A 144,179-nucleotide genomic window follows, 5' to 3' on the forward strand; every position below is an offset into this window, starting at 1 on the left:
ATAGTGGATTCGGTGCATCCCTACAATTTACTAACATTCAGATTTCTATTTTTTCCACAAATCTCTAAAAGTTTGTCCCGTTGACTTCTATAGGACCTTGACAACTTTTACCTGCTGAATTTTTGTATTAGAGATTTTGATGGTTTTTACACTTAATAAATCTCTAAATTTTAGAGCTTTTAAGAAAAATAGGAAAACGACAAACTTTTAGAGATTCGTAGAAAAAATAGGGCTCCTTAGAGTTTACCATGTCTGAGATGGGAGGATGCAAGCACACAGGACATTTGTAATGGAAGCAGCAATGGAAGTTTAAATCGATTTGCAATTTTTGTAAGTTTTGTAAATAGGGTTTTGCTTAAAGAATACTTGAAAAACAATACCCCTCAGGACACATCTCTAGCTATTAGATGGGATGCACATAAAGCAATAATCAGAGGGATTTTAATCAAACACGCTTCCCATCATAAAAAAAACAGGAAAAAACAAAACAACTTTCACAAAAATTACAGCCATTACACATAAAACGAAACTGTCCCCAGGGAACACTAGAGAAATACAAGACACAACAGCACAACTGATACAAGTACTCTCAGATAAGGCGGCCTATACTATGAGAAAAACCAATTACTGGTACTATGAACATGCCAACAAACCACACACAAAGTTAACTCGCAAACTAAAAGCCCTACACTCGACACAAACGATCCATGCCATACGGACACCATCAGGAACTATAAACAGGCCCAGATTTGTGGCAAGGCCACATATGCCCGGGCCTACGGCAGCGAAAGTTTAGGGGTGGCATGCCGCCCAGCTGCATTGGTAACACAGCGTTCCCCAGCGCAATAGCGCATGTATGTATGCGCACTCGCGGGAGGGGGGTGCGTGCGGAGCGTGTGCTAGGACCCCGAGGCCTCCGACGGCGGGCGCTAGGACCGCTAGGCCTTGGGGTGCCGGGGACGCAAATCCAGCCTTGACAATAACAAGAGATACAAATCAAATACTTAATACATTCAGCAATTTTTATACTAAACTATACACAGCAGATAAAGCTCCAGAGATCAACCTTGCAGGAGAATTTTTGACAAATTGGACCCCCCACAACTAAATATGAAAAACAAAACAAGATGCTAGCTGCACCAATAGCAGTAGAGGAAATTGAATCAGTGATCAAAAATTCCAAACCCAGCAAAGCCCCTGGACCAGACGGCTTTACAGCAAAATATTACAAAACATGTGGTCCTTTAATATCACATCTAAAAGACCTTTACCAGTCGCTCCTGGAGGGGTCACCGTTAACACAACACATGCAAACAGCATCCATAACAATGATATTAAAACCAGGGAAAGATCCTCACGACTGTGAAAGCTATAGGCCGATCTCACTTATCAACACAGACATTAAGATGTTGTGCAAAAATATAAGCCAATAGACTCTCCACGCTACTTCCTAAGATCATTCACAAGGATCAGGTAGGATTTGTGCCAGGGCGCCAAACAGCTGATAGCGATTAATGCGATTAATGTCTTGCACCAAAATTACTGGTCTCTTCCCTACCTCTATCCCTAGATGTGCAAAAAGCATTTGATAGAGTGGACTGGAACTATATGTTTGCAGTCTAAGAAAAACTACAAATACCACATTCATTCATTGCGGGACTTAGACAACTATACGCAGCTCCGTCAGCACGGGTGCTCAGTATGGGTCTCAAGTCCAAATAGATAGAGATAAATGGAGGGACACGTCAGGGATGCCCTTTGTCACTATTATCCTGCTTTATCCTTTGAACCCCTGGCCCATGCCATTAAAAATAATCCAGACATTAAATTGTTTCCAACGGATATCTGGATACAAAATGAATCCCACAAAATCACACGCATTACCAGTGAAAATGTCTGAGCCAGATCTGAAACTACTTCAACTTAATTTTGACTACAAATGGGAAAACAAATCCCTAGCATATCTTGGAATTCACCTTCCACCAACCTATGCCACCCTATATAAACTAACTACCCAAAACTGATTGACAAGCTCAAAAAAAGATTTGTCCATATGGCATACATATCACCTCTCTTGGTTTGGTAGAATAGCAGCTGTGAAGATGACATTACTACCAAGGCTTCTATATCTATTTAGGACACTACCGATACACTTTGCAGAAAAAACAGTCTCCTCACTGCAAAAGGCCATATTAGTCTTCATATGGGGGGGAAAGAGACCCAGAATTAAGGCGACTATTATGACTAAGCCTAAGTCCATAGGAGGGCTGGGAGTTCCACATATTTATAGATACTACTTAGCCAGCAGACTAAAGGTTATGATCCAAATACATGCCCCAACAGAAGAGCCATGGAAAGACATCAAAAACCATTACACAGCCCCTTTATAACTTTCCCATTTATTTTGGATACGAAGCAAATACAGAGCCATTCCCAGAAACCTCCTGCCCACATCACAACAAGCACTAGAACTGTGGGACTCAATAGATATCAAGATGAAATTAAGTATAACAAGAAATTGCCACCAGGATGTAACATTGTAACCCCACAGATTTTAAACCCTGGATAGACACAAATATGGTCAACATTGCATCCTTTCACCCAGACCAGTCTACAATACCCTTTCAAAAATGTAAAGAAGAACACAACATTCCATGCTCACAATTTTTTTCCGATACCTACAACTCAGACACTATGCAGAAACTGAGGTTAAAAACCAAACAATATAACATCCAACCTATTTTGAAACCATGTGCTTCAAACACTCTTACCAATTACACCTAATCTTTCTGCTTTATAGCTGTCTTTCATCAGACAACACTGACTTCCATCAGCCATACATGACAAAATGGGATGTAGATCTAGATCTTACGATATCTGAAAAGTCTTGGTCATACATGTGGGAAACAGCCAAAAGAACATCTGTCTCCAGCGATAGAGCATATAAAATTATATTTCGTTGGTACTACACCCCTACACATATCTGCAAACTTATCGGTTATCCAGACCACTCCCTCTGCTTTAGAGAATTTGGAGAACAGGGGTCATTCCTACATTCCTACATACTTGGTGGACTTTGATATAATTCTTATTTTCCATGATGAATTTTGTTAAGGTCAATATTTGATGTTTTGTTAACAATTAATTGGTATGTAATATTCCTTTTATTATGAAAATCTACAAATGTTTTGGTGAGCTACTGCTTTCCTGCTTTTATTCCTTTTGTTTATTCAAAATGCCAATAAACATAATTGGAAAAGAAAGGAAACGACCGCAAATTCCAGGTAGGCAAACATTGGAGACCAAGGTGAACTGGATCAGAGCAATGGAATCCATTAGGGACAAACTCCTGGATAGGACCTACGAGGGGGAGCTGGAGTGGTACCCGTGGGCCCAGTACTTGGAGAGTCGCCAACCCAAGATCATTGCTTCTACATAAGGAATTCGTAGAAAGATGAAAGATTCTTTGCCCCTGGACAAAGACAATCAGAAGCCATTACACTTGGCAACTCTCCCTCTCTACACAGAAGCCTGAAGGATTAATGCAAAAGATGCATAAAGCTATATATTAATGATACATAAGCATAATGTTTTTATATGTTATACTTTATTACAAACTTTCCTTTTTCTTTTTTTCTGTAAACATTATTGAAAAAAATTAAATAATAAATAATAACAAAATAAAATAGGGCTTTGCTTGAGCTGTTGCAGAATTACTGACTGATGTGTGAACAATTACAACAATTACACAGGGAGGGAGAGGGAACAGGCAACATTCTTTCAGCTGAAGATTATGGGACTCGTAGCTGTCCGACAGTATGAGGAATTGTATGAACTTATTGGAAAAGTAAAGTATTTTTGGGCACCAGATTCCAAAACAACGTAGTATTTGAGAATTTTTTTTGCCAGATTTGGATTTGGCTAAGGGACTTGATTTGAATAAATACTTGTCTCTATTTTCCCGGGACTGTTGAAAAGAAAACATTTGTGAAAATGTGAATATTTGTATCGAGATTGTGATTTTGTTCAGCTCTTTTGATGATCTTTTGCATTTGGTACATCCCTAACAGCATTACATTTACTAAAATCCATAAGAACAGTCAGATCTTTAGCTGTTGTTTCTTAGCCTGGACTTTGGCTTAAGAAAAGACAACTGCTGTGTAGCTGTGATACCCCAAGGGCAAATAGAACCCGTTACACAAAGTCTAAACATTGTGCACTCTATTTATTCTATTATTATTTATTATTATTATTCTATTTATTCTGTCATTTGCCATCTCTGCAAAAATTCACATCAAAATTGATAAGTTTAGCAATGCCACTTATCTATTATTAACTGTGGATCAGTGCAGCCTAAAATCACTATTTAGCGTATGTAACTGAAAAAAAAAAATGAAAATAGTTTTTTCATAATTTAAAATATTAAATAATTTAAAGTAAAGTTTTTACCATTTTTTTGTGCCGAATACCCCCCCCATAATTATGATCAAATATATTGCCTTCCTTAAAAGGCAGTGTAGCACCCATTAAACTGGATGAAACCCAGAGCAGCATAAACATGACCTAAAAAGTGAATAATTATATACATATTTGTTGGAAGATTGTTAATTTTTTTCTATTCATCTTTTTTTCTTTGAAACAGGCCCTTATGTTGCAAAGATGGATGTGAATAAAAAAGGATCTCAACACAAAATCCTCTTTGATCCTAGTAAATATAAGGCTCAGGTTTGTGATACAGGTATGGGATCTGTTATCTGGAAACCTGTTATTCAGACAGCTACAAATTATGGAATGGCAATCTCCCATAGACTTCATATTATCCAAATAATCCAATTTTTTATAAAATGATTTCCTTTTTCTCTGTAATAATAAAATAGTACCTTGTACTTGATCCAAACTAAGATATAATTAGTCCTTATTGGAGGCAATACCAGCCTATTTGGTTTATTAAATGTTTACATGATTTTCTAGTAGACTTAAGGTATGAAGATCCAAATTACCGAAATATCCGTTATCCAGAAACCCCCAGGTCCCGAGCATTCTGGATAACAGGTCCCATACCCGTATATGTAAGTAAGCTACAGAAACAATTATATCATATATATATATATATATATATATATATATATATATATATATATATATATATATATATATTAGGGATGCACCGAATACAGGATTCGGTTCGGGATTCAGCCAGGATTCCGCCTTTTTCAGCAGGATTCGGATTCTGCTGAATCCTTCTGACCAGCCGAACCGAATACTAATTTGCATATGCAAATTAGGGGTGGGGAGGGAAATCGCATGACTTTTTGTCAGAAAACAAGGAAGTAAAAATTTTTTCCCCTTCCCACCCCTAATTGCCATATATAAATTAGGGTTCGGATTCGGTTCAGTATTCAGCCAAATCTTTCACAAAGAATTCGGGGGTTCTGCCGGATCCAAAATAGTGGATTCAGTGCATCCCTAATCTAATATATATATACAGGTATGGGATAACAGAAACCCATTATTCAGAAAGGTCCAGATTATGGGAAGGCCATCTTCCATAGACTCCATTTTAAATGAATATTTGAGAATTTTTAAAAAATTTCCTTTTTCTCTGTAATAATAAAACAGTACCTTGTACTTGATCCAAACTAAGATATTGTTAATCCTTATTAGAGGCAATACTCATATTGGGTTTAAGTCATGTTCAAATTATTTTTTAGTAGACTTAAGGTATATCCAAATTATGGAAAGACCTGTTATGTGTAAAACGCCAGGTCCTGAACATTCTGCATGACAGGTCCCATACCTGTATATATATATACTAAAAACACAGCCTTTGCACATTAATGCATTCAACCTCCATCTTAAAATATTCCCAGTATGCAATTTGCATAAAATAAAATGCTTCGATTAATTCCATTATTTTCCTTGCGTGCAGCTAAAATGTCCTGCCTTTTTTTTCTGATTAACTCTCTCACAGGTTGAAGGCAACTGCAGCAAACAGACAGATATCTCGGCATTGGGGATTTACCTTTAAAAGACCAGACTGCCAATATACACAGAGAAATGATTCAATGTATTCATTGATTTGCAGATTTGGGTGCAACAGCACATCTTACTGAGAATTACAGGACAATCAGTCTGCTTCTCTTCAAATCCTGCTCTAGGGGGGGGATCGCCTAATTCATATTCCGTTCCCACTGAATCATGATTTCTCCTTGATGCTGAACCTTCCCATGCTGCCTTCATGCCATGGTAAATATTGTCCTTGCTATATGTTATTCTATAGGTTAATGGCTTTATCCTTAAAGCTTGAACCAATTACATATTTCTTTGCCAGATTTCGAGTAGGTAAAAGCTTTCTCCCTATTTCTCCCTTTATTCCCCAACATATTCAGGGACGTTTTATGGAACAAAGGATTGAGTTCTAGCTGTAGCTGACGGATAATGGAGCATCCCAAACTGAATGCATTACATAATAAATGAATATCCTAGCCTGGCTTTTCTTGAAAATCTGCTCCTTCTATTAATTAAATGCAGCTTTCATATGATCATGCCTTTTATACGAGTATTTTCCCCGCTCCCTTTCTAAAAGAGCAGATCTTTATTATAGTATAAAGAACTCTTAATGCAGATCTATATATATATACATATATATATATACATATATATATATATATATATATATATATATATATATATATATATATATATATATATATATATATATATATATAATTGTGTTGGCTGGTAGCACATATGGATACACAATGGCTTTTTTTTTATCAAAAGTAAATCCACAATTCATTTAGTCCTCCTTAGAAACTGAGCCTGATTTACTCTTATCTACCCGGAGGACCCTCTAAAATGTGATTTAAGCCTCACAACAATGAAATTATTAAATATATGTACAGAAAATAGAGAAACCCAAAAACAGGGAAACCTAATTGGCAGTTAGAATATTGCACACGTACAAAGGAGATCACATTACATTTTCATTAAAAAAAAAAAAAAATCTATCCTTTGTATTTAATTAATTCTACTCAATTGATCATAAGGACGTCACGACCTAATCACGTGTTGACATTGAAAATGCGCTGGAAACTTTCGCTGCACAACATAGATTTTCACAATTAGAGAACTAAGAACCTAACGAGGATCAGTATTATAATTATCATTAAATCAGGTTTGGGGATAAGGAAACGATTTGCGCACCCCCAATGTCCACATTAGTGTTTGTATTAGGAACAGTTTGCCTGCGAGTCTTATTGTAGTGAGAGAGCTCTGAAAGATTCAAGTGGAAGTAAAAAAATAAATCAGCCTTGCAGGTTACTGGCATTACTCTGATTTATTCTCGCTCATTAATTGCCAAAAGCCTATTGTTGTAATTTTGTGTTTTCCAAACTTGAATATAATTATTAGGCTTTATTTATAAACAACAACAATATTTTGCAGAGCATTTTACAGGGATTATACATCATTTCCATCAGTCCCTACACCAGTGGAGCTTACAATCTAAGGCGCCATCTACCCCTTAAGGGCTCTTACACATGAGCGTTCTGACCTGCGCTCCCCTGCGTTCCGTTTTTTGGCGTTCAGCCGCAGGGGAGCGCAGGAATAGACGCAAGTCATTATTTGAAATGGGGCTGTACTCACTCAGGCGCGTGTAGGCGCCGAACGCAGGTTCAGACGCAACATGCTGCATTTTTCCTGCGTTCGGCGCCTACACGCGCCTGAGTGAGTACAGCCCCATTTCAAATAATGACTTGCGTCTATTCCTGCGCTCCCCTGCGGCTGAACGCCAAAAAACGGAACGCAGGGGAGCGCAGGTCAGAACGCTCATGTGTAAGAGCCCTAACAGTGTAACATTCCTAATATGGATATAACAATTAGCCGATATTCTGGCCCAATCTGATTTTAGAACACTAATCACTCAACCTGGCTGGCGTTTTGCCTCTTTACTGTTTCAGTTCCATGAATCTTACAGTAAAGCAATTCAATATATAGGCTGTGTACTGTGGGAGGCTTTCCTTAAAAGAGGGCATACTACAAATTACATTAAAAGAATTGTTCAGTATAAAAATAAAACCAGGAAAAATAGATAGGCTGTGCAAAATAAAAAATGTTTCTAATATAGTTAGTTAGGCAAAAATGTAATGTATAAAGGCTGGAGTGACTGGATGTCTAACATAATAGCCAGAACACTACTTCCTGCTTTTTAGCTCTCTTGGTTTCCACTGATTGGTTACCAGGCAGTAACCAATCAGTTACTTGAGGGGGGAGCACATGAGTGATAACTGTTGCTTTTGAATCTGAGCTGAATGCTGAGGACCAATTGCAAACTCACTGAACAGTTATGTCCCATGTGGCCCCTCTTAAAGTTACTGACTAACTCAGAGTTAGAGAGCTGAAAAGCAGGAAGTAGTGTTCTGGCTATTATGTTACACATCCAGTCTTTATACATTACATTTTTGGCTAACTAACTATATTAGAAACATTTTTTATTTTGCACAATCTATCTATTTAGCCAGCTATTATTTTTACACCGAACTGTTCCTTTAAAGGGATACTGTCACTGGAAAACACATCAGTTAATAGTGTTGCTCTCGCAGACTTCTGAAATCTGTTTTTCAAAAGTGCAAACAGATCTTTTTATATTTAATTTTGAAATCTGACATAGTGCTAGACATGTCAGTTTCCCAGGCACCCTCAGTCATGTGATATCACCCCCTCCCTTTCTTCCCAGCAGCCCATCAGCAGTCTATCAACAGAACAATGGGAAGGTAACAAGATAACAGCTGCCTGGTAGATCTAAGAACAGCACTCAAAAGTTAAAATCCATGTCCCACGGTGACTCCTTCAGTTACATTGATTAGGAGAAACAACAGCCTGCCAGAAAGCAGTTCCATCCTAAAGTGCTGGCTCTTTCTGAAAGCACATGACCAGGCAAAATGACCTGAGATGCACCTACACACCAACCTTACAACTAAAAAAATACACTTGTTGGTTTATGAATTAAATTTTATATGGTAGAGTTAATTATTTGCAGTTTAAACAGTGTAATTTAGAAATAAAAATGACACCATAAAAATCATGACAGTATCCCTTTAAGGGGTGTATTTATAAAGCAATAACAGTCACATTAAACACTTTGATTGTAATGCCATGGCATATACAAAACAGTCTGTGCACCTTCTCCCAGACTTCATCAACCAGTTAAAATATGGCCTATAAGCAGCTAGACCTATAGGATACCTAGATTACTTCAAAAGACGGGTAAGCTGTTGTCCTCTATTCTGTAGAATGTGCCTTCCCCAAAAGTCACCCAAACAACGAGCCCCATGTGAGCTGTTCAGCCCTATCTCTTTCCCTGCCAATCAGATTTGTGTACTGCAGTAGTGTACAAACAAATCCTGTATTCTTTCTGTACTTTGGGAAAGTATTGGTGCTTTATTTTGGGCCCTTAGCAGAAAGGATTTCCCTCCCATGTTCCATATTCTCATTGTCTTGCCAGACTGAGCAGTTTGCTAGGGACTAAGGGTTATATAATTTATACAAATAGGCTGCTGTGTAACCATGGAGGCAGCCATTCAAGCTGAAAAAGGAGAAAAGGCTCAGGATACACAGCAGATAACAGATAAGCTCTGTAATAGAATACAATGGGATCTTGCAGAGTGCATCTGTTTTCCGCTGTGTATCCTGTGCTTCCAATGACTGCCCCCATGACTACACAGCAGCCCATTTATATAAACTATAGTTGACTTTCGAAAGCAAACACACAGCTTTTACCAAGGCAGGGCAACAATACGTTATTTTTAATTAGCTTAAAATGTATTTGGGTCTTACTGTTTCTTTAAAGAGTCATTCTACCCCACCCTTAACGTATTCCATGTTGAAGTGATCTGCCCACCATTTCTCTTCCAGTTTGATTTTCTCTCTAATAGTAGAGACTATGGGGCAGATTCACTAAAGGGCAATTTTTTTATATGAACTATAGTAGTGTTTCTAAAGCAAACACACCAGTTGTACCAGTGCAGGGCAACAGTACATTATATTTTAATTACTTTAAAACACTTTTATTTTTGGTGTTACTGTTCCTTTAAAGGGATGCTGTCATCAGAAAACATGTTTTTTTCAAAACGCATCAGTTAATAGTGCTACTCCAGCAGAATTCTGCACTGGAATCCATTTCTCAAAAGAGAATATTCAATTTTGAAATCTGACATGGGGCTAGAAATTTTGTCAATTTCCCAGCTGCCCCCAGTCATGTGACTTGTGCCTGCACTTTAGGAGAGAAATGCTTTCTGGCAGGCTGCTGTTTTTCCTTCTCAATGTAACTGAATGTGTCTCAGTGGGACATGGATTTTTACTATTGCGTACTGTTCTTAGATCTACCAGGCAGCTGTTATCTTGTGTTAGGGAGCTGCTATCTGGTTACCTTCCCATTGTTCTTTTGTTTGGCTGCTGGGGGGGAAAAGGAGGGGGGGTGATATCACTCTGACTTGCAGTACAGCAGTAAAGAGTGATTGAGGTTTATGAGAGCACAAGTCACATGACTTGGGGCAGCTGGGAAATTGAGAATATGTCTAGCCCCATGTCAGATTTCAAAATTGAATATAAAAAATCTGTTTGCTCCTTTGAGAAATTGATTTCAGTGCAGAATTCTGCTGGAGCAGCACTATTAACTGATTCATTTGGAAAAAAATGTTTTTTCCCATGATAGTATCCCTTTTATTCTAAGACTTTAGACTGAGACTTTAAGCATGGCTGCACAGAAACCAGCGCAGTATGCAAATGTGGATTTACTATGCGTCTATTTAGAGCAGGTAAGGGGGCAACTCAGCTGACATTCTGCAAACCTGATATTGTTTCATATGGTCAAACCACTAAATACCCGGGACAAATGTATTGGATTATTCCCTGCCTGTGATGTTCTCCTTTGACTTAAAAAAGATACTACATATAAATAACAGACAAGAACATTATCCTATAAAAATACATGTCCATGAGATGTGCCGCTGCCCAAATAGTGTGAACTACAGCTCCCAGAATCCCCTGCCAACCTTGTGGGATGATGAGTATGACATCATGGCACAGGACTGCTAATAAATGAATGTGCAGGGGAAGTAAAGCATAAGACTGAACACGTCTTTAGGTTTTCACTGCCCTGGGCATCCCTGTACATTATACAGACACACAAATCCCCTTATTATCTGGAAAAAATTAAAGCTCCACTGTTCCACGTCCATATAGATCTCTGTCTTTCCTCTCTGCTTCCCATAAACTGCATGTCAGCCGTTGGGCACAGAGCAGGGGAGCCTGGCGCATCATCTTCACTGGGATGGGAAATATAATTATAGATGAGAGGAGCATTTGAAACCAGATGCAAAGACAAAGGTTCAATCCCCCGCTGAGAACAAAAAACCAATAGAAATAAAGGGAAGAGGGAGAAGTCGGCGCTTTTGAGTAGGAAGGCTGAGCTTTATTAGAAATGGCCAGTTGATAAGCACCTTCCTATCTGTGCTGAAACCTCACTCTCTATTTTATCCTTGGCTGCCTTTTATATTCAGCCGAGTGCTGTGCCTATTGCAGGCCTCTCTCTATTCCCTTATTAATGTGCCAGTCTCTATCTAGTCTGCTGGGAGACTTAATCAATTAAATCAAGCAGCCCTTCCATTCCCCATGAGACTGCCCCACCTGCTCCAGAGCTTTCTCCTTTATCTCACACGTGCCTCCCTTATTTACTATTCCCCCTTCTTTCCCCCCCAATTTACAACTAGAAAGCTGTTTTTTTTGCTTTGCTAAAACGCTGCTCCTATAACCCCCCCCCCCTACTTTCTTTCTGTCTTTGAACCCCCAGCCTGTAACTGAAACGCAGTTTATTCTCATGGTGAAAATCTGCATCTTGACAATATCCATGGCTGCTGCTGAATTAGATTAAAGGGAATTGATTAAAGGCGCTTGATTTGATCAAATGAAAGGGGGTCGATAGCAGGTACCCCGGCTCTCCCAAATGAGAGATTTGAGTGCAAGTGTGTGACTCTCCATGCAACTGGGCTATCTGAGATCTGAATGGGCCACCCGGCTTGTCAACTGAGCTGGGGCATTAGTTTAAAGAGGAGAAACCTGTAATGTATGACAGATGGGGATGAAGGGCTGACAGGCACATGCAGGAAATAGAGGGGAGGGATAATAAAGACAGTCTGTAAAATATTAGACTTCTCTAAATAAAATCAAGAGAAAACCACCAACTAGGGGGTCCTTTAGTGCTCCAGCTGGAATAGGGTGCTGGGAGTTGTATTCCTGCAATGGCTGAACATCTAAACAGAAACTAAAGACAATCATATAACACACCGCATGTTGCTGAAGCTTTGGTAGAGAGTTCATATTTAGGGGGCACTTAATTATCAGGAGTGACTGGCAGGGACAATTAGGCACCACTCACTTTGGGTGCAGCCGTCAGTACCTGCCATAGCTGGTCCTTTCCTATCGGAAGAGGGGGGTAAAGGGATTTTCACCACAAGCATTTAGGGCTCTTACACATGGCCATTTTTACCTGCGCTCCCCTGCGTTGCGCTTTCTTCTGTTCAGCCGTAGGGGAGCACAGGAGTAGACGCACTCAATTATTTTTACTCACTCAGACGCATGTAAGCGCCAAATGCAGGTGAAATGCAACATGCTGCGTCCCAACCTGCGTTTGCCGCATACATGCGTCTGTGTGAGTACAGCCCCCTTCAAAATAATTGACTGCGCTCCCCTGCGGCTGAATGGAAGAAAGTGCAATGCAGGTAAAAACGTCCGTGTGTAAGAGCCCTTAGAGGGCACTAGGGCCCCAGTTTGGGTGGGTGGGTGGCTGGAATTATATTTCAGTGATGTCCAACCTGGAAACCCTTCAGCTTTGTTGTACTACAGCTCTCAGCATCCTCCAGCAGCGTATATGGAATTCTGGGAGTTGCATTTCAACAGTAGCTGCAGGACAGACATGCCTGAAATAATCTTAACAATTGTTCCTCAATTTAATATCTTCTCTATTCCTTCTTTCAAGTATTCCCCCAACGTCCCCTCTAATACTAGGAGCTCAGTGAAATTGCAGTCCTGGTCCTACACTAAAACCCTCGGCACGTACATGATTTATTGTTTACTGAAGGCATAACTGATTAGCGTGATGTCCTCTAAAGTCTTTCCATGGGCTGAGGATCCCAACACGTGTGTCTGAAGCATGTAAAGGATGTGTGCAATGTGGCTGCTGATCACAAGGCATGGGAACAGGCGACTGAGCACCACTCTCCTCTGGGTGGGAAACATAACTGTATTTTTGATTTGTATCATCATTAGCCAATTACCATCAATAATAAGAAGAAGAAATCAATGAACATAATACAGACACTTCCGATACTCTTTTGAATGGATGTTGGGTTTTGCATAAAAACGGTAGAAAGAAATGGCATTTCTACTAAATAAGTAAAGATTTAGGAGCTCATTTATGAACAAAACTGGGTAAATTTGCACCTGGGCAGTAACCCATAGCAACCAGTCAGTGAGAGGCATTTACAGGCAGCTGTGGGTTGAAAAATGAAAGCAAACATATGATTGGTTGACATGTATTACATATGATTGGTTGACATGAATATTTGCCCAGTGTTTATAAATGAGCCCCGTTATAAGGGAATAGTAGTATTTGCCATTTGAAAGGCTATAATGAGAAGGCTGCCCCCTGTAGGCTGTTTAGTCATTACAAGGTCACAGATATAAGACACTGTCATCCCCACTACAGACTGATCTTTTTGGATGATCCTTTTTATTATAATTTGGCCCCAATAATAAAAGGCTTACTATAGGTATGGGACCTGTTATCCAGAATGTTTGGGATCTGCATAACATATAATTTGGATATTCATACCTTAACTCTACTAAAAAATCATGTAAACATTAAAAAAACCCCAATAGGATTGTATTGCATCCAATAAGGATTAATTATATCTTAGTTGGGATCAAGTACAAGCTACTGTTTTATTATTACAGAGAAAAAGGAATGACTTTTTTGGATTATTTGAAGATCTCTCGATGATGGGTTTCCGGATAACAGATCCCATACCGGTAAAGGACCTGGGTTTTACGATTATGGATCTTTCCGTAATTTGGATCTTCACAGAAAATCATGTAAACATTAAATAAACCCAATAGGCTGGTTTTGCTTTGTTTGGATCAAGTACAAGGTACTGTTTTATTATTACAGAGAAAAAATAAATCATTTTGAAAAGTGTGGATTATTTGGATATAATGGAGTCTATGGGAGACAGCCTTCCCATAATTTGGTGCTTTCTGGATAACGGATCCTATACCTGTATATAAAAAGAGCTGGAAATCACTGGTGCACACAATACTGTTTGAGTTATTGATATAGAGCAGTGATCCCCAACCAGTGGCTCGTGGCCACTGGGATGTTGCTCCCAATTAATTGTATAAAAACCCCATGTACTGCCAAGCAGAAGCTCCTGTAGGCTGCCAGTCCACATAGGGGCTACCAAATAGCCAATCACAGCCCTTATTTGGCACCACAAGGGACATTATCATGCTTGTGTTGCTCCCCAACTCTTTTTACATTTGAATGTGACTCATGGTTAAAAAAAGTTGAGGACCCCTGATATAGACAGACCAGGGTGGGTGCTAGTACCAATAAAAACGTTATCAATGGCTCCATGGCAGAGGCACCCAAGTGTGGTCAGATAACTGGGTCATTATGGGGATAAAGGACTTGTCTAAAAAGCAAAGCAGAGGGTTGTTTGTTGCAAACATGAGACCTATCGATCCATTGGAGTCTGGCGCTAGTTGGTAAAGTGATACCTTATTTACAGGTACAGGTGAGTCTTAAAGGCATGCCTCCCAACTGTCCCGTTTTTAGAGGGACAGTCCCTCTTTTGACAGCTCAACCCGCATCATTTGTACTGGAAAGTCCTGTTTTTCTCTGCACTGAACAGCCAGAAAAACGAAATTTTTCTAACTTAACTGGCTTTTGGCAGAGAGCCCAGAACAGCCACAGCAGAAAATAAGATACTTTTGTAACAATTTCTAGATAAGCAAATAAGTAATTGTAACAATATAACAGGTCTCTTGGTAAAAGTTAGACTCACAGCTTAAAGGGCAATTCACCTTCATTAGTAAAACCACGGAAATATGTTTTGTAAAATTAACATGGTTGATGAAAAAAAATGAACATGATAATTGGGGGGTGTGGCCACAAAATGGGCATGGCCAAAAATTCTTCGTCCCTCTTTCTATTTCCAAAATGTTGGGAGGTATGTTAAAGGGAAAATAAACAAGTTATTTCGAAGTATATTTTCAATAATGCCAATAAAAACAAAACCATTAACAAGACCAATGTAAGTGCATGCACCTGGGGGAGCTATTGTATATGTGATATGTGCAATACAGTGTCAGAGAATTCAGTGTGTAATAAGCCACTTGCTACTTCTATCAGCTCTGCTCCTGCAACTTAATGAGTAAATGATTCCTGATCTCATAATGAAACAAGCCAATCCCTGTGTATGACAGTAGAACCTTATAATGGACAAGGGCTTCTGAAGTTGACAGAGAAACACTAAATCTTCTTCCCATCAGAAGAGAAGGAAGGTGCTGCTTCATTAGCTGCAATTTAAATGAACATTTTATCAGAATCATTACATTCCACATTGAGCCTTTCTGGGACATTTTTGTACAAAAACATAAAAAAGTGGATTTGATGTGAAACAAAAGATGAAGAAGACGCAATAACCAGCGGGAACAGACATTTAGGGAAATATTTCTTTATTAATAGCAAAGCAAGAGAGCACCAGTAATAATGATATAAACAGGGAACTGAGTTAAATAACGGGCTGGTAGTGATCCACCCTCTCCAGCAGTGACTGGGAATATCCAGGAGAATAGTATCTAAGGAGGGAAAAAAGAGAGAAAGCTTTTAATTACAGAACAAGAATGAAACAACACACGGAGTTGGGAATCCACTGTTTGGTTACTAGGGTCACTGTTCTGAGCAACCAGACAAATCTTGCCTCATATTCAGCCCACTGTTACATCTGACCTTCTTCAGAATATCCTCATGGCGATTGAAGAGGAGCCGACGCTCTGCTGCACTGCTGGTTCCCCCTGATGCTGATGACCCTGCCTCCTGCATTCATTATTCCCTTCTGCTCATTAGAACATCATATGAAGTGACAGCAAATTGAAATGCAAGGAAAGTATCTCATTGCTGCCTCTTTAGAGAATTATGTGCAGTTCCCTTATTCACTGGTGGTGAGGGGAGGCCAGAGATATTAACCCCTTACACCCTGGGGAATTGTAGAGAGACAGATTGAAATGAAGCGTCTATACAAGTCCATATTCAGTACTACACAATTGTGCCCAGCCCTGCAGCTCACACATCTTTCCCCAGAAGGATTGATATATTTGCTCCCCTCTTCTCAGGCAGTTCCCCACATCCTGACTATGAGCTGTGTCTATTTATACAAACACGAGGTGCATCTAGGGCTGTGCATTAATGATAATGGGGCCAGTCTCGCCCTCGCTGCACTGAGCTCCGATTTAAAAACATTTCGATTTCTTTCTTTCTTTCTTTTTTTTTTTTTTACAAATTGTATTTCTGCTCTGAATTTCTTTTTTTTCTCTTTAAAAATGTCGAGGTCATAAAGAAGTCAATGCAAAGAATTTGCTGATTATCTAAAAACATCACATTTTTAGAGGTTTTAGAGATATTCGTATTTTTTTCTGGACTTTTTTTCAGTTCATACCTTTTATATTCGGATCTTGTAATAACTTTTGTGAAAGTCCATTGCTGGTGACATGTACGTGTATATACACAGGCAGTGTCGGACTGGCCCACAGGGATACCAGGAAAACTCCCGGTGGGCCCAGGTGTCAGTGGCCCCTCATGCTGCTAAACATTTGGCTTATTTCATGGCCATTCCCTATTTCTATGAGAACAAAGAGGCTAAACAGGTGGAATAATAGATTATAGTATGTAAAGAAAAGAGACTAGGAGAATAGAGGTTGAGTGAGGAGAGGAAGAAAATAATAGTACTGAGAGTGGGCCCCTGGTCGAAGGTTTTTGGGTGGGCCCCTGGTCTAATGTTTTTGGTGGGTCCCTGGTCTAAGGGATTTTCGGTGGCCCCTGCGCCAAGGATTTTTTGGTAGGCCCCTGGTCTAAGGTTTTTTGGTGGGCCCCTGGTACAAGGGTTTTTGGTGGGCCCCTGGTGTCCCAGTCCGACACTGCACGCAGGTGTGATTACCTGACAATCTCTTCAGGAAAGCAGTTGTTGATGGTGTTGATGTATTCCTGGAGGGGAGAGCCGGTATCGGCCACAATCTCTTGAATCTTTTTCAGCCCCCCACTTGTGACAAATAGTCGCCTTGCTTTGCTGTCATGCGGAAGAACCTACAGAGAAATCAAATGATGAAACCCTTATTCTCAGTGGATCAGTCAGTAGAACTCAAGTGCACAAGTGTTTCACTGCAGTCAATACAACAAGCAAACTGATTTGGCATGAGGTGCCAGTACATACAGAAACATGGAACTTTCCTGGAGAGAGAGACAGGGACGGGAATATACAATATACAAAACATGAATAAATCAGCCACAATGTATTCAGCCATATCAAATCCCAACCTTTAACGCTGTGTCATTTTGAAGTATCGGCAACAGGTTTTATTTCAGTTTTGTTGATTTTTCTCAAACATTGTGGCTCAGATTAGGATTCAGTTTGGTACTCAGCCAAGTTTTGTGAAAAATTCATTATGTGGCCTAATCCAAAACGTAAGGATTCCCTGCATCTTTGGATTTATTGCAGCCCAACAACTTTATCACATCCCTCCAACAAATTTGTGCCATAAAGGACAGGCAGCTTGGGCCCATGGGTGCCCTTTAGGTTTCCCTGCTAAAATCCTGACCTCTGACATCTACCTTTATAGTAGGGTCTTAGATGGATTTACTAGAAGCATATATAAGATGATAAATATTGTTTTCAACAAAGAGAAAATCCTAGCTTGCCAAATGAATTCCTGTCCCCATTCCATCAGTGTATCATGCTGTGCTAATGGTTAATCACTGGCATTTAAACATTAAATAACTAACAGCTTTGGAAAGCACTGCAAGGGCTCTTATACACGGCCATTTTTGCCTGCGCTCCCCTGTGTTGCGCTTTCTTCCATTCAGCCGCAGGGGAGCGCAGGAGTAGACGCAGTCAATTATTTTGAAGGGGGCTGTACTCACACAGACGCATGTATGCGCTGAACGCAGGTGAAATGCAAAATGCCTCGTCTCAACCTGCGTTTGGCGCTTACATGCGTGTGTATGAGTACAGCCCCATCAAAATAATTGACTGCGTTTACTCCTGCGCTCCCCTCCGGCTAAACGGAAGAAAACGCAGGGGAGCGCAGGCAAAAATGGCCGTGTGTAAGAGCCCTAAGGCTACAAATGTATTGTTATTGCTACTTTTTATTACTCATCTTTCTATTCAGGCCTCTCCTATTCATATCACAGTCTCTTATTCAATTCAATGCAAGGTTGCTAGTGTGATTTGGACCCTAGCAACCAGATTGCTGAAACTGTAGAGCTGCTGAATAAAAAGCGAAATAACTGATTTAGCTATGGAGTGAAGTTAGACTGATAAATTGAGGCGGGGCAAAAAAAGCAATTGGTGTTTTTGAAATGCATGAAAATGTGAAGCTCTAAGCTGAGAGAATACAGCAGCCCCATTACAGATCATGTACAGAAGGGATTATTAGAAGTGGCTGATTATGTGGGAGCTGCCGAAGTGAAAACTAAGCCAGACTGGCACTAAATGATTTGTGTTTGTATCATTATGTTTGAGAGGTGGCAAAGCTTTATGTACAAAGAGGCTGGAAATGTAGCCAACAGCCAATAGAAGAGCAGCCAATGAGACTGAAGCACAGCCGGGGGAACAGAGAATATAACCTGAGTATTAGTTAACTCTTTGCTTACATAGTAACACTTGGGACTTGGGTAACTTATTATATGAGGAAACTATTATAGGGGACATGTATGAATAGCAAGACAAGATGGAAAATGCAAAAAGCACAAGCAGCCATGTTCTTTGCACCCTGCCCATCAGACCTGGACTGGCAATATGTGCGTTCTGGCAAATGCCAGAGGGGCTGCTGTAAGTTGCCATAGACAGTCACTATTATTGGGCTGCTGGGAGCTGTTAAGGCTTCTGTGTACTTGAAATACCAGGACCTATTTTGACTCCCAGTCCAGACGTACTGAGCACCCTCAGACAGATGCTTTTCCAGCTCTATTCAGTTGCACTGTATTCACAAGGCTGAGCATATTGGCAACCCAATCCCTCCCCTAATTTGTGTGTCATTCAGACGTGTAATAAAGCAACAGCAGACACACACAGTGCAAAGTAGCCCTTTCCTGACTGTAAGCAGTGTCATTCTGTGGCTACTAAAGCAAATAAAGTTCTGTCTTGCATAAAAAAGGGCATTAACTCAAGGGATGAAAACATAATTCTGCCTCTTTATAGGTCCCTGGTGAGGCCTCATCTGGAGTATGCAGTTCAGTTTTGGACTCCAGTCCTTAAGAGGGATATAAATGAGCTGGAGAGAGTGCAGAGACTAAGTGCAACTAAATTGGTTAGAGGGATGGAAGACTTAAATTATGAGGGTATATTTTCAAGGTTGGGGTTGTTTCATATGGAAAAAGGCGCTTGCGAGGGGACATGATTAGACTTTACAAGTACATTAGAGGACATTATAGACAAATAGCAGGGGACCTTTTTACCCATAAAGTGGATCACCGTACCAGAGGCCACTCCTTTAGACTAGAAGAAAAGAACTTTCATTTGAAGCAACGTAGAGGGTTCTTCACAGTCAGGACAGTGAGGTTGTGGAATGCACTGCCGGGTGATGTTGTGATGCTGATTCAGTTAATGACTATAAGAATGGCTTGGATGATTTCTTGGACAGACATAATATCAAAGGCTATTGTGATACTAAGCTCTATAGTTAGTATAGATATGGGTATATAGAATTTAATTAAAAGTAGGGAGGGGTGTGTGTATGGATGCTGGGTTTTCATTTGGAGGGGTTGACCTTGATGGACTTTGTCTTTTTTCAACCCAATTTAACTATGTAACTATGTAACTAGCCCCCCAGCTACGACTCCCCTTCACTTCCAAGTGACCAAACTAAATTGTTCCTCAACACTGATAATCCTCAGTCCACCATGATCACAGCAATATCCATCTAAATGGCCTCCCCACTGAGCTACATTCACTGAGGAGACACAGGAGGAATGACTTCCCCAGTCTGTAAGCCAAGCAAATCCTGTTTATTTCATGAAAAATAAAGTTGAATAAAATAGTACATGTATAGGATCCGTTATCCGGACACCCATTATCCAGAAAGCTCCAAATTACGGAAAGGCTGTCTCCCATAGACTCCATTTTATCCAAATAATCCAATTTTTTTTTTAAAATATTTCCTTTTTCTCTGTAATAATAAAACAGTAGCTTGTACTTGATGCCAACTAAGATATAATTAATCCTTATTGGAGGCAAAACCAGCCTATTTGGTTTATTTAATGTTTACATGATTTTTTAGTAGAATTAAAAGGGCATGTAAAGTCAAAAAAATAAAATCCCATTTTACTTTCTTTAATGAAAAAGAAACATATCTCCAATATACTTTAATTAAAAAATTTGTACCGTTTTTTTAAGAAACCTGACTGTATGCAGTGAAATTCTCCCTTCATTTACTGCTGTGGATAGGAATTGTCAGACAGTCCCTAACTGCTGAGCAGGGAAACAATCATACTTATGAACAGCAGGGGGAGCCCCCGCCTTACTTCCCAGCCATGCAAAACTCAAGCAGCTTTGTTTATGACGATCCCTAAGCAGCCCAGACCACACTGAGCATGTGCACAGTCTTAGTCTTGCAAAGATGTTTAACAAAGTTACAAGATGGTGACTCCCTGTAGCCAACTTTGAAAGCATAAATCATTTGTTTGATTAGGTTTGTGGTACAGTAAGTTCATGTTTATATTTAGTATACAAAATACAGCATTTCTAGCCTTATTCTATTTTAGACTTTACATGCCCTTTAAGGTATGAAGATCCAGATTACAGAAAGATCAGTTATCCGGAAAACCCCAAGTCCCGAACATTGCGGATAACAGGTCCTATACCTGTATTGTGTGGGGGCCGTGTCTGGTGGAATAGGATGAGATCTCAAGAGAACGATTATTTGCTTTCCTACATTCTCCTGGGAGCCCATCAGGAAGGTGAGGAGTTAGTTGTGGTGCTAGATATTGTTGGAACTATGGGTGACACACCAAGTTTTTCTTATATCCACTGCTGTGGAAAAGTCAAAGTTAAATAGGATGGATCTGAGCAAAAGCCTGACCTCACTAGCACACTGGCATTCATTTATTGTTTGCCATTTATTCTCTGCCTACATTCACACCATCAAATTATTCATCTCTTTTTTTTTTGTGGGGGAATGATGCCCCTCAGTACAGGAGTCGTTCCTCGTCTCAGAACAGTTCAGCTGAGGTGAATTCCTTCAGATCTGGCGAATAATACATTGGCGCACTTACACACTTCACTAAATCAGCTCCATTCATTTTACTGAGCCAGACAGCGGCGTGAGTTGTAAATGACCCACAAAAAACAATGCTAATTACATGCATCACTATACACAGAATTCTTCAGCCCCTGTATATTTACCAGCCAATATGCAAAATGACCCCATTCCACCAACCCATATAAAAAATCTGAGATATATTTTTATATATACTCTATCCCGGGACGCGGCCCAGTACAGTCTTGAACTGGGCCGTCGAGCCTAGGGGACAATTAACGTGGCGCTCCTGAGTTGGACGACGACCCCTCACGACCCCCTCCCCCGGCCCAAAAAAGGTTGGGGACCGCTGCTCTATAATACACAGGAGCCATGAATGTCCTGTAAATGATATCCATATAAATAGTGCCTAGTGTTGTCTTTAGTTATAGTGTACCCCCTGTTTGAATTAGAAGTTACCTTGGAGTTCCATGACCTGTATAAAAGCACTTGCTCTTTACATTATTCACTATAAAATAGAAAAAACAAAAACGTGTATATACTGTATACACACACATATTATGCAAAATACATTTCCCTGATTTTACATTTTCCTGGAATTTTACACCATTTTTTCTGGTCTACTGAAAAACATAAAATGAGGGTTCTACTGTATGTGTATTGTAAGGACTTTGTGTTATTGCTCATATTCCTGTAGTAACTACTTGTTATTACTATTCTTTCCTTGGTTTAAATGTTTGTCTTCCCTCATCTGAGCTAACAGGCTCTTATTTTATTCACCCTTATCCCATTTTTTCTTTGTTTTAGACTCCCATATGCCTTACATTATCCTTCTTCCACCACCCCCATCCCATGTGTTTAACTCGCTTTCCCCTCTTGTCTTCCCAGGTGTTACATAGTTAAATAGTTAATTTGGGTTGAAAAAAGCCCATCAAGTTCAACCCCTCCAAATGAAAACCCAGCATCCATACACACACCCCTCCCTACTTTTAATTAAATTCTATATACCCATATCTATACTAACTATAGAGCTTAGTATCACAATAGCCTTTGATATTATGTCTGTCCAAGAAATCATCCAAGCCATTCTTAAAGGCATTAACTGAATCAGCAATCACAACATCACCCGGCAGTGCATTCCACAACCTCACTGTCCTGACTGTGAAGAACCCCCTACGTTGCTTCAAATGAAAGTTCTTTTCTTCTAGTCTAAAGGGGTGGCCTCTGGTACGGTGATCCACTTTATGGGTAAAAAGGTCCCCTGCTATTTGTCTATAATGTCCTCTAATGTATTTGTAAAGTCTAATCATGTCCCCTCGCAAGCGCCTTTTTTCCAGAGAAAACAACCCCAACCTTGACAGTCTCCCCTCATAATTTAAGTCTTCCGTCCCTCTAACCAATTTAGTTGCACTTAGTCTCTGCACTCTCTCCAGCTCATTTATATCCCTCTTAAGGACTGGAGTCCAAAACTGCACTGCATACTCCAGATGAGGCCTTACCAGGGACCTATAATGAGGCATAATTATGTTTTCATCCCTTGAGTTAATGCCCTTTTTTATGCAAGACAGAACTTTATTTGCTTTAGTAGCCACAGAATGACACTGCCCAGAATTAGACAACGTATTATCTACAAAGACCCCTAGATCCTTCTCATTTAAGGAAACTCCCAACACACTGCTAAGGTGTTTCTGAGGTTCTACTGTCAAATTATGCCTCCATTTAATTTACATCAAAACAATTTATGTTTATTGCTGATTTGCAGAACTTACAATCTAAGGTCGGTACAAGAAGCACAGGAAGGGACATGGTGACGGCAGAAATCAAACACAGGTCTCACACAGTGTTTTGGTTACTAAATTGCATTATCTGTCACTTACACAGTGATGCAGGTATCAGTACTCTATGTAGTAATGACATAGGTGGGGGATTAGGATGGCTGCTGTCCTTTACCAAAGAACAGTGATGGACAAAGACTCCTGTACCTGCTCCAAATACTTCTGAATGCAAAGTGCACAGTCTGATGTACGTAGATCAGGACAGGTAGATGTCGGCACCAAAGTGCTTGCTATGCCTTAGGCTTCAGCTCTTGCAGAATTACAAATTTCAGCATCTGGGAATAATGCTTGGAGTAATACTGTAGCAATATGCTAGAGAGCCATAGCTTGCTGATCTCTAAAGCAATGTTATTTACAAATACATTTAAAGGGGACCTGTCACCCAAAAAAATTATTGCAAAATCCTATTTTATCACATTAGTCAAGCAAAATGAACTTAAATTACACTATATAAATTATTTGAATCTTTTTTCCTTCAGTCTGGAATTTCATAACTATAGCAAGCAGGCAGGAGCCATTTTGTGGACACTGTTATTAAGGCAAGCCTTGTATCATCTCAGAATCTTGTTTGTGCACCAGAATGGGGGACCTGATGTCCATCCCCATGCCCTGGTTACACAATTAAATGGTGAAAAGAACTGGGGGAATGTGGGGAGAGCAGAGACATCTAGGAAGTGCTGAATGGAAAGTGAAAGTAATTGCCTGCCCCGCCTCTATGCCGCATAGAGGAGGGACAGACAATATTTGATTGACAGCTGAGATTTTTAAATGAGTTTACAACAGCTATGAATGCTTTAATAAAACATAGAAATTGGATTTCATGTTTCATTTAAAAAGGACTTTTATTATACAGATTTCTGTATCTGGGTGACGGGTCCACTTTAATAAAATACAGAGAATCGACAAAAGGACAGTTTTCTTATTTTATGTACAAGAGTCTAAAAAAACAGCATTTTTACTAAAAAGCAGAACACATTGTACAGTGCTACACTTAGAAGAGTGATAAAAAGCAAGCACTAAGCAAGCCTTGCGGTCAGGTTGTATAATAAGCTTTTATTATATGTAACGGACCTAGAATGTTCCTGGAAAGAATGGCATGTGTCCATGCAGAATATCAAATGATGCTTAAAAATGACTTTCCCAGGGCAGTGCTGTGACCATCTCTAAGCCTCAATAATAAATACGAGCGGAGAAATAGGAAATAACAGTGATAAATCTCCCAACTGGTGAGACACACGGTCAGGAGTGAAATATTAGAAGCCCTGACTCCTGGACTATTTCATAAGGCAAATGGCTGGAGCTTAACTAACCTCATAAACAGAGAGAATACTGTATATCCTGAATATACTGCAATATCCCCGGTGCAAATGAAAAATATTCTGTCACAAAGGAAGAAAGTACCGGCTGATTCATATACTGTGTGTGTCTCATAAACAACTCTTAGTTCTTTTCTCCTTATGTATTTTATTCATATCTTCTGTGACCCGAACACATTATTCCATTCCATGGTGCAAAGACTCATAGTATATGTCACTGACAAACAGCTGGGCTGAGCTGGCTGCATTCCCTTAACTGACTCATTTGCTTGCACCACAAGAAAACATTAAATTACATTTAAATGCACCACTGTTATTATAAAAAACTCTCAGCATGTATTAGTTTAATTGTATATATATATATATATATATATATATATATATATATATATATATATATATATATATATATGTCCAAATAGCAAAGAAACCGCACTCCAGGTCTTTTAAGGTGAAAAAATCAAATCATATTTATTTCAACGTTTCGGCTCCTAACTCAAGCAGTCCTTTCTTTGCTATTTGGATGTATATTATATAACCTGCAACCAGGTGTTTGACATATTTTTGGAGTGCTCCAGGTGGATAGTGTTGTGTATATATATATATAATCCCACAGTACCAGCACTTGAACAGATGTGGCCAGCAGTGCACGATCAATAAAGCATGTATGTAGCACGATGGATCAGCACACACTGTTTTGAATGTGAAGTAATAGTGTTTATTTCAAGCAAAACACATTTTTATCCGACGTTTCGGTTTATTTGTTTTGCTTGAAATAAACACTATTACTTCACATTCAAAACAGTGTGTGCTGATCCATCGTGCTACATATATATATATATATATATATATATATATATATATATATATATATATATATATATATATATATATATATATATATAAAATTGTATATAATTTTCAGGACCAAAATGTGAACCCTGGAGGACAACAGACCTATATATTCTGTGAATTTAGTCACTCAAGGGTTAAAAGGAGAAATGACAAATTCACTACAATGGTAGAAACCTTTTTTTTATTAATCTGGTTAATCTTTAAATGAACTTTTAGTATGTTATAGAATTGTTAATTTTCTATTGACCCTAATTTTTTATAGTTATTTGCCTTCTTCTTCTGACTCTTTCCAGCTTTCAAATGGGGGTCACTGACCCCATCTAAAAAAACAAAATGCTCTGTAAGGCCCTGCATTTATTGTTATTGCTACTTTTTATTACACATCTTTCGATTCAGACCTCTCGTATTCATATTCCAGTGTCTTATTCAAATTAATGCACGTTTGCTAGGGTAAATAGGACTCTAGCAACCAGATTGCTGAAATTACAAACTACTGACTAAAAAGTGAAATAACTGAAAAACCACAAATAATAATAAAAGAAAACTAACTGCAAATTTTAAGTTGAACAATCCTTATACAGTGCAAAGTTGTATATCCAACAGCCCAAGGGGCAGCTACAACCCTCCAACTTTTATGCCCCATTGATTTTTTGTTTATAACGTGGTCATTTGTACGTCTCTTAAGTATAGGGTTGCCACCCGGCCGGTATTTTACCGGCCTGCCTGGTAAAACACCTGCCAAGGCTGGGACCGGTATTACAAATTTACCGGCAATGTAGCTGCGGTAAATTTGTAATACCCTTAAAAAGACCCCCCGGCCCGCACCCAATCCCCTGTAAACTTAGCTTGTCCTTCGGTTTTTGTCCTGGCCGTGGCCCCGCCCCTTTGCATCACAAACCGGCCCCTTTGACGTCACACCACGCCCCTTTTTGTACCCGCCCCCACCAGACAGAAAACATTTTTGCAAAAGGTGGCAACCCTACTTAAGTACCAAGTCGGCAGCTTTTTGGCTCGTGAATGGGGCCAGCCGATGGGCCTGCCTGACGATATTGAGTCAAAAATCATGTCCCCCCCTTCTCCTTTTATATTGTATCCAGTATTTGTAAGAAATCTGTCTGTGTGTATCCTTCTACTGTATTGTCATATGGTTGGTTCTTTATAAAAATGCCTAAAATGAACAATAATCTTCCTTCACCCTTTCAAACATATACCCAATACAATGGCCACTGGTAGAAAAATAAACAACACTGGCAATTGATGGCTCAGCACCTCATGAGTAAATACAGCACAAAAGATATATAGGTATGGGATCCGTTATCCGGAACCCCGTTATCCTGAAAGTTCCGAAAGACTATAAAGGCTGTCTCCCGTAGACCCTATTTTATCCAAATAATCCAAATTTTTAAAAATGATTACCTTTTTCTCTGTAATAATAAAACAGTACCTTGTGCTTGATCCCAACTAAGATTTAATTAATCTTTATTAGAAGCAAAACCAGCCTATTGGGTTTATTTAATATTTACATGATTTTCTAGTAGACTTAAGGTATGAAGATCCAAATTACAGAAAGATCCATTATCTGGAAATCCCCAGGTCCCGAGCATTCTGGATAACAGGTCCCATACCTGTACAAGGAATCATCTCCTCCCTACTGTATGTGGCTAATTAGAGTGAGTGGAGAGTTAAATGAAAATACAGGCACAAAGTCATGGCCGAGTGCCTTTAATAAAGACCATGGAACTCCAAGATGATTTTATTTTTATATAAAAGAAGTTACATTTGTTCCTTTTAATACTTTAACTTTTAATGAATCATGTGATGCAAGTGATGTCACTATCACCGGTTATGACTGAGGCTGTCGGTAACTATGAGTTACAAGGCTATTTTCTTATATGTTGGTCATTTAAACTGTATATAGTGGGAAACATGACATAGGTGTTTAGACAAATGTAAACTTTGATGTGCAAGACAGGAGGGCCAGGGGGTGGGTATTGATTAACTTACTGGAGTTCACATTGAGTTGAATTGCTGTTTCACAAATTCCCGAGAGGTCAATAGGACATGGGGAAGTGTGAAAGCTGACAGTTAGTGGTGTCCCTGTATGGTGCAACACACTCACCTCATCACTGTCCTCCAGCTGATCCCATATAATCCTCTCTACTGGCTGAGGCTCATGGGAGTTGTTCTTTCCAACAGCTGCAGAACCTCACTTCTAGTATCCCTGGAACAGGAGTGTGTCCTGTGCAAATATTTGTACTTCTTATATACTAACGGCAGGGAACCCTGGCCCAGTGCAGACAGAAGTACAGCAAGAGGGCAGCAGATTTCTTCATTTTCAATGGATTATTTAGGCTTTGTGTTTAGGAAAACTTGCAGTCTGGTTATAAGTGGGAACCTGTTTGCACAACTCTATCCCATTCCTATGTACATATTTCATTGAGACTGGCCGATTCCTAAGCAAGGAAAGAATGTTGCACTCTCCAGTACTTTCCTCTCAAAGTGGGACTCTAGTTAACCCTTTTGTGCTCACGGCTGGGGAAAAAATAAAAATAAAAAAACACCCTCTGGACTTTGTGTGATGGACTGGAAGGTTGGGAGTTCACACAGCCCTGCTGATTGCTTAATGCCTCAATTAGAGCTTTATGACCTTAGAGTAACTTATCTCCCTATCTATTGCTGGCCTTTTACAGCTGCTCCTATCACTAAATCTGTTTGACTTTTATTGCTCTCCAAAATCACATTTAGACTATCGCAGACCAATCTGTTTGTACTTAACTCTGAGCACAAGAAAACAGGGTCTCTATCCATTGGGCTATGTACTCAGGATCAGCCTCGCCCTTGCCTCACTCTTTGTTGGTCTAAGGGTAAGGCCACACTGGGCGTTTTGGGGAGATTTGGTTGCCTGGCAACTAATCGCCTCGTCTTTGCGGCGACCAATCTCCCCAAACGTCGTCTAAAATGAAAAACCGCAGGCGCTAATCACACACGCGTGTGATTAGCGCCAGCGTTTTTTTCATTTTAGCTAGCGCAGAGTGAGGGAAGGCGTTTGGGGAGATTGGTCGATGCAAAGACGAGGCAACCAAATCTCCCCAAAACGCCCAGTGTGGCCTTACCCTAATGGAGAAAAATAGATCTGGTGCTGATATCAACAAAAATCACAAAAGATGCTTCAGGTTAAGGCTCATCTGAACTGCTTTATTGCACCAAGACTAGGGCAGAGGGATATATACAGGTATGGGAACTAGTATACAGAATGCTTGGGACCTGGGGTTTTCCAGATAATGGATCTTTCTGTAATTGGATCTTCATAACTTGAAGGGGTGGTTAACATCACTAAAATTCGACTTTTAATAAAGGGGCCTCTAAGTATATGTGAATAGATGATGAAATAGTAGTTCTCCCGTAGATCCAGTGATATCCAAGACCATAATTAAGCACTTGCCCTAACTGGTCTTCCTACCAGTCCGTCCCCCATCCACTGGTTTGGGGGGTCCCAGAGTTTGAACTATGGGAATTAATTATAAATGATCAAATAGAACTGAATCAGTTTCATGGCTTTGCGGAGAAAATTATGTGGTTGGATCTAAAAAAGGATCAAAGGTGTTTTATTAAAATTTTAAAGGTGAAATAATAATCAATATTGAAATGAAAACTGCATAATAATTATATGATGTCCACAATATGCCATAACTTTGGGTCAATTTGATCAATTTGAGCTATTCAAGTTTTTTTTTGTAGATAACTTGATCAATTCAAGTATTTGAGTCCCCACCCAAATTGCATTAATTTGACTTTTTTACATTCAAGTTTTTTCCTAAATAAGCAAACATTTGAGTTATGATTTTATTTGAAGTTAAAAAAAAAACTCACCAACTTGATCTTTGACAAATAACCCTCTTATTATCATTTTTATTACTTGGTAAGTTTTAAAGACTTACGTATTTCACTAATGTTGCCAAAGATTTGCAGTGTAGAAAACTATGTTTTGATAAATTAACATGAAAAATCCAATAAAATTATTTTGGAAAAACTGGAATTGTCCAAAAAATTTAAACCGAAAGGATTTTTGATCAAGCGGAATTTGTATTGTATGAATTTGAGTGGATGAGAAAAAAGGGATGTTTTATATTGTAACTACACAGCTCCCCCCAGTCTACCAGCAATTTTCTCAGAGGAGTCAGTGGGGCTCATTTATAAACAAAGGGCAAATTTGCACCAGGGCAGTAACCCATAGCAACCAATCAGTGAGTGGCTTTTTTCAGCCAGATGCAGGTTGAGCAATGAAAGCAGACCTCTGATTGGTTGCTACGGGTTACTGCCCAAGTACCCACTGTTTATAAATGAGCCCCAATGTGTACTGTAAGAAAAACAGAACCATGGTTTTTGACAGCACTGCGTCTATCCCATTTAAATGTGTGACAATGTTGCGTTTTTATTAAGTACAGCAACACAAGAGACATGTCACATATCCCACATTGTTGCCTCCATTATTCCTCCCAAGCCCTGGGATTAATTAATGTTTCTGGGTGTGGATTGTCATCGACATGTCCTTTTTAGAAGCTACCGTCCAAAAAAAACAAAAATTACTGCAGAGAATCTATCTATATATATATATATATACATATATATATATATACATATACATATATATATATGTTTGTTATAGTATATACATATATATATATATATATATATATATATATATATATATATATATATATATATATATATATATATATATATATATATATATATATATATATAGTTTTGTGTTTGCGAGTACATCCTGGTACTGAGATAGGGCACAAACAGAATCCCAGGTTGAGGCAAATTAATTAGGGATACCACTTGCCCCCCCCACACACATATTACTAGTCTGGAGGTTTGGCACGCGGAGATAACATACCAGAAAAGAGAACTATTTAGATTCCACCCAAAACGCTGATGCATGTCTGTATCTCATAAAGCAATGCGCTCTCACATCCAAATTGGATTGGAGCCATTTTTTTCAATTGGAGTTCTATTTAAAGCACTCGGCAGCTGTGGTCTATACTGTAAGCTAACGAGACAAAAAGACCCCCTTAATATCCCATCCTTCTTTATTAAAGCAGTGATTTCACGGCCTGCAATGCCCCAGGGCAGCATTCCACTTGTGTGGAGTGTGCATGAAAGCGGCCCTACAATTATTCCCAGTTTATAACTCTCAGTACCTCATTAAAGAATGGGAGCGTTCCGTCCCAGCGTTTCCACTTACCTGCAAATCCTGCGGCTAAAGCTTTGCCCTCGGAGATGTAAGGGATGAACATGCACAAAACCCAGCTCCGATCAGAGTAAACAGTGTAATAATGCACAGGAGAGAAGTGTATAATACACAGAATATAAAGTGAGAAGGAAATGCGTATGATTATAAAGCATGGAGCGTGGGTCCCATTAAGAGCCAAACTGATTTTGTTTAGCAAGTGTAAGAACAATGAGCCTTTTTATTTAGAAGTCAAGTGAGAGGCTCTTAAACTCCAGCACATCTTAAGCATAAACAGATGAGCATCCAACTCCAGGGATTCATATAATAATTCGGGACATATAATAACAGTTATGCACAGGCCTCTCATGCACTCTGTCTATTTAGGATTAGCATTATTTGCAGGGAAAGCAACACCATAACAGCTGTAAATATAGTTTATATCTTCATAAATACAATCATATAAGCAGTTTGTTTGTCTATAGGTTTTATAGCAATATATTATAGAAATAAATGCAAATAACTTCTCAGATGCAGCAAAGACTACTTTAATGGGGTGGTTCACCTTTAAGTTAACTTTTAATATGTTATACAAAGTCCATTTCTAGGCAACTTTTCAATTGGTCTTCATTATTTATTTTTTATAGTTTTTAAATTATTTGCCTTTTTCTTCTGACTCTTTCCAGCTTTCAAATGGGGGTCACTGACCCCATCTAAAAAAGAATTACTACTTTTTATTACTCATCTGTCTATTTAGGCCCTCTCCTACTCCTATCCCTGTACTTTATTTAAATGAATACATGGTTGCTAGGGTAATTTGGATCCTAGCAACCCACTTGCTGCAATTGCAAACGGGAGAGCTGCTGAATAGTAAGAGGAAAAAAATCACAAATAATAAAAAATAAAAAACAATTGCAAATTGTACCAGAATATCACTCTCTACATCATACTAACAGTTAACTTAAAGGTGAACAGCTCCTTTAATGTAATCTCTGCTAGTGTTACAGAATAATGTTGACTAAGGCCAGGCCTATGCAGGACATCACAACTGCCTACTGTAGTGCCCCCTCGTACTGAGAGTGTATTTGTATGGTGCTGATTGCTGAAGGTTTGGGGTGGGAGGCGTGGCTTGAGACAGGAAGGGGTGGGGCAAATATTTTCTATAGGTACCCCACGAGCGGCAACAGCTATACTTTATGTGGCTACTCCTGGCAGTTAATCCCCAAGGGAATGGAAATCATTGTGGCCCTTTGTAATTTGTCACAAATTTTTTTTGGGGGGTAACCGGCTTCCCCCCTACATTTCCTAACATATGACACATAAACTATACACTGGGCTCATGTGTAGGGCAATATAACAACTTTATTTCATTAAGGTTCCCTGGGCTTGTGTAGTGTAATGTATTTGCTGCAACATATACGTCCATTCAACTTTAACTTCCCGCCGCATACAAATTCGCCAAGGCTAGCGCAACTTTGCTTCGCTTGCCACAGTAACGCTACCGAAACTTCGCCAACGTTCTGCGCCCTGGACGCAACTTCGAATTTTAGTGAATTAGCGTTGTCCTGGCAAATCTACGCCTGGCGAAGTGTTGCGCTGGCGAATTTCCGGAGGTTACTGAATTTGCCCCTATATGTGGTGCTGAGGAATCAGAATGGGCAGGAATTTGCAGGACTATTTCAATAACAAGCTGTTGGGGGAGTAATATGACGTGTTTCTCACACATATACTAAAATGCTGCATCTAACTGGCCCCAGTGGCCCCTATTTATTCCTTTTAACACGTCTGGCAATGTGCAGAGTATTTTTGTCATTCTCTGTGTGTTAAACGCGCACGTGTAAAGCGCCTTTGTATTTAAATCTCTGAGAGGACGGCCAGGTTTCACTGCCATTAACTGAATACTTCCTAACACTGCAGTCTTTGTGGAAACAAGCACAGAATCAAGTTATTACATCTAAATCTGCTGGTAACTGGAGACGGAAAGGCCCTATGAAAAGCCTGTAAATAACCCTACCTGTGGTTTTATGGGCCTGTTTTGTATTTTGTTATATAAAGGCCAGGCCCAGTACAAAGTATTCGAAAAGGTTTAGTGTGGGGCTGAGCAGCAATGCAGGACACAGCCGATTACATTTGATACTTCTATAAATGCATTCATTAGCTCAATATTTATCCAAAATAAAATGCAGCTGTCATCATCCAGGACTATAGGATTTGCATTTTTCTCTCATATAAAGGGAACGTGAAAAATGCCAATAAGTAGAATACTGGAGCAAACAATGTTGGGATAAACAACAGAGTTAAGGGAATGAGATGTTCAGTTTAACAATTTAAGTGCTGTAGATCATTGGCTTGTGTTGCAGAGTATTATTGCCAGATATTCTACATTTCTGGGTTCAATTTCAATCAGTCAATGGGGGATACATTTGCAGCAGAAATACGCTGGCATGTAAAGAGTTACTCCTGGGGGTGGGGTCTTGGAGAAGTAGTAGGAGGGCTCAGGTAGGGTAAGATTTGGGGAAATGCCTGATTGCTCTCCTAGATACACCCAAAAGCTCAGTTTGAAAACATATTTACTGCCTTAGATATTTTGCTGAATGACTGATATACCAATATTTTTCTGTAACCTTTATATGACTTAAGCGGGCCCTGACCCATGATTGTTAGTGATGGGTGAATAAATTCACCAGGTGTGAATTCATGGCGAATTTCTGAATTCACCGCCGGCGAATAAATTCAGGAAAGTGCCGTGTAAATTCGTTGACGTACAAAAAATTTTCGGCGCACATCAGAAAAGTCGCTCAAGACAAAACCTTTGTGCGTCAACATTATTCGGACGACCATTGACTTTAACTCCAGCGTCAAAATTGATACGATCATCAGAATTGACGCCAAAACGAATGCGGGCATCAAAATTTGCGTTTAGGTGAACTAATAGTTGGACCTCCCATGTTTGGCCCATTCAAGGGTTATTTCATCATTAAGTTAACTTTAGTTAGTATGTTATAGAAAAGTCAGTTCTTAGCAACTTTTCTGTTGATTTTAATTTTTTGTTTTTGAACGATTGGATGTTTCTGAATTACTTGCCTTCTTCTTCTGACTTTTTTTTTGTGCAGTTCTGAAATGTGGGTCACTGACCCCAGCAGCCAAAAATACTTTAAATAATTTGGACCCTAGCGACAAGATAGCTTCTGAAATTACAAACTGGAAAGCTGTTGAGCAAAAAGCTAAATCATTCAAAAACTGGAAATAATAAAAAAAAAGGAGGAGCAATTTAAATTTGTATCCCTATATAACTAAATTATGCTTACACTTAATTTAAAGGTGAACAATCCCTTTTATTATTAACTTGGCTCTAACACCTAGGGGGTTATTTATTAAAATATGATTTTATAAATTTTATTTTAATAAAGAAAGTTCGACCAAACTCCCATCCATGATTTTACATTGTTATAAAACTTGAATCATATGAATTTTTTCGGACTTTACTTCTGAATCTGAATTTTTTCGGGTTATTGCCCGTAAACCCCAACGTTTTTGGATTATCAGACTAAACCCAGAGCAGACCACGATATCTTCAATTTGGGATAGGGATATCTGCCACTGAATAGCAGATGGATGTGAGTTTTTTCACAAAATGATTTTGTATGTATATTAGGGATGCACGGCATTCGGCCAGGATTCGGCCTTTTTAAGCAGGATTCGGCCGAATCCTTCTGCCTGGCCGATCCGAATCCTAATTTGCATATGTAAATTATGGGTAGGGAGGGAAATCACGTGACTTTTTGTCACAAAACAAGGAAGTTAAAAATGTTTTCCTCTTTCCACCCCTAATTTGCATATGAAATTAGGGTTCGATTCGGTTCGGTATTCGGCCGAATCTTTTGCAAAGGATTCGGGGGTTCGGCCAAATCCAAAAAAGTGGGTTCAGTGCATCCCTAATGTATATATGCACCCATACACTGGGGTGAACTGTGAGTATTTTTCATTTCTTTATTATACTTCTAATCTATGCTTTACTACTGATCTTATAAATATTATACTGCCGCAGTGCTAGAGACTGGCTTTTTGCACCTTTTTTGTTATTTGTAACATCTGCCATTGACTTATACTGGACCACGACAGGTGCAAGATGCCGGGTTTTCGAATTCAGGCTTTTTTGCAGCAAGCATGGGGGGTATAATAAATCTCAAAATATTTGAGACCTTTTGCCGCCAAAGGCCTAAAGCTTGCGTACATTAGAAGAGCTTTCACTAATATGGCCTCCTTAAGGTGGGAAATATGACACTGATCAGATCATTTGGCCCTTGGAACAATATAACAATATGTAATTTATTTCAACATATGAACAATATGTGTCAGTACAATAAAATCATATCCACCTCATTGGTGAAATAATCAGAAATAATCAGACCAAGAATGAATGCAGACAATTGCATGTGAGTGTACGACTTACCTTGCTAAACTGTCCCACCACATGCTTCAGAATATTCGCTGGTGCATCATGCAGCAAGGGCTCAAGCGCTGGCAGGTGGGTGCATTTCTGCAGTATGTTCTTCAGGGCCTTCTTTGCCTGTGCACATACAAACACAATATAAATCAGGCGCATCTGACCTGATCTGGATTCTTACTCATTGGACATTCCAGAGAGGCAGAGTGTCAGATCAGGTTTATTAAAGTAGATGTAAACTCTTAAAATGAATATGGCTAAAAATGGCATATTTTATATACTGAATTTATTGCACCAGCCTAAAGTTTCAGCTTGTCAATAGCAGCAATGATCCAGGACATCAAACTTGTCACAGGGGGTCACCATCTTGGAAAGTGTCTGTGACACTCACATGCTCAGTGGGCTCTGAGCAGCTGTTGAGAAGCTAAGCTTAGGGCTCGTCACTAATTATCCAGCAGAAAATGAGGTTGGTCTGTAATATAAGCTGATGCTACAGGGCTGGTTATTAAAGTCTGATGCTAATTGCACTGGTTTCTGTGCTGCCATGTAGTAATTATCTGTATTAATTACTAATCAGCCTTATATTGTGACATTTCTATTCTATGTGTACTGTATATTGTGAATCAGCAGAAATGAAGATGGGGAGCTACTGGGGCATCTTTGGAGACACAGATCTTTACTGCTAAAGGGCTGTGGTTGCCTTGGGCTGGTACAGAAGCACAAAACATAATGTACAACATTTCTAGCTACTTCTTTAGTTAAGCTTTAGTTCTTTAAGCACAACACACACACCACTGCAGTTCATTTGCAGCTACTGATATCAGTCTATGGGCAGGACTACACGGGCGATTTCACAGCGATCCGACGTGCTGTGCAAAATCGCAGGCATAACGTCGGATGCGACGGAAACAAGGTAAGTAATTCAATTGTCGCATCGTGTCGCATTGTTGATGCGACGCGACTTGACTGTCGGATGCAGACACTGCGCGCTGCATCAACAATGCGACACGATCCGACACTGCCATTACTTACCTTGTTTCCGTCGCATCCGACGTAACGCCTGCGATTTTGCGCAGCGCGTCGGATCGCTGCAAAATCGGCCGTGTAGTCCTGCCCTTATGCTTTTTTAATTACATTTGGTTCACAGTAGGTACACATGTATATAATGCACAAAACTCATGGGCAATGATATCCTCTTGTGTGGTCATGTGCAATGATATGGTGGCACTGGCAGTCATATTATATGTGTGTCTATGATAATTATTTTAAATCTTTATGTTCATTTTTAGTATTTACAGATTATCCTATTCTTAGCAACTTTTCAATTGGTATGAATTTTTTTTTTAAATGTACTTTTAATTACCTCTTCTGCTTCTTCCCAATTTTCACATTGAGGTTACTGTCCCCAGCAACTCAAAAGAATTGCTAAGAGGCTACAATTTTATTGTTACATTTATCTTTCAATCTGGGCTCCCTCCTATTTATCTTCCAATCTCTCATTCAAATCACTACCAGGTTACTAGGGTAAAGTGGATCCGTTATCCAGAAAACCGTTATGCACGAAGCTCTGGATTATGGAAACGCCGTCTCCCATAGATTTCATTTTATCCAAATAATCCAAATTTAAAAAAATGATTTTCTTTTTCTCTGTAATAATAAAACAGTAGCTTGTACTTGATCCAAACTAAGATATAATTAATCCTTATTGGAAGCAAAACCAGCCTATTGGGTTTATTATATTAATTTCTAGTAGACGTAAGGTATGAAGATTCAATTTACAAAAGGATCTGTTATCTGGAAAACCCCAGGTCCCGAGCATTCTGGATAACAGGTCCCATACCTGCACATCATGCTAAAGTCACAGGAGGCTGTGTTTCAGCTTCTCTCCGCTGGCAGTGAGTTGATGGAAGTACATTCAGCTGCAGAGAATATTCGGGTGGAAAGAAGCCAAAACACAGTCCCGTGCCCCAAGCCTAGAACTTCATTTAAAGGTCAACTAGCCCTCTATCACTTCTACAATATGCGCGTTTATTGTTTTTATGATCTGCGTATCCTGTTCGTTATAATGATATTTCTCCTGCACTCACGCTCACTAAAGAGAAGGAGATCTTGTATTTCCAATATGTTTCTAATTTGGAATAAGTGGGCCTGCTGCTAAATACATTCAGATGATATATTTATACTCAGCCTTTCTGGCAATATCTACAGGCTCATTTCTTTGGTGCATAACAGGGTTACCGAAATTATGAGAAAAGAGAGGGAGGGGGAAATGCAACAAATTAGCAATAATATTCCACAGAAACACAAGTCACTGACTCAGCCTATTGAATTATAGCCCATTTCGTTTATGGCGCTGTGAAAAGAAAATGTTCCTTGATGTATCAAACTTTCTTTGATTTAATAATATGTTTTTATATATGTGCTGTACACTGAATTCCGGTGCGATAGAGCCAACAAGCCTGCTGCCCGAGGACATTAAGGGTAAGGTCACACCTGGAGATTCGGGGAGATTTCTAATCGCCTCTTTTTTGGGGCGACTAATCTCCCCGATCTGCTTCCCAGTGTCTTCCGCCTGCTTCAATGAAAAAACAACTCAAGAGGAAACTTCGGGCGACTTCTGAAATCGAATATTTATATACAGGTATGAGACCTGTTAACCAGAATGCTCAGGACTTGGGGTTTTCCGGATAATGGATCTTTCTGTAATTTGGATCTTCATACCTTAAGTCTGTTAGAAAATCATGTAAACATTAAGGGGCAGATTTATCAAGGGATCAAATTGAAAAGTCAAATTAAAAAATTCAAATTTAGAGCTATTTTTGTGTAATTCGACTAGGGAATAGTCTACATTTTAAAAAAAAATAGACAATTCGAATATGGAAATGTATCATGTACTGTTTCTTTAAAAATTCGACCATTCGCCATCTAAAACCTGCCGAATTTATGTTTTAGCCTATGGGGGACCTCCTAGAACCTATTTGGAGTCAATTGGTGACTCTGAAAAATCTAAGTTTTTGTTTTTTTTTAAATACCTTGAATCGAAGCCTATTCACACGCAGAGAAAAAATTCGATTTTTTAAATACATTTCGATTGGTCTTTTTTTATTTGAATTTCGAAGTTATGGGAGTTCAAAAAACCTCCCATTGCTTCGAAAAATCGACCCTTGATAAATCTGCCCATAATAAACCCAATAGGCTGATTTTGCTTCCAAAAATAAGGATTAATTATATCTTAGCTGGGATTAAGTACAAGGTACTGTTTTATTATTACTGAAAAAAGGAAATCATTTTTATAAACTTTGGAATATTTGGATAAAATGAAGTCTATGGGAGATGGTCTTTCTGTAATTCGGAGCTTTCTGTATAATGGGTTTCCGGATTACGGTTCCCATACCTGTAACATATAAAATGTCATATTTTACTCCCAGGTTGAAGCTTGGAGCCACAAAGAAGTGTGAATTTGCTGGGCTGTTTACACAGGTGTGGAGATATACTGACTTTGTAATGGAAACTGCACATAAGAGTCTGTGGATGTGAAGCCAAAAACAGAAAGGCTGAGAAGTTGAATGGAGTGATTGATGATTTCGGCATAAACAGTCTAAAGTGACCCTTTCTGCATCTTACCCCACCCACGTATAGATGCTGACTGATACCCCTCTGCACTGCACTTTTGGGGGTCAGCTCTGTGCTGGACACAATGTGTTTAATAGATTCCCATGGTAGTAATTCTCAACCAATCATCAGCTGTTCCTGAACTTAAAGGGATACTATCATGGAAAACCATGTTTTTTTTTTCAAAACGCATCAGTTAATAGTGCTGTCCAGCAGAATTCTGCACTGAAATCCATTTTTCAAAACAGCAAACCTGATTTTGTTATATTCAATTTTGAAATCTGACATGGGGCTAGACATATTGTCAGTTTCCCAGCTGCCCCCAGTCATGTGACTGTCATGTGCTGTTCTCTAGAGTGACACACACTACTGACTATAAATCTGCATTTCACAAACAAGGCCATATATTCAAGACAATCAGCGCTTAAACTTGCAACAAAAAAAGGAGCGAATGTCATGGTTTGAAAAAAAAATGGAATAATGTACATGTTTGTATTAAAACTTCAGATATCCACTTTCAAATGCTTTCTTAATCATACTAAATAAATCCCAGCTGCTTACTTCGTGGAAGCCTTGGCCTGCCAAAATTTGGAGAGTGGAGCACACAGACGGGTTTATTTAATAAGAACTCACAGCACAGTGCCTTGGAAGAAAAATGGCCTGGAACTTATGCAACGGGCACAGAATGTAACAGTCACTGTATGGTTCAGCTGGATTCTACATTACTACAGTTATAAGATACTCTGCTCCACCAACAGGTATGGGATCAGTTATCCGGAAACCCATTATCCAGAAAGCTCAGAATTACGGAAGGATCGTCTCCCATAGACTTGATTTTATCTAATTAATCCAAATTTTTAAAAATGATTTCCTTTTTCTCTGTAATGATAAAACAGTATCTTGTACTTGATGCCAACTAAGAAATAATTAATCCGTATTGGAGGCAAAACCAGCCTATTGGGTTTATTTAATGTTTACATGATTCTCTAGTAGACTTAAGGTATGAAGATCCAAATTACAGAAAGATCCATTATCAGAAAACCCCAGGTTCTAAGCATTCTGGATAACAGGTCCATATTTGTACCAGCATAGCATTCAGTGTCGGACTGGCCCACAGGGATACCAGGAAAACTCCCGGTGGGCCCAGGTGTCAGTGGGCCCTCCTACTTCTTAACACTTGGTCTATTTTATGGCCATTCCTTATTTCTATGAGAACAAAGAGGCTAAATAGATGGAATAATAGATTAAAGTGCGTAAAGAAAAGAGACTAGGAAAATAGAGGTTGATTGAGAGATGAAGAATAATAGTACTGACAGTACTAAGGTTTTTGGGTGGGCCACTGGTGTCCCAGTCCGACACTGATAGCACTGCTGCAAGTTCATGAATAGAAATATTTTACGGCTGGGACCGGGGCTTGGGCAGCCCCAGTGGGCCCCAGTCTGATGCTGAAGTTATGAGTTATTAACTTAATACATCATTTTGCTTCTTTATAGATACCTGGTTAAGGTGTTACTGGGGCAATTGAACTGAAAATTCAAATTCAAATTTTTTTATGGTCAAAACTGTCAAATTCAACTAGGGAATTATCCAAACTCGATTTGAGTTTTTTTTTTTAAAAATTCAAATTCGATCTTTGAGATTTATCATACTCTGGCCCTTTGAGAATTCGAATTCAACTATTCGCCACCTAAAACCTGCCGAATTCGTGTATAAGTCAATGGGAGAGGTCCAGTGACCAATTTGGGATGTTTAAAGCCTTCCTGACACACTTTTTTTGGAGAAAAATTTGAATTGAGTTTTGTCGAATTAGAATTGAATTAAATTCGAGTTTTAGATATTCAATTTTTTTTTAATACAAATAACCCACCAGTCGAATTTCGAGTATATTCAAATTTAATAGAGTTTTAAAGGACTCACGTGAATTCAAAATTTGACCTTTAATAAATGTGCCTCTAAATTTAGTGGTTTTGGGCCCCAGAAAGCTGGAGAGAGTGTAGACACTTATACCCAGAGTAGTAAATAAAATGGAAGAATTCAACTATGAGAAAAGTATGTCAAGGTTGGGGTTTAGTGATGAGTAAATTTGTCGCGTTTCGCCACAAATGTTGTGAAATTCGAGAAATGGGCAAAAAAATTGCGAAACTCTAATTTCGACGACGTCGACTTTTGACGCACATTAAAGTCAATGGCCATCCATTTATTTGTCTTCGGTGTCCGAACTGTCGCCGGCGTCAAAACAAATTGACGCAAGCGAATTTATGCTGCAAATTTGCGAATTTATTCTATAATTGCACTGAATTTTATATGAAGAAAACTACTATTATTTAAAGGGATCCAAAGACTGTTTTTTTTTTTTTTTACAAAATGAAAGAAAATGAAATTCTAAGCAACTTTCCAATATATGTTTGTTACATATTTTCAAAGATTGTGAAGTTATGTTTAAATGTATTTGCAGATGAAATCAGTGTTTGCTTATCCCAGATCCCTTTCTGTCACGGTTCATGCAAATCTTCTATCTAGCTGGCTTGCAACATTGTTTCAGGAGTCAGAGCCAGCAGTGCAGGGAATGAAACAGCCAGATGGATAGTGCTTTTAAAACCAATTACATTTACAAATAACTTTAAAATGTGCAATCATGTATATTGGAAAATTGCTTAAAAATCATATTTTCTTTCATAACAGAAAAGGAATTTGACTTTATCAGAAGGAAAAGTTACAAGAGGAAACATCACCCACAAACAAGTTCATCAGCACAGAAAATCCTCTATAGACCTGATTTACTAACACCGGTTCTAAATAGCACCACTGCCAGTACTCACAGCCATCGGAAATTTGTCCTCATTTTGTAACTTGTAGTTGTCTGATCAAAAACAGCTTCTGGCTGGTGTCTATGGCTAATGGCAATTGTGCAATTTAACACCTATTTTAGTAAATCAACCTCCATATGGTTTGATGTTACTTTTCTGGCTCAGGCTACTGAGAACACTTGGGAATTCCGTCAGCAATTGGGGGATTATGGATGTCCAGTACAGCCTGTGTGTCTTTTATTTCATTACCTAAGATTTATGGGATGTTCATTCCATGCATTCTGTCCAGGCCTATGTGACTTGCTCTTGCCTTAATAGTATAAACAAAGCTGTGAAACAGTGCAGCAAACAGCCTCAGGCTTTGTATGAAAGACATTTTTAATTGCCCTGTGAAACTATTCTATAGGTTCCCCAGAAAACAGAATTAACTTGAATGGTGAAAGTTCCCTTACAAAATAGAAAGATGTATTTATATATATATAATACACAAAAGCCATGAATATCCTGTAAATTATATCCTTATAAACGGTGAGTAGTGATGTCATCAGTTATAAACGGTGAGTAGTGATGTCATTTCTGTCACATGACTCACTAAAATTTGTGTATTATAATAAATAAAGTACCCCCAGTTGTAAAATATGAGGATATTAGAAGTTACCTCGGAGTTCCATGACCTGTATAAAAACACTTGGCCTTCGGCCTCGTGTTTTTATATGGTCATGAAACTCCTCGGTAACTAATAATATCCTTATATTTTACAAGAGGGGGTACTTTATTCACTATATATACTGTATATATCCACAGCAATGACCCAGGACTTGCTTAAAAAAATTAAAAAATCTTTTTATTAAGCAAAATAAACGTTTCAGTCATATGTGACCAAAACTCTTGTGATTTTGCACAATAAAAAGGATTTTTTTCATTTTTTTAAGCAAGTCCTGTGAGTGCTGAGTCATTGCTGTAGATGTGCTTGCTGAACTACCACTTGGCACCCCGACAGTTGCTGGATTTTTTTGTGTGTCCTCCATTACTCAATTTTACATTCCCTGATTTTAAGTTTTCCCTCATTTTACATTGCTGTTTTGTGGTCCCACCGATATATTATACATAATACATTTCCCTGATTTTAGACTTTCCTGGTCCCCCGAAATTTGTAAAATAGGGGTTCTACTATATATATATATATATATATATATATATATATATATATATATATATATATATATATATATATATATAATATATTAGTGATGCACGGAATCCACTTTTTGGGATGCGGCCGAATCCATGAATACTTCATGAAAGATTCGGGCGAATGCATATGCAAATTAGGGTAGCAAAGGTGGGAAAAATGTTTCTTACTTCCTTGTTTTGTGACAAAAAGTCACGTGATTTCCCTTCCCACGCCTAATTTACATATGCAACAGCGCAAGGACTGGGCCGAATCCTGCTGAAAAAGACTGAATCCCGAACCAAATCCTGGATATATATATATATATATATATATATATATATATATATATATATATATTTTTTTTTTTTTATTTGGAGACAAAAAAGTATACACATGTAGGTGGGTAAAATCCAGTGTCGGACTGGGAGACCAGGGACCCACACTCAGTACTATTATTCTTCCTGTCCTCACTCCACCGCTATTCTCCTAGTCTCTTTTCTTTACATACTATAAAACTATAATCTATTACCGTATATACTCGCGTATAAGCCGAGTTTTTCAGCACCCAAAATGTGCTGAAAAACTCAAACTCGGCTTATACGCGGGTCATACCTCTGCTCTTCCCTCTGTCCTTCCCTCTGTCACCTCTGCCCCAGCCGGACTGCCTGTGACTGCCTGTGTCGCCGCCCGGAGCAGGTCCAGGAGCTCCGGGCGGCGCGTCCTTCCCTGCCGGCGTTCGCTTTCAAAATGGCGGCGCCCATGGCCGCCACGTGGGTAGCGGCGCCGGCCGCTACCCACGTGGCGGCCATGGGCGCCGCCATTTTGAAAGCGAACGCCGGCAGGGAAGGACGCGCCGCCCGGAGCTCCTGGACCTGCTCCGGGCGGCGACACAGGCAGTCACAGGCAGTCCGGCTGGGGCAGAGGTGACAGAGGGAAGGACAGAGGGAAGAGCAGAGGTGACAGAGGGAAGAGCAGAGGTGACAGAGGGAAGGACAGAGGGAAGAGCAGCCAGGGTGGGGAGAGCGACAGATGGGGGGGGAAGTGGCAGAGGGAAGCAAACATGAAATAGGGGTGGCAGAGGGAAGCAAACATGAAATCCGGTCGGCGACACAGTCAGTCACAGACAGTAACAGGTACCTGCCCAGTGTCCCCCAATTGTTGCGGCTGGGTCACATTCACATTTTGAAATCTGACATGGGGCCCCTAGGCTTATACACGAGTCAATACATTTTTCCAGTTTTCTTAGGTAAATTAGGTACCTCGGCTTATACACGGGTCGGCTTATACACGAGTATATACGGTACTCCATCTATTTAGCCTTTTTGTTCTCATAGAAATAAAGAATGACCATGAAATATGCCAGCATGAGGGCCACTGACACCTGGGCCCACCGGGAGTTTTCCTGGTTCCCCGGTGGGCCAGTCCGACACTGGTAAAATCACTGTATACTGTTACTTTAAGTAGTCCCTAGAAGGGTTAATTCAGTCTAGGGTTGTGTCTGTATTGAGTTGGTACAGGTTAAAACTTGCACTGGTAGTTCTTTATTGGCCAGGGGTGTCAGGTGTCCATAGTCTATGGAAGTGTCTGTGAAGTGATTGTATTTTGTACCATTTTGAAGTACAGGTATGGCATCCGTTATCCGGAAACCTGTTAACCAGAAAGCTCCAAATTACGGAAAGGCCGTCTCCCATAGACTCTATTTTATTCAAATAATTAAATTATTTTCTCTGTAATAATAAAACAGTACCTTGTAGTTGATCCAAACTGACATATACTTAATCCTTATTGGAAGCAAACCCAGCCTATTGGGTTTATTTATAAATTTTCTAGTAGACTTAAGGTACAAAGATCCAAATTACAGAAAGATCTGTTATCTGGAAAATCCCAGGTCTCAAGCATTCAGGATAACAGGTCCCATACCTGTAACATCAAAGATACTGTTTGTGATCCAGCAAATTAACTGTTGTTTTAAAGAACCACTGGCACCCAACTCATTAATGGAGAACTAAACCCTAAAAATGGATATGGATAAAAATGCCATATTTTATATACTGAACTTATTGCAAAAGCCTAAAGTTTCAGCTTGTCAATAGCAGCAATGATCCATGACTTCAAACTTGTCACAGGGGGTCACCATCTTGGAAAGTGTCTGTGACACTCACATGCTCAGTGGGCTCCGAGCAGCTGCTGAGAAGCTAATCTTAGGGGTCGTCACTAATTATCAAGCCGAAAATGAGGTTGGCCTGTAATATAAGATGATGCTACAAGGTTGATTAAATTCTGATGCTAGTTGCACTGGTTTCTGTGCTGCCATGTAGTAATTATCTGCATTAATTACTAATCAGCCTTATATTGTGACATTTCTATTCTATGTGTAGTGAGATTGATCCTGCTGCTGATCTGCCTGTAATCTCCAGTGTGACTGCTTTTGAGAGCACCCCGGTGAGTGAGCCACCCAAAGGAGGATACTGGCAAGGATACAAGCATGGGGCTCCAATTTGAGGACAGGTCTTGTGCATTTACCTGCTACATGGGAGCAGCTGCTAAGTTCCAAAGGGAGAGGTACTTTTGGAAAAGGTAGCGCTACCTGGGGTATAAGAGCTCTGGGGAAGGGACATTTCAATTGAACTGAACTGTGTGGTTATTAACCCCTTCCAGGTAGTGTCCCACGTGTCCCCAGTACAGGAGTGCATTGTGTATTAGATTGCCCAAGTTCTTTCACTACTGTTTTATATAAAGTTTATATCTGTTTTAGATAGTGGAAGTTCCCTGTGGTGGAGGCACTGCGCTGTAAATCCCAGTTCCCTGTACTTTTCATACACAAAAGGGACTCAGGGCTCCTGGATTGCCAAGGGTTAATTGCGATTTAAAGAGACAGTAACCAAATTAGGGTTACATTTAGTTAAGTTTTAGTCCTCCCTTAAGAGAACTTATGTTAATTGATATCAGTGTGGTTAACCCCAAATCCCACCTGAGAGAGCACCGTGTAATGCTCACTCTACCGGGAGTTGCAAATCTCTAGATGGGAGGTGGGTAATAAAAGGCATAGTTCCATGTACCAAGGACTGGCACAGCACTGGTACATCCCCAAAATACTGTTACCTACACATGAACCAAACTACTGAAGTGTCTGGGTGATTAGGGCTGGATATTAGGATTAGGCAATAATTTAATACACATGACTAATCTTGTCATTAAACCTTTTGTGAAAACCCAGTTTTAACTTTCTCCGTGGAAAATCCCAACACTTAAATCTCAAATCCTTTGGGCGAACCCAGATACTGAACTGAAACCCTTAATCTGTAATGCAGTAAAAGCTTTAAGGCTCTTTGCTCCTTGTGCAATCTGGCCAGGCATTCTGGAGAGCAGAAAAATACCCTTCTGTCATTTCCCATAAACTTTTATACAGCGTCAGTTAAAGGTACCACAATCCCTCCTTTCCATATGTCCTGATACATGCAACCTTTCAGACGTGATCCATTTAACTGTGATCTATTGCACATCAAAGGCACATTCTTCTGGTGTGTAGTGTAAAAAAGAACTGTATGTTGCAATGGAGGAAAGAGCTGTAAATTATAATTTAATGGATGATAATTAAAACCTAATATAGCATTAGGTTAGACTGAGAGGCTGTATCCTATGTTTGGAGCATCTGTACCTCTGTATGTGTCTGTCCTGTAGCTCCCCATCTTTCTTATTTACTCACAAATTGTAAGGGATGCACCGAATCCACTATTTTGGATTCGGCTGAACCTACGAATTCTTTGTGAAAGATTTGGCTGCATACAGAACCAAATCTGAATTTGCATATGCAAATTAGGGGTGGGAAGGGGAAAACATTTTTTACTTCCTTGTTTAGTGACAAAAAGTCACGCAGTTTCCCTCCCCGCCCCTAATTTACATATGTAAATCCTGGATTCGGTGCATCCCTACAAACTGTAGGCTGCTGTCATTCTCCTGAGTTTAGGCACAGACTCACAATATACCCGTTAAATAGAAGCAAAAAAAAAAAACTTGAATGTCAGAAAGGCTGGAAACATCTCAAAACTGATCCCTGGACGTCTCCCATTGATTTAAACAGCAATTCGGCAGGTTTTAGGTTGCAAATAGTCGAATTTCAGTTCTTAAAGGGCCAGTGTATGATAAATCTCGAAAATCTAATTTGAATTATTTAAAAAATTAGAATCGAATTCGAATAACTCCCTAGTTGAATTTGACAGTTTTGACCATAACAAATTCGAAAATTCAAATTTTCAATTTGATCCTTGATAAATCTGCCCCTTAAAGTCATATTACCAGAGTCACACTGGGTGTTCAGGGCTGCAACTGCAAGGCCCCCTTGCGACATCAAGGGCCCCCTCTCCCAATGTTCACCCTCCAACTCCCCATGTCCCCCCTCCATCCACAGTGCCATGGGGAGCTGAACTGGGTCTGATGGGCCCATCAGGTTTTTTCTCGGTGTCCCGCAGCCCAGTCTGACCCTGCACATTACAGCAAATATAAGTTACACTAAGTTCATTGTGCTGTGACAACCCTACTCTGCATGAAGCATCGAATTCCAAATGTAATTTGAATGCAATCAGTGCAGCCCTGCAACATATATTTATTAGAGAAGTCCCTGAATCATGAAGGGATGATCAGGGTAGCCTATAGTATAGGTTCTTCATGTTGTAGGAATGTGGTGGAATCACTTGCAGGAAGTCATGGAAATGTGGAGTGACCCTGACACCAGAAACATGGTCATATAAGATCAGAAAGAGAAGGGAATGCTGGGGACAGTTTTAAAGGTCAGTGATGTACCCAGTGTGCACCCTCAGGCCAGAATGCCAGTGTTATAAGGTTGCTGTGCCTCTGGGTCCATGCAAAAAGTCCAGTTAATAAAATATAAATCTAGTATTTCTTTTCAGGCTCCAGTTATTTAAGAGATCCATACCTCCAAAATGTAAAATATACCATATTCATGCTTATGGCATATCCAAAGCAAGCATTGCTGTGAGAAAACTAAAGCAGCATTTTGGAAATAAAAAGAGGGACAGAAAGTTGTCGCGAATATTTTTTGACCACTCCCATTTTATGGCCACACCCCCAATTACCATGTTCATTCTACAAAATTTCGCAGGTTATAAAAGTTTGAACATTTTCTGTGTTTTTTTCAGTTATTACAGTTTTGCTAATGAAGGTGAATTGCCATTTAAGCTGTGAGTCTAACTTTTCCCAAGGGACCTGTATCTTATATTGTTACAGTTACTTATTTGCTTATCTCGATACATTTGAATTGTTACAAATGTATCTTATCTTCTGTTGTGGCTGTTCTGGGATCTCTGCCAAAAGCCAATTAAGTTAGAAAGGTTGTTTCTTTTTCTGGCTATTCAGTGCAGAGAAAAATGGGACTTTAGCCAGGCAGGCTGTGGATTCCATATGTGTTCGGTTTTAAAGGGGTGAGGTGGCAACCCTAATTCCATATATTAAATCCCATACCCTGTATGTGAATAAAATCTGGACAGTAATGTACTAACTGCCATGTCTTTTAAATACATTATTATGTATGCCATTGAGTTTGGAGATTCCAGTCCCACAAACCCCAAATTAATTAAACTTTGCCTTGAATGTACATTTTTCTTCAATGTGAAAGACATTTGGCCGGGTGCAGGAGGAGCATGAATTTGAGGTTGCAGTGTAGCCTATAAAACAAAAGTGACACACAAGGAAACACTGGCCATTTCAGGCATGTGCTGTGTATAATGTGTGTGATGTTCTTATTGAGCTTGTAAGGCAGCACTCATCAGCTTTCCCTGACATTTGTGGGAGATTACGGGAGCTTTCTGAACAAGGAAGCACAATATGCTCAGTGTGGCTGCAGATGGACAGGTGTTGGGAGTGGAAGTGTTTCCATTGTTAATAATAGATATAATACTACTCAGTGGTTTGTGTAGCTTTTAGCAGCGAATGGGTGAAGAATGTGGGCTAAGAAATACAATGAAAGCTGGCAAGCCCACGTGGCTTCCCTAATGTAACTAAGCCCTATCTATAGCAGTATATTCTTCTAGTCTCAGGGAGACACAACTCAGAATTGTGACAAGTAAAGTGGTTGCTTTAATGAGGTGGGCATATTCCCACTAGGAACTGAGTGCAGACCACCACAATCACTTGCCATGTTAAACCAGAATGAGATCCAGGTGTGTGCTGGGGGCGCAGTTTGGACAAGTACATGTTTAAAGGGGTCGTTCACCTTTAACTTAACTTTTAGAGGCAGATTGAGTTGTGTTTTCCATGAAAATTCAAGTTTTCAAGTTGTTTTTTTGGTCACAACTCACATTTTCAAGGTTAAAAAAAATAACTCAAATTTTTCAAGATATATTATACCCCGACCTTGGAAATAGATTGAATCTGAAAATATACCATCTAAAACCTGTCACGTCATGTAGGAGTCAATGACAGAGGTCCCTTGAACCATTTGAAGATGTTCATAGCCTTCATGATGTTCAAGTTTTCTTCAGAGGCTTTTGCCCAAAAACTCGATTAATTTGAGCAATTCAAGTTTTTTCCAGCAGAAAACTCGATTAATTCAAGTTTTCTGGTTTGGCAACTTGAACTCGCAGAATTGAGTTTTATCCATTCATAAGTTTATAACTTTTACTCTTTTACAGCAACGTTAAAGAGGTTGTTCCCCTTTAAATGAACTTTTAGTTTAATGTAGAGAGAGTTATTCTAAGACAATTTGCAACTGGTTGGCATTTTTGAATATTTGTGTTTTTTTAATTATTTAGCTTTTTGTTTAGCATCTCTGCAGTCTGGAATTTCAGCGGCTATCTGGTTGCTAGGGTTCAAATGATCCTAACAACCAGGCAGTGGTTTGAATGAGAGACTAGAATGTGAATAGGAGTGTCCTCAATAGAAAGATAAGAAATACAAAGTAAAACTAACAATAAATTAGTAGCCTCTCAGAGCAATCATTTTTTTGGGTGCCGGGGCCAGTGACCCCCCGTCTGAAAGCTGTAAAGAGTCAGAAGAAGAAGGCAAATAACTTGAAAAGTAAGCCAAATAAAAAATGAAGAATAATTGAAAAGTGGCTAAGAATTGGCCATTCTATAACATATTAAAGTTAACTTTAAGGTGAACTACCCCTTTAAGAAGTAAATGAAGTATTAAGGGAACATGATGAAATGGAAGAAGAGCAAAGTCTATCACCAAATGTGACAAAGAAAGCCAAACAATATGGCCAGCTGATTAGGTGTTCAAGGAGTTCACACTAGGGTTGCCATCGGCCTGGCCGGTAAAAATGATGGTTGATCCCAGTGTTATTAATAGGGAAAAAAGATAAATATATAGGAAGGACATTATTTTTTTTCCAGAAAAGGTCGCAACCCTAGTCCACACACCAACCCAACACTTTCCCCTATACTATAGTTTAGTGTTTGTCGCTGGCTTTTACACTTGCACAGTTATATAGTTAGTCAATGCAGAGCATGTCAATAACTCCCTGTAATGCATATTAAAGGGAAAATATACCCAACTTTTCGACAGAAGCTCATGCAGTTGGTCTTATTTAGGAAAAGTGCATAAACAATATCTCCAAAAATAAATACAGTGGAACCCTGATTTTACATTTTCCTGGGGACAGCTAAAAATCGTAAAAATGTGGGAAAACCGTAAAATGTGGGATAACAACTAATAGTGCTTATCTGTGCCAGACCATGAATAATCAGCGTAGTTTCTGGGAATAAGTCATTTCTGGGTATGTAAAAGCAGGGTTCTACTGTATTAAAGTATTTTTTCACAGACAAACCTGATTCTGAATATTGAAAGGAAACAATTATAGTCGGTCTCATGGGCCATTTGCCCACCTTCCCTTAAGGCTCACAGTTTATACAAACCCCTTCCTCAACTTGTTCCAATGTGAAGTGAAGGATTCTGGTATCTGCAGTCCCTCTGTTTTCAGAGAATCTGTGCACCACCTACTATGGAAAGCAGAGAGACTTCATTTCATGACTTTACAATGGAACAAAGTGAGGGAGTAGCTGAATGACTCTGTGAGCCTAAGGGGGATCAGGAACTGGTCTATTTCAGCAAAGGCAGACGACTATCATGGTTTTCTATTTATTGAATCAGGTATATAAAAACCTGGACCTGGGATTTTCCTGATAATGGATCCTTCCGTAATTAGGATCTTCATACCTTAAGTCTACTATAAAGTCATGTAAACATTAAATAAACCCAATAGGCTGGTTTTGCTTCCACTAAGGATTAATTATATCTTGGGGTCAAGTACAAGGTGCTGTTTTATTATTACAGAGAAAAGGGAATTCATTTTTAAAAATATGGATTATTTGTATAAAATGGAGTCTATGGGAGATGGTCTTTCTGAGAATTCAGGGCTTTCTGGATAACAGGTTGTACCTGTACACAACTTTCCTAACAAAGCATAACAGAATCATCCTTAAATATTATCTCAGGCACCAATACACAGCTTAAATGGCTGTACTAATGCGGAACACAAAAGCCCAAGAAAAAAGTGTTTATTCACCATTATCCCTTTTTCTGTATCCTTCCACCCACACACGGAGCCTTTAGAGACATGGTTTTAGCAAGCGCTTCCAGCTCCCCTTGATGTGTTGTGTTATTGACAGACATGTTCCCTAGAAACCTGTACAACCACATACAGCACTTAGATGTATTCGAATAAAAGACTACGAGATCTTTGTGAACATGGAAAGAATGAAAAGCGTTGCTTGACGGAAGCAATTGAGGCTTAGCGGAGGCTAAATTCGGGTCAAGTAAAATGATCAGAGGTTTTGGAAAGAAAATAAGATTTTAATTATGGGCAAAGCTGTTGGGTTTACATAGGTTGATAAAAGAAGTGCCTACCAGGGAGTATGATCATTGTGTCTGCACAAATATTTCCAAGGTCGGCAGATAGACTCCGCTGGGAACCTGTATGTAAATGGCTCGGAGCTCTTCCCACAACATCGGCTTTTAGGAGCCAAAGCAGCAGAGAGAGCTGCAGGAATGACGTATGCAGTAAATATGCTTAAAGAAAGGCAGGGAGGAGGCAGATTTAAGAATATATTCTTATGATAATTACATTGTAAAAAAAAAAAAGGCCTATTATCATCTGCAAGCTTCCCTGTCTGTATGAGCTCATGTTACAATAAACAAGTCACTGATACGTGATAAGAACAGAAGTATAAATAGGCTGCTGTCTGTGAGTCTTCTCTTTCTCAATCATTTTTTTTGGGTGTCATGTGATAATTTTAATTAATTAGTATAAACAAATTTGATATGGCACCACAGAGCTGAGAAATGAATTAGAAATTCCCATAGCCTGTACTAAACCTGGTTCCCTTCTGTATCCTTGGGTGCTAGAATGTATTTCCCGCTGTGCACAATGAAAACCATTATCATCAACTGAACGTTGCCATCTTCCCCCACTGGGAGCTCAGGGCAAGGGATGGACCAATGATGTAATGGGGGCGGGACAATGGCATTGGAGGCGGGGCAGTGGTTCTGCACGGGTGGGTTTGTGGGTGGAGCTATGACGTGGCTATTGGCGGTTGGACAATATCCATGTCAATCTTAGGGAATCCTAGCCAATCTTCCAAATTAGGAAAACTGGGCAGGCTGTTTTGACCTGAACAGCCCTCCCGAAAAGCAGGCTGTTTGGATCAAATCCGGAAAGGTGACACCCCTAACTTAAATGAGTAGTTCACTGGTGTTCGTTTTTTTTTATATTTTGTAGATTTTTAATTATTTCATCTTTGCTTACCAGTTCTTCAGTTTGGAACTTCAGCAGCTATCTGGTCGCTAGGGTCCATTGTACTCTAGCAACCAGGCAGTGGTCTGAATGACAGGCTGGAAGATGAATAGGAGAGGGCATGACTACAATGAAAAGTAATAAAGAGCAAAAATGAAAATAAAGTTGTAACCCTCACAGAGGATTTGTTTTTTGACTGTCAGGGTCAGTGACCCCCATTTGAAAGCTAGAACGTATAGACAAATAAGTAAAAAACTACAGTAGAACCCCCATTTTAGATTTTTCAGGGGACCAGAAAAAAATGGTGTAAAATCCAGGAAAGTGTAAAATCAGGGAAATGTGTTATGCATACAGAAGCACCAAATCCACTATTTTGGATTCGCTGAACCCCCGAATCCTTTGCGAAAGATTCTGCCGAATACCAAACCGAATCCTAATTTTTATCTGCAAATTAGGGATGGGACAGGGAAAACATTTTTTACTTCCTTGTTTTGTGACACAAAGTCACGTGATTTCCCTCCCCATCCCTTAATTATCATATGCAGATTAGGATTTGGTTCGGCTGGGCAGAAAAAGGCCAAATCCTAGCCAAATCCCGAACCGAATCCTGGATAACTAGGGTGCATCCCTAGTTATGCATAATAGTGTATATAGGTGGGACCACAAAACAACAATATAAAATGAGGGAAAACTTAAAATCTGGGGATGTAAAATGGAGGGTTAACTGTATTAAAAAAGTAAGACTTTTTTAAAAGTTGCTAATAATGGGCCATTCTGCAACATGCTAAAAGTTACCTTAAAGTAATCTACCTTTTTAATATCATACATTGGTGTGATAAAGGAATATGTTATAGTCTTTGGTGTTTATTGCATTTATTGCTGTATTTCTACCCACAACACCTACACTGAAACGGACTATGGATATGTACAGATATGGGGGCTGTTATCCAGAAGGGTTTTTCCAAGTAATGACTCTTTTACCTAATCATTTAAACATTAAATGCAGTCTTTGTTGGGATCAAGTACATGGTACTGTTTTATTATTACAGAGAAAAAAAGAAATCATTTTTATAAATTTGTCTTATTCGGATAAAAATTAGTCTGGTAAACATGGATAACGGATCCTATACCTGTACCATGCTTTTATTAAAGTTGTAGTTCACCTTTAAGTTACACTATAGAATATACTATCTACATCATACTAAAAGTACATTTTAGGGTAAACAATCTTTTTAAAATAAACACATTCCAATAGGTACCATATGGATATCCTTGAGTAGGCAAATTAAGCATAGAAATTAGTTTATAGACACACTATTAAAGATGGTCCAGCACAAGAGAAAGGGAACAATCCACTGCTTTCATGGAGGGTATACTGTATATATAGGGACTGTTCCATGTAGGGTTTTCTGGATAAGGGATCTTTCCATAATTTGGATCACCATACTTTGTCTACTAAAAAATTATTTAAACATTAAATATATCAAATAGGCTGGTTTTGCTTTCAGTAAAAAATAATAATTGGAACCATTACAAGGTACTGTTTTATTATACAGAGAAAAAGGAAATAGTTTTGAAAAATTAGAGTTATTTGCTTATAATAAAGTCTATGGGAGACAGTGTCGGACTGGGCCGGCGGGACACCGGGAAAAAACCCGGTGGGCCCCGACCCTTAATGGGCCCCCGCCGGGCCAGTCCCCTCTCCTGATCAGATTCTGGGGGAAAAAAGTTTTTTCAGGCACGGCGCAGCGCCGCCTGCGCATGCGCTCAGCACCTGCATCCATGCGTGCTTGGCGCATCATATAGGGGCGAGGGGTCGGCGGGGGGTCGGAGGGGGCCCTGGACATCAGTCCAACCCTGATGGGAGATGCCCTTCCTGTAATTCGGAGCTTTCTGAATAACTGATTTCCAGATAGCAGATTCCATACCTGTATAGGGACATCAACTGGAGGGAGATATTGCAATATTTGTACAGCAAGTAAAATAGCAAAAGAAAACCAGGGGCAGGAGAAGAGAAACATAAAAGGATTAATATAAGACATATATGGAGTCAGTAATGAGGACTTGGGAAAGAAAAATAAGAAAGAAAAAAGGAATATGTAGAGGTTAAAGAATTAGAAGTTCAGTATAATTAGGCAAGGAATGCAGATACCTGTTTTGCATCTGTTGTTGCTAAAGGAACAGTAATTTGGAGTGTATATGTAGCAATGATCTCTTATCTCTTAGCAAAGCATAATGAGTGAATGGGCATCTGTTACTTATTTCATATCTTAATCCTATGCTAGTGCCAAAAATAACAGATACCCTGAGAGTTTTACAGGCTGGAAGCAGAATGTATTAAAGTTCCAGATATTTAGTACAAAGAAATATTATTAGTAGTTAGGCAGTTGCAGCTTGGGGGGAATGGCTGCTTTGTTGCTAAGTAACAATTCCCAGACAACTGCACCTGACTACCAATCATATCAGTTTTATAGGGAAGCCTCTGCTACCAGACACGTCCTGCATAATGGCCTGCTGGCTACTCGGGGAATGTCAATGTTAAACAATTCTAGTAAAATATGTAAAGCCTGTCTGTTTAACATATTCTTCCATTCAGCACCAATTATATATTTACTTTCCAGACCTCTCTCCACAACAGTCTCAATAGGCAGAACAAGCAATTGGGAAAAGCAAGCTGCTGATGGGAATATGAAACTTGCATGATTACAAATACTTTTTGTCTGTGATTATAATGGAATGGCTTCTAATATCTGCCTGTTCCATGTGCCCTATACCCCATGACATTGTATTCACCCCCAACCAGTTTAACTACATTTAACTACTCCTGCAGCCCAACCCATACACCGTGATATCATATTTAACCTGCAGACAATTCACAGCACCAGCCGATACAGGGGAATACACATCAAATGGATTTTAGTCAGTCATAGTGCATGAGAATCCTGATTAAAGAAAATCAGCAATTGGATAAAATAAATATGTTTTTTTCTTAATACTGATTATTGGATAATATTGGCTTTGGAATGTTATGTAGTATAAGGAGCTGATCAAGTACAGGTATGGGACCTGTTATCCAGAATGCTCAGGGCCTGGGGTTTCTCGGTTAATGGATCCTTCCGTAATTTGGATCTTCATATCTTAAGTTTACTAAAAATCATTTAAATATTAATATAACCCAAAAGGCTGTCAGGATTAATAATATCTTAGTTTGGATCAAGTGCAAGGTACAGGTATGGGACCAGTTATCCAGAATGCTCAGGACCTGTAGCTTTCCAGATAACGGATCTTTCTGTAATTTGGATCTTCATACCTTAAGTCTACTAGAGAATCATTTAGGGCAGAGACACATGCTGCAATTCGGGGAGATTAGTCGCCCGGCGACAAATCTCCTCTCTTTTGGGGCAACTAATCTCCCTCTCCCTGAACTGCCTCCCGCCAGGTAAAATGTAAATTGCTGGTGGAATGGCACTCAAGAGCGCTTTGTTTTCCGAAGTTGCCTCACGAGGAAACTTCGGGCGACTTCAGAAAATGAAGCGTTCCGACTGCCATCACGCTGGCAATTTTCATTCTAGCCGGCGGGAAGGCAGGGGAGGCAGTTCGGGCCAAAGAAGAGGAGATTTGTCGCTGGGTGACTAATCTCCCCGAATTGTAGTTTGTGTCTCTGACCTTAAACATTAAATAAACCCAGTAAACTGGTTTTGCCTCCAATAAGAATTAATTATATCTTAGTTGGAATCAAGAACAAACTACTGTTTTAGTATTACGTAGAAAAAGGAAATCATTTTGAAAAAATTGGATTATTTGGATAAAATGGAGTCTATGAGACATGGTCTTCCCGTAATTCAGAGCTTTCTGGATAACTGATTTCCAGATAATGGATCCCATACCTGCACATGTATTTTTCAGTCTTATTTAGGGAGATGGCACTAAACAAATAGCAAACAACGGCACATCATAGAAACGTAATCGATTGTCAAAAATAATAAATTATAAATTTCCAGTATATAGTCTGTATGGTAAATACTAAATGCAGGGTTACCTCCTGGCATGTGCTCAGTGAATAAAGAAAGGACATGAGAAAGCTGAATGTGACTGTACCTTGACTTGGAGGTCCTCTGAGCTGTCCGTGTCCATGTATAGGGAAAGCAGCTTTGGCAATACATTGGCGACAGCAACAGCACGTGAATGCTCCGGAGTGTGTCTCCCAATCTGGCCCAGCGACCAGGCAGCAGCTGCCTTTATGTGATCTTCTTCTTCCTCTGACAGGCAGATGGCTAATTGTGGGACCCCCTGCAATGCACCACACAATTGTGCTAAGGCAAAACACTCCCTTACACACATTATGGATAAATCATGCTTTTATTATAAAAACTGCAATTTAAGGCTCAGTGAATTTATGGCAAATATAACAAATAAACATAATGAAAACTGCTATATAAACATGCATTTCCTAGACAAATCTATCAGCCTAAAACATCTCATAGCACACCATCAGGTGCTTTTCAGTCAGCTTAAAGGTGCTTTTAAGTCAGCTGTCATGATTTTTATGGTGTAGTTTTTATTCCTAAATTACACTTTTTACACTGCAAATAATTCCACTCTACCATATAAAATGCCATTCCTAATCCAACGAGTTTTTTTTTTTTTTTAGTTGTAATATTGGTGTGTAGGCAGCATTCTCGGGCCTGGTCATGTGCTTTCAGAAAGAGGCAGTGCTGCACTATGGAACTGCTTTCTGACAGGCTTTTGTTTCTCCTGCTCAATGTAACTGAATGTGTCACAGTGGGACCTGGATTTTACTATTGAGTGCTGTTCTTATATGTACCAGGAAGCTGTTATCTGGTTACCTTCCCATTGTTCTGATGATGGGCTGCTGGGGGGGAGGGGGATTTCACTCCAACTTGCAGTGCAGCAGTAAAGAGTGACTGAAGTTTATCAGATCACATGTCACATGACTGTGATCCCCTGGGAAACGGACAATATATCTAGCCCCATGTCAGATTTCAAAATTAGATATAAAAAATCAATTTGCTCTTTTGAAAAATGGATTTCCGTGCAGAAGTCTGCTGGAGCAGCACTATGAACTAAGGCGTTTAAAAAATTTTTTTTTCCCATGATAGTATCCCTTTAAAAAGAAGCTGAAAATCGCCCCATTGACATTGATAGTGAAAGCACTGGCTCGACAGTGAAAGTACTGGCTCTTTTCAGCAGGAAAGTAGCCAATGCAATATATTTGGGCTGAGAACATCTGCATTGGTGCTGCCAATTGTTATCCATTCAGGTGAGTGGGAGGCAGTTTCAAGCACCTTTCAGTTGTCTGAAAAGCAACCTGTATGTCATAAGCCTAAAGGCAAACTCTGTGCCAAGCATTCCATAATTTGTTAATGTATTTGTTATTGAATCTGCCTGTCTCTGCTGTGTGTTTCTACTACTCAGTCCATTAAAACAAGGTATTGGTAGCCAGCCCTGCTCCAGCCTAGACTTCAGTTCCCACAATGCCTTGCATGTTCTGTGATTCATGGACCTGAGAAGACGGAGAACAGCCAAAGTGTGCAAGGCTCTGTGTTAGCTGGAGTGTTGGCTGAAGGAAAGCTTATTTCTGCTATATTCAGAAGTCAGGCAAGCAGTGAAGTGAATAAGAAAATACAGACGGGTATTGTTCAATAGCAATTACATTCATAAATAGCATTAGAAGTGTATAATTTGTGTATATTGGAAAGTTGCTTTGAATTATATTTGCTTTCATTATAGAAAACTGCAAAGCTAAGAGTCACTTCCTAGCGTGCGGTCAAACAAATACGTCACTGAAATGCAGGCCAGGGGCTTATTTGCATAGCTTCCGATTTCCAACTTTAACGGAAGAATAAAAATATTTGGCAGCAAATAGGCTGCTTCCTGTCTCACAGAAGTAGAGCTACAACCCAACTGCTTTGCATCGCTGTGAGGGCTCCTAGGATTCAAATTGTAATTCTTATCCTGTTAATTACAAGTAGAACATAGACTTACCTTTGAGATAATGACAGCCATCGCCAGGTTCTCAGAATGGGCAGCCACATATCCCAGCAACATGATACCGGGCAGCCTCACATTCCCATTGCAATTTCCAATGCAATCAATGACCGCAGCCACTCCTCCCGCATTCACTATCAACTGGGAGAGCTGAAGATAAAAAAACAAGTTATTGATCGATTACTTTATTCATAGACAAAACCTATATTGGTCGAGCTAACGTGAAACTCTCTGGTCCCACATTTTGGGGCAGATTAATCAAAAATGTGAGATTAGAGCTCCTAACTAGCGATGGGCGAATCTTACACATTTTGCTTCAGCAAAAATTCAAGAAATAGCAAATAATTTGCTGTCAAGTCAATCAGCATTTTTTAGAGTGTGGTTTTTTTTTTGCCGTGAAAGTGGCAAAATATTTTGCTCACAATAGAAAAACTCACCCACTTTCTATTCATTCCTATGGGATTTTTAGAAGTCTATTTATCAATAGGTGAAAGTTGGAGTTCTCCATTTGATAAAAATCCCATAGGAATGAATAGAAAGTGTGCAACTGTAACTCCCGCGTTGATGGGCACTGAACCAGAATATATATATATATATCTTAATTATAAGTTCTTTTGATGATTTTGCATTTATTTGTAAATGTACTTGCTATTCAAAGCAGCATCTGTCTCTCCCTTCTATCCTTTGCTGGTTTTGACTTTTGAAACAACAAAGCAAAAACCATCTGATTAAGGGTCATACCATACGAGCAGATTCGGGGAAATTAGTCGCCTCCCCGAACTGCCTTCCCCCTGCTGCGATTCCTCGTGAGGCAACATCGGGTGACTTCGGACAACAACTAATCTCCCCAAATGTGCTCGTGTGGACTGACCCTAACACATATGTTTTAACTGGATTACAATTAACTTCTCTTACTTTGTTCTAAGAGTCACAGGGGCTCATTTATTAACACTGGGCAAATTTGCCCATGGACTGTTACCTATAGCAACCAATCAGATTTCTGCATTCATTGTTCTTCTTGCAGCTGGCCTTAAAAAGCTAATCACCGATTGGTTGCTATAGGTAACAGCCCATGGGCAAATTTGCCCAGTGTTAATAAATGAGCCCCAGTATCAGCAGTGCAGTAGGAAAAGGCAACAATTGTTTTCCGTTGCATTTAAAACCATAGATATTTTTAAACTCGTGTATACTGGAAAGTGGTTTAGAATATTTCTCTTTTCATACAGAAATGTTACATAAGAACATCCAGCATGAGACAAGGCAATGCTTGTACTCGATGTGTTATACAACAATAGAATAACAGCAGTTTTCAGAATAGGGTATAAACTGTCGTTTATGCTTTCAGATCTGCATCTTATCAGCGTCCCTTACACCGTGTAACACTGATGATGATAAATCGGCCTGGAATGAAGATTGCTGTGTCTGGATCATTAATGTTTACAGCTGACATTCTTTCATTGCTATTGGAGAAAGAACTGCCTTGAATAGCAAGTGATAGTATTGCAAATCAGAGAATACACACACACACAAATACACTCACAGACGCACACTCACACATTCACTCTTGGAGGCACTTCATTAGCCGGGCAGAATCATCAAGTCTGACAACAGCTTAGCGGCAGCCCTTGGGGGCATAGGGGTCACTACCGCAGCCCACAGAACTTCTGCACAGTCAGATTACAGCAGCAGCGAGCGAGAGCACAAAGGATTTCAAGCTCATCTGATGATTCACTCCCAGAATGATTAAAGGATCATTTTAATTTGTCTTTCTCTTAACTCCAAACCCTGATATAATCCCTATTAAACTGATCCCTGGGAATCCTGAAAGCCGAGTTGGTCTGTTACATAGATCTTACCTCGGGGGTGTGCCGTGCAATTTCTCGGATAAGGGTTGATGCATTTTTCTTGACATATTCGTCGGGGTCCTTTAGACACGTCAATACAACAGGAAAGATTTCGGCTTCTACCACCATTTCCGCCAGGTCGACGGAATGCTTAGCAATTTGGCTTAGGGCAGACAGCACCTGGCGCTTGGGAATAAACACAGGGATTAGTGGGTGAAGAGGTAGAGAACGGGTGCAGACCAGTATGAAATGCCCACTAATAAGCACCGCAACTGCATAGAGAATTGTCTCCCAACAAGAACTTCATTACAAAAATGGTATTATAAGACATTTGCTGGATAAAAGTGAGTGAGCTATAAGTGAGCAGGGAGAGACTCAGGCAGGAAGTGATGTCACACCAAGCTAATACTGCAGCTGCTATCCTAAACAGAGAGCTTCTAGAACTTTTTACTCAGGTATGGTAAAGCAGTCTACTGAATAAATATAACATTCTAGCTTTCACTATTGCAGCTAATCTATTGGCAATACAATGCCTCCGTAGCATTCCTTCTCCTTTAATGTAAGTTACTGTCAAAGCTCTGCATGGAAATTTGCATTCAGACCTGTTTTATTACAAGACTCAGTTAAAAAGAGGATTGTAAACCAAACAGTGCAAAGCAAATGACCCTGTTCGCGTGCACGATTAATATGTAAACATTGGATTAACCATCGCCATGAAATGAAAGTAATGATAATATACATTAAAGTGATTCTGTCATGATTTTTATGATGTAATTTTTATTTCTAAATTACACTGTAAATAAGTTACTCTACAATATAAAATGTCATTCCTGAACCAGCAAATGTATTGTTGTAGTTGTAATATTGATGTGTAGGCAGCCATCTCAGGTCCTTTTGCCTGGTCATGTGCTTTCAGAAAGAGCCAGCACTTTAGGATGGAACTGCTTTCTGGCAGGCTGCTATTTCACCTACTCAATGTAACTGAATGTGTCGCATTGGGACCTGGATTTTACTATTGAGTGTCTACCAGGCAGCTGTGTTAGGGAGCTGTTATCTGGTTACCTTCCCATTGTTCTGTTGTTAGGCTGCTGGGGGGAGAGGGAGGGAGTGGGTGATATCACTCCAACTTGCAGTACAGCAGTAAATTGTGACTGAAGTTTATCAGAGCACAAGTCACATGACGGTGGGCAGCTGGGAAACACAGCTGACAATATGTCTAGCCTCATGTCAGATTTCAAAATTAAATATAGAAAAATCTGTTTGCTCTTTTGAGAAACGGATTTCAGTGCAGAATTCTGCTGGAGCAGCTTTATTAACTGATGCGTTTTGAAATAACAAATCCCATGACAGTATCCCTTTAAGCATAACTGGAGTGTACCATTGCTATGCACACATTTTTATATACAGTAAGCTAGACAAAACATAATGAACTAAAATATTCCATGTGATATTTAAATGAAAGAAAAGAAACATACTATGTGTATAATGTGGATCCTTCTCTACATTTTTTTATAAACGTTCAATAAAAAAAAACAGTGTTATTGGTTATTCCGCTCAGGGGGATGTTGTTGTAACTACATGTTTAGGTTTATGCATAAATGTGGGAGTTGCCATGCTGTTTAATAAGATCAGCCAGTTAAAAGGTTGTCCTGTTTTAGAGAGTTCTGCACTCATTCTGTATGGGTTCTTAATGAGAACTGATATAATTTATTTGCTAACTGCTAAAGTCTGAGGTACAGTGTATAAATCTAATAGTATTACATGTTTTAATTCCGATTAGGTAGAACAAAAAGCAATGTCATATTAAAGGGAAATAGTTCTTATTTATTAGTAGAATCTACATTTTCTATAAATGTATTTAAGTAATTGTGCCCAAGAAACCATATTTATCTGCAGATGTGTGTTTATTCATATGGATGCAAGCTTTTGAGTATAAATTAAAAGTCACCCCAAAAACACAAATGAAACGGTTAAAGTGTCATAAATAAGTGAAACATGTTTGTTGGATTAGAAGGAAATATGTGCTTAGCCATCGGACACGTTACACAGTTGGCCTTGTAATCAGTACATGGAGAATGTATAGTATTCCTACTGACCCAAACAACGACCCTGTTATTATGGACTGACATGTTTCTATGACGCAGCACAAAGGTTGAGATATATAAAATTATAATGGATGTTTAAACACCTATGGGCAGTTTACCCATACCCGGTGATACTTTACAAGAGAATGTGGAGGACCTGGGGAAAACACTGCAGTTAAAATAATGTTAATAACGTTGGAAAACATGTACAGACGCGTGGGAATACTGCCATGCTACACAAGTAGAGTACAAAGAGAGAGCAACACAAAGTACCTTGAGTTTAGCATCTGGATTGAGAATCATCTGAGCTAAGTGGGCTATTGCCCCGGCATCCACAACGGTCTGTGCAAGCTCAGGAGAATGCTTTGATAGATCACTCAAGGCGGAGGCAGCAATCCTTTTCAGGGCGATTTCTGGCTCTTGGATACAGAGGACAAGCAAGGGAACGGCTCCCGCATCCACCACAGCTTGTGACAGTTCTGGAGGTCCAACAAGAGGTAATGAAGTAAGTATGGGTCACTGACCCTTGTGCAAGCCATTTTTCAAAATGACAGATACACCAAAGGGAAGAGGGCAGAGTGGACTTTCTGTCTGGATATCTGCATTTTAAATCAGCCCTCCAAGTTCCTGAAACCAATGCAGACCGATTCTTGGCTGAAAGGAACACCGGTCAATAGAGGGACCCCTTTTTTTCATGCACACATTTGAGGCAGATTAGGCTAAAATAGTTGTTTTTTTTTTCTGCAGGAGAAAGAGTAAGCAGATGTCAGCTGTTTAAGCCCTGACTATTCTGGGCTCCCCAATAGGCTTGTCATTTCCGCATGAATAACACTGAGCGCCTACATTATAGCCGGCCCTTTAATTAGAGGTGGAGTTTGCAATCATCTGTGCCGTGTTTATGTTGAGACAATGTGTCACGCCAATGCAAAAATACAACCAAAATGAAAAATGTTTGCCTAATACATTCCATGGTATTTCCAGCATCAAAGCTAAGCAAAGTATCCCCTTGCATAAATAAACAACAGTTCCGCGCATAAATACTTCAGCGCCAGTTACTTATATTATAAACATCTCCATGCATCACTGTGTACCCCCATGCAATGTTTAAGTCCGGCAGCGAGAAGAATTTCTGTTTTCAACATGTTTCCATTTTGCTAATCTGATCTGGAATGTACCCTTTAAACATGGAACACAGCTATTTTAAGAAGATGCTTTCATGGATCAGTCTCCATCTTTATGGATAAAATGTAAAGTGAAGTTTTTAAATGCAATCTTATTCTGTCCCATAATACCATGAATGAGGCACTCTACACACCTTTATCTTTTAGATTGTAAGCTCTATTGGCCCTCTTTTTTTCCCGTATGCAATAATTTTTCGATGTACAGGTATGGGATATGTTATCCAGAATGCTCGGGACCTGGGGTTTTCGAGATAACGGATATTTCCATAATTTGGATCTTCATACCTAAAGTCTACTAGAAAATCACGTAAACATTAAATAAACCCAATAGGCTGGTTTTGCTTCCAATAAGGATTAATTATATCTTAGTTTGGATCAAGTACAAGCTACTGTTTTATTGTTACATTTTTAAAACTTTAAATTATTTGGATAAAATGGAGTCTATGGGAGATGGCCTTTCCATAATTCGGTGCTTTCTGGATAATGGGTTTCCGAATAATGGATCCCATAAATGTAATAATAATAACAATAATAATAATAATGGATTTTCATTTTAGCCAGTGAAATATTCCCATATATATCTATACAGCAGAACCACAAATTCTGAAACTGAGGGTTACAAAAAGAAAAAAGCAGAATTACAGGTACAGGATCTATTATCTGGAATGCTTGGGACATGAGGTTTTTTGTGGATAAAGGGATCTTTCTGTTATTTGGATCACCATACTGTAAATCTGTTAAAAAACATTTTTTAAACATTAATAGGTTTGTTTTGCCACCAATATGGATACATAAAGCAGTTATCTACAGTTACAGTACACTCTACTGTTTAATTATTGCAGAGGAAAAAGTCATTTATAAAAAACAGAATCATTTGTTTAAAATGAAGTCTATGGGAGATGGCCTTCATGTAATTCTGTTTATTTGTACTTTTTATTCTAATATATGTTGACATTTGGCCCAGGTTCTGAGATATAAGGGTTCCAGAACCATGACTAAAATATTAACAGATATTTGGGAAAAAATGTTTTGTATACAGGTATGGGACCTATTATCCAGACTGCTCAGGACTTGGGGGTTTCCAGATAAGGTTTATTTCCATAATTTAGATCTCCATACTTGTTCTACTAAAAATAATTTAAACATTAAATAAACCCAAGAGGCTGGTTTTTCTTCCAATAAGGATTAATTTTACCTAATTTGGGATCAAGTACAATGTACTGTTTTATTATTACAGAGAAATGATGGCCTTTGTTTAATCTGGAGCTTTCTGGATAACAGGTTTACAGATAACTGATCCTACGCCTGTATAACAAAATATAAATATTTATCTGTACAGGTATACAGAAATTGTGTTAACACAGTAAGTAAAAAAAAAACAATATGTAAATTATAGATAATAAATGTATTCAAACCAAAATTAAAATACTATAAATTACAACATGCAATGCTTTTATAAAATAAAATTCTGCTTGAAATAAAGTGGAATTTCTTGATTGGTAAGAAAACAAATAAATTCCATTATGCCCACATCTTATAAACAGCATTAAATAGCTTTAAAAAAAAAAAGCTGCTTTGAATTAAAAAAAAAACAGAATTCAAATTGAACTGGCAAATAATTTTTTGTGTGTGTGTATTTTTTTTATCACAAAACATGGAGAATACAAAGAGAAAATGAGTCCCTGGTTTTGGATGCTGAGCACATACATGTCGCTGTGGGGCACAGTTATCCGTGTGATAAAACAAACCTCCAGGATATTTTTAAAATAACTGAAAGTCAACCCCTGTTTTCCAGTCAGTGGTTTTCAAAGAATTCTGTGGAGAATCTGTTTTCTTCCTTTGATAATTATGCCCCATTAGCTTTAGCCATAATATTGGATTATGGGGCTAAGAATATCCCAGTGCTTAACTGTAATAGCTGAAATGTGAAGACGAAAACTAATGAGAGGCAGGAAGAATAAAAAGAGTAATTTCAGGGGGAAGAATATCCTGCGGTTTTCTCCCGAGAGCAGAGTTTATTTACAAAATCGCCAAAGGGTTTAAATGAAAAAGCAATGTCATTATCCCGAAGGTGTGGGAATTTGAGCCACGAAGGTGAGTGAACCGCAAAGAGTTTCAAGGAGAGATCTGATGTTAAAAGCACTGCGGATTGGAAGTGGCCCATAATGGTGGAATTATCAAATTACTGCTTTCATATAAGATCTGAAAAGTTGTCACAAAGGGCAAATTTTTGACTTTTAAACAAACTTAGATGAAAATCAGAGCCTAAACGGGCATGGTTTTGTAAACTCAGCAGCATTATTATGTTCTTACAGCTTTATAATACTGCGTTAACTTTATCTTTCTGTTTGTAGGTCACTCAGGATGTGCAGGTTCAATTACTGGGCCAGCTCCTAGTGCCCCTGTACAAGTGCTCATGTATCCTATGTACACTACTTCCTGCTTTACCAGACAGTAACCAATCAGTGACTTGAGGGGGGGGGGGCACATGGTCATAACTGTTTACTTTTGAATCTGAGCTGAATTCTGAGGATCAATTGCAAATTCACTGAACAGTTATGTCCCATGTGGCCCCCCTTCAGGTCGCTGACTAACTCAGAGCTGAAAAGCAGAAAGTAGTGTTCTGGCTATTATGTTAGACATCAGTCACTCCAGCCTTTATACATTACATTTTTTGGCTAATTGTATTAGAAACATTTTATAATTGGCACTTTTACACTGAACGGTTCCTTTAAGGGAATCTATTAGAATGCTTATAATCTGAGGAAACAGCTACATCTGTAGTAAAGGGGTGGTTCACCTTTAAGGTAACGTTTGGTATGTAATAGAATGCCCAACTTTTCAATTGGTTTTCATTATTTATTTTTTTATAGGATTATAATTAATTGTCTTTTTCTTGACTCATTGCAGCTTTAAAATGGGTGTCGCTGACCCCTTCTAAAAAGAAAATGCTCTGTAAGGCTACACATTTATCGTTATTGCTAATTTTTATTGCTCATCTTTCTGTTCGGGCCCTCTCCTATTTATATTCCAGTGTCTTATTCAGATTGATGCATGGTTGCTAGGGTAAGTTGACCCTAGCAACCAGAATGCTTAAAATGCTAATTGAAAAACGGCTGAATAAAAAGCTAAATAACTCATAAACCACAAATAATGAAAAATGAAAACTAAATGCAAATGTTCTCAGAGTATCTCTTTCTACATCATACTAAAAGTTATCTAAAGGTGAACCACCCCTTTAAGCCCCAAGTAGGGATCTGTAATGACAGAAAGCAGAATCAGGATGCCTGGAATGGTTTGCAAGAAATGGGAACACATATTTTTTATACCATGGACCCTGTACATTCAATTCAATTATTGCAAAGAGCTGGAACTATATCAATAAATTTAATGGAGGTGGTACTGTATATTAAGGGGCAGATTTATCAAGGGTCGAAGTGAATTAGAGGGAATTTTCGAAGTAAAAAAATTCGAAATTCAAAGTAATTTTTTGAATACTTAAACCTGCCGAAGTGCTATGTTAGCCTATGGGGGACCTTCCAGAGCAATTTTCGACGTTTTTTTGTATTCCACGAAAATCATACGATCGTACGATAAAATCGTTCGAAGTACGACCGGAGTACGATCGTACTACGATCAGAATACAATCGTAAGATGAATAAAATCCTCCGACTTTGAATTCCAATGTCGGAGGATTCTATTCGATGGTCGAATTTCGAAGTATTTTCCACTTCGAAATTCGACCCTTAATCAATCTGCCCCTAAGGGTGTATTATATCTGTTTGTTAAATTATTGTAAGATGTATACGTGTATTGTTACAAATTGGATGTAAAGCAATGCTGGCACTATATAAATAAATGAAGATGATGTTGAAGATAACAAAAAAATGTGGGGGCAATGTGCACTTAATATTTAGGTTACTGTATGTATTAGCCAGTTAATTTGTGACTTGTGCCAGACAACTCTACTGCAATAAATGAGTGACAATAGTGATTGTTTTCTACTGTGCAGCCTTAATACTAGCAAAACTTACAGTGAGTGAGCAACAGTTTTCTTGGTTATTAGTCACACACTGTATTCAGTATAAACTATAGGCGCCATAAATATCTGCCAGAAGCACATGTGAGATATGAGGTACACACACCAGCCTTGTGGTTGCAGTTCTTATCCGGTTGTGTAGTTGCTTTGTGCAGAGTGCATGACACCTTTCAGGCACCTACAGAAACATCCTGCCACACATCTTACTTGCTAAGATTAACAGATATGAAAAGTGTCCCTCATTCTGCTATCAGCACAAGAAAATAATCCTCCACTGTAAAGTTTAAAGAAACAGAGTGTTTTAGGGTGGAGTAAAAAAAAAGGGTATTTGCCCTAAGCACCCAGAATCACGGGGTGCCCAGATTGTAGACCTGCAGTTCAACTGTTAACTGGGTGATGCAGTTTCAGGGCTGCAAGTTAGAAGCCTCTGTGGGAAATGCCACTTTAGTAAATAAGAAATTTTTTAGAGCTGGGGCATAGGGTTGTTCTTTATTTACATAACTTCAGATTGTATTACTAAAGCTGGCCATACATTAGCTGCTTGTTCAACCACATCAGACAGAGTTTGCAGATTCTTGGTCCATATACAAGGCTAAAACAATATCAGATATCTATTAGGCAGGTTTGAAAATCCCATCGGGTGAGGACAGCATTTAGCCAATGATACATTCCCCTCTCAATGGGCTCCTCAATAGGCTCCTATTATGATCTCATCAGTTTGGGGGCCAAACAGGTCAGTCTGAACTGCCCACCAGCTGGGTGGTCAAATCACTCATGTTATGACTTCACCAAACAAGCACCAAGTCTCCTCAGTTTTTTAACGCAACTGCCAGTACCAACCAGCAGTGAACAGCCATAACTAAAGGGCTACATGTTGGGTGGCTTTGTTACTCATGTAATTTGCCCTAATATCTGTTACTGTCACCAACAGCCACAGTCCCTTCCCAGAGACTAATATCCACTGTTACTATAGGCACCATCGCTCCCTACTATACCTGCTATCCCACAGTCACACTCCCTTCCCAGAGACTATTATCCACTGTTACTATAGGCACCATCTCTCCCTACTATACCTGCTATCCCACAGTCACACTCCCTTCCCAGAGACTATTATCCACTGTTACTATAGGCACCATCTCTCCCTACTATACCTGCTATCCCACAGTCACACTCCCTTCCCGGAGACTATTATCCCACTGTTATTATAGGCACCATCGCTCCCTACTATACCTGCTATCTCACAGTCACAGTCCCCTCCCAGAGACTACTATCCCACTGTTACTATAGGCACCATCTTTCTAGTCAACTAGTCACAGAAAAATATAACATAAAAAAAAAATCTCAAAACAATGCTAAAGATAAAACTGAAACCTTAAACTTCCGGGTTGCAGTTTCTTAAAACTCCTCTGTTTCTAGCTCTCAGGTGGCCTTGCATATACTCTGCCTTTTAATACCATAATAACACAGACTGACACAGCCTAAATGTATTCCTTTGATAATGGGAGTTACAATCAGTGGCCTGGTAATTGTGCAGACTTGGAATGCTCCCATAGGAAATCTGTAAGCCAAGATGGCACCTCAGCCTCATTTGCCTGACACTACAGAATTGCTAAAGATGAAGGTATGCAAATGCAGCCGCTAAAAGACAATTAAAAGGCTGAATTAGTCACCTTAGAGCAGGGCTGCATAATTACAGTCCATGTTTTATAACTATTAGGGCTCCTAGAATAATCCTTCCACCGCCACACTTCAGGCAGGAGTCAGATGCTAATACAGAGAGCAAGCATGAATGGTTTCCAGGAAGCTCAGTGCATTTGTGCTGTAGAATTAAAGAAATGATGTGCTTGGGTCTATAGAATGCTCCAGGAAAAGGCATCTAATTATAGATCCAAAATTTAAAAAATCAATAAACAAACCCTAGCGCGCTGTGTGAGGTAGGAAGCCATTGTAACAAAACTCAGCCAATCAATAGAACATGGAAAGCTTCAAGTAACAGTAATTTACCAAGCAGCTGGGAAACGCAGGGATGGGTCTGGGAGTATTTTCCCCTTACAGGCTTGTGTGCTTTTGGACCATCGTTTGAGCACAATGTCGAAATGGTCCAAGGACCCTTTGCTTCCAAAAGTTGAACGATTGAAACCTCATATTTTGCTTGATATCCTCAACAATTCAGAATATTCACACTGAATACAACACTGTAAAATATAGGGATGCATCGGATTCAGGATTCGGTTTGGTATTTGACTGAATCTTTTACAAAGGATTCAGGGTTCAGCCAAATCCAAAATAGTGGATTCTCTGCATCCCTAGTAAAATATATATTTAATATCAAGCATTACTTGCTGACTGTGTGACTATAACCTAATACCTAATACATGTTATTGCTTATGGTGCACACAAAGGATTGTTTCTGCGTAATTGTACAACTGTTAACCCTGAAAGAGCAGATTCAAGTTTTTCCATTCAAGTTTTTTCTTAAATTAGAAACCATTCAAGTCATACGTTCATTCGAGGTATAAAAAAACTTGACTTTTAATAGTCTTAAAGGGGTTTTTCACTTTCCAACACTTTTTTCAGTTAAGAGTACTCAAAAACGTTCTCCGCACTGCCTTAGCTGTGTTGTCGAATGCATCAAATCCTCTTCCGGGTATACCGCTATCCCGACATATACTGATAAATTCCAAAATGAGGAGAGCACTCAAAAGTTAGCAAAAATATGCTGTGGTTACATTTATTCAAGGCCACTACAAGACAAACCCTTTATCAAGGGTTTAAGGACCCAAAATCAGGTCGCACTCCGGATAAGTTTGAGGAGGTTTATTGCAACATTAAGGGGCTGATTCACTAAGGGTCGAATATCGAGGGTTAATTAACCCTCGATATTCGACTGGGAATTGAAGGATTTAGTGCAAATAGTGCGATCGAAGGATTATTCCTTCGATCGAACGATTAAATCCTTCGAATCGAACGATTCGAAGGATTTAAATCCAACGATTGAAGGAATATCCTTCGATCAAAAAAAGTTAGCCAAGCCTATGGGGACCTTCCCCATAGGCTAACATTGACTTCGGTAGCTTTTAGATGGTGAACTAGGGGGTCGAAGTTTTTTTTAAAGAGACAGTACTTCAACTATCGAATGGTCGAATAGTCGAACGATTTTTAGTTTGAATCCTTTGATTCGTAGTCGAAGGTCGAAGTAGCCCATTCGATGGTCGAAGTAGCCCAAAAAAAACTTCGAAATTCAAAGTTTTTTACCTTCGAATCCTTCACTCGAAGTTAGTGAATCGGCCCCTATGGTAATAGCATCGCCTTACGCGTTTCCGGAAAGCATTTCCTTAATCATAGGCACTTTTTTCAGTTACTTACTATTATTTATTTGTGGCTGTTTTTCTAATATTAAAGTTTAAATTTTACATTAGTTGATACATTTGTTATCTTTGTCCCTGTTGAGCAGAATCCCTGAGTTTCATTAAAGGCAGCTGTTAGAATTGATACAATAGTTGCTAATATTCCAAAGATGCTGCTGAGAAATGTATCAACTAATGGAGCAAATTGTAACAGTTCAGAATTTGCACCGGGATCACTGAGCTGCCAGACCGGAAAACGAGACAGGGACATTCAACTTTAATGAGCAGATTTATCAAAGGTGGAATTTTGAATTTATGTGAATTTCTTTTTTATCTAATATACTCACAGCTCAAACAGGAGGTTATTTAAGAAAAAAATTGAACGTCTTATATTCGATCAAATAGTCCCAACCGAAATTTCGAATCAAATTCTAATTAAGTTTTCCCTCCGAAAAAAACTTGAATGTCAGGAAGGAGATTAACATATTCATATGGTTCGACGGACCTCTGCCACTAACTTGTCAATGAACTCAGGTGGCGAATATGCAAATTAGAACTGTTTCCGTGGTTGAGGTGTGATGAATCTCACATTTGAATTTACATTCGAATGTGTGAATTTTGAAAATTCCAATTTACTACTCGACCCTTAATAATCTGCCCATAAATTTCAGTTTTGGAAAAAATTGTAAAAAAAAAAAAAGATGAAATAAATGGAAAGCAAATCTTTTCCCATATATACTGATAATTTATTTCAGCTTATATACAGTGCTGGATATGATGCCAGTGCTTCATATTTTGTTGCAGTAATAATGACACCTCTTTTTTTATTTTACAACAATTTCACAAAAGTGGCACATGAGCTATTTCAGGACTTTTGATATCCATGATTTTCTAGTAGCTCAAAAGGCAGTACTTAATTGTCTGTATTGCCTGTTATGGCATTCACTTGGAAAACTTTCCCTAAATGTATTCATGTATCCCATCGAGCCTTGACATAAGGAAATAACACTATCTCCAATGCGGTTCCCTCGCAGTAGACTATTTTTTCCTCCTTAGACATATTAACGTGTATTTGTGTATATAGAGTGTGAGTTGGCTGCTGGCCAGTGCTTGAGTGGGTATAGCGTCAGCTCACACAGGTGTAAAACCCCCGGAGATTTGCAGAATGCTGTATCACACAAGGATATAATCACGTTCTATGACCTCTGAACTGTGGTACAACAATTTTGGAAAGCCGCAGATTACCATAAATACCATGGGCTGACTGCGCTGCCACAGCTTTTTTTTCTCCTGCAAGAGTGCAAATGAGATTAACCATAATCCCTCTGTTTCTTGTAAAGTTCATATCCATGAAAAGCCTTTACTCTGAAATCCACTTCTGCAGTTCATCATGTCTGTACACCCTAGAATTCTACGGGTTACTGCCTTGTAACTGCAAGTGTCAGGGAAGGGGTTCACCAGCCAGAGAAATAATGATGAGTATAAAACATGTTGGAAACACAGCAAAAGTTAAATATAGAAAACAGCAACATTCTGCCGGGTGATTAAGGGGGAGAATAGGGGCTAAAAGAGGGAACAGGGGGAAATTAATCAAGAAAGGGCTTGAAGGATGGAGGGAGGGGGGTGTAGGAACTGATGGGGAGCAGAGCAGGACTTGATGGAGAAAGAGGCAAAACAAATGAAAGGAGAGGCTGGGGGAAGGGGAATTCAAAGCACAGCCTGAGGGAAGGAGAGGGGGACACATGAGCTGAAAGATAAAGTATGGCTAAGGAAAAGGGCAACTAGCCAGATCAGGGAAGGAGGGGATGGTGAGAATGGTAATGCAGACAGCAAAAAAATGAGTTTGGTGACAAATTAGAAAATGTATTGAGTAGTACAAAAATATATATATTGTATAACATTTTGTCTAACACAAAGTAAAACGAAATTCCAACGTTTCGATCCCATCATAGTGATCTTCCTCAGGGAAAAAAAATGAACCCTTCCCAAAGGAAGAACACTATGATGTCATCGAAACGCTTGAATTTTGTTTGCTTGTCTATTAAAATCAGTTACGCTCACTGAGGCTGTTGAGTTATTTTTTTGTTATTTTGTACACATTTTACCTGCACCCAGGCATGATGTGTTTTTGTTTGGCGAGTGCTCCTCCATGTTCCATATATAGATTAATATATATAATAACGACCCTCTGTCAATATACAAGGTTGTATCTCTGAAATATAGACTAATGATATTAAAGCTTTGGAATGTGGATTATGGTGGAAAAACAGGGGGATGAGACATTCCAGAGGTATTCATCTGAGAACACTGCCATTTAATAACTCACAGCAACCAATCAGATCATTTGTTTCAAAAAAGGAAACCAATAAATATAATCTGCAGACTGAGGCACGATATTTAAAAAATAGTTTGCTTGGTTAGTACTGCCCATATTTACTCTTGTAACACTATTTACTACAGTCCTATAGGGCATTTTTACTAGTAGGGTACTGGTAGAATTGCATGATCTGGGTAAAATTGCTTCCAAGTGACAAATTGGCCTTGAATCCCTACAAATAAACCGGAGCTTAGGGACCACTGCATACCCTAGTCTTAATTCTGTTATTATACATTTAGGGGATCATTTACTAAAATTCAACTTTTTCTCACTCTAGTTAAAAAAAAAAAATACCAAACCCCCAGCCCAAATCCCCTTAATTTAACAATAATTCTTCTCAAAGTAGTCGGTGCAAAAAAAATTGTGACAAAATCGTGCCTCAATTAGAATCGTGTGACTTTTTTTGAACTGACGCTCTGAAAACTCGTCTATCGAATTGTCGCCATGACAACTCAAATTTATCGATTATCGATCGAAAGCCAGTGCAAAGAGACTGAAACTATTGAGAATCCTGAAGGTAGAAACATGTTCCAATTGTTAAAGGGACCATCTGCTATTAACTTCTACATGATTTTAACAGGTTTTAGCTGGAGTATTTTGGATTCAAATTTTTAGTGGCTTTAGAGCTTAATAAATCTCGATAAATTCTAGGTTTTTTCATCTAAAAATTAAAAATTTTTCCCCTTTAAAAATCTCGACCAGAAAAAAATGTAAGGTTTAATAAATAGGCTCCCTAGTCTGTATGATGTTCACTATATATACAGTGAATGTATTCTTATATTTTGCATTACAGGTATGGGATCCGTTATCCGGAAACCCGTTATCCAGAAATTTCTGAATTACAGAAAGGCCATCTCCCATAGACTCCATTTTATCCAAATAATCCAATTTTTGAAAAATGATTTCCTTTTTCTCTGTAATAATAAAACAGTAGCTTGTACTTGATCCGAACTAAGATATAATTAATTGGTATTGGAAGCAAAACCAGCCTATTGGGTTAATTTAATGTTTACATGATTTTCTAGTAGACTTAAGGTATGAAGATCTAAATTATGGAAAGATCCCTTATCCGGAAAACCCCAAGTCCCGAGCATTCTGGATATCAGGTCCCATATCTGTATAGAGGTTGGAGCTACTACATTTGTACATAAGTCTGCTCAAATCCACAGCAAGATGATCATCTGATTCTATGACCTCTATATGGCTTGCATCACTTATACCCTGTTTTCCACAGTGGCTTTGGAGACAATTTCATGTGTTCTGGAACATTAAATTGCTTTGGTGAAAGCTGCAGTGGCCTATATAATTCACAGACACTGATATCAGTGAAATCTAGAAATTCTGAAATGGGCGCTCAGTCTGTGCATAGCCTCCTTCGTTCTGGGAAGTGCTACATATTGATTGTACTTGATGTAATTACATGTAATTGCATCTGATTTCATCTACAATATAACAGCTTTATATTTGTCAAGAGGACTTCTTTTGAGAAAGAAATATGTGTTGTGGGTTGTTCTCTTGATTTCTAGCTTTTAGGCCTTGTAAAGAGGTTAAACATAGTTCGTATTAACAATAAAGTTATATACTGCAGGTAATGTTTGGTAAATGTGAAATGATTTGAACTGCTACGAATCCTTCCCTACCACAATTCGAATTTTAGTAGATCTGCCCTGTGGTATAAGGAAAGAGAGATCACAAATAGCAGGGGACCTTTTTACTCATAGAAGTATCACCGTACCAGAGGCCACCCCTTCAGACTAGAGGAAAAGAACTTTTATTAGTGAGGTTGTGGAATGCACTGCCGGGTGATGTTGTGATGCTGATTCAGTTAATGCCTTTAAGAATGACTTGGATGATTTCTTGGACAGACATAATATCAAAGGCTATTGTGATACTAAACTCTATAGTTAGTAGAGATATGGGTATATATCATTTATGTGACGGTATGGAGGGGTGTGTGTATTGATGCTGGGTTTTCATTTGGAGGGGTTGAACTTAGACTTTTTTCAACCCGATTTAACTATGCAAGTATGCAAAGCCATTACCTGCATTGTGTCTAGCAATATAGCCCAGCGCCCAAGCTGCTGCCTCCTTCACACCAGGGTCAAAGTCCTCCAGGCAAATCACCAGCGTATCCACAGCCCCAGAGTCCACTATTGACTGAGCTAACTGAGGAGAGTGTTTGGCAACGGCTCGGAGCACAAAGGCTGCTGCTTTCTTGTAAAAGCGCTGTGAGGGGAGAAACAAGAGTTACTAAGGCTTGTAGAGAAGAAAAATCAGAAAAATTGCTCAACACATAAATACAATAAATTATTTTCTAATGCTTGTACTGATGTACATTTGGTAATCCGAATGGCAACATGATTCATTTGTTCTGTATGCAAGGATTTAAAGGGTGAATGAAACCCAGACATCATTTACTTTGAAGAGCAAATAGAAGTGGCAGTAAACTGGCACTGAAACCTGGTACATAGCCATAAGCAGAAATGACAGATAAATCTTTACATGGCTGTTACAGTTTCATTGGCTCAGACTATCAGTCACTGACTGTCTTTATCTTCTTTCAAGAATGGATATCTTCAACCTGTCTGTTGTCCTGGGATCAGACAAAAGAAAACATCCAACCATACGCACAAAATATATATAAAAGGTAAAGAGAAGACTAAAGCTGGCCATAGACGCAAAGATCTGATCATACGAATAGAGGATTCGTACGATTTTTGGGACCGTGTGGGGAGACCCGACATTTTTCATCCGGCGGAGATCGGTTGTTTGGTCGATTGAACAGGTTAGAACATTTCTATCGGCTGCCGATAATATCTCTGCGTGTATTGCCGATCATACGATTTTCAGTGGGAGACTGTCACTAGCTTTGTCAGATATAGATATCGTACGATTGCTGTCAGGGGCAGAACATTGCTGATCTGTTCTTTAACTACTTTATTTGATCTGAATGGTAAGACTTTGATCTGAATGGTTAGTGGTGGGTCGGGAGATGGGGATGTCCGATCGTACGATAGGATCTTTGCATCTATGGCCAGCTTAATGCCACAATGGAATTTTAAACACTGGATAACTTTTTCCTTGGAGGAAAGTGTTTTGACCAAATCAAACAGTAACAATCATTAAAGGGGTTGTTCACCTTCCAATACTTTTTTCAGTTCAGTTAGTTTCAGATTGTTTACAAGGAATAAAGACTTCTTTTAAATTACTCTCTATTTTCGATCGTTTTCTTATATTAAAGTTTAGGGGGTTATTTATCAAAAATCAAATGTATCCCTTATTTTCTGAACTATACTCTGACCAACGGGTTATTTCCCGTTATTTATCAATACATTTTCCTGAAAAATTCCAGTTCGTGAAAAAACTTGAAAAATTGTGAAAATTGAACGAAAATTATAATCGTACAAAGTTTTTGGATTTCCCGCCTGAAAATCATATTTTTCCAGTTTTACGGCGAAAGCCACTAATTCTTCGGATTTTTGCACGAAACCCAGCGCAGATCAGGATATCTTCAGACTTCTCCCATTGACTTATATACAGTACAACCCAGGCAGGTCTGAGATTCCGGATTTTCGGATTCAAACTTTTTCTATCCCCGGGGTATAATAAATCACGAAAAATTTGAGGGTTTTTTCACCAAAAAATTCAGATTTTATAGTTTAAAAAAACTAGAATTTTTCAAGTTTTTGGCATTCGACTTTAATAAATAACCCCCTTACTGTTTCATTTTCCACCTTCCTATGTCTTTCTAAAGCAGCTACGGGAGGGGGGGTCACTGACTCTGTAAACTGTTCTATATGATACTATATACATTTGTTATTATTTGCCTTGCTGAGCAGAATCCCTGAGTTTCATTAAAGGAAGCTGATAAAATTGATACAATAGTTGCTAATATTCCAACAGATGCTGCTGAGAAATGTATCAACTAATGAAGCAAATTGTAACAGTTCAGAATCTGCCCCTGGAATAAAATTTCAACTTCAATTTTGGAAAAACGGTGAAGAATAAAAAAAGGAAAGCAACTGAAAAAAATCTTTATTTCTGGTGAACAATCTGAAATCAACTGAACTAAAGGCCAACAACCCCTTGTTTATTAAAACAATCATATATCTATAATGTATCAATTAATTATGGCTCAATCAGATTGCATTGATCTTCCTGGTTTCTGCTTCTAGGAAAGGGGATTCGATCAATAATGAATAACGTCAGATTTAAATTCTGATTAATGGATTGCATGAGCTTATCAGTTCAATGGAATCAATTGGCTATTTTGTACAAATAGATCAAAAGTGAATAAAACGTGGAATGGGTAGGGCTTCTGCTGGATTCCTTCATCAATCTTTGAAAAATCTGCCCCTTTGTGTAAGCTAAATGGGCAATTCCCTGGAATTCTGAGCAATACAACTTTTTACAGTAACATTTGTGGCTCAAATCAGAGAGGGAAGCTTGTGTCACTATATTCTAGTCAATGAATAGCTGTGCTCCTAGCTAGAATAAAGTAATAACAGAAATCTGTCCCTGAGCCATATACCTCCCCAGCGATGATATAATATTATATATAACCCTTAAATACATGAAATTGTTAATAAACAAAATATAAACAGGTATAGAATCAGTTATCCGAAAACCCGTTATCAAGAAAGCTCCAAATTATGGAAAGGCTGTCTCCCATAGACTCCATTTTTATCAAATAATTAAAAATGTTTGAAAATTATTTCCTTTTTCTCTGTTATAATAAAACAGTACCTTGTACTTAATCCCAGCTAAAATATATTTAATCCTTATTAGAGGCAAAACAATCTTCATATTGGGTTTAAAGAATGTTTAAATAATTTTTTAGTAGATCCAAATTACAGAAAGACCCCTTACACTGAAAACACCAGGTCCAGAGCATTCTGGAAAACAGATCCCATACCTGTAATGAAAAAAGTGCTGTTTTACACCGGGTGGGATTTTGCTTTACATTTCCATAAAGCTGATCCATTTGAACACACTTATTCCATAACTAATGAGTTCAATTCAAGTTGAAGAACAGTCATTAAATCCACATTGGGCAGGTATAAGCGAAGAAAGGATAGTAACAAGCTTCTACATCTTAATTACTTCTAGCAATGGTATATTTATTATTATCAGAGGCAAGTCCTTAGAGTTCTGTGTATTCTGCTTCCCTCCCGTTTCACCAGCTGATTATACAAGTTCATGTTTCATCTGAATTGCTTCTTTGTCTCAGCATCCAAAACACTCGGAGCTAGGAATAAAACAAGGCTGATCTTGTTACAAAGCAGATAAGTTAACTGTCCTAGGACATGTACTGAAGAGTCTCAATTTGTAGTTGTCAGGATCTGCGGTGCTGCAAGTCTGACATTATAGAGAGATTTTCTGTCCAAATGACAGCACAGGACTCAAGGCATCAGAGGGAACTCCATTAGCCTCGAGTTAGGGGGAAATTTATTAAATTCCCCAGCGTGAAGTCATTTTGGCACTTCGCCGATTTACTAATGGGTGCTGGCGTAAATTCGCTAGCAAAGTAGACAAAGCGCTACTTCGTACCCTAATGCCAGGCGAAGTTTCACTCTGGAGAAGGGCTGTAACTAAGCTAATTCCCTAACTTGCGGATTTTACTGAACGTCACCTCTTGCGCCAGACTTGACTTCGCCAGCTCAGACCAGGCGAAGTGCAATAGAGTAGATAGGAGGATCTTCAAAAATAGTAGAAAATTTTTTCTAAGTCCCAAAAAAGCTGGTGTCTTTTAAATTTTTCAGGGTGATAGGCTGAAAAAGATCGAAATTCTTTTTTGGGGTACCCTCCTTCCCCCCTACATTTCCTTACATATGACACCTAAACTATACAGTGGGCACATGTGTAGGGCAATATAAGACCTCTATTTTATTTAATGAATGTTTCCCAGCTTGTGTAGTATAATCTAGTTTATGCTACATATACGTCCATTGTACTTTCACTTGGCATCGTATGCAAATTAGGCATTGCTAGCGTAACTTCGCTTTTCTTGACGAATTAACGATATCGCAACTTCACTACCTTTCCCCTCCCAGATTTTAATGAATTTGAGCAGCCCTGGCAAAACTGCGCCTGGGGAATTATGGCGAAGTGCGGCGAAGCCGTCACTAGCGCATTTTTGGCGCTTAGTGAATTTGCCCCATAGCATCTAAATAATCATCACTGCATTATATATTACTATATAATACACAAAAGCCATGAATATCTTGTAAATTATATCCTTATAAACGGTGAGTTCTGATGTCATCAGTTATAAACGGTGAGTTCTGATGTCATTTCTGTCAAGACTCACTGAAATTTGTGTATTATAATAAATAAAGTACCCCCAGTTGCCAAATATGAGGATATTAGAAGTTAACTCGGAGTTTCATGACCTGTATAAAAACACTTGGCCTTCGGCCTCGTGTTTTTATATGGTCATGAAACTCCTCAGTAACTTATAATATCCATATATTTTACAAGAGGGGGTACTTTATTCACTATATTATGCTTTGTAATACAATGAGCTGTTGTCTACATGGCCTTCTATATGCATTTATTGGCTACCCAAAATGCAAGGGCATCCAGCCCCTGTCTTAGTGGCCCTGCTTCAAATGGGTGGTTCACCTTTAATTATATTTTAGTATGTTATAGAATGGCTAATTCTAAGCAACTTTTCAATTGGACTTTATTTTTTTATTTTTTTGTAGTTTTTGAATTATTTGCCTCCTTCTTCTGACTCTTTCCAGCTTTCAAATGGGGATGACTTACCCCATCTAAAAACAAATGCTCTGTAAGGCTACAAATGTATTGTTATTGCTACTTTTTGTTACCCATCTTTCTATTCAGGCCCTCATATTCATATCAATACATGGATGCTGAAAATGCAAACTGGAGAGCTGCTGAAAAAAAGCTAAATAACTAAAAAAACACAAATAATAAAAAATGAAAACCAATTGCAAATTGTCTCAGAATATCCCTCTCTATAGCATAATAAAAGTTAATTTAAAGGTGAACAACCCCTTTAATCCATAGTTGACATTCCCCTCAGAAGGTACAACTAATAGTTGGTTCTTGTAGAATTATGAAGCCAAGCTTCTCTGTCTACTTAGCACATATAAGATTCTGGGCTACTACCTAAAGGCAACAGCTACACAGGAAAATAATTTACAATTCTGAATAACTATATTCCTGCTCTGTTTCATTTAAATTTCTGGAATCAATGTAACAACAGGCTAAATAGATACTAGTACCACAAAACAGATGTGGGACCTGTTATCCATAATGCGAGGGGGGAATCTGGGTTTTTTTTCTGTAATTTGGATCTCTGTACTTTAAGTCTATATAAAAAAAATGTAAATATTAATTAAACCAAATAGGATTGTTTTGCCTCAAGTAAGGATCCATTATATTTTAATTGGGATCAAGTACACAATACTGTTTTATTATTACAGACGAAAAATAAATCAGTTTAAAATTTTGAATTATTTGATTAAAATGGAGTCTATGAGAGGTGGTCTTCCCGTAATTCTGAACTTTATAGATAATGAGTTTCTGAAATAATGATAAATAATAATAAAACAGTACCTTGTTCTTCACCCAAACTAAGATATAATTAATCCTTACTGTAAGCAAAAAAAACCATATTGGTTTTATTTAATGTTTAAATTATATATTTAGTAGACTTAAGAAATTGAGATACGAGTTACAGAAAGACCCCTTATCCAGAAAACCCCAGGTCCCAAGCATTCTGGATAACAGATCCTATACTTGTAATTATTTCTTATGGGGAACATTTTACTGTGTTATTTATTAAGAGCAGACTATCTAGAAAGAAAGTGTTGGATGACAGTGGGAAATAGATGAAGTTGATATTTTTAGAAAGCTTGTAGTCATCCATGAAGAGATAGCTGTAAGGCAGTAAGTGATATTTGATAGTAAGGAGGGAATAGGAGTCAAAAGGTGTAAATCTCAGTGTCATCGTTACAACAGAAATGATTGAACACCACAGTGGTTACAAGTATAAAAGGAAACATTACATTAGGTAACAGAAAATGCAAAGAGAGAAGGGAATAAAGAACAGCATGGAAGAAATAATGATATATCTGTGAACAATGCTCTGTTTGAGTGAGATTTTCCCTTTAACTTAGTCAGTGTGGCCTGGTATGAAAATTCTATGGTTATGGTAAATCTTCAGAATTATACTTTTTTTGATTTTTTATATTTAATTTTGCAAATTAATGTTTTGAACTATTTATACAGTAATTACACATTAGAACACTCAGATAAATGCATTCCACTGAACAACAAGCCTAAAACTAGAAAATGTGCCAACTGTAGCAATAACAATAAATGTGTAGCCTTATGGAGCATTTGTTTTTTAGATGGGGGTCAGTGACCCTGATTTGAAAGCAGGAAAGAGTCAGAAGAAGAAGGCAAATAATTTAAAAAACTATAACAAAATAAAAAATGAAGACCAATTAAAAAGTTACGTAGAATTGGCTATTCAATAACATCACTAAAGTATAGTAGACTATTTTTTGGTGTGATTTTTAAACAGTGCTTGGTCGTTTACTCTAGTGATTCAGCATTTTTCACTGGTTTCCCGCCACAATGTATTTTTAAACCGGTGTTTTCAGCCGAAACGTCAGTCGTGCCAATAAAATTGACTATAGTTTCATAAGTCCTGTGAGTGCAGCTTTGTCTCTGCAAATATATATATATATCTATATATCTATATATCTATATATATCTATATATATATCTATATATATATATATATAGATATATATATATATATATATATATATCTATATATATATCTATATATATATCTATATATATATATATATATATATATATATATATATATATATATATATATATAATTCAACATAGGCAGCCGCACTCTGATCCGGATCTGTTAATTTGTTATCATAGAATTCCACAAAGAACCGCACTCCAACTTGTTCTGATGAATAAATTCACATTTTATTGTATTCAATTTGCGTGAATACAATAATTGAATACAATAAAATGTGAATGTATTCATCAGAACAAGTTGGCGTGCGGTTCTTTGTGGAATTCTATATATAAATATACAGTATATATAAATATTCCAACAAGGTTGCACTCACTTTAGATAAAATGTAGCATTTATTCCAAACACAGTAAAACCATGAAAAAGTACCCCGTACAACCTACCCTGTGGTTGAAAATTATATACAAAAAGTAAAATCTGAAATTGAATCCAGTATGTTGACTAGGAAGAAATGTGGGCGATACAATATGACTAAGATGGAGGTTGATACTTTGATGGAATTACGGTCAATGTCCAACATAACGATAATGCCTTCTGACAAGGGAGGAGCTATCGTTGTCTTGGACACTGATATGTATGTGAATGAGATATCTGGACAATTGTCAGACAACACTGTATATTTGATGCTAAAGGGTGACCCCACAGATATGTTTAAACATGAATTTGATACTCTGTTACTTCATGCTGTACAAAATCAGACCATTACTGTATCTTCCAAGATATACATGACTGTAGACTTTCCTATAGTGCCTCTTATCTATGTATTACCGAAAATCCACAAGGACCCTATTAACCCGCCAGGTAGGCCTATTATGGGGGGTATAGGGTCCTTAATGATTAAAGCAGCAGAGGTACTGGATAAAATATTGAACCCCTTGAAACAACAAACAAGATCCTTTATTCGAGATACAGGGGACTTTTTAGAGAAGCTTTCGCACAAAATGTGGAGGGTGTACTTTGGTTGGCCACATTAGATGTGGCTAGCCTTTATACATCCATTCCTTATACTAAGGGTCTGCAGGCAGTGAAAACTATACTATACAACAGTGCACTATATTATGATAATGAGATTGATTTCTTCATGGAGATGCTAAGCTTTATATTACATAGGAATTATTTAAAGTTTCAGGACAAACATTACTTGCAGATATGGGGGACAACCATGGGCTCCAAGGTGGCCCTGGCATATGCCAACTCATTCATGAGTTGGTTTGAGGAGATGCACGGGTATCAAAATGTACTCTTCACCAGCCACTGTGTGGCTTGGTGGAGGTACATCGATGATGTATTTCTCCTATGGTGGGGTGACCTGGAGTCTCTGTCCGTCTTCCGTGATGCAATTAATGAGCCCATGCAGATATTAACAATGTCAGTGTAGCATTTCTAGATGTACTTGTTTCACGTTCACAATTTGGCTTTGAAACTCGTATATTGCACAAAGCCTACAGATCAAAATCAGTAACTCTCATATGATAGTCATCATCCCCTAGGAGTAAAAAGATCAATACCTATAAGTCAGTTCTCGAAAGTATGTAGAATTACAAGTGAACCACAGGTCCGAGATAAAGATTTGAAAACTATGAGTAAGAAACTTTCGGATAGGGAGATATCCAAATCATATTATACAGAAAAATATAGACATGATACAAAATAGAGAATTGGGACAGAAAAGATATAAACGTAATAATCATAATCAAAGAGTTGCCTTTGTCTCACAGTACAATGCATGTAGAAATGGCTACAAATCTATATTGTACAAACATTCTATCACTGACTTTCAACAATTACCAATGATGTCATTCCGCAGGGGTACTACTATAGGCAATAAAGCTGTGAACGCGGAGGTTTGTCAACCCCACAAGAAACATTTTTGGGTCCTAAAAGAGAAGGCATGTTTAAATGTAGAGGTTGTGCTCAATGTAAATATGTATTGGTGGGTCCTGAGTTCAGTGACACAGAGAACATATAAAATACGTGGGTTTAACACCTGTGAAGCAAGTTTTGTGGTTTACATGCTGGTCTGTCCGTGTGGGTTGATAATCTATGTTGGTGAAACCACTCAAAAGGTTTTCCCAACATAGATCGACCATTAACACAAAAGATAAATCTTTACCTGTATCTAGACAGTGTATAGATATGGGACATACATCGGATGATCTAAAATTTAGAGTACTTCAACACATTCCTCCGACCAAAAAGAGGTGGTGACCGCAATTTGATATTAAAGAAAACAGAGGTTCAGTGGATTGATAGGCTGAAAACATTATCCCCTAAGGGGTTAAACCGAGACTTTGACTTGCACTTATTCTTGTGACAAGTCTTGCTTGTGTAATTGTTAGTTATTGCAGTGTATGCCTTAACGTAGCTGTGTTACTGGAATCTCATTGAATACTGTATATTGAAATTGAACTTGATGTTGCTATGTAGATACGCGATAGTTACTAGGATGGACGTGGGTGTATCTGCTTCAATGTATGCGCGATATCTGAGATACGCGTATCCATGGTTACCGGCTACATCACTTCCGTCTTCATACCCTAACACGATCCTGGAAACGTTTCAGATTGTTACACGCTGTGGCAGAGCCATGCTTGAGAAAGGGGACGAGATGTTCCCGAAACGTCACTATTTACACCGACTCTGTACAGATAAGTCTGCTATGTGCTGCATATGAACTTTTTACATGCTTTTACTGCGTTTGGAATAAATGCTACATTTTATCTAATGTGAGTGCGACCTTGTTGGAATATTTATATGTACTTTGCAGTGGATTGACTCTCCGCTTGTGCTAACTATATATAAACATAACAGTGCATAACACGTGTTAGACAATATAAATATATATATTATTTACTGCCCCAGTGGAGTTTATAGTCACATACACATATAGTAGGGTCATTTTCAACAGTATACAGTTAACCTGTCTGTGTGGTTTTGGAATGTGGGAGGAAACCAGAGTACCCAGCAGGAACCCATGTTGACAAGGTGAGCACATACAAACTTATACTATAAAGTATAACATTATTATATTAATAAGATGTATTGTATACATCTCAATACAGCTTACAGCTTTTAAACGTTATTTAGTTACATGGGCAAAATTTGCCCTGGCTCATTAATCCGTTGGAACCAATCAGCAGTGCGCTTTTACTGATCTAGTTCAATTAGAATAATCAAAAGAAACATCGAATTATTCCTATGCATTACTGTACTGGGGAAAAATGTGCCCTTCTTACTGTACCCGTAGCTTCAAAAAACTTAATCTATATAGACGTGAAGGATTGTTCTAGCACTCAGTGTAACAAACTGGGGCAGGGGCTGATGTGAATGATTAAACACTCTCTGTAAAGAGCCGTGTAATATGTCAGGGCTGTATAAATAAAGCATAATAATAATTAATTGGTACTTCTGTATGTTTTCTCTTGTAGAAGTGACAGATAATACATTTCCTTAGAATTTTGCCTCAGTTCTCATGAACACTTAAAAAAAGGTGCACTTCTGGCCCTAATTCCTTTAAAGCCTGATGTGCTGATTTTTTTCCCCCTAACATCACATAAAGACTTTTCCGCTCCGAGAACAAAACTCTACTTTGTGGAAAGGCCAAGGATCACACTGAAAAGACTTGCTGCTCCTCTTGGACTAATCACCAAGCAAACATATATAAATATGAAGGAAATTCAGCGCTAATTCAGTACAGGCCAAGAGCGTATTTCTGCGCCCGTGTTATGGGTGCTCTCGAAAGCTTCTTTCCAAAAGCATCATGCAAATTTTTGCCTGCAGCTGTAGAAACAGGGAGGCGTGCCTGCGGCTTAGTAAATATTCCTCTGAAATGTTGCTTTATTTGCATGAATGTCTTTGGGGCTGAGGCTCTGCCTTTGGAAAGGGATCTACTATCTGTGCCTCTTCAGCTGCTCTTGGACTACAACCCTCAGCACCTCAGAGCAGCCAAAGGTACTCATAAGGAGCAGGGAGTTGTAGTCCAGCAACAGCTTCCATTTGATGTATTTAAAGGGGAACTGTCGCGAAAAATGAAAATGTAATATTAGCTTCATCATACTGAAATCAGAAACTTTCTAAATACACAATTAAAAATACACTTTACTCTCCAGTGCAGAAATCAGATTGTAATATTTAATATACTCTTCTTCATACTGAAGGAAGAAACTTTCTAAATACAATCAATTAAAAATTCGGTACCGTTTCTGAAATAATCAAGTTTATCTTCACTATTCCTCTTTCAGCATCTGTTTCTATTCATTCTCTCTTCATGCAGCAGTTGGGTGTCAGATATTCATTGTTAGTTAAATCCTATATATCCATATAGGGGGGCTCCTTTTGCATACAAGATGTATTAGAGCTCACTCTATTAAACTCACCATGTCTCACCATGTCTCTCTACATGCAGAATTTGGGCAAAAGGCAGTTATTTTGTTAGATTTTGTTTTTACTAGAATCAGTTATTTGAGTGAGCTCTACTACATTTGCTTCAAAAGGAACCCCCTATAAGATATATTGGATCATTCATCTGACACCAACTGCTGCATGAAGACAGAATGAAGAGAAACAGATGCTGAGAGAGGGATAGTGAACATAAACTTGATTATTGAAGAAACAATGCAGAATTTTTAATTGATTGTATTTAGAAAGTTTCTTACTTCAGTATGAGGAAGTGTATATTAAATTGTCATTTTTGCGATAGTTCCCCTTTAAATTTTAGTGACGTGGACTGCCATGAAGGGGTTAAAGATCTCAAGGAGACCATGCCAGTTCTTTCCACCCCCTTACAATCTGATTTCTGCACTGGAGAGTAAAGCGTTCAGCCACAGTTCACTGTCAGTTCTCGGAACCATGACTGAGAAAGTTTCCACTTACTTAGGTTTATTTGCTAAAGCTGGCCTGGGTCCAGATTCTCTGGAACTGAGAGACAGATTAAATGTGTTTGTGCTACAGTACACTGGGCAGTTTATCATCCTGACAATTTCCACATTTAACCCTAAAACAAGCTCTCCAGACCACAGCAGCACACCTCTCCTACCAGCGTATGGATTTTGTGCGCAGCTTTAGAAATGGAAATGGTGTGTGGGTTTAGAGAACTGCGCATACACGTAAAGGGGTAACTTTTAGTATGATGTAGAGAGTGATATTCTCTTGCTGTTGGTTTTCATTTTGTATTTGTGGTTTTTGGTTATTTTGTGGAGTTATTTAGCTTTTTATTCAACAGCTCTCCAGTTTGTAATTTCAAAAATCTGGTTGCTAAGGTCCAAATTACCTTATTAACCATACACTGATTTGAATAAGAGACTGGAATATGAATAAGAGAGAGGGGCTGAATAGAAAGATGAGTAAAAAGTAGTAATAAGTATACATTTGTAGCCTACGGAGCATTTGTTTTCTAGATGGGGTCCAGAAGGAGGCAAATAATTTAATAACTATAAAAAAAAAAAAATGAGGTCCAATTAAAAAGTTGCTTAGAATTTGCCATTCTATAACATACTAAAAGTTAAGTGAACCACCCTTTTAAAATGTTTACAGGTAATGTAACAGTGGTTAAAGGGACACTACAGATTCATGGTTTATCTATCTTCTGAAGGGGTTGTTCATCTTCCAAACACTTTTTTCAGTTTAGTTGTTTTCAGGTTGCTCACCGGTGTTTCCATTTTTAATTTTTTTACCGTTTTTTTAAGATGTAAGTTTAAAGTTGAATGTTCCTGTCTCTGGTGTTTCAGTCTGGCAGCTCGGTAATTCAGGTGCAGATTCTGAACTGTTACAATTTGCTTCATTAGCTGATACATTTCTCAGCAGCATCTGTGCAATATTAGAAACTATTGTATCAATTTAACAGCTGCCTTTAAGCTTAGGTCAGACGACTGTGGATATCGACCTGCAGAGAATCTGCTCCCCCCCACCCCGAGTCTCCCCTCCTGCTGTGCTGGGCAGGTACCTGTCTTCTGCCTACCCCTAGTCCATCTTTGCTGGTTTCCCCGCCTCCCTCTCCTCCGGTGCTCTCTCCTCTCCCCTCCTGCACTCTCACTCCCCTCCCTTCCGATGCTCTCTCCCTTCCCCTCCTGCTCTCTCCCCTCCTTTCTGATGCTCTGTCCCCAAAGAGCCTAGGGCGCCCGGTCGGCTTGGCCCGGCGCTGCTGCTTTGCCTGCACCTGGAAGCATTGTGTCCATCGGGTGCAGCCAGACATGGTAGATTTCAGTGCTGAAACATTACATTTTGCATTTCGCACCAAAATCCTCCTGCAGTTAGAAGACAATGGGATCAACGGATTCTCCACCTGTGGAAAATCCGCAATGGTATGCATCGTCTGGCCCTAGCCTTAAAGGAAAACTATACCCCCCAAACAATGTAGGTCTCTATTAAAAAACACTGAGTAAAACAGCTCATGTGTAAAACCCTGCTTCATGTAAATGAACCATTATCATAATAATATACTTTTTTAGTAGTATGTGCCATTGGGTAATCATAAATAGAAAATTGCCATTTTAAAAAATAAGGGCGCCCTCTGAGATCGTAAGATTCACTGTGCACACATATAAACCACATGTTAGGTCACATGAGCCAATTAACAGACAGAGTTCTGCCTTTTGCTTCCTCACTTCTTCCTGTTACAGTAAGTGTTGTAGTATTTCTGGTCAGGTGATCTCTGAGGCAGCACAGATAGAGTCACGAAATGGTGGCTCAAGGCAAGAGATGTAAAAGGGTAATATTTATGTAAATATATATTCCAGTTTGGTAAGATTCTTTAATATGTCATTCAATTTGATATAAGCTATCTGTTGCTTAAGTATTCATTTTGGGGGTATAGTTTTCCTTTAATGAAATTCAGGGATTCTGCTCAGCAGGGCCAACTGTAAAACATGTATCAACTAAATGTAACAATGTAGAACAGTTTACAGAGTTGGCGGCCCCCTCCCAGGTAAACAATATTGTTTATTAGAAATAGAAAGTACAGTAATTGAAAAAAGTCTTTATTTCTGGCAAATTATTTGAAACCAACTGAACTGAAAAAAGTGTTGGAAGGTAAACAATCCCCTTAAAGACAGAATGGCAGACATTCATCAATAAGAAAGCCTACTATATATGCCCCTTACTTCTGTATACACAGTTGCTACATGTAGCATGGGACAGAGCAGCAGCTTCCGAGGGTACCGGGAAATATGGTCCCGTAGCAGGAGAAACAGCAAACTCTGTTTAAAATCAGGACCTATATGTTTGTTGTAAAGCCAAAAACAACATTTGGCCAGTAAAATAAAATATAACTCTAAGCAACTTTCCAATATAATTCATGTGCCCTGTAAAATATTGCACATTACATAATTCAGAAGTACACTAAATCCAAGATGTTCTGGATAACATTGATCAACAATTAATTTTGCCCTTAAAAAATGTCATTTTGTATTTACTTCTGCATAACTTCTAATACGCAACTACACTATTGCAGAAATGAATATGTATGTATTGTGACGGAACTTAAATAAAAACAGGTTTACAAAAAAAAATTTCATTTTGGTGATTCTATATGAAACAATTTGAATTGAGTTCCATATATATGGCCAAACCATTCTGGTAGCACTGGCCATATGACTTAATCCAAAAGGATTTGATTTTGTGGCTAGGATAGATGTGATATAAAACGGAGCAAACCAAAGAGCAGCTCTCAAATATCCACTGGCAGCCAGAGCGGAGCAATCATCATTGCATAATGACTTTATGTAACCAGGCATAACTTGTTCTTCAGACTCCAGGGCTGCACAAATTGTTTATCCGCAGCTCAGTGATGTCTCAGTTTCCAATGGGGGAGTGGGCTGCGCATTATAGTTAATTGAACACTGATTTTTACATTTTGAGTTGCGCATCCATGCATTGTGATTAGTAGAAGGGTAATCCATATGCAAGTAAGAGACATCAATGGCTTGTGTAGTTACTGCTAGATTAGAGACGTCCAATAGCGCTACAGTGGGGTCAAGACTGTGGTACTGACAAAACCTAAGGATGGTGTTAATATCACTTACATGATCATATAAAAGCAAGGGGGTAAAGGCCAAGTGTTTTTATACAAGTCAAGAAATTACTTCTAATATCCTCATATTGTGCAACAGGGGGTACTTTATTTATTATAATACAGGTATAGGACCTGTTATCCAGAACACTGGAGTTTTCTCGGATAAGCATTCTTTCCGTAATTTGGATTTCATACCTAAGTCTACTAAAAAAATCACGTAAACATTAAATAAAACCAAAAAGCTGGTTTTGCTTCCAATAAGGATTAATTATATCTTATGATGGATATTGGGATCAAGTACAAGGTATTGCTTTATTATTACAGAGTAAAAGGAAATCATTTTTAAAAATATGGATTATTTGATTATAATGGAGTCTATGGGAGAAGGCCTTTCCATAATTAGGAGCTTTCTGGATAATGGGTTTCTGGATAACAGATCCCATAGCTGTGAGCAGTGAGTAATGTGACAGAAATGACATTACTAAGCTCTGATTATTCGATGACATCACTAAGTACCGTTTATATAGTGAATAAAGTACCCCCTCTTGTAAATTATAAGGATATTATAAGTTACCGAGGAGTTTGATGACCATATATGTTTTTATACAGGTCATGAAACTCCGAGGTTACTTCTAATATCCTCATATTTTGCAACAGAGGGTACTTTATTTATTATAATACACAAGTTTTAGCGAGTCATGTGACAGAAATGACATCTCTACTCACCGTTTATAACTGATGACATCACTACGCACCGTTTATAAGGATAACATTTACAAGATATCCATGGCTTTTGTGTATTATAAGGAAAAATAATTTACAGGATATTCATGTCTCATGTATTATATGTGTATATATATATATATATATATATATATATATATATATATATATATATATATATATGTATGTATATATATATATATATATATATATATATATATATATATATATATATATATATATATATATATAGCCACCAAAACTGTGACCAGGTTTTACTTGCTCTTGTCTTTTATTTTAGGCCAGTATATTAAGGATGAAGCAAGCGAGAGCTGGCATGCAGGCTTGTTATGCAAACTTATGACATTGCTAAGGCAGAACAAAGTAAGCAAACAAATCTCTACCTTCTCTATATACAACAAGCTTCTCCCCATCCAGAGGTGCCACTTACCATGTGCCTTTTTATGCAACCTTGAAGCAGGGAGTCTGACGCTATATGGGGTACAAACAATTACTAATTATGCTTGAAGTCTATAATTTTAATGGGTCTATTTTTAGTTCAGTTACAGCTGGGCCAGGGGCAAAACAGACTTTGTGGAGCCACATTATTTATATAAACAAGGACAGTATAGCCCTTCAGCTGTTGTTCAACAGCCATCAGACTGTCATTGGGTGCTGAGTTGTATTTCAATAACAGCTGAAGTTGTACAGGTTTAACAGGACTATATGGTAATTATTTAAGGCATAAGGGGGTTAATAAAAATACTACTAACAAGGTATTGCCAAGGGCTGGGGCAATTCAGCTTAAAACCATAGGGGAGTATCACTATAAGCTTTTTTAATATTATCGCTCCAATACTTATCTTTAATACTAAATACTATTTCTGTTGTTGAATACACTGGAATGCAGGTAGGAATAAATGTAGCAATGTCCATATTATAGTGTTTTACATCGCCACACCCTGAAAGATATAATCATGTTTTTTACATCCATCTACTGCAAGTACAACAGGTCAAAGGACATGAAACAGTGGCTTGAGACTTCATATTTGTTCCACTGGACCTCCGGGACTAGAGGTTCTCCCTATCTGACATGCCTTCAAGCTCACCCAAGCAGATCCTTGGAGGTTTTCGCACGCAAAACAGAACATCTGATCTCGGCTCTGCCTAGGTCATGGCTCCAGTTCTGACACAATACAGAGCAATTATCATAGTTTAAGTCAGTAAATAGAGCTGCAACCTGATGGGTGTCCCGAGGGAGAGAGCAATGAACCTCCAGAGAGTACTTCTACTGTCAAAGCTGATATCTGCTTCATCCCTGATCAGCAAGCTCTACATGACAGAGACAAGACCAGAATCTGAAGAACATCCTCCTGTGTAAATCCATGACTGAAATCCCAAAAACGTAATAAATAGTAGAGGAATACAATAATTTTAATAACCAGTACTTGACATAGTTATTGCTGGTCAAACCTGGCTCTGGTGTAAACAGATAAGGGCTTAATGGTTTCTGATTTTGTAACTTTAATTTGGGAAGCAGACACATTAAAGGAGAAGGAAAGCTACCGAAGCAGTTTATTGTCAATAGAATAACCATAAAAGTGCAAGCTATTACACTATATTTATTCTGCAGAATGCTTTACTATACCCGAGTAAAGGGCTCTAGAACATGGGTCCCCAACCACTGGATCGCGGCCCAGAACCGCAATGAACGAGCTGCCCCAAATTTGATGCTGGCTCACCCAACTTGGACGCCGACCCCTCCCGACCCCTTTCACCCCCTCCCTACCCCTCCTCCCCGACCCCCATACCCCCGATCCTTGGAAAAAAAATTGGCTCTTTTTTGGTCCCCGGGCCAAAGAAGCTCTAGAAGCTCTCTCTGTTTGTTTAGGATAGTAGCTGCCATATTAGCTTGGTGGGACATCACTTCCTGCCTGAGTCGCTCCCTGATCACTCACAGCTCTGGGCTCAGATTATACCAGGGAGCAGAGGAGGGAGGGGGAGAGAGGAGCAAACTGAGCATGCTCAAGCCCTAGCCCTGGATTTTATGCTGAAAACAGGAAGTCTGACACAGAAGCCAATATGTACACAATAGAAGGACAGAAATGTGGTGTTTCTTTTGACAGGGGACTCAGAGCAGCAAGACTTGAGGGTTTACTGGTGTATTTATATAGACCTTTCTGATAAAGCTTACTTAATTTTAGACTTTCCTTCTCCTTTAAGGGCAGTGGCACACGGCAAGATTTGTTGCCTGCCCAAAATGCCTTTCCATTGCCAGTAATAGAAATCGTTGGCAGTATGTCTAAGTGATTGCTAAATCATCCAAAGTTTCCTCCAGAGGCAACTTTTAGAGTTTAGAGATCAGTGTAAGTATTGGAACAAAGCCAACACAGCACATCACAAAACAAATATCATGGGTAGTAAGAAGCATGGTGGCAGTGGAAGGGCATGACATGAACATTCATCAGTGATCCCTAAGGAACCTGCCAGGGCAGTTTTGTAGAGAAGAATAAAGACAAATCTATGTGTGCAGCATTGGCAGCATCCCATCCCAAAAGACTCCAATCTGTTATTGCTGCCAAATGTGCTTCCGCCAAGTATTAACTGCAGGGGATAAAGATTTATCCATTTGATACATTTCAGTTTTCTATTTTATTTTTTTTAACAACAGATTTTGTGGAATTAAATGAAATCGAATAATATTATTTTTTGTGGAAGTAAAAAAAGGTATAATTCAGATATGGAACCAGTTATCCAGGGTTTTTTTTTATTCCTGGGGTTTTCCAGATAAGGGATCTTTCCGTAATTTGGATCGTCATACCTTTATTCTACTAGAAAACTATTTAAACATTAAATTAACACAATAGGCTGGTTTTGCTTAATTGGGATCAAGTACAAGGTACTGTTTTATTATTACAGACAAAATGGAAATCTATGGAAGACAGCCTTTCCGTAATTTGGAGCTTTCTGGATAACGGGTTTCCAGATAACGCATCCCATACCTGTATTGAAAGTAGTCGTATTTGCTGACACTCCTGGCCTCTGTCTCTCAGCACTTTGCACTGCAGAATGCCAACCAATCAGCACTGAAGCTATAGCTTTCCCTGCGTGTATTTCAATTTGATATTGGCTATATCTGTTAATTCTTTGGAGTTTTCTTTATCATTGGCTGAGCTTTCAAAGTAGCAACTTCCTTTTAATATAGAACATGCCTTATGGAAACAGTCGTATTTCGGCAGTGACATAACGTTTATTGGATTAACAGAAAATTTGCAATATGCATCATAACAAAATTAGACAGGTGCATAAATTTGGGCACCCCAACAGAGATATTAAATCAATACTTAGTTGAGCCTCCTTTTGCAAATGTAACAGCCTCTAGACGCCTCCTATAGCTGTTGATGAGTGTCTGGATTCTGGATGGTGGCATTTTTGACCATTGATAAATGAAAAGCCTTTTCATTTATTGTTGGATTCATTGCTGTTGTGTGGCAAGGCCAGTGCCCTGCATCCCCTCCTGTTCTGCCTGGAATAAAAAGTTGTTTGCAGTAATACTGCTGGAGTTCCTCTTCCTCCTATACTTGGATCATTTGCAGCAGTTGCAGCACAGAGCAACTATTAAGGAATTGGATGCATACCATTTGGAAAAGCTGTGCTGACCACCATCCCCCTCTTCTATTTGGACTGCATCCCCTCCTGCCTATCTTCTGTTCATTTTTGACCATTATCCATACAAAATCTCTCCAGTTCAGTTAAATTTGATGGCTGCCGAGCATGGACAGCCTGCTTCAAATCATCCCATAGATTTTCCATGATATTCAAGTTGGGGGACTGTGACGGCCATTCTCACAATCTTCCGCATATGCCGCTCCTGTATTTTTCTTGACCTGCCAGACCTGGGTTTTACAGCAACTGTGCCTGTGGCCTTCCATTTCCTGATTATATTCCTTATAGTTGAAACTGACAGTTTAAACCTCTGAGATAGCTTTTTGTAGCCTTCCCCTAAACCATGATACTGAACAATCTTTGTTTTCAGATCTTTTGAGAGTTGCTTTGAGGATCTCATGCTGTCACTCTTCAGAGGAGAGTCAAACAGAAGCACAACTTGCAATTGGCCACCTTCAACACCTTTTCTCATGATTGGACACACCAGCCTATGAAGTTCAAGACTTAACAAGCTAATCCAACCAAGTTGGTGTTGCCAGTAATCAGTACATGCATTAATATTAGCAAACATTTTTACTACCCAAATTTTTGAACAGCCAGTTTTTAACATTTGATTTAATTTCATACAACTGAATACTGCTTCACTAAAAATATTTTTTCAGAAAACACCCCAGTGTGTGGGAAATGGAAGACATACCACTGTTATTTTTTTGTTGAAAGTGGAGTAAATTATTATGCAGGCTGAGAGAGGTTCCCAAATTTTTTCATATGACTGTATACACCTGAGAGGACCTATGGGGAGCTACAATTCAGAGACTGTGTGTAGATCATCCCAATGTTTTTGTACCATGTCAGCAGCACAGGTTAGAAGATTTCTGGCAGCTAATGATAATATCACTGTATGTATCTCTTATCTGACAATATCAATGGGTGACTCTCACTACTGTTGGATATTACTTTATATGATTGCTGTCTGTCAATTAATGGCCAGAGCATCGTCTGATTTGTTATGTTTCCTACTTTATTTAATCTGAATGGTTAGTTATAGATCGTTACATTGAAACAAACAGTATCCAAACGCTAAAATCTGCATGTCTATGGCCAGCTTTAGATGTTTCACTGCCTTGGAAGATGTAGCTTCACTGCATGATATCCAGAGAAAACAGTATTTGTTTTAGAACCATGACTACTCAATCATATATTAACTATAGCACGTATAATATTATCGGCCAAATGGAAGTTAATCGGGACACCATCTATTTTGTAGGTCCATAGAAAACTTATTATAAATATGTCCTTTGAAAGTACTTTTGCATACATTCAAAATAAGACCCATACATTTCTAGCCACTTGGGCCCCCTACGAACTACTGGCAAAACCCCCCAACCTATAGCAAGTCTGAAAAATAAGCTATATGGACATAAGAAACTTAAAGGCTGCTTCACCTTTTTAGTTACCTTTTAATATGTTATAGAATGGCTAATTCTCAGCAACTTTTCAATTGGTCCTCATTTTTTCCTTTATATTGTTTTTTAATTACGTGCCTTCTTCTTCTGACTCTTTCCACCTTTCAAATGGGGGTCACTGACCCCATCTAAAAACAAATGCTCTGTACGGCTACAAATTTATTGTTATTGATACTTTTTATTACTCCTTTTCTGTTCAGGCCTCTCCTATTCATATCCCAGTCAAATCAATGCATGGTTGCTAGGGTAATTTGAGCCCTGGCAACCTGATTGCTGAAATTACAAAATGTAGAGTTGCTGAATAAAAAGCTAAATAACTCAAAAAACAGAAATAATAATAAATGAAAACCAAATGCAAATTGTCTAGAATATCACTCTCTATGTCATACTAAAAGTTAATACAAAAGTGAACAACCCCTTTAAAAGGATTCACCACCCCTACCCACCTGAATGAAACCCGACCACATCGATAGGTGGACGTTTCTTAGGCATCAAAAATGTCTGGTTGTTAAAGATCTAATGTAATAACAGCTAATGGCAGAAAAATGTTTTCTTTGTTTTTGTTTGGTATTTTTTTTTCCACTTTGTTTATTTTTTTTTTAAGAACTCCAGATTTACCAATGCTTCAATTACTGACACACTGCAATGACTATGTATCTGCTTGAAATGCTCATTGTGCTATAAAGTGCTGATTACTAAACTAGATCTTTTACTATGCAGTGTTAAAGGGGTGGTTCACTTTTAAGTTAACTTTTAGTATGTTATAGAATGGTCAATTCTAAGCAACTGTTCAATTTGTCTTCATCTTTTATAGTTTTTTATCTATTTGCCTTTTTCTTCTGACTCTTTCCACCTTTCAAATGGGGTTCAATGACCCCATCTAAAAACAAATGCTTTTTACGGCTACAAATTTATTGTTATTGCTACTTTTTATTACTAATCGTTCTATTCTGGCCTCTCCTATTCATATTCCAGTCTCTTATTCAAACGAGTGCATTGTTGCTAAGGGTAATTTGGACTATAGCAACCAGCTGAAATTGTAAACCAGAGCGCTGCTGAATACAAAGCTAAATAACTAAAAATGCACAAATTATAAAAAATGAAAACCAAAAAAATTGTCTCAGAATATAACTCTCTACGTCATACTAAAAGTTAATTTAACTGCGAACAACCCCTTTAATATGTATAGATATATGTAATTCTGGAAAACAAAAACTCAATAAAAACCTTAAATTAAACAAAAAAAAAACATGACTACTGCAAGGAGGACCTAATGAAGCTGTTGTTGACAACTGTGATCTTCTGATACCCATCTCAATATCTACGGATAGATGATAATCCACAGACAAGTGTCTTGCATATAAAAGCACATATAAAAGCACAAAAGCATAACAAATATAAAAGTGCAATGTAATTGCTTACGTTCTGTTCAGCCAGAGAATACACAAGCTGGGGGAGAATGTCTCCTTTAACAACGGCTTCTGCCAGATCATCATTGTAATTGGCAAGTCTCCCGAGAGCCAAAGCAGAGGTCTGCTGGATTGTTGGGACCACATCCAAGAGAAGGGGCCGAAGAAGAGACATAACGCCTTACAGAAGAAGGAAAGAAAAATACACGTTTTTAAGTTAACACTGAAAAATCTTCGCAAACGCATATTTCGCTCGACAGTTCAATTTATTAAATATATTACATAGATATATAAATAGAAAAGGTCAAGCCTTCCAACATGAATGAAAATGCTTTCTGGGCCTATGAATCTTTAAAGGCAAAATACACTTGCTGGTTCAGGAATGATATTTTATATTGTAGACTGAATTATTTGCAGTGTAAACAGTGTAATTTAGAAATAAAAACTGCATAATAAAAATCATGACTTGTGCTTTTAGAAAGAGCCAGCACTCTAGGATGGAACTGCTCTCTGGCAGGCTATTTTTTCTCCTACTCAATGTAACTGAATGTGTCACAGTGGGACCTTCTTAGATCTTCCAGGCAGCTGTTATCTTGTGTTAGGGAGCCGCTATCTGGTTACCTTCCCATTGTTCTGTTTGGCTGCTAGGGGGAAAGGGAGGGGGGTGATATCATTCCAACTTGCAGTACAGCAGTAAAGAAAGGGTGACTGTGACTTATCAGAGCACATGACTGGAGGCAGCTGGGAAACTGACAATACGTCTAGGCCCATGTCAAATTTCAAAATTAAATATAAAAAAACATGTTTGCTCTTGGAATACTGGCAACTGGCATATGTGATTTTTTAGGAACACATTTTCTGCATTAATTCTTGCAGGCCACTGCGGGGGCCCCAATTTTCAGCCATAAATCGGAAAAGACAGGTTGGAGGGCCCCATACAGGGGCCAATAAACTGTCAACTTGGTCTGTCAGCAGCTTTTATCAGTCTGTGTATAGCCAACTTTAGGCAGCACAGACGGGCACAACTATGCATAAATGCAAGGAGCCATACAGGTATGGGACCCGTTATCCAGAATGCTCAAGACCTGGGGTTTTCTGGATAAGGGGTCTTTCTGTAATTTGGATTACCATACCTTAAGTCTGCTAAGAAATCAATTAAACATTAATTTAACTTAATAGGATGGTTTTGCCATCTGGCACATGAACCAGTTTACATTCATTTATGTGAATAAAGCTGAATCTAACCAGTGAACCACACAAACCTCTGGTAAGGTACAGGTATGGGATCAGTTATCCGGAAACCCGCTGTGCAGAAAGTTCAGAATTATGAAAAGGCTATCTCTCATAGGCTCCATTTTATCCAAATATTCCAAGTTTTTAAAAATGATTTCTTTTTTTTCTCTGTAATAATAAAACAGTACCTTGTACCTGATCCCAACTAAGATATACTTAATCCTTATTGGAGTCAAAACCAGTCTATTGGGTTTGTTTAGGGGCAGATTTATTGTGGTTCGAGTTGTGTTATCAACTAAAAATTTAGTTTTCGAGTTGATTTTTTTGGTCAAAACTCACATTTTAGGGTTTAAAAAAAACTAACATTTTTTGAGATGTATTATACCCTGACCCTGAAAATAGCTCAAATCCAAAAATACACCATCTAAAACCTGTCCAGGTCATACAGGAGTCAACCTTGAACCATTTGAATGTGTTAATAGCCTTCATGATGTTCGAGTTTTTTTTTTGTCAAAGGGTTTTTTTCACGAAAACTCAATAGATTTTCCTGCCACGGGAATCAATTCGAATTTTTGGGTTGTTAGCCCTGAACTTGCTTACTCCAGTTCTTCAAGTTCATTTGAGGTGAATAAAACTCTAAAATTCGACCTTTGATAAATAACCCCTTAAATGTTTAAATAATTTTCTAGTAAACTTAAGGTATTAAGATCCAAATTACGGAAAGATCTGTAATCAAGAAAACCCCAGGTCCCGGGCATTCTGCATAACAGGTCCCATACTTGTCATATATCTAACAATCTGCTTTTTAAGATACATATTATCAAGTCAGATATTGCAAATGGTACAGTATCCACTCCATTAGTCTCAGTTATTTACCCCTGTATAACATAGTCAGAAATTGCTTCTTTTTTCAATTTCCGCCATTGCTATTCAGCAGCTTGTTTATATAAACTATAGTAGTGTTTCTGAAGCAAACAGACCAGTTGTACCAGTGCAGGGCAACACTACATGAAATTTTCATTATTTTAAAACACTTTCATTTTTTGGTGTTACTGTTCCTTTAATGTAGTGCTTACATTTTTAGACAAATCTTTTTAAATAGTACGGGAAGATCAAAACTCAAACCACTCCTTTTCTACCTTGCCCCTTTACCTCTAAGTTTCTCAAAAGGCTTTAGTATAATTGAATAACTGCGTTTCTACTAGTTTCCGTTCCCCTAGCAACGATGCAATGAACCATTCCTTACTTATAATAATACATATTACATTTTACAGACTATCCCTTTAGTTTACATTACCACAGACCATGTTCTAAGCCCTAGCTTCCATATGCACTTATCTTTCTAATATAACAACATATTATTGACTTCAGAATGTCAAATCTTCATATCTTCCTATTGTTTTCTCTTCTTCATTTTGTGTCAACAAATTCTTATGTGCCATCTCATCACTGCTCGCCCACCAACGTTTAAAGCTCAACTCCTTAAAAACAGAATAGTTTATAACCTCGACCAACCATTTCTCCAGTACAAAGGTAGATAATATCACAATTATTCTATTTTGCTGGATCACTTCTCAAGTATCTCCTGGACTCAAGCATCTCTATCATTGCACAAAATGCAGTTGTTTTCTATCACGTTTTTGCTCACTATTCCCCAAAGACTGCCTTATAGGTTGATTTAGTCTGCATAGCCATTGATCTGTCAGCCAGTTACTCTAGTCTGCAGGTATATGGGGTTCCTTAGCGAATCCAGAACAATACAGGCTTATTGGTATGTGTAGTGAACCAATCAATAACCAATCAATGGGCCTATTGCCTATTATTCAGTTGAGTGCAATAAAGGAGATCCACATTACTAAACAAACTGCACAGGTGCATTCAACAGATATTACTAACTGGTGGCCAACAGAAGTCAACTACTCATGCCTGTATCATATTATATTCTTAAAAGCTACTTAGCTGATCCAAATGTTAGGGGCGATCCTGGCCATTTTGCCGCCCGAGCTGCTTCCTTTTGCCACCCCACCCCCACCCCTCCCCACGGAACTCACCTTTTCAGTGCCAGAGGGGGTCGGGCGGTCCACGTCGCTAGTGCAGAGAGTGCAACTGCACTCTCTGCACTAGAAGAGCTGAATTTCCGGGTTGAAAAACAGAAATTCGGCAGTTACCAGGAGCGGCATTTTTGCCACCCCTGGCAACCAGGGGGGCAGTGCCGGGCCACGCTGGGCAGGCATCCTAGGCAGGCCCGGCAGTCGTGGCACCTGTTTAGTGACACCTAGTTCCAACCCTGCAGGGGGGCACTGCCGACCTGAGGCGATTGTATCAACCCGCCTCATTGGTGGAGCAGCCCTGCCAAATGTTGACTCTAAAGATGCGGATTTTCACCATCGAAAAGGATAAATTATGTAAAATTCCTTACACTTTCAGGCTTTTACACACTTTTTTCACATCACTGAGGGTGATTAAACCACAGAATTACTAAACCTGCACTTGACATATGAGCAGGCTTAGAAAACTAGTACTTGCTAACTGTCCTGTTAGCATGTGACACAAAGTAACTGCTGCCTGCCTTTGGTCAATTACAGGGTTCCCTATGTGAAGAGAGGAGGCCCTTATACTTATGGAATAAAGCACAAGCCAAATATACAAGATGCAACACACCCATCTGGATCACACTAGAGCCACACAGAATTGCAGCTGCCAATGCCTGAATAGTGTGGTGTGCCAAAATTACATCCAAGTAGCAATTCAGAAAATAACATTTATCATTGCAGTAGCGATTTAAATGGTGCCCAAGACTCAATGTTCTCTTTGTAAAAGAACCCTTAGAATAGAAAAACTATTAATTATCAGTTTTATAAGTAAGCAATGGGTAGAAGATTTACAATTTTAAGTACTGTTGAGTTAATGTGGCAGAAATATGGTTATTTAATTCCGGCACGGCAACAGGAAAATTAGCATACAACCATAAATCTCACCCCTCACTTTCCCATATTATAAATGTGCGAAGAGCTGTTTGGAGATTGGACCTATCACTAAAGTGCTTTAACTGCTGAAAAGATAAAGAAATAAAACTGGCTTTGTTGAAGGAGGACACACAAAAATACTAGCTCTGAATCCAGATTTTAAAACAGGCATGGGATCCATTATACAGAAAGCTACAAATTACATGAAGGCCATTTCCCGTAGGCTCCATTTTAATCAAATAAATCACATTGAATTAAAATTAAATTATTACCTTTTTTTCTGTAAAAATAAAACAGTACCATATTCTTGATCCCAACTAAGATATAAATAATCCTTATTGGAGACAAAACAATCGTATTGGGTTTAATTAATAGTTAAATGATTTTTAGTAGACTTAAAGGATCAGTAACACCAAAAAATGAAAGTGTTTTAAAGTAATGAAAATATCATGTAGTGTTGCCCTGCACTGGTAAAACTGATGTGTTTGCTTCAGAAACACTACTATTGTTTATATAAAGAAGCTGCTGTGTAGCAATGGCAGAAATTGAAAAAAGGTTATATGGCACAGGTTAAATAGTGGATAACAGATAACACCATTATGTTCTACAGAGCTTATCTGCTGTGTAACCTGAGCCTTTACTCCTTTGAATGGCTGCCCCCATTGCTACACAGCAGCTTATTTATATAAACAGTAGTTTCTGAAGCAAACACAGCAGTTTTAACCGTGCAGGGCAACACTGCATTATATTTGTATTACTTTAAAACACTTACATTTTTTGACGTTACTGTTCCTTTAAGTCAGACCTCAGCTATAATCAAGATATAAAGGATAACATTATAAGCAGGTGTACAAGGGTAGCTTCCTCTTTTTTCTAGTACCTGTTCCTATAAGGTATGGTGATCCAAATTACAGAAAGATCCCTTATCCAGAACCCCCAGGTTCCAAGCATTCTGGATAACATGTATAATGCCATACTTCCCAACATTTTGGAAATAGAAAGAGTTACAAAAAGTTTTGCGTGTGAACATTTGGCCATGCCCATTTTGTGGCCACACCCCTAATTACCATGTTCATTTTACAAAATTTGGCAGGTTATGACAGTTTGAACACATTTCTGTGGTTTTTATGTGTTATTACAGTTTTGCTAATGAAGGCGAATTGCCCTTTAAACTGCAAGTCACACTTTCCTCAAGAGACCTGCTTATCTTAAATTGCTACAATTATTTCTTTACTTATCTTAAATAGTTACCATTTTTTCTTTGAGTATCTTAAATTGTTACAAAAGTATCTAAGTGCCCCTGCCACACATATTCTGGGCTCTCTGTCAAAAACCAATTAGGTTTTATAAACATTGTATCGTTCAGTGCAGGCGATCAAAGAGAAAGTCGGGACATTTCAGTAACAATCCCTGACGGTGGGTTGAGCTGTCAAAATTGTGACTGTCCCGCAAAAACTGGACAGTTGGGAAGTATTTAGTGCTTGTAATCCTGACTTTTTATGAGACCATTTTATTTCCCTCTAGTTACAGATTCCAGTGTATCACTTGTATTATGTTAATATCTATGACCTACAAGCTCCTTATATAACTAAAGGTACTGGCGTCAGCAACTGAAATGCTTTTTGAGCCCAACAAGTCAATGACATGAGGTGAGTGGAAGTCGGCCTTGTGAAAATGGACGAAAAAATGGCCTAAATAACTGTCCATTTTGGAACTGAAACTCAGAAGACTGTATTGTAATTTGTCAAGGATCAAGTAATTTCAGCTCATTTTAAAAGACTGGTGTGGATACAAACAAGGTTTCCAGCAAGGCTTCTAATAGCCTTTAATTTATTGTTCTCTGTATAATGCAAATTCATAGGATCTTCCCTGCCTGACGTTGCAATAAAAAAAAAAAAAAGAAACTTTTCAGAGCTACAAAGAAAAGAGATGCAGCAACTGCCACATAGCTCAAAGGAACCGCTGCCTTCCCAAGTGAACAGTCTCTCTCTCTCTCTTTGCAGCTTAATAGATTAACTTGCCTTGTAAAATGTGTAATGTGCATGGTCCAGTGAAATGGCCTACAAGGAAACAAACTAATATTCTAACCAAATGTTCCCATTACAGGCCTCTGCTGTTTGCAAGCTCTGTTTAATTGCTGTCTGCATATAAACAATCTACTGAACAACTTACTATTATCAGAGATAGGCAAGGATATATTTATAATACACAAGAGCCATGAATATCCTGTAAATCATATCCTTATAAACGGTGCTTAGTGATGTCATCGGTTATAATGAGAGCTTAGTGATGTCATTTCTGTCACATGCCTCACTAAAACTTGTGTATTATAATAAATAAAGTACCCCCTGTTGCAAAATATGAGGATATTATAAGTCACCTCAGAGTTCCATGACCTGTATAAAAACACAAGGCCAACTCATATCCTTATGTTTTACCAGATGGGGGTACTTTATGTTCTATATACACTACAAAACACTTGGCTAACATGTGATTCTATCTGGCCTTATACTGTACATGGTATTTTGCTTCTAAATATATGGACTGAGACAGGATAAATATTAGCAATAAAATATATTTCTGCTGAAAATTGGACTGTATTGTATTGGACTGTAAGATATTGTGAAATAATCCATGACCTTAAAACAAGGTGCAGATTGCCTGAGCAAGAGCTTAAAGGAATTGTTCAGTGTCAAAAAAATAAAAACTGGGTAAAAAAAAATGTTTCTAATATAGTTAGTTAGAAAAATGTAATGTATAAAGACTGGAGTGACTGGATGTCTAACATAATAGCCAGAACATTACTTCCTGCCTTTTAGCTCCTTTCCACTGATTGGGTACCAATGAGAGACTTGAGGGGGGCACGTGTCATAACTGTTTGCATCTGAATCTGAGCTGAATGCTGAGGACCAATTGGAAACTCACTGAACAGTTAAGTACCATGTGGCCCCCCTTCAAGTCGCTGACTAACTCAGAGTTAGAGAGCTAAAAAGCAGGAAGTAGTGTTCTGGTCCAGTTAGAAAATGTTCCATTTACCAACACTCTTTGTAGTCTATCTTTTAGCCAGTTCTCTATCCAGGTACAAATACTAAGTTCCAGGCCAACATTCCTTAATTTAACCTATGACACTGTAATAAATGCTTTAACAAAGTCTAAGTAAATCACATCCACTGCCATCCCAGAATTGAGGTTCCTACTTACCTTCTCATAAAAAGAAATTGTATGGCAAGATCTATTACGCATAAAATAAAGACTCATATTATTATGATAGTATTATGATTTACTATGGAGTCCAGTATCTTATCATTTATTAATCATCCAAAAAGCTTTCCTACCACTGATGTCAGACTAACTGGTCTATAGTTTTAAAGGCTGAGAACGGGATCCCTTTTTGAATAACGGCACCAAATTAGCAATTTGCCAGTCTCTCAGCACCATGCCAGACCTCAAAGAATCCTGAAAAATTAAGTAAAGAGGTTTGGCAATCACAGAGCTAAGCTCCCAAAGTACCCTGGGATGAATACCATCCACCCCCAGACCTTTGTTTATCTTAACATGTTCCTGTCTTTTTTATTTTCCTCATGTGTGAACCATGCATCATTAGTTGTATTACTAGAATTGGGACTATTAAGAAGGAAATCTTCATTAACTGGTTCCTCATTTGTGTAAGACACACGAAAAATATGAGTTCAGAATCTCAGCTTTTTTTTGTTCTCATCAACCAGTTGACTCTCTGATATTAAAGGTCCCACCCCCTTCCTGCTTAATTTTTTACTATTTACATATTTAAAAAATAATTTTGGATTCTTTTTACTGCTTGCTGCAATATCCTTTTCCATATCGATTTTAGCTTGCCTATATCCATATCGATTTTAGCTTTTTTGCATGATTTATTGGCCTCATTGTACCTTCTAAATGACTCGGCTGTCCCAGCTTTAGAATTACCTATACTAGATAAGCAATTTTTCTATTTACCCTTCCATGTTTATCACAATAGCAACTCATACACTGCATTCCAGCCACATTTATAAATAGAATAGCAGTGTTCAGATATTCAGCTTGACAGGGATCACTAATAAGAGGCCCATTGCCCCCTCCATGCCACACAACACAACTGTTTTCTTCCAGCCCCTCTATATCACAGTGTATGGAAGACTGGGGAGCTATTCCCGGCTCATTGCAGCTGTCACTGGAATCTGGGAGTTGTACTTTGAAAACGTTTCCTTTTTTCTGTTCTGTTCTTTAACTGTGTCTGATGATGGAAACTACATGTTAACATTGTTTTAGCTATATTCTAGGCCTCTATTAAATTGAAGGACCCAGGCATCAGAAATGGGAAAGATGTCATGAGATGACTCACTCGGACTTCACATTCGCTACCTGATTTATAACTTTTCCTGGTGGCTGGGCTTCCCCTGTAAGCCAGGGACCTGCACTCTGCCATAAATTGGCACATCCACTCAGGAAAATCACTTTACAATATTTTATATCAAAGATATATCATAATTCATGTGATTATTTTACAGTATCCTCATAAAAGCTCAGATCCTGACCCAGAGAAAAGCTTTTTCCCCTCAGTTTAAGCCAAGACAAAGACTTAGGCAAATGTGAGATGTGAAGTAGCCATTATAACTGCAGGAAAAATAAACTTTAACCTTTTGTGCTCCACTTTGAAAGGCATATACATTAATCCAGCCAGGAGAAGGGAAGTTACCAAAGCAGTTTATTGCAAATAGCTTAGCCACAACAGTACAAGCTATAACACTTTATTTATTCTGCAGAATACTTTACCATACCTGAGTAAACAGCTCTAGAAGCTTTCTCTGTTTGTTTAGGATAGCAGCTGCCATATTAGCTTGTTGTGACATCACTTCCTGTCTGAGTCTCTCCTGCTCACTTATAGCTCTGGGCTCAGATTACAGCAGGGAGCAGGGAAAAGAGAGGGGGAGAGAGAGAGAGAGAGAGAGAGAGAGAGAGAGAGAGAGAGAGAGAGAGAGAGAGAGAGAGAGAGAGAGAGAGAGAGGATCAAACTGAGCATGCTCAAGTCCGTGCCCTGGAGGTTTAAGCTGAAAACAGGAAGTTTGATACAGAAGCCCATGAGTACACAATAGAAGGAAAGAAATGCTGTGTTTCTTTTGACAGAGGACTCAGAGCAGCATTACTTTGATGGGTTTACTGGTGTATTTATATAGACCTTTCTAATAAAGCTTACTTAGGTTTAACCTTTCCTTCTCCTAAAGCTAAATAAAACACTCATGCTGCCTAAAGTCTAAGCAGAAACAGTATGAATACAGACATAGAACTTTCCACGTGGACCTGCATGGACTCCCCAAGGTAAACGGGGATAATGAAGCTTGTATTGTATTCCCCAATGCACTAAGGACATGCAGTTATTACAGTACATGGCTCACTGTCATGTCACATTACTTATTTACTGATCACTCAGCTGGTAAATAAGGTGCAAAAAAATACATCGCACCTGGACCAGAACTGTTGACTTTAGAACAGATTTATTTGGCATTAATAAGCACCCCTTGCATTTGCAAGAAAATCACTTTACATATAAGTCATACATAGAATCCTGTATATAAGTCATACATAGCAGAATAGTAAAGGTATTGGATCCGTTATCTGGAAACCCGTTATACAGAAAGCTCCGAATTACAGAAAGACCATCTCCGATAGACTCAATTTTATCCAAATAATCGAAATTTTTAAAAATTATTTCCTATTTCACTGTAATAATAAAACAGTACCTTGTACTTGATTCAAACTAAGATATAAATAATCCTTATTGGAAGCAAAACCAGCCTATTGTGGTTATTTAATGTTTACATGATTTTCTAGTAGACTTAAGGTATGGAGATCTAAATTATGGAAAGCTCCATTATCCATCAAACTCCATGTCCCAAGCATTCTCGATAACCGGTCCCATACCTGTACAAATGGAGATCTAAATTATGGAAAGATCCATTATCCATCAAACCCCATGTCCCGAGCATTCTCGATAACCGGTCCCATACCTGTACAAGGCGCAATGACTATTTGTGTACTTAATAGCTTGCAATCTGTATTCTTCAAAAACCTGAGAAGTGATTTAAAAAGCATCACAGGCATTCTGTTTAACATTTTCATTATGGGAACACAAAGACCGTGGCACCATGCACACTAATTCTGATTTCAGGCTGGTGTAGCATAAATAATATTCATCTATTTTCACGGAGCGTGAAACCTAATACAATCTAATTTGGCCACAACTGACTGTTGCTGTGTAAAATCAATCACTGGAACTTATACTGAGATCGGTCGACAATAACAACAGTGAATTTAAAGGGATTCTGTCTTGATTTTTATGATGTAGTTTTTATTTCTAAATTACACTGTTTACAGTGCAAATAATTCACAATGGGACTGTTAGTGCTGTTCTTAGATCTACCGGGCAGCTGTTATCTTGTATTAGGTAGCTGCTATCTGGTTACCTTCCCATTGTTCTTTTGTTAGGCTGCTGGGGGGGGGGGAGAGGGGGTGATATCACTCCAACTTGCAGTACAGCAGTAAAGAGTGACTGAAGTTTATCAGAGCACAAGTCACATGACTGGGGGCAGCTGGGAAACTTACAATATGTCTAGCCCCATGTCAGATTTCAAAATTAAATATAAAAAAATCAATCAACTAATGTGTTTTGAAAAAAGACATTTTTCCCATGACAGTATTCCTTTAAGGGCTAATATACAGATCTTGGCAATGGAATCAACAATACAGAAGCTAAGCATGTAGTGTGCACAAAATGAATATTGCTGTGTGAATACTAATGGAATTGCTTAATAGGAATCCTATAACTGCTTGGCATGTTAACTGGCCTGCAAACACCAGATAACACACACTGTCTGTGGTTTTTCAGTCTGGAGGCTCAGTAATTCAGATGCAAATTCTGCGCTATTTTGCAACATTTAGTTGATAAATTTTTCAGAAGCATCTCTGAAGTATTAGCAACTGTTGTATCAATTCTAACAGCTGCCTTTAATGAAACCCATGGATTTTGCTCAGCAGGGACAAAGATAAGAAATGTATCAACTAAGGGGCAGATTTAACAAAGGTCGAGGTGAATTTTCGAATGCAAAAAATTAAAATTTAGAGCTATTTTTTGTGTATTTCGACTAGGGAATAGTCCAAATTCGATTTGAATTTGAAAAAAATTTGAAAATTCGAATATCTAAATTTATCATATACTGTCTCTTTAAAAATTCAACTTTGACCATTCACCATCTAAAACCTGCGGAATTGCCTATGGGGGACCTATTAGAACCTATATGGAGTCAATTGGTGGACTTTGAATAATCAAAGTTTTTTTTGGGAAAAACTTTGAATCTAATTCGATCAAATGCGCTATTCCTTTGATTCGGACTATATGAATTTGGTCAAATACGGACCTATTCGATTGAAAACTGACCTATTTGACCAAAAGAAAACTTTGACTTAATTTCGGTTGGTGTTTTTTGAATTTCGACCCCCCCCCATGCCCTCCCAGATGGAAATTGACACTACAATATTAGAAAACACTCGCACAAAGAAAATAGAAGGACTGTAATTGGAAAAAGTCTTTATTTCTGGTGAACTGTCTGAAACCAACTGAACTGAAAAAAGAGTTGGAAGGTGAACAACCCCTTTAATATTAAATTTTAATGGGGATAAGTATGGCATTATCCACCATAATAAACTCCAGTAAGATCCACTGGCAAATTCTAACAAATTGTCATCAGCACACAACTGCCACATCCAGGATATGCCATGGCACCCTACCTGCATTTTGCAATGTTTCAATGTTCTGGGGCCGCGTAGCAAGCTCTGCGACTGTCTGGACAAACTGGGTTCTGGCCCGTTGATACTGCTCAAATACTGCAAAAGAAAACAATAAGAAGAAATGGAATAAGTAAAACTATATTATATTAAAGCAAGTGCTTAACTTATAACTGTATTAATTGCACCACATGAACCATTTGTACAACATCTTTATTGACCACAATTGAAATGCAGCTAATCCTACTCTAATGTAGGTACAGGTATGAGACCTGTTATCCACAATTCAGAATCCTGGGGTCTTCCAGGTAACGGATCTTTCTGTAATTTGGATCTTCATACTTTAAAGGGATTGTTCACCTTTGAGTTAACTTTTAGTATAATACTTTATAGAGAGTGAGACAATTTGCAATTGGTTTTCATTTTTTATTATTTGTGGTTTTTGAGTTATTTAGCTTTTTATTCAGCAGCTCTCCAGTTTGAAGTTCCAACAATCTGGTTGCTAGGGTCCAAAATATCCTGGCAACCATGCATTGGTTGAATAAGAGACTAGACTATGAATAGGAGAGGCCTGAATATAAAGATAAGAAATAAGAAGTGGCAACAACAATAAATTTGTAGCCTTACAAAGCATTTGTTTTTAGATGGGGTCAGTGACCCCCATTTGAAAGAGTCAGAAGAAAAAGGCAATTAAAAACTATAAAAAAAAAAATAATGAAGACCAATTGAAAAGTAGCTTGAAGAGATATAACAGGATGACTGGGGAACTGGCAGCTATGCTCTCAATCTCAGCGAAGCACCCCCGCTCCAGGTGTAGGATATATGCAAATCACAGAGAGAGCTGAGAGAAAGCAAACGAAGAGGCAGAACTTGCTGCTAAGTGCTCTTTATTGCACACAACATGTTTCGGGCCCAAAGCCCTTTATCAAGTGGACACTTGATAAAGGGCTTTGGGCCCGAAACATGTTGTGTGCAATAAAGAGCACTTAGCAGCAAGTTCTGCCTCTTCGTTTGCTTTCTCTCAGCTCTCTCTGTGATTTGCATATAGCTTGAAGAGATATTGACACCAGAATATATACTTTTTTTATATCTATCATAACATTGTCTTTGAATGCTATTTATAATATTGCCATAAAAGTATTTGCCCAATGCTTTTACATTACCTTTCTTTACCCCATGTTCCTGTATGAGGGGGCTGCCATATTTGTGCAGCAGGAGTCTGTTAGCATTAGATACTCTAACTGACTAATGATGGGCGAATTTGCGCGAAATTCGCAAAACGGTTATAATTTGCAAAACTGCGCCGGTGTCTCGTTTTTGGACACCGGCGACAATTTTTTTTTTGATGCCGGATTGAGCAAATTCGCCGCGAATTTGCGCCTGGCGAATAAATTCGCCCATCACTATAACTGACAGGTTGAAAAGGCACAGTCAGGAAGGCAAAACAGTCAACTTTAGGAACTTTAAGTAACAATTGCTTAAAAAACTATACCCCCAAAATGAATACTTGAGAGATAGTTTATATCAAATTACGTGGCATATTAAAGAATCTTACCAAACTGGAATATATATTTAAGTAAATATTGCCCTTTTACATCTCTTGCCTTGAGCCACCATTTCATGATGGTCTGTGTGCTGCCTCAGAGATCACCTGACCAGAAATATTACATATTATATAACTCTAACTGTAACAGGAAGAAGTGTGGAAGCAAAAGACAAAACTCTCATGTGACCTAACATTGATAGTTTGTTTGTGTGCACCGTGAATCATACGATCCCAGGGGGCTGTCACCCTTATTTTTTAAAATGGCAATTTTCTATTTATGATTACCCAATGGCACATACTACTAAAAAAGTATATTATTATGAAAATGGTTTATTTAAATGAAGCAGGGTTTTACATATGAGCTGTTTTATGCTATATATTTTTATAGAGACCTACATTGTTTGAGGGGTACAGTTTTCCTTTAAAAATCAGCATTGGAGCAGGTCAAAGGGGGCAGCATCGCTAGTGCATAGAGCGCAATGTTCCAATAAAACTTGAATCGAGTTTTTAAAACTCGAATTGAATTATATTCGAGTTTTTGAGTTGATCCTATTCACCTGATAAATATTTGATAAATTTCGACTGGTCGAATTTCGAGGAGGGAGTTTATGGGAGTTTTCAAATTCGACCTTTCATAAATGTGCCTCTAAGATTATAGCGGATCCACAAAAATAACATTTGCACTTGTACCAGAAGATATTGTGTGATGATTAGTAGGGTATTTTGGGGATGAAAATTAGACAAATATCTGTATATATTTGGTGATAGAGAAGTTAGATAAGAAAAAAACATTTATAAAATGTGTCAGAGATAGTGTGGCATGTTTGTAAATGAATGCTTGTGTAATGAAGATAAAATATATAGCAGCACGTGGAACATGTCTGTAAAATAAACCTTTTCTCTTTGCAGTAGGATCTGCCTCCCCTACCTACAGGTTTGGGACCCTGCACCCACGCCCCATGACCACCCAGTCTTGAATTGAAATTCTAAAGACAGCATTTATATCAGAAAAGCCAGGGCCCGCACCCATTCAGGGCCCCCCTGGCAGCCCGTGTGCCACTGAAAATGCGGGCCGTACGGAGGGGGCGGGCCCGGCTGCACGTCACGCACCAGGGCCCGCCCCCCTCTAGTTACGCTATTGGTGGGTGCTGCACCTGTCCCTTCCACATTGCTAAAATGGCAAAATCATCTCCAAACCTTGGGATGGTTGAATCAAGACACGTGCAGTTTTGTGCAAGGGGGCAGCATCAAAAATGGCCTAGACCAAAGGTATGCCCCTGACTGAATCATCTACTTAGCTTGAAACAGATCTCCATACAAACACTGATTCTGTATAATAAAAGAAAATATAAGTCTAATTAACAATTACACATTTTCAGTGTTTTTAAAGTTATTTGTAAATGTAATTGCTATTGAAAGCAGCTCTTGTTTATCCCTGTTCTTTGGCCCTGACTCTTGAAGCAATGTAGCAGAAGTCAGTTCTCCTCCAGGTCTGTTAATCAAGTGGCTTCTGCTGCATTGTTTCAGGAGTCAGAACCTAACAGTGCAGAGAATATAAACAGGCATAGGAACACTGCTTTTCAATTCCACAGTGCGAGCATTTGCAAAACACCCTCCCTTATGTATACTCTACAGGTATGACACCCAGAAACATAACTAGAGGAGGGCGGGCCCTGGCGCAGGATGCGCAGCCGGGCCCCCCTTCGTACGCCCGGAACTGGCCGGGAATAAGCGGCATGCAAACTGCCGGGGGGCCCTGAGGGGGTGTGGGCCCTGGCCCGCTCGCACCCCCTGCTCCCCTGGTAGTTCCGCCACTGATGACACCTTTTATCCAGAATGCACGGGACCTGGGGTTTTCCAGATAATGGATCTTTTCATTTGGATCTTCTATGAAAATCATGTAAACATGAATTAAACCCAATAAGGCTTCCAATAAGGATTAATTATATCTTAGTTTGGATCAAGTATAAGCTGCTGTTTTATTATTACAGAGAAAAAGGAAATAATTTTTAAAAAAGTGGATAATTTGGATAAAATGGAGTCTATGGGAAATGGCGTTTCGGTAATTCTGAGCTTTCTGGATAACGGGTTTCCGGATAACAGATCCTATACCTGTACTGTCAACCCCAGAACCTGAATCTGAATTTTTTTTTGTTTGTTTTGTGTTTCTGGTGGTACAGCTGACCAAACGTCTATGTTCTCAGGAGGATTTGAAGTGAGGCATGCCTGAGATCACCACAGCCCAGTCATACTTTTTAAAATTTTAGAACATCGAATTTGCTCTATATTCATCAATACATAAACCAGAAAATTTCCTGTGTGGGGGAAAAAAACTAAAAAATTTTGAGATTTTTCCACCTGAAAACTCAAATTTTTGCTTGAAAACCACTAAATCTTCAGATTATTGCATGAAACCCAGAGCAGATCAAGATATCTTTGGGACTTTTCCCATTGACTTAAATGCAACCTCTGCATTTCTATGGTGCTGGATTTGTGGATTCTGACTTTTTCCATCCTTGGGGTATAATACATCCCGAAAAATTCTTCTTTTTTTTTCCACGAAAAATTCGGATTTCATAGTTAAAAAACTTTTGGCATTCAGATTTTAATAAATAACCCCCTTAATGCCAGCATAATGTGAAAAAGGATATGTGAGGTCTAGTGTATAAAAGTGGCCATAGATGTAGAGATCTCTTCCAGATATGCACAAATAGGGCCCAACCATCCGATCATAATGCATCCTATAAGAGCGGTCGGATCGCGGGACTGCATAAATCCAACGGGTTTTTTAACCTGACAATCGAGATTTGGCCGACTTTCGGCCAGATATCGATCGGGGAAGCCCATCGAATGGCCGCACACACGGCCCAATCAGCTGCCGACTCGGTCTGTACCACTGTACCCCTGATGGTTCACCATACCACTGAGGAAGGGAGCATGAGGCTCCTGAAACGCTTGGGTTTATTTCGCACAATTAAAGTTTGGAGGTACCAAGGGTACACCGGTTGTAAACAGCATCACTTCTTCTATTTCTTTCGTCACTACTGGGTAGGGTTGCCACCTTTATAAAAAAAAATTTACCGGCCAGTGGGGGGCGGGTACCAAAAGGGGGTGGTCCTTGACGCTAAAAAGGGGTGGGGCTATGTGATGTGTCGCAAAAGGGGCAGAGCAACATCGCACAGCGCTGGAAAAAAGGTAAGTTCTTTGCGATCTTTGCGAATTGGGGGCAGGCCAGGGGCTTTTTTTAAAGGGTATTACAAATTACCGGCAATTGCATTGCCGGTAAATTTGTAATACCGGCCCCGGCCTTGGCAGGTGTTTTACCGGCTAGGCAGGTAAAATACCGGCCGGGTGGCAACTCTACTACTGGGTATCACACTGGGTCACGTGATCGGAAGTAAGCAGGCTGCAAGTTGCCTGAGATTTGTTACATATCGTGAGTGTATTTGAACTCTTCCGATACGGTTTGTACCACTGGCTGTAGCACTTTGTGGTGATGTGGTTTTTGATGGTGAGTGTGTGGACAGAGAGTGTGCAGAATACACTGCAGCGGCTGTGTGTGCCTTGGAGACTGGATATCTGTGGTAACATGAAGCTGTGGTTGCCCTAATGTTTGTGGATTGGCTGTGTATGTGTGTGTTAACATAACAGTGTAAGTGAGATTACTCAGTGGAATGGTTTATGCATTATTATTTATGCTGGCTGATTCCCAGCAGTAATTCTGACAGGCCTGGGTAGCTGCACATAAGGAGTGCTAAAATTTGGAATTCATCCTCAGAGCAGGACATAGACCACATCTATAAAAAGAAGTAACCAAAGCAAACTCTGATAAGGCCCAATGCCTTCTCCTCATGGGTGAATCTATGTGAGTATTTATATTCATACACCAAGCCTGACTTTAACGGCCTATTAGAAAGACTGATCCAAGGACATTTGATGTAGTGGACACAGATCAGCAGGCTGGTAGCTCTGTTCTGCTAGTGGTTGGCCTACAGGAGGTCACTGATAATATCCTAGGAGTGCCCCCTAGCTACTGGACACTCATATTCCCTCATATGAACACAGCAATTACACGAGAGGTTACTTCCCTGCTTCCCTTTTAATGTACGCATAGAGGCACATTTATCAAGGGTCGAATTTCAAGTTCATGTGAGTTTTTTTTTAATTCTAATGAATTAGATTTTACTCAAAATTCGATCTGGGGGTTATTTTTTTAAAAAAAAATCCAATATCTAAAACTCGGACTAATTTTACCGACCGTAAAACTCGAATTGACTTCGAATCGAATTAGACTAAACTAGAATCGTGTTTTTTCTATTTTTCAATTTGACCATTAATAAATCTGCCCCTTAGTGTCAAACACTGCTACTGCCGTTTTACCAACACACTTGTGGGCACTGCCCATCGCACACACAGGTTCTAGAAAGTGATATTTCCTAATGTACATTTAAGGTACCTATCACATTCACAGACAGTATGGTCAATTTTATCAGGAGCCAATTCTGTTGATGTATTTGGATTGTGGATGGAAACCAACACAGACATGGAGAGAACATACAAACACCTTGCACATATTGCCCTGCCTGGACTCAAACCTAGAACCCCAGCTGCATTGTGCCACCTTGCTGCTCAGAATCCAGAGAATGTCCTCTTGATTGTCATAAATAACTTGGCATTTTTGCCGTCATTGGTAAATAGTGGAGCGTTGCCCCGTCGGGCAAGTTTCTCAACTCTCCTAATTGGCACAGCTCCCCTGGCTGTGATAGAACTATGTTGTTTGTTGCATACCAATCATACATAAATATTCACAGATCATTATTCGTATATAGCACTATTACAAATAGAAGAGAATCCTGCCTTTTCTCCAATTAAATATTTGACGTGTCACATGCATCAGCTGGACTACATCCAATAATGCCTGTTGATGTACAAACAGCAGTTGAATGGGTGGTTAACCTTAAAGTTAACTTTTAGTATGTTATAGAATGGCTAATTCTAAGCAACTTTTCAATTGGCCTTAATTGTTTTCTTTTTTATAGTTTTTCAATGATTTGACATCTTATTTTGACTCGTTCCAGCTTTCAAATGGTGGGGTCACAGACCCAATCAAAAAATCAAATGTTTTGTAAGGCTACATATTTATTGTTATTGCTACTTTTTATTACTCATCTTTCTTTTCAGGGCATTGAACTCTAGCAACCAGAAATCAATAATGAGTTACTGTCCAAAAGTGCTTACATTCTAAGGGGGAACTGACAAAAGTAGATAGATAGATAGATAGATAGATAGATAGATAGATAGATAGATAGATAGATAGATAGATAGATAGACAGACAGACAGATTGGGATAGATAGATGGATAGATAGATAGATAGATAGATAGATAGATAGATAGATAGATAGATAGATAGATAGATAGATAGATAGATATGCTTTAATGATTGCAGAAAGGCTAGTTATGTGCAGTTTGTGGAGACTGGAGACTGGCAATACCACCAGTCAGAAGATGCAGTGGGAAATATATGCTTACAGAACTCAATGGGCAGCAAGTAATAAGAATACAAAATAACTTTTTAAAAAAGTAAATTACCTTGAAGAACCTGCCGCTGGCTCATGGCTCTGGCTGTATTGGATCACTAGGACTATCGGTACAGGAGCGAATGAGGGCCACTAACTAGTAACTGCGTTCGGGCCCCAGTATTGGTTGGTATCCAGGATGCCTCGTAGTTTGTGCCTAACAGTGTATGCGTCTCCAAGGCAACATTGGCGGAAACGGACGCGCCAAAGATCGCTATTGGAGGGGGAGAATTGCAAACGCGTGTCGGGCTGCTTGTTTTGACAACGCCGTTCTCCTGCCTGATTCCTCTGTCCCCCATTTTGCTTCGAACAGATGGTACGTCCCAACACTATGGTGCCAGGAGGGAGGGGTTGCGTGACGGTCGCTATGGTGACAAAAGGGCAGGATGAAGCGGCTTCGTGCCAGTGACAGAGAGCTCTGTGACGTGCCGGGTTAGGCCACAAATCTTCAATTCGCGTCCCAGCCGTGTGGGAACTGTAGTTCATTATTTTCTGAGGCGCAGCATGTAGATTATTGCTGGTTTACAGCACGTTTAGAGGCGTTTAAATAAACACAATTCATTGGTATCAATAGATCTGACTGCTGTATTTACTACAACTCCCGGAACGCACTGCGGCTTGGAGAGATACCCACAATGGCAAAAGATGCCCGTCCTATTATTCGGATGTAGATGTTCTGGCGAGAGAGGCCTGAATAGAGCTCAGTGTGTGTAAATCTATAACCTGCTGCTGCCTCCAAACTAACGTGTGTGAATGATATACACAGAACAGTACAAAGCATGACTGACCTTCCTTCTACTCCCCATAGCAACCTGATTTCACTCCCTCCATTGCTGGCATAACTGGATATTACTGGGCCCCACAGCAGGCCTGGACTGGGAGTCAAAATAGGCCCTGCCATTCCAAGTACACAGAGGCCCAAACAGCCCCCAAACAGCCCCTACCAGCCCACTATATGGTAACTTTCTATGGAACAATATAGCAGCTCTTCTGGCATTTGCCAGAACCCACCGATTGCCAGTCCGGGCCTGCCCCACAGCTAATTCTTTTTCAGGCCCACAAAATGTCTAGTGGTTGACCTGTTTTACCAATATTTATTTAAACTGTATATGAATTAGGGCCTCTTGTGGCCCCTATACCTTCTGCCCCCCCCCCAGCAGCCGCACGGTCTGCTTCCTCTGTAGTTACACCCTTGACCTCCATCATCTCTAGCCACAGAGTCTTCCAGGTAAAAATCCAATTAAAGTGCCCAGGTCTGGACTGGGATTCACAATAGGCCCTGACATTCCAAGTACAAAGAGGCCCAAGCTGCCCCCCACCAGCCCAATAAATAGTGACTGTCTATGGCAATTTACAGCAGCCCCTCTGGAATTTGCCAGCACCCACAGATTGCCAGTCCGGGCCTGAAAGTGCTCGTAACACACCCACCACCAGCCTGTTCCCCATCTATTGTGGCTTCCAGGCCAGGACTGGCCATTTGTGCGTTCTGGCAAATTCCAGAGGGGCTGCTGCAAGATGCCATAGACAGTCACTATTTGTGGGTTGGTGGGGGACTGGTTGGGCCTCTGTGTACTTGAAATGCCAGGGCCTATTTTCACTCCCAGTCCAGACCTGGTGTCTTTAGGAGTTTAGACACAAATTTCAAAGCATCTTTACATCCCCCCAATTGTCATGTTTTTTCTTCTTCAGTGCCGAAATAAAAATTTATTTGCTGGGCTACCAAAAGAATAACAGACTGAAGTACAAAAGTGCAGCGATCATAAAGTGAGGCAAGTATCTCGTCCCAGCAACAAAGCTGTCTACTGTGTTTGTCATACAATTCCCCATGAATTGCTACATCTTTGTGTGCTCAAAATAAATACAGTGAAACCTCAATTTTACATCCCCTGATTTTAAGTTTTCCCTTATTTTACATTGTTGTTTTATGGTCCCACCTATATATTATACATAATACATTTCCCTGGATTTTACCCCATTTTTTTCTGGTCCCCTGAAAAACGTAAAATGGGGGTTCTACTGTATATGTTATAGCACACATGGCATACATGATCAAGGAAAAATCAATTAATTTTAAAAGGTATATCGGTATCATTCATCACAGTATTGTATTGTAAATTGTATTTGTGTGTTACAGTTTGTGTGCATCAAGCTATTATGAATAAAATTTTGACAGCTAGAAAAGTTTAATGCTTTGTACATTTTTTCCAGTGCAACATTGACTGCTGCTATATAAATACTGTCTGTCTATCTATATTTGTCAAAAGGCACCAACAATGGAAATAGTTTAGGCCTATGGTAAAACAGAAGAATCTTTTAAAAAAGGAAAGAAGAAAGAGCAAATCGTTACCATTTAGAAATTATTGATGGAATTCAGCCATGGGGTACATCAATAAAATAAGTAACTGAGCTGGGAATGCATAGTTTCTGCATATAATGAATATCATGAAATAAAGTTTGATCACCAATGTAATCTAAAATACAGTCCTATATTATGTACCATGAAATAGTAGCTGGAAGTGATTTCAGTTGGAGAGTCCGAGGGCCTCTAAAGTGAAATTCTTCATAAGGGCAATGTGAATAAAAATGAGTATTGCTCACACTCAGACTGATAATGTTCCCAAGCTTTTATTATACTCTACATACAAAAGCATCAGTGGTGTAAATCTGATTATTTTACCCATAATATTGGGACTGTTAGTTATATTCTGGGGTAGGAACTTATATTCCACCAAATTTTGCTTTTGAACAATTCTTTTTATTGTTTCATTAAATTTGAGACTCAGCATTCCACTGCAAACTAATTAAGGCCAAATTGAAAAATGATTTGTTTTTTTTAATTGACTTATTAAAGTGTTATTTTAAGAGAAAAAAATTAAGGCAGATTCAGAAGGCCTCTAGCTAAAGTCATGTCCATTTGTTAAATGCAGATACCAAATTCCTATTCATATTCCAGTATCAAATCATGGAATCCATTCTCCCCCCATGTAAAAATGTAGGAGGATTTACATGGATTTTATAATGTATTTCTATTCGTAGATTTATTTATAAATATATAATATAATAATGATATAATAAATATTTGTTGACAGGATTACCATATTGTATTTGGTTGTTTTATATTAATCCTACATGAATGTTATACAATTTACATTTTAAATTACACCAGATTTTTACTCACCTTATAATGTGTCTCAAAATAAATTTGTTCTAAGTAACATTTATAAGTTACAGAATATCAGAACAGAGAAGCTTATTACAAATTAGTTGGACAAGGACAGTTATTGTTATGTACATATAGTGGCTTTGTCACTGTGTTTAATTCTGACCCACCAGAAACAGTTCACTTACACTTTGTTACTCTGTACCATAATTACACTCAAATTAGAATATGACAATGTAATGTTTGATATGGAAAATGGATCAATGTAATTAATCATGTAACCCATACAGGTAAGAGATAATGAGTTAGAAAGATGGGAGATTTCCCCCAGAATCATATAAAAAGTAAATCATGACTGATTATCATTTTGGTATATGATTTTGCATTTCTTTTAAATAGTCACATTGAATCACATTTATCATTGTGACATGATTATACATTTTTTGTATATTCTAAACTGTATTTGTAATTTATAGAAGTACTATTTTAGAAAGTCCAGAGGGGGGGGAAAGCCTTAGGCACAGGCTTAATAATATCCAGTTTTAAACTAATAAATTAAGCAATTTTTTGCCAATGATTCTATACCATTTAGTTATTAGAAGCTGAGAGCTGAAATCTAGGACTGATCCAGAGAGAGATCAATATTAGCATGTAAGACCAATGTCCATTATGTCAATTGAATGCTTTTGTCACCTAATACAGGGGTGCCCAAAAGTTAGATTAGGATCAACCAGTAGAACTTTCAGTAGATCTCAAGACTCTGTGAACAAACAGTTTGTCTAAATCTCCCTCCTGTTTCATGCTTTTCATTCAGATATTTATTATGTTAAGGTTACATAGAAATAGGTATTTAGGTGTTAAATATAGCAATATAAATTCTCTCAAATCAATATAATATTTAAGCAATATTTTCCATGGAACAGAATGCTAACAATGCTTTTATGGATGTAGATCATAATAGGACAATATCACTAAAAGTAGACCCACATTAGTAAAGTATGGGCACTCCTGACCTAATAAATAGGGATTCACTCATCATTCCTATACAAATAATATTGGTGCGGCTTTGCAGGCAGAGAGGAGGCTAATGGTACAAAATGCATGGAGTGAAATAGGAATGATCCTGGTGAGGGTTCAGGGAATCCTTGCAGACTGGGGTCGGCTGATGGGTATATTGTCTCTCTCTCCTGATTTCTGTGCGATTTACAGTAACTTGGCGACATTTCAGAGCAGAATAGAGAATGTATTCCCAGTATACACAGTTAGGTGGTTATATGTATATAAAATACTAGGCTGGTGTTTTGGGAGACAAGGGGTTAAGGCTGCGGGTTGTCGCCGTGTAAATGTCGGGTGTTTGCACATTAGCGTGTAACACACAGGCTGCACTGAGCGAGGAGCGCGCAAATAACAAAGCGCCGCTGCGCAGCGATCTTTGGCCCCTGGGCGCGGAGCCTGGGTGGGAGAAACGAACCAGGACTGGGTGGGTTGGACTGAAGCAGAGAAAAGCAGCAACATCTCTCAGATTCACTGGCCGCACTGCGAGAACACAGGGGGCGCAGAGGGGACTTGTAAGGGCCGACAGAAATAGAGCGGGGTGCACTGAGGGATAACCGAGGGACGGCACAAATGCCGCTTAGGCCTGTAATATTCTGCTTGTCTTGGATATTCATTCATTAGCTGATTGCGCCGCCGCTACTAACAACCTGTGTAAATAAGCAATGACATTGCGCTGGAGCTGAACTGAGGATCGAAGCGCTGGCTTCAACTTGTACCCTAAACTCTACTGACTTGTGTTTGTTTAATGAGAGAAATTTGCTTTTTAAAGAAGAACTCTCCATAGAGATTAATTGTTATTTATAATTTTATTTCAAATACAGAGGAGAGGGACGCTCATTTGCACATGGGAAGTGTTTCCTCCCAAATTTACTTTTACAGATCTGGAGATAATTAACCAAGAGAGAGACCGGTGTTTCATATTTCTTTTCCTTTATTTCATTTTACGGGCGGTTGTTGGAAGCAAATAGGGAAAGGCCGGGTAGGGTATTACTGGAGCCGAATATTTACATAAATCAGAATCACATAAGTGTCAGCTGGGAGACAAGCGCTAATGCCTTTTTATAACTCAAGGCAAAGTTAAAACAATGTGGTCGGGTTTGTCATTATTCCTTGGGATGGGGAGAAAAAGTGGCCCAGGCTTGAGATCTCTGAGTCTCCAAAGCAAGAATGAAAGGAAATAACTTAACACACTTACACACACATACACACACTTAAACACACTCAATGACACTGCGTTTTTATGATTTGTGTAAAACACCTGGCACGTGGCTTTGTCATCAGTAGGAAAAATGAGAGAATGTTGGCACAGTGGGGAGACCCCAGGCTGCAGGCCCGACACTAATACACGGATCTGTCCTACTCATGTAATAAGTGTTTTATTTAACGGGAATCCGCTAAACGCACACAGACGTTACAATGCTAAACGGGAGACAGGGGTAAGTACCCTCGCTAGTTAAATATGAGAGATTCTTCTATGTGCTGAGTCAGTGAATGAAGCAGAGAGAAGCCACGTCATTGAAACAGAAATGAATACCAATTAAAGTATTAGTGAGGGAGGTGGGAATTCAACTTCTGTATAAAGATACTGGGCCAAACTCACTTCTGCCTGTTTCCCTAGGGACCTAAATACATAGTGTTTTCACCAGAAAGAACCATTTATACATTGCTTTTTTTAAATTATGTTTTCATCCAAACCTTTTTCAGCTTTTTGGTAAAAATCGCAGTTTCAACTTTAATGTTCCTGGCCTGTCTCTGGTGCTTCAGTCTGGCAGCTCAGTGATCTGTTACAGTTTCTTCATTAGCGGGTACATTTCTACAGTTGCAACTACTGTATCTATTCTAACAACTAGGGAATTCTGCGCAGCAGGAGGAAAGATAAGGAATTCAGCAACTAATGTATCAATTTAGAACACTTTACAGAGTCGGTGACCCCACACACACCACCTCTCCCTCAAACAGACCTATTGCAGAAAGGCATGACAATATGAAAATTAAGTTTTAAACTTTAATATTATGAAAATTGTCAAAATAAAAAAGGATGGCAAGCAACTGAAAAAAAGTCTTTATTTTTGGTGAACTGTGTGATCCCTGCAGAATGCACGAATTATGCTCATAGAATTGTTCTACTCATGGAATTGTTGTACTCAAGGAATTGTTATACTCATGGAGTTGTTATACTCATGGAGTTATTATACTCATGGAATTGTTATACTCATGGAATTGTTATACTCATGGAGTTGTTATACTCATGGAAAAGTTATACTTATGGAATAGATATACTTATGGAGTTGTTATACTCATGGAATTGTTATACTCATGGAGTTATTATACTCATGGAATTGTTATACTCATGGAATTGTTATACTCATGGAGTTGTTATACTCATGGAAAAGTTATACTCATGGAATAGATATACTTATGGAGTTGTTATACTCATGGAGTTGTTATACTCATGGAATAGTTATACTCATGGAGTTGTTATACTCATGGAATTGTTATACTCATGGAACTGCTATACTCATGGAATTGTTATACTCAAGGAATCACTTGATAAAGGGTATTGAACCCGAAACATGTTGTGTTTACCACTGCCTGGAATAAAAAGTTGTTTGCAGTAATACTGCTGGAATTCCTCTTCCTTCTCCTATACTTGGATCATTTGCAGCAGTTGCAGCACAGAGCAACTATTAAGGAATTGGTCGCATATCGTTTGGAAAAGCTGTGCTAACCACCATCCCCCTCTTCTATTTTGGGATACTCAAGGAATTGTTATACTCATGAAAATGTTGTACTCATGGAGTTGTTATACTCATGGAATTGTTATACTCGTGGAGTTGTTATACTCATGGAATTGTTATACTCATGGAGTTATTATACTCATGGAGTTGTTATACTCATGGAATTGTGATACTCATGGAGTTATTATACTCTTGGAGTTGTTATACTCATGGAATTGTTATACTCATGGAATTGTTATACTCGTGGAAATGTTATACTCAAGGAATTGTTATAATGAATATACTATTCGATGGTTCTGTTCTTGTAGGGCATTTCCTGGCTGGGGGCATTTCTCCAGACTCATAAGAGGGCCCTTCTTTTGGCAAAGGTCAGTGCAAGTGTTGCAAGGGAATGGCAACCTGCCTGGCTACAGGGGGGCAATAGAAATGGTCAGAACTTTTTCTCTCAGGGCCCAGGAAGGCGCTGGGTGCCGGATCCAAGTGACAGGAAGAGGGCGGCCGGGGGGGGGAGTGGACCCGCCAGTGTGATCACTTCTCCTGGGCAAGCGGAGAGGGAGCTCCTTTTACTTGTGACACGATTATTACCAGTGCCCTCCTCCTTATTACCCAGGGACTGGCAGCCTCGGCGGCATGAGCTGGGCAGCACTGATCTAGTAAGCTTTGTGCCTGTGCTGGGCCGGCCTCTTCCTCTACTTCTAGTCTACACACTGTGCGCTCGGCTTCTGTTGATTTCGGGCGATTTCAATACTTATTATTGGCCATAAATGTTAAACAGCCGCTCTGGCTCTGGACTGGTTACAGATAAATGACTGTGGTATAAGAGAGGAATCTCCACAGGAATATGCGAGTCGCCACTTCTTTCTATTTAGTTAAGTGTTTATTTACAATTTATGTCTATATATTTGCCCTGAGGTGCAGCAGCCTCTATAAACGAAACCTGCCCATCTGACGCATTACAGATGTACTAACCAGCTCTCGTGTAGCGCCCGATTTATCCACATTCCGCAGTAATAAAGTAAATGCCACCAGCCTGCAAATGTCATGCAATGGTCAGTGAGTGGCACGTTATCAGCTTCTCCTCGGGGCAGAGTCAAGGAAGGAATTATGACTTCGTGTTTCAGCCTCAACCTTTGGTATCCACTGCAATGAATTCTCATTCAATCCTCTCTGCCGATTGTTGGGGGCGATCGATTTTTATTTATTTGCAGCACGGGCTTAGTATGGAAATGTGTGTGATAATGGCGATACATGAGATTGTTGTAAGAAAGACAATATATATGTAGATAGATACACGAAAGAAGGAGAAAAAAAGAAAGACAGAGAGAGCTGATTGCTAGCCATTCAGATAGATTATAGATAGATAGATTATAGCGAGAGAGAGAGAGAGAGAGAGAGAGAGAGAGAGAGAGAGAGAGAGATAGATAGATGATGGATAATAGATAGATAAATAGAGAGAGAGAGAGAGAGATAAAGAGAGAGAGAAAGATAAGATAATTGCTAGACATGGAGATAGCTAGAAAGATATATAGGTATAAAATAGACAGATAGGCAGACAAAGAGAGAGAGGGGGGGAGAGAGAGAGAGAGAGAGAGGGAGAGATGATAGATAGATAGATAGATAGATAGATAGATAGATAGATAGATAGAGAGAGAGAGAGAGATACATGATGGATAATAGATAGATAAATATAGAGAGAGAGAGAGAGAGAGAGAGAGAGAGAAAGAGAGAGAAAGAGAGAGAGAGAGAGAGATATAAGCTAATTGCTAGACATGGAGATAGCTAGAAAGATATATAGGTATAAAATAGACAGATAGGCAGACAAAGAGAGAGGGGGGGGGAGAGAGAGAGAGAGAGAGAGGGAGAGATGATAGATAGATAGATAGATAGATAGATAGATAGATAGATAGATAGATAGATAGAGAGAGAGAGAGATACATGATGGATAATAGATAGATAAATATAGAGAGAGAGAGAGAGAGAGAGAGAGAGAGAGAGAGAGAGAGAGAGAGAGAGAGAGAGAGAGAGAGAGAGAGAGAGAGAGATAAGCTAATTGCTAGACATGGAGATAGCTAGAAAGATATATAGGTATATAATAGACAAATAGACAGACAGGCAGACAAAGAGAGAGAGAGAGAGAGAGAGATACATGGTGGATAATAGATAGAGAGAGAGAGAGAGAGAGAGAGAGAGAGATAAAGAGAGAGCGAAAGATAAGCTAATCGCTAGACATGGAGATAGCTGGAAAGATATATAGGTATAAAATAGACAGAGAGAGAGAGAGAGAGAGAGAGAGAGAGAATATATAGATGTGAGAGAGAGAGAGAGAGAGAGAGACAAAATAGAGAGAGAGAGAGAGAGAGAGAGAGAGATGAACAGCTATAGAAATAGATATACTAGATCATTATAATAAATATATTATATATGAAGAAAAGGAAGAAAAATAAAGAAGTCGGATGTACAAGAGGTGTAAGAAGAAAGGGCATAATGGTATACGATCATCGCAAACTGACAGTGAAAAGCAGCACAAAACACACGTGACCCTGCCCGTTACTGCGGCCATAAAACGAATGCAGGAACTGCTCTGAGAATGGCCATGCGCATGCGCAGCTCAGCATTTCCCATCTGGCATAAAACGCTGTAGTCAGGGCGGGCTGCTGTCCTTAATGCGCTTAATGTGCTTAATGTGCGCTACTTACCGGTTCGTACGGGTGTGGGCTCAGAGTGAAAGCCTGTATACATCCCCCGGTAATAATTAGCTGGGACTCGAGCAGCTGGGCTCTTCGGGCCGTCCATTTCCGAGTGTTGGGCCGTTGCTCTTTGTCCGAGGTGCCGGGCGCTCTGATGGGAACGGGGAGAGTCGTTGTATATCGTCAGTACATTTTTCGCTAGTAGGACCGGCACTGAAACTCATAGGCTAATTAATGCCGCTCACACGCTGCTTAAAGAAAGTATAAGGCCGCTCCAACAGCACCACTCATTGTATAAAGCTATAGATCCACTCATTGTATAAAGCTATAGATTTACTCATTGTATAAAGCTACGGATCCACTCATTGTATAAAGCTACAGATCCACTCATTGTATAAAGCTACAGATCCACTTATTGTATAAAGCTATAGATCCACTCATTGTATAAAGCTACAGATCCAGTGTATAAACAGCTACGGTCCACTCATTGTATAAAGCTAAGATCCACTCATTGTATAAAGATCTCATTTGTATAAAGCTAGATCCACTCATTAGATCCACTCATTGTATAAGCTACAGATCCACTCATTGTATAAAGTACAGATACTCATTGTAGCTATAGATCCACTCATGTTAAGCTAGATCCACTTCATTGTATAAGCTACAGATCCACTCACCCTATCCACTCATTGTATAAAGCTACAGATCCACTCATTGTATAAAGCTACAGATCCACTCATTGTATAAAGCTACAGATCCAAGGTATAAAGCTACAGATCCACTCATTGTATAAAAGCTACAGATCCACTCATGTATAAAGCTATAATACTCTCATATAAGCTAGAGATCCACTCATTGTATAAAGCTAAGAACTAGATCCACTCATTGTATAAAGCTATAGATCCACTCATTGTATAAAGCTACAGATCCACTCATTGTATAAAGCTACAGATCCACTCATTGTATAAAGCTATAGATCCACTCATTGTATAAAGCTACAGATCCACTCATTGTATAAAGCTATAGATCCACTCATTGTATAAAGCTACAGATCCACTCATTTATAAGCTATAGATCCACTCATTGTATAAAGCTATCATTGTAAAAGCTACAGATCCACTCATTGTATAAAGCTACAGATCACTCATTGTATAAAGCTATAGATCCACTCATTGTATAAAGCTACAGATCCACTCATTGTATAACTCATTTGTATAAAGCTACAGATCCACTCATTGTATAAAGCTATAGATCCACTCATTGTATAAAGCTACAGATCCACTCATTGTATAAAGCTATAGATCCACTCATTGTATAAAGCTACAGATCCACTCATTGTATAAAGCTATAGATTCACTCATTGTATAATAGATTCACTCATTGTATAAAGCTACAGATCCACTCATTGTATAAAGCTATAGATCCACTCATTGTATAAAGCTATAGATTCACTCATTGTATAAAGCTATAGATTCACTCATTGTATAATAGATTCACTCATTGTATAAAACTATAGATTCACTCATTGTATTGAGCCATAGATATACTGCCTTTATGGGAAACCACTTGCCACGAGTCAGCAAGTGCCCTTAACCCATCCCACTGGTTCTGCTTCTCAACTTGGGATGGGACATTAGTACTTTCAGCTACTTTTACATTTTTACTATTTAGATTAGCTGGTTATATCTGCAAAATGTGCACTACATAGAAAATAAATAAATATATAATAAATTAATAAATATATATAGTCATATAAACATAGAGGAGTCACTGGCAGAATTATAGAGGGTAAATATGATCTGGTCCTCAGCTTTCTAATGAATGTATCATTGTCAGGTTATAGTAGTACATGGCGACATTTACACACACACGGTCAACGTTCCAATAGACAGATTTACATCAGAGCACGTTTACTATCAAAGTGTGAAATTAGAGCTCCCCACAGAAAAACACTCACTTTCTATTCATTCCCAAGAGATTTTAAGAAGCAAAAGTGAGGAACTCCAATTTTCACCCATTGATAAATTTGCTTCTAAAAATCCCATAGGAATAAACAAAAAGTGGGTGCGTTTTTCTGTGGGAAACTCTAATTTCACACTTTGATAAATCTGCCCCTCTGAGTGTATTTTATGATCTTCATTTGAATTGTATCATGTATCTGTCTGGAAGTCTAGTGTAGTACTGGGTTGTACCCTATTCTCTAAAGTTGTCTCTACTGGATTTCATTGAGAAATTGTATCTTACAGTCTGATCTTATGTTATTTAGCCATCAACATATTTTACTATAATGGCCCTTTCGTATTTACAGTGATGATAATAAAGGAGTTGTTACCTGCCAGTGTACTGTGAATGGTGCCCTGTTGTACAGAAGAGTCAGTGTAGATAGTAAGTAGGACAAGGCTGGATGTACTTCATTCAGAGAAATCATCTCCCAAATACAGTTGCTGTTATATTATTATTAGTAGTAGTAGTAGTAGTAGTAGTAGTAGTAGTAGTAGTAGTAGTAGTAGTATTACTGTGTGACATGATCCATGGGAGCTCATCATGGACATTCAGAGAGCTGAAGAACTAGCTGAGATATGGGAACAAGATAATACAGACGATATAATGCCCAGTATTATTTAGAATAACACCAGATCCAAATGATTGGCATAATGTTCAGATACAGATACTGAGCAGAGGCAATCTTTAGTACCAGATGATAGCTGCACACTTATTTGTACCATTTGGGGAATGCCTGATGATTAAAGGGGTGGTGAACCTTCAGGTTAACCTTTAGTGTGTTATAGAACGGCCTATTTGTTGCAACTTTTCAATTGTTTTTTTGTTGATAGTTTTTTTAAATTATTTGCCTTCTACTTCTAACTCTTTCCAACTTTCAAATAGAGGACACTGACCCCAGCAGCTAAAAAAACTTTAACTCTGCTATTGCAGGGGATACAATGTTATTGTTAATGTTACTTTGTATTAATTATCTTTCTATTTCTGTCTCTCTTTCGAACTGTGTCTCAAAAGTGGACCAGAGTAATGAGATGCTGAAATTCCAAACTAGAGAGCTGCTGATTAAAAAAGATTCAAAGACAGCAAAAAAAAACTAAAAAAATGAAGCCCAATTTCAAATTGTTTCAGAATAGCACTCCCTACATCATACTTAAAAGTTAATTTAAATCTATTTAACTGACCCATGCACCTCCAGAATGATTAGGCCTGTACTGGGGAATGATTAGGCCTGTACTCTTCATTTACTTGTCTCACGTTTCTCTCAAATAAAATACATTTACTAACAAGTTGTACTTAGTTAGTTAGAACAAACAGCTTTCCAATGTATAACTGGGCCTAGTAGTATTGTAGCTTTCCTAGAGCTTTGCACACACGTGGCTTTTCTGTTAGTTTGGAATGAACAAATGATGAAGGCATCTCCATTTGAATTTACAGCCCCGCTGACTAGATCATTAAGTGTTTATTATGCAGTATAAATGCATCCAATATACGGAATTTATTGTGTACAGCACAAGAACTAATCTTCAACTGGAGGCTTTGTGTAAATTGAGTGTGCTGTGTGTCCTCCCTGTTTTACTGACACTTCTTGTAGTAATGGTTTCCATATGAGTTCTGTAGATAAATGTTATAAAACTATGTGATTTAATAATTCTATAATCTGCATGTGCTGGTTCAGGCCTGTGCCAGTGAGGAGTAGGCCTTGTTAGACTTGATCACTTTCACCTGCCCTGTCCTCACTCCTTGGCAATAGCTGCTATAGAGGCTTCAGTTTATTTTTAGTTTTTATCTCCCGATTTAGAACGACCGGTCACACGAAACCTTAACTTTATCCTTTCGATTAAAGGGGAAGTTAACCAAAAAATAGTCTAAAGCGTCCAACCGAAGCGGTTTTGCGCTGGTGCCTTCATTTTTCACAATTTATATATTTACTTGTACAATATATATTCATATATCATATAACCCTAGCTGGTTGGTAGGGGTTCAGGGTGCTGCATGCAGAAGCCAGCTAATTGTTATTATTTTTCTCTATTTCCCTTTAGACAAAGGCTAGCGACTCAATAGCAATTACATCAAGTTAAGGAGTTTAAAAAGTTTAAAAAAAAAAAAAAAATACTTATTACCGGTGGCAATTTATTTTTTAGTCTCATTGTCTGCAATTTACTTGAAGTTCATTTTAAACTAAATTTCCTCTTCATTATCTCCAGTGATTGGGTGGCTTTAGTATCTCTACCCAGAACAGAACATAAATTTGGTAGTTCCAGGAGAAGGGAAGCTGATATAGTATTTGTTGGATTCTTTGTTATTCCATAAGAAGAGAGAAGTATTATTGAGCAGCAGGTACTACTACGTTTTTGGAAGTCGGTGAAGCAGTGAAGCGGCCAAATCCTCTCGCTGCCAACCTGGGCAAAGCTTTATTACTCCTGCTAGTGAAATCGGTGTGACCCAGGCAGGACAGAGCGTTACCCTGCGGGTCGGCGTATCCTATTGGTGATCCACTTGTGAATCGGCGCAGTGGGAGCAGATGGCTATTTTTAGGACCTAGGTGCACCCATAATAACCTCCCTGTAATTAGTAATCCATGCCAAGCCCATGCACCGTGCTCATTGATTTTCTGGTTTAACAAGTCTCCAGTTTCCTTTAAATCGTATAATTGCGGGTGTGGAATGAGCCCCTTTGTGTTTGCCCAAATGAGGCAAGACAAAGCTGTAACAAAGCTGCAAACTGCGATTGTTGCTGTATCTGCGTTTAATAGTCCTGGGCTCGTCCTATAGTCTATTGTGCTAATGCTCTGGTTCCTACATGCAGCGCTAACGCCTGTTCTTAGGTGGATTCCCCTTCTTCTCGCCATCCTGAATATAATCGCAGCCACTATATTTCCCAGGTAGTAGTAGCACGGCGGGAGTTGCTTTGCCTACATAGGAGGACTAGCCCTAAGAGAGTTAAAATAAACTCTTTATTCATTTGTTCACACTTTGATAAATTTGCCCCTACAAATCGCTTTTAAATCTCCCTTTGGATAATTGTAGCGAGCAATTTGTGCTAAAGTAGAGGAGCTGTGTGAGGACGTTTATACTTTGGTAGAAGAAAGTAGCACTGCTGCATTCCTCCATATCCATGTTCCCCTGATCTGTGTCTAAATAATACAGAAGTATTATTACAGGAGCTCCCATTGCGCAAATAACTTCCCCCAGCAACCATGCGTTATTTCATTTCAGTTTATGTATACAGAGCTCTTGTTCCAGCCCTAGAATGGACATACCCTACACATTGTATCCTGCAGAATGCTTCTCCCACCGCAGAGTTCAGTACAGAGTACATGAAGTATTAGTACATACTACGCATGCAATATTCCTCTGTATCACACAGCGCAGGCTAAAGGCAGTATTTTCACCCTCACTAAACTGAGGTGTATGTATGGGTTCATGCAGCAAAACTTTCGTACTATAGAGTTAAGTAAAAAGTAGATGCAATATTTCTGTCTGTACCACATCGTTTTTTTACAGTTTACATTATTACATTAAATGATTACATTATTTTTTGTAATCAAAGAGAATATAATTTTCTCTTTGTGTCAGATTATGCATGTGTTCTCTTTGTAACAAAGGTTAAGTACAGTATTTTCCCATCTGTACAGTATAGTTTAGTAGAGGGTACATACAATATTTTCCCATCTGTACAGTATAGTTTAGTAGAGGGTACATACAGTATTTTCCCATGTGTACAGTATAGTTTAGTAGAGGGTACATACAGTATATTCCTTCTGTACAGTAAAGGTTAATACAAGGGTACATACACTATATTCCCATATGTACAGTATAGTTTAGCAGAGGGTACATACAATATTTTCCCATCTGTACAGTATAGTTTAGCAGAGGGTACATACAGTATTTTCCCATCTGTACAGTATAGTTTAGTAGAGGGTACATACAGTATTTTCCCATCTGTACACTATAGTTTAGTAGAGGGTATATACAGTATTTTCCCATGTGTACAGTATAGTTTAGTAGAGGGTACATACAGTATATTCCTTCTGTACAGTAAAGATTAATACAAGGGTACATACACTTTATTCCCATATGTACAGTATAGTTTAGTAGAGGGTACATACAGTATTTTCCCATGTGTACAGTATAGTTTAGTAGAGGGTACATACAGTATATTCCTTCTGTACAGTAAAGGTTAATACAAGGGTACATACACTATATTCCCATATGTACAGTATAGTTTAGCAGAGGGTACATACAATATTTTCCCATCTGTACAGTATAGTTTAGTAGAGGGTATATACAGTATTTTCCCATCTGTACAATATAGTTTAGTAGAGGGTATATACAGTATTTTCCCAACTGTACAGTATAGTTTAGTAGAGGGTATATACAGTATTTTCCCATCTGTACAGTATAATTTAGTAGAGGGCACATAAAGTATATCCTAACGCGTTTCGGGACTAAGTCCCTTAATCATAGACCTATGATTAAGGGACTTAGTCCCGAAACGCGTTAGGATTCACAGCAGCAACCCCAATAAACCTTTTCCAGATGTGCCGTCAGCCTGTCTTGAGTTCATTGAATGTTAGCAGTGTGGATACTGCTTGACAGAGCACCTGGACGAGTGTATGCGGTGAGCAGTAGCGGTCTTTTACCTTTGTCTTTGATTCTCACATAAAGTATAGTTTTTCTGCACATTAGTACAGGGTATACCCAACAGAGTTTAGTACAGGGTTCGTGCGGAATTATCCTCTTGTGGAGCAGAGTTTGGGACTGTGTATCTGTACTATTTATTGTGTGTAGTATTTATTTTGTGTAGTATTTATTATTGCTCCAGATGATATACAGAATATCTGTGCGCCAGAGAGATGAATACAGCGCACATGAGATACATTGTCTGTGTGACTGACAGTGTCTGGGAGGAATTTCTCTCTCTATAGTATTTATAGTACAGATTCGGAATAACATTTCTGTTGGAGTTAAGTATCCTATCTGTCCCTGTAAGATGTAGTATTTGTGCCTCAGTGAGACCGTTCCAGCCCAGGCTCGTTATTGTGCTAGAGCCTTTCACAGTCCCAGGGTGCAGCGTGTGTCGTTTCCCCCGTCATGCAGTGCGGTGTCAGTGTTCTGTGCTGCCAGCGAGCGCCCCGCCCCCTCCTCTTCACATTTGCATTGATTAGCGCTTCTATGCTCAGCGCTCCGTGTAGCTAAGCACGTGTTCCTCCCCCATTCCCTGAGCAATACTAGTTGCAATGATCGAGTAATCGCCGTGTTCCACCGCTATTGCGCATTGTGGTTGCGTAGAGTGTAAGAGCAGAATCTAATATTTGCGGCTCATGCACCGGAGCCTGAGCGCTGCCCGGTCTTTGGACGTTGGACCCTGCCGGCAGCGACTACTGAAAGTGGTGGGTGCAAATCCCAAACAGCGACCTAACGAGATGTCCTTTCCTAACTCTTATCCAATCAGCAGGATGTGTGTGGGGCCCCGGGGGCCTACACGGTCTTGCTATGGGGTATAGCAAGCCTTTATTGACCGGTCACCATCAGGAACCCATGTGTCCCTTATAGTCATACAATTTGCCTCCCATCATATACTCAGCCTTTGCATGTGCCCAGAAATTATGGGGCTCCCTGGATTTGTACCTCCTGTAACCCTGCAGTTTCCCTATTTGTTTGCGCTGCGTGAGCAATGCGTTCCTGCGTTTCTGTCTGCCCATCACAGGGGGACTGTTTTATACATGATGAGGTTTGTGTGAATAAAAGTTAAACTAAAGTAGTAGCTAGAAATGTTGTACATTATGTTTTGTGCTTGTGTACCAGCCCAAGGCAATCACAGTCCTTTAGCAGTAAAGATCTCTGTCTCTAAAGATGCCCCAGTAGCTCCCCATCTTCTTTTCTGCTGATTCACTGCACATGCTCTGTGCTGCTGTCACTTACTTAGAGACCCACTCACAATATACAGTACACATATAATATAAATGTCACAAAGACTGATTAGTAATTAATACAGATAATTACTACATGGCAGCACAAAAACCAGTGCAATTAGCATCAGAATTTAATGATCAGCCCTGTAGCATCAGTTTATATTACAGACCAACCTCATTTTCTACTGGATAATTAGTATCAACCCCTAAACTTAGCTTCTCAACAGCTGCTCAGAGCCCACTGAGCATGTGAGTGTCACAGACACTTTCCAAGATGGTGACCCCCTGTGACAAGTCTGAAGTCCTGGATTATTTCTGCTATTGACAATCTGAAACTTTAGGCTGGTGCAATAAGTTCAGTATAGAAAACATTTTTAGCCACATTCATTTATAGGGGTTGCTTCTCATTATGTCCCCTGTGCCTGACTCTGAGAGTTAATATTCAGATGGATCATGGAGGTATTTAACCTCTTGATGACTGTACCGGGGACAGTGTGTAATCTAGAGGCCGCTGTCTGTAATCGCACTGCTTCACCTACAGTTATCGATCGATTACCCCCTCCTCCTCCTCATCGATATCCTGCTGTAATTATTCAGAATGATCATCAGGGGATTGAACTAACTGAATTTGGAAATGCGGAGTATTTGACATCTCTAAAACCAGTCCCATTGAGTTTGCGCGATTTCTGTTTTTATAAGGTGTGTGTGTGCTGCCATATGTAACAAGCTCTGCCCAGCGATCTCGGAACTGCACAGACTCGCATAATGTGTGGCTCAGCGGGACCTGATTGTGATTATGTTTCTCTGTCAGCCCTGATGGATATTTGTGTTTATAGTAAATCCATGGAGCGCAGGCTGTTCTGTCGATAATATATGGGTTTGGGGGGGGGGGCACTGGTGTATCAAACCATACCTCTGTCACCGGGGTACAAAGAGGGGCCCTTTAAATTACATGGGCGCAAACAGAATTGTTAGAGAAAATGATTTGCGCTTAGACTGGCTGTGAGACACATGCCGAAGCTTTGATAAATAAGCCCAGCGGGACTCTTTCTAGGGATGAATACATACAAAATGCTTTTCATTGTGATGTGCCCATGGGACCTGCTTGGCAGGTTTTACAGACCAATTGCAACTACGTTTGGAAAAGGAGAAAACGTTGCGCCTGTCGCTAATACAGAGGCGGGAAGGACTTGGCACCTTCACAACGTGCAGCAGTTGAGGTGGGCTAATAGTCCAGCCGCAATTTGGCCTGGCACCGTTATTTTTCTACATTCTACCCACCCACTTACCCTCAATAATGTAATAATAGCTTTTCAGTCATTGTTCATAGATCACTTGCATAAATGGAATATTTTACCTGCACCAGTAGGTGAGTTAGTGTTGGTATATTCTAGGTCTGTATATTTGCATTTAAAATACTGTTTTACTCCCAGATACTCTTCCATGTAATATTATTTATTTAAACCACATGATTGTAGATGAATGCTTTAATCGGTGATGATGAAATGCCTGCGATGTTCTCGTGGGAGAAGCTTCCCCAATAGGCCAGGATTTGTCTTCTTACCTGTCCGGTCACTGGAGTCACCTGCAGGTTTATGGATGGAGCTGATATAAATGAACAAAACAAGGAAACTAAATTCTAAATCGACTGTGTTCTAAACAAAGTACTAGAGCGATGTATATGGGGGACAGGGGACTTCTATCCTTATGCGCATTGCAGAGATTGCGCTTATTAAACACCGTTAATTGTTTTTAATAGAGACAATGGCACGGAATCTCATCACGGTGCGGGTTTCCCAACTAGGCGCAAAACCCAGCTCGGTGATCACGTGCCTCTGGTCACTACTATTCCCGGCGGGGGGAGAGCGGGATTATTTCGGGATAAGGATTAGGGAACGTTGTTTGGGAGAAAGAAGCGAATAAAATCGCTGCTGTGTATGAGAGACTGGACCGGCAGGGCACGCGTGGGGTTGATGAACACAAAGGCACTCTTGGTTGCGGAGTCACAATTAGCCCATTCATACAACTAACAGTGGCCCGACCCCTTGTTAGGCATGGGTGATCCAAGGAACGGATTCGGGCAGTGAGATCGCCCAGGCGGCCGGTAATTGTCTCTTTATCACATGGCGGGACCATGGTAAAAAGAAGCACAATGCGCAGGCGCAAGATGGCTGCTGGAAAGACTGCAACCTGCTCTCAATCTTCAGCTTTGTGGTGCAGAGAGAGAGAGAGGGGCAGCGCGCGATTTGCTCTTGCGCCTCCCTGTCTGGGGCTTTATCGGAATGCACCACAACACGGTGCGGGGGTGTATCCAGCCTAACACCAGCGTTGGTTCATCAGACTCGGTTTTATTTCCCCCCTGGCTCGGGCAGGTGCGACTGGATAGGGAATGAGTATTTAGTTCGGAGCGTGTCAGTGCGACTAAACGCGAATAATCGCTAATTCCCCACTGTAGGTGCAGCCTCGGGTGTAATAGAGAGGGTGGTTGTCAGACAGGCAGTGTGGGAGAATTGCTGCGAGGTATTTGCAACATAAACACAGAGCCTGAAAGAAATACACTGTATTTATGTACAATAATAACAGCAGCAAACAGATGGGAATGCAGCAAATATAAGAGGGGGAGGCTTGAAATGGGTACAACACAGAGAAGAATGGGAAAATCGCTTGCTGGTTGCTGCCCATCGCCGGTAGCTGTTTGACTCTGTAACCCACACGGGAGCGGGGAATGTGGAGGAAATCCGCCTGTGGCCGCTGATTTTTCTCTAAATCTGCGTTTCGGGCGGAAACAGGAAGCTGCACCCGGTGGAACCGTTGACTGGGCAGCAGGATAGAGTTAAATCGCTTACAAGCGCCTGGCATTGCTCGGGAGGCGCTGCGTTTCCTGGGCTTGGGAAGAAACAAATCCATAAATAACACAAACAGTGCTGGGAATGTCCGGGAGAGCAGAGTCTGAGGCAGCCAGTTATTAAGCACATACACAAACATCCTCTGGGGATAGGGAACCCTCCCGCCGGGGAAAACCAAATACAAATACCACATTCAGCTGGGATTCCCAAAATGTCTGTGCGCAAGCGAAGCGCGATATATGCAGTACTCTAATGTGTACAGGACTGCAAACATACAAAGTGTACAATCTAGGTTATATCCCTTAAAATTAACATACACTGATATGGGAGGAATTACATCGTGATATGCATTTAAAGGGGTTGTTCACCTTCCAGACACTTTTTTCAGTTCAATTGTTTTTAGGTTCCCCAGAAATAAACACTTTTTTCAAGTAATTTCCATTATTTATTTTTTTACTGTTTTCCCAAAATCTAAGTTTCCCTTTCTCTGGTGTTTGAGTCTGGCAGCTCAGTAATTCAGGTGCAGACTCTAAACTGTTACAATTTTGCAACATTTAGTTGATACATTTCTCAGCAGTATCTCTGAAGTATTAGCAACTATTGTATCAATTCTAACAGCTGCCTGTAAAGAAACCCAGAGATTCTGCTCAGCAGGGCCAAAGATAAGAAATGTATCAACTAAATGTATCCATTTAAAACAGTGGTCCCTCCCAGAGCTGCTTTAGAAGGTGGAAAAATTACACTTTACACTTCAATATTAGAAAAACGGTGACACATTATTTCTGGTTATCTATCTGAAAACAACTAGTTGTTTGAAGGTACACTGCCCCTTTAAAGGGGTTGTTCACCTTTAAATTAATCTTAGTATGATGTAGAGAGTGATATTCTGAGACGATTTGCAATTTGTTTTCATTTTTTTATTATTTGTGGTTTTTGAGTTATTAATCTTTTTATTCAGCAGCTCTCCAGTTTGCAGTTTCCGCAATCTAGTTGCTAGGGTCCAAATTACCATAGCAACCATGCACTAATTTAAACAAGAGACTGGAATATGAATAGATGAGGGCCTGAATAGAAAGATGAGTAATAAAAAATAGCAGTAACGATACATGTGTAGCCTTACAGAGCATTTCTTTTTAGATGGGGTCAGTGACCCCCATTTGAAAGCTGGAAAGAATCAAAAGAAGAAGGCAAATAATTGAAAAACTATAAAAAAAAGTACATAATGAAGACCAATTGAAAAGTTGATTAGAATTGATCATTCTGTAAAATACTAAAAGTTAACTTAAAGGTGAACCACCCCTTTAATATATTTAGGGTTCTATAAAGTTTTGCGCAAAACGCGAGATTTCGTTCTGGGATGTATTTCTTTCATTTTCGCCCAGGTTGACTTGACTTGGTGAGTGGATGATTGTTCAGACTGGAGATGCTTGAGAATATGTCTTGCTGCAACACAAATAATATGTGCAACTAAAACAACAGTGCATAGAAAAACCAGCCTTTGGCTCTACTACAACTCCCTTCATTTTGTGGGAACCTTTTGCAAGATGCTGGGAGTTTTATCTGTATTTATGTTAAATGAATTAATCTATAAAGTAAGAGCAGCGCCAGCAAGTCATGGATCTGTTTCTACCTTTCATGTAGAATCCCCAGAATGTGTACATACAGCAGCGTAATAACAAATAAACAGCATCAATCATTGTACTTCTTCCAAACAAAAGCAGTAAAGTCCACAATCTCCGCTCTCTAATGATGGGTGTGTGTATAGTAAATAGGTTCTCATCCTTCCATAGATATTGGACTTATTTCAACTGCAGTCACATATTTTGAGCTGTGCCTCAAACAATAGCAAATCAATATTTAACTCATAAGTGCACATAGCAAAGTCAGCATTGCATACACATTCCATTCCTTTTTTGTCACAATTTTGAGTACAGAAATTAAAATAGGCGTCTTCAAGTACTTGAACAGTTATGTGAGTTGTGTGAATATGTATAATGAAATCAGAAGCAGCTCTAGAATTAATCAATCTCACTTAGGCCAATAAACAAGGGAATCTTTAAGTGTGTGTTGGACATATTACATAGACAGTGATTGATCACATACAATGTATGCTGGCACTTCAAGGCGAATATTGATTAGGGATTTGGCTACTCCTAAAATTGTATCAGAACATGTTCTTTAAACCCTTCCTTTCTAGCGACTTCACTTCAGCACTGGCTCGGGGCCAAATCAGAAATGATAAATCGGCGTCTAACTGGTTTCAGCACAGTTTAATTCATATTAAGCATATATGTAAATTGTACAATATTTTTTTTCCTCCAAGAACATATATTCACTGCTGCTGTCTTTTACCAGATTGAGAGATTTCCCAGGAGAGGAATGAAACGGGATACCAAAATATGTAAAAGTAACGGTTTAATGACTATAAGCGAGAAGAATAAAGCAATATAATTGTGCTTCTTTCATTTGCAGACTGGAGATAATGAAATGATGAGACACAGTAACACACAATTCCTCCAAAATGATCAGCAGACACCAGGCTGGATCCAAACCAGTCTATTGGCAACTCCCTGCAACGATCAAGTCAAACGACCGATCTGACAAGATGCAAGGAGCTGAATGAGAGCTTCTGGTGGCTACAACTACAACTCCCAGTACCCCTGACTAATTGGCTATCGAGGTATATTAGGAGATGTAGTTCTGTCCCAGCTGTGTGGGGCACTAATCAAGAACCTTTTAGATCATTTTTGTTCTTGAAGGGAAACCCATTATTAACTGAGGGTTTATCATTATACCAGATACTAGCAATATTAATATTTTCTTTTTAAACACTGCAAACAGTTGGTACTTCCCAAACAAGCTGGGGTTGAGAGTTAAAAAAACAAACAAAGAAACACAAAGTGGACCCTTATTGCTTGGAACCATACTGATTGGATGCTGATGAGCAGAGTTGTGCCCCTGGGACTCCTCAAGGCTGTGCTACCAAACTGACAATCCAAATAGATTTTGTGAGGGATAATAAAAAAAAATGAACGAATCTTAATCATTTGTGAGTGCATGAAACCCAATATTTTCATTATAGTATTTATAAATATATCATACAATACTGTCTCCTGTTCTGTCAGATATACCAATATGGCATTGTTCAATACGCCGACTGATTCTTACAAAAGCGAATCATTTATACAAGTCACTAAAATAAACGGCAATACCCGCTTTCTTTAGGCGAAGAGATTGTAAAACTGGAGAACAAAAAAAAACGCGTTTCTTTATTGTTGTTGTTTTGATTATTTCATAACTTGATCGATTAATTCCATTTTCTTTCAGATATGCCAAGCTGGGGTGCTGGGTGCACTGGTTGTAAAAAAAAAAATGACTTTGGGTGCCAGGACAAACGAAATATGAAAAGAAAAAGAAAATAAGAAATGAACATGGCTAACGCTATTCACAGTGAAGTGGCTACATAGATGCGTCTCTATGTATCTCTCGGCTGGATGTGACAAGGTGATCGCTTTCTAGGAGTTCACACACAATAGCAAAAGAGCTCTGTTCCCAAGAGATTCCCCCTTGTACTCCAAATGGTTTAATCCACCGTTTGGTCTTGGATCCTCCCAAACACAAGGCCAGGGTATAGCAAAGCAACATCTGCAAGCTAGCCAAGAGGGCACACAACATAATGCAACATGGTGAGATCCAAGCAATGGCAAGATATCCACTGGAGCTGCTTGTACATCCAACAGGACCATTCCTAATTGGCAACCCAATGGTGTAACTGCGATTTGTACATCCACAGTGGCCCAAACAATTGCCAGTTCCAAGGTCAATAAAAGCCAATTCTCATAACATCCAATAGTTTCCTCCCAGCATCCACACGCCATATCATTGGTTATCCATCTGAATAACACTTTCAAGAGTCTTTCACTGTAACCCCAAATAATAATAAGAATAATAATCCTCTGAATTCACTCCCGGGCGATATATGGTTTCACTACAAAGAAAGCGATTTGGACAAAACGCCACACATATTAGCATCTAAAGCTGCAATGGTTTGGAGAGATCTAGGAATCAGACGGGGCGCCAGTCCTCCCTTCCGCCGGGGGCGCTGTTCATCCCGATGAGATGGCGGAGACTCCGTTTAATGAGATTTTCCTCGCTCTGTTGGCGAAGGGATTCTGGTGGCTGCTGCTGGAGTTGGTTCCATTGATGGTGCTGGAGATGTGGGGGAAGTGTGGGTGCGGGGACTGCACAGGGGGGCGGGGCATACAAGAGGAAGTGGAAGGAATGCCACCACCCAGGCTGCCCGCTTTGTCGCTGCCAGAGTCACTTTCCATGTCGCCGCTAGTGTTGTTTATCCTGTCGGTGTGTGGGTTTATCTTCACCCGTTTACAAGTCGGTCTCACTCGGTACTTGAGCGGAAGGGGGCCGTTCTGCAAGGGAAATGGAGTCGTTAAAGAGGGGCGGGGCAAGCGGTGTGGCCACTGTTATGAAGAAAAGGCGAGCAGAGCTACTCACCCTTCTCCAGGTGTAGATATAAGCAATGTCCATTAAGGTGTAATAGTCCTTCAGCGGCTCCTCCTCGTACATCACATCGATCTAAGGGAAAACACAGCGGCCTCATTGTCAAAGGACTTTGCACCTAAAAGGGAGTCGGCTGCTGGGTCGGACACACGTATGATACGAGCAGACAGCGATCCTACACCTTGTTACTTACCTGGAAATTACTGGGGATGTCCATCTTGCTTCTCAAGAACTTCCTCAGGTGCATGATGGTCAGAGCCGCGGGGCAGCGCAAATAGCGCTTGTCATTAGCCTGTAATGTAATGGGACAGCTGTGAGCAGTGGGACACACCAAGGGAACAACCTGCACCCCTCCCAATTAGTTTCATTTCTCTGCTCTGGTGCTACAATGCCTTGCTCAGTACAATTCATTATACAATGAGAACAATGAAGGCTTCTGTATAACTGACCCTAAAGCCCATAGGGGCCTGTCCCCATTCAAATATTCCTTGCATGACACACACACACTAATAATAAGGGGAATTGATCCTAATGATAAGGGGAATTGATCAAACAGATCCTAATGATAAGGGGAATTGATCAGAAAGATCCTAATAAGGGGAATTGATCAGAAAGATCCTAATAATAAGGGGAATTGATCCTAATGATAAGGGGAATTGATCAAACAGATCCTAATGATAAGGGGAATTGATCAGAAAGATCCTAATAAGGGGAATTGATCAGAAAGATCCTAATAATAAGGGGAATTGATCCTAATGATAAGGGGTATTGATCAGACAGATCCTAATGATAAGGGGAATTGATCAGATAGATCCTAATAATAAGGGGAATTGATCAAACAGATCCTAATGATAAGGGGAATTGATCCTAATGATAAGGTGAATTGTGTTCTATCCTACCTACAGGAACAATTGGGCGACCACAGCCCCACAAAAGACCCTTGAATGAGAGATCGGTTGTTGAGAGGAGCACCTCACATACTTGCCTGGACAAATCAGACTGACAGAAACCCAACCAGAAATGACTATATTTTTACCTCGTCCTTGGATTTCTCCTTGTCTTTGCTTCCCTTACGGTCAGCTCTGGGGAAAGAAGGAAGAAGATATTGACTCTACTCAGCTCCCGAGCCCAAGTGGAACCTCCCTCAGTGTTCACACAAAATTAAGGTCTGGGGGAGGGGCTCTTCTTACCTATTTTGGTCAAAGAACTCGATGGACAAGCTAATGATCTCATCATCTGTGATGATCCTCTTGTCCTCATCTGCGACCTCTCCTCTGTCCTCGTTGGAGCCATTGGCAGCTGCAATACATGGAATTTTTTTTTGTCTGGTTAGCAGGTTTATTAGCATACCCCAATGGGTCCTTACTGCTGGGTAGGCCAAAGCAAATCAGGTAGAGCTCCATTACTATACATTTACTACACCGTGAACCTCAAACCCAGCATCTCCATTCCTTGGGCTCTCAGCTGGGAGTAGTTTAGCTGTACTTCTTTCTTGCACCCATCTATGGTTGACTCCACCCGAGAAATACAGAAGCCATAAAAGTACCTCTAGTAGAAGCATACTCAATGGACCTCTTAATTGGAACCTTACTTTCATAGTCTACTGAGCTCTGCTTTATGAATGGCAGGGGGAACTCTTCTAGAGATAGACCTGCTGTTGTATTTAAGGTTGTTGGGAGTAAAGTAAGAAAGAAGAAGAGTTACCATCTACAGAAGGATGAGCAGCATAAAAGTCTCTTCTCCTCTTCATTTCACCTGCAATAGAGGACGCATTAGGAAGCTGCTGACTAAGGGACTGTTGCCCCTAGAGACAGTAAAGTGAAACTTACCTTTGAAGAGCCCTGGCACCAGCTTATACACAATATCCTGAAGGGTTTTGTCTGCCCTAAAAGTGGAAAACGAATGCAATGAGCAGTGGCAAATGATTGTATCTAGGCTTTATATGTTTCCATTGAGGTTGGAGTAATGAATTTGGAAACGGGCCCTATGCCTGCAAAACCATTTAAACCAATAAAATGTTTGGTATCAAACGGTGGCCAGTGAACGATTAGAATTAGATTCATTTTGGGTAATTACACTTCGCCCAGTAGAACTCAGAATATCATCCTAAAACAATTGAAAAACCTGTGGCCTCCAACTGTAGAGTCCCATCTTGAATTCTCATCGTCTACAAAACATGAAAACACCATGGCTATATCACACCATAGCAACGATGCAATTGCTCTGGATTTATGAGCTTCAGTTATTTAATCGAACAATATGCTTGTAGCAGACTGTGATTTGAATGCATTTACTTGGCACATACATACAATGGAATCGATCCCGACAAAACAAAATGACTAAAAAAGCATTATTTTACAGAAGACAAACATGAAGTCCCCAAGGCTGTAGGGACAGTGTGCTCTAGTGATATCTGTACACACCTGATGTTGAGAAGGGGCCTGGTTTTGTGCACTTGAACATCACAGATCGGACAGTATTTGCTCGTCTCCAGATATCGAACGATGCAGGTTTTGCAAACTGTTACGATTCAAACAGATAGACG

General features: G+C 39.1%; 2 protein-coding genes across 4 annotated transcripts in view; both read right to left on the bottom strand.

Annotated features, from left to right (window-relative positions):
- Positions 1–15,778: 15,778 nt before the first annotated feature.
- spag6.L (sperm associated antigen 6 L homeolog) lies at positions 15,779–116,855 on the bottom strand. The gene is given in 11 exon segments (NM_001096217.1): positions 15,779–15,918; positions 17,274–17,419; positions 35,287–35,403; positions 56,723–56,914; positions 58,631–58,783; positions 60,490–60,663; positions 62,835–63,040; positions 75,548–75,731; positions 97,609–97,775; positions 109,595–109,690; positions 116,728–116,855. Coding segments are annotated over 11 exon segments (1,527 nt in total). The 5' UTR covers positions 116,753–116,855; the 3' UTR covers positions 15,779–15,851.
- Positions 116,856–139,514: 22,659 nt separating this feature from the next.
- The window catches only part of bmi1.L (BMI1 proto-oncogene, polycomb ring finger L homeolog), a 10,521-nt gene continuing 5,856 nt past the window's right edge, over positions 139,515–144,179 (bottom strand). For 2 of the 3 annotated variants that reach the window (XM_041565518.1, XM_041565517.1), the window contains exons 3-10: positions 144,058–144,154; positions 143,464–143,519; positions 143,339–143,389; positions 142,825–142,933; positions 142,671–142,716; positions 141,828–141,926; positions 141,629–141,709; positions 139,515–141,543 (exon numbers count right to left, since the gene is read on the bottom strand). In XM_041565518.1, coding sequence (XP_041421452.1) covers positions 141,223–141,543; positions 141,629–141,709; positions 141,828–141,926; positions 142,671–142,716; positions 142,825–142,933; positions 143,339–143,389; positions 143,464–143,519; positions 144,058–144,154 — 860 coding nt within the window. In that variant the 3' untranslated portion in view covers positions 139,515–141,222. 3 annotated transcript variants of the gene reach the window in all.

Source organism: Xenopus laevis, chromosome 6L, assembly GCF_017654675.1.
Source record: "Xenopus laevis strain J_2021 chromosome 6L, Xenopus_laevis_v10.1, whole genome shotgun sequence".
NCBI lineage: Eukaryota > Metazoa > Chordata > Amphibia > Anura > Pipidae > Xenopus > Xenopus laevis.